The sequence below is a fragment of the Pelophylax lessonae genome (genome assembly GCF_965119305.1).
Source record: "Pelophylax lessonae genome assembly, chromosome: 1".
NCBI lineage: Eukaryota > Metazoa > Chordata > Amphibia > Anura > Ranidae > Pelophylax > Pelophylax lessonae.
The window spans coordinates 313,161,665-313,305,843 of NC_138768.1; positions in this window are offsets into that span (position 1 = coordinate 313,161,665).

Consider the following 144,179-nt stretch of genomic DNA (forward strand, 5'->3'; position numbering starts at 1 on the left):
CACTTGACAACAGAAACCCATAGTAAGTCTATGGGTGACATCACCTCCCATTCATTTCACAGCCGTTGTCGGTCCTCTCCTCTTGGAGTTGCTCTGACCCAATCATCTAGTCATTACGATTTGGCCCTTGTCAAAATCACTTAAATCCTTATGCTTGCCCATTTTGTTTCTGCTTTTAACACATCACCTTCAGGGACAACATGTTCACTTGCATCTAATATACCCCACTCCCTTTTAGATGTCATTGTAACAAGATAATCAATGTCATTCACTTTACCTGTCAGGGGTCATAATGTTATGGCTGATCAGTGTATCCCCATACACATTGCAATCTTTGTAGATACTATTTTAGATTTACTAAAACTATGTAATATGGGGACCAGTAATGAGCTCAGGCATGTTTGGACCCTCTGGAAACTGTCATTTGTACGGGCCAATCATTTGCACCCAGGGAATTCCCCACCTTTCAGCTGCACATGTAGAAGGGGGTGTATATGCACTGCCACAGGAATAGGCTGCACATGTGGGCTCAGATTCTAGTTTGAACATGCTCAAGCTCAGTACTGATGAGGACCTTCCTAATCTTTTCAGTTTGTATCCAAAGGGGGGGGGGGGGGGTTATGCTAGAATGGAGGATTAGGGGAGGCAGTCCCTTGTCCCCAACAAGACCCAGGCCTAGGGCAGCACTTTGAAGGGGGGCAGCAAAAAAGCCGCACCCCGCACGAAAAATAAACAGCCTACTCCCGGCTCCCACACAAAAAGGGTCCCCACTGGCTTGCGCTACACTTTTAGTATAGTGCCAGTCTTATGGGGCAAATTGGGCCGGAGGGCAGGCTCCAGGAGGCAAATCAGTCTGGCACCCCCATAAAGCGGTCACACTGCTGCCTGCGCTGTGATAATATCCACCGGTGAGGACATTTGGACAGACCGTAGACAGGAAGGGGTGGGTCGTATTTAAATTAGGGGGTGCCCAAGTTTAGTCAGGCCTAGGGCAGCACAAAACCTAAATACACCACTGAGGGGAGGGGATATTGGGCTGGGAGGGGGGATTTGCATTTGGGGGGGAGAGGATTTTTGCTTGGAGGGGAAATTTGAGGGGTAAAGTATTTTTTGCTAGGAAGGGGGATTTTTTTTCTTTGGGGGGGGGAGTTGTGGTTTTGCTGGGAGCATATCTGGAATGAGAGGATTTGAGCTGGCTGGGGAGAATTGGGCTGGTGGAGGGATTTCAGCAAGGGGGTGGATTTTTACTGGGGGAGGGAGAATTTTTGCTTAGTGTGTAAGCATGCAGAGAGGAGGGGGTTTTTGCTGACACATAATGGCCATTCATCTTGGGGGGGGGGGGGGGGGGTGGCCAATTTGGCATGTTAGCCCTGGGCTCCAGGTGACCTTGTCCCGGCACTGCACTTAGGTAAGTATAAAACTGGGAAAAACACTGAATCCCATACTTCTCTTTAAGCTGCAGTTGCAGAAAATTCTGAAAAATAATACATATTGATACAATTTTGCAGAGATTGATTTTTTAAAACGTTGGGAACTCTTCTGATCTACATCAGTATTGTGTGGTTTTCAGAAGTTGTTTTTCTCTTCAATGTTGCAATCATCATTCAGTTTGTTAAATACAGTAAATCTCTTCTGAATACCCAGCAAGTGTTTGTCCACTCCACAAGTGCTAAAGGTATAGGACTTGTAACTGAGCTTCTAAAAAAGAGCCTGCAGAACTGTGTGTAGCAAGTCTTTGAAAAGTATCTACAAAAACTTTCAGACAAATTCTGGAAACTCTCTTGAAGTCTATGGACTAGGCTTACACTTGTCCATTCTTTGAAAAAGCAATCCGCAGAGGATCGCTTTCCCGAGTGTGGCTAAGCAATCATTGTCAGAGACTCATGAGATCATCCTGCTTTTTGCCGAAGGGTCATTTACAATTTTAATGCTCTGCAACCGAGAGGCAAGCTTTTAAAGCGGAGTTCCGGCCGCAAAATCGTTATCATAGATTCTGTGGCATCCGCTTACTTATTGTACCCTGAAAAAGAATTGGATATTCGCAAATTTTTTTTTTTTTTTTACTTACCTTGTTTCAGCAGAAAATATACTCACCTTTCCTTCCACTTCCTCCCTGTGCGGCTGCGGCCCGCGCCGTCACTTCCTGTCCCGCAATGCGTCCTGGGAGCTCTTACTGGTCACTCCCAGGAGGCAATGGGCAGTGACGTAGGCAGCCGGCCGCTCCTCTCATCGCGTTACTTCCAAACAGAAAATGACGCGATGAGAGGCGGAGCACAGCGCGGACGGCGCCAGCCTATTGCCAGTACTTTCCTTTGTTTGTTGTAGAGAGAGTGGAGTCACAGCCACAGCATAGTACTGGGCATGCGTGAGATTTCGCGCTGCATTGATCGGCCCCCCTCCATCTACAACCAGGAAGCAGGGCATATATGTGCACACTGGGGCTTCGGGTGACCATGGAAAAGATGGCGGCGCTCTGAAAACATTTTATAAAGTAAGATTTTAGTATTGTCAATCTATTATTTACATGTATAAAACCGGATTAGCGGATATAAGAAGGGCGGTGGATCACTGTTTGGGAGGTATTTAAAGAAAAAAAACGAATCTGTGACCGGAACTCCGCTTTAACTCACGGTTTTGGTGTGGCCCCATTGACGTGAATGGAAAAGTTTGATGGCATGGCACTGCCACCTGTGAACTTGACATGCCATGGTAAATTTGCAAATCATCGCAGCTGTGGCATATGAACAGCCCCCCTCCAGCTATATTTTACACTTTAGGTGGGCCATTCGGGGAGGTGAGTAAAAACAGATAGTTGTGAACCTGGCTTAAAAGCGGCTTTTGGTACCACACTGAGAATGTTAACACACACCTTCATGGAAGTTTTAAACAAGCTGCAATCAAGCTTTCAGAAATGTTCAGATTGTGGTGAACATCTGCTGCAGCAGGTCCTTGTACCTGTTTTGAGCAGGTTTATGAAGGCAAAGTAGCACTGTCTTTGCAAAGGGCCTCTCACTCCCATCTGACATCACTCCTTCTGTCATGTCACACTGATCAGCATTGCAATTGGCTGCAAGCGCTGTTACATGGGAGAAGATCACATGCTTCCTCATTTAAGAAGCTGGCACTTCCACCCACTGCAAACCCAATCAACTCTGGTCAGGGCATTCCTGTAAGATTCTGGTACCTTCGGTACCCTTCCAGCCCATTTCTTCCGCATATAGCTACCTGTCCCTTTAACTCTCATGACGTCATAACTAGGCGCCGCTCTGAGCAGGTATTTCAATCGCCGGCTTTCACTCACAAGGTGTTCGTGCAAACCGCTTGTTATACAGCCTTGTCTGACGCTGCCGAAGCCTCCAGCTATTTCCCCAGTATCTGGATAGACCGGAGTCTCGCTACTTGATCCTGTATCTCGCTGTCACGGAACCATGAACCAGACGTACAACAACAGATAAGTGAAAATAAGAAGGCTTTATTGAAAATCAAGCTGTAAAGCAAAAGTCCAAACGGATGGCGAAACCGAGGCAGAGTCCTTTGCGAAGCCAGAGGTCAGGAACCAGGAGGGTAGTCAGACGAAGCCAGGATCAGGAACCAGCAGGGTAGTCAGACGAAGCCAGGATCAGGAACCAGCAGGGTAGTCAGACGAAGCCAGGATCAGGAACCAGCAGGGTAGTCAGACGAAGCCAGGATCAGGAACCAGCAGGGTAGTCAGACGAAGCCAGGATCAGGGACCAGAAGCAGCAGCAGTCTTAGAAGCATGTGAACACAGGAGGACCAAGCAAGGAACTGAAGCCACAGACCTCCTATATATATGAGCTAGGCATCCAGCTCCTCCCAGTGGGAAGTAGGAGCCGCAGGGTGGGAGGCTACAAGAAACCCAGAAACCAAGATGGCCGTCAGCACATGTCAAACGAAGGAGAACAGCAAGAAGGTAAGACCATGACAGTACCTCCCCCTCAAGGGCCCCTCCTCCGCAGAGAAAAGAACGGTTTCTGAGGGAAGCGTGCGTGGAAGGCTCGGAGCAAGGCAGGAGCATGGACATCTGCGGAGGGAACCCAGGAACGCTCCTCTGGACCATAACCACGCCAATGAACCAAAAACTGCACCCGACCGCGGACCAGGCGTGAGTCCAGGATATTGCTCACCTCATACTCCTCACGATTGCCCACTTGGACCGGACGGGGCAGAGGAACCGAGGAAGTGAAACGATTACACACCAGTGGCTTCAACAGGGAGACATGAAACACGTTGGAGATCCGCATGCCAGGAGGAAGCGCAAGGGCATAGGCTACCGGGTTTACCCTGCGAAGCACTCGGAAGGGACCAACAAAGCGAGGCGCCAGCTTGGGAGTGGGCACTCGAAGGTTGAGGTTGCGGGTGGACAACCATACACGGTCTCCGGCCTGGTAGGAAGGAGCAGGCGCTCGTCTGCGATCAGCCTGGAGTCTCTGGCGCTGCGCAGAGACCTCAAGGGACTTCTGGATCTGTACCCAAGAAGCACGTAGGAAGGAAAGGTGATCCTCCACAGCCGGAATATCCTGGGGAGAGAATACCTCCGGTAACACGGCAGGTTGGAACCCATAATTGGCCATGAAGGGAGACGTCCCAGAGGAAGAGTTCACCGCCGTGTTCCTGGCAAACTCAGCCCAAGGCAGGAGGTCAACCCAATTGTCTTGGTGATCGGAGACATAGCAACGAAGGAATTTCTCCAAGGCCTGATTGGATCGTTCTGCGGCCCCATTGGACTGAGGGTGGTAGGCCGAGGAGAAGGAGAGATGAATCCCCAACTGGGAGCAAAAGGCGCGCCAGAACCTGGACACAAACTGACTCCCCCGATCCGACACAATCTCCTTGGGCAAACCGTGCAACCGGAAGACCTCCCTGGCAAAAATCGTGGCCAACTCCTGTGCAGAGGGTAACTTCTTGAGAGGAACACAGTGGCACATTTTGGAAAATCGATCCACAATCATGAGAATGACCGTATGGCCTCGGGATGCAGGGAGGTCCACAATGAAATCCATCCCCAGGTGTGACCATGGGCGCTCCCCGGTGGCTATGGGTTGCAGAAGGCCCAACGGAAGGTGCCGAGGGGACTTACTCTGGGCACAAACGGAACATGCCGCTACATATGCGGCGATGTCGGAACGTAGGGAAGGCCACCAGAACAGACGTGAAACAGCCCAGGACAGTTGATTCTTTCCAGGATGCCCCGCGGTCTTGGAGTTATGGTAGGTTCGCAACAACCGAGTGCGCAACTCCTCAGGCACAAAACATCTGCCGTTGGGTCTCCCAGAGGGAGCACCAGATTGAGCCGCCAAAATCTGCTCACCCAGGTGAGAGGTCAGGCTGGTGCGAATGGCGGCCAGGATCTGATTCGGAGGTATGACCGAAGTCGGAATCGACTCCTCCCTGGACAGGTCGGAGTACTGCCGTGATAAGGCATCCGCCCTGATGTTCTTGGAACCAGGTAGGTAGGAGACCACGTAATTAAAACGTGACAAGAACAGAGCCCATCTGGCCTGACGTGGTGTCAATCTCTTGGCCTCAGAAAGGTAGGTCAGATTCTTGTGGTCCGTCAGGATGAGGACCGGAACCACCGAACCCTCGAGCAAGTGCCTCCATTCTTTAAGGGCCTGCACGATGGCCAATAACTCCCTGTCACCAATCTGATAGTTGCACTCCGCGGAAGACAGTTTCCGGGAGTAAAACCCACAAGGAAGCAGAGGACCCTCTGGTGTTCTACGCTGAGACAGAAGGGCGCCTACTCCCATCTCAGACGCGTCCACCTCGAGGACAAAGGGCAACCCAGGGTTGGGATGCGACAGAATCGGAGCCGACACAAAGGCGGACTTTAGAGCCTCAAAAGCTCGGATGGCCTCGAGCGGCCAGACCTGGGAATTACTGCCCTTCCTGGTCAGATCCGTGAGAGGCTTGGCTAGCATGGAAAAGTCCCTGATGAACTTCCGATAATAATTGGCGAAGCCTAAAAAGCGCTGCAGGGAGCGAAGACCACTGGGCTGGGGCCACTGTAAGACAGCCGAAACCTTCTCAAGATCCATGGAGAACCCCTCAGCGGAAATGATGTAACCTAAGAAGGTTACCTGGGATCGGTGAAATTCGCATTTCTCAAGCTTACCGAACAGCTTGTTCTCTCGTAACCGTTGCAACACTTGTCTGACATCCAGAATGTGGGTCTCCATGGATTCAGAATATACCAAGATGTCATCCAAATAGACCACCACACACTGCTGCAACAGGTCACGGAAAACATCGTTAATGAATTCCTGAAAGACTGCGGGCGCATTGCACAACCCAAAGGGCATAACCAAGGATTCATAATGACCGGTCCTGGTGTTAAACGCGGTCTTCCACTCATCGCCCGCCTTGATCCTTACGAGGTTATATGCCGCCCTCAGGTCGAGTTTGGTAAAGACCGTGGCCCCTTTAAGGCGATCGAACAGCTCGGAAATCAAGGGTATCGGGTAAGCGTTCTTGATCGTGATGCGATTGAGACCCCTGTAATCGATGCAAGGCCTCAACTCACCGCCCTTCTTTTTCACAAAGAAAAATCCAGCCCCTGCCGGGGACGAGGATTTGCGAATGTGTCCGCGTGAAAGCGCCTCCTTCACGTACTCCTCCATGGCCTCATTCTCCGCTACCGACAGTGGATAGACCTTGCCACGAGGAGGAACGGCACCAGGTTGTAACTCGATGGCACAATCGTATGGGCGGTGCGGAGGTAGGGCAACCGCGCGCACCTTATCGAATACATCCCGGTACTCCTCGTATTCAGGAGGCAACAGAGAGTCCGAGGAAGTACACAGCAACTTGACAGGCCCATGGATGCAACTAGCCCCACACTGCGGTGACCACGAGAGGATCTCGGCCGATCTCCAATCGAAAGTCGGATTATGCTTCTGGAGCCAGGGGTACCCCAAGACCACCGAGTAGTGTGGAGACGAAATAACCTGGAAGCAGACCGACTCTCTGTGAACGGCACCAATGGCTATCCCCACTGGAAGGGTCTCATGAGTCACGTGTGGCGGCAGAAGGGGTCTGCCGTCTATCGCCTCAAGAGCCAGTGGAGAACCTCGGGCCTGCAGAGGAATGGAATTGGCGGCAGCGAACACACTATCAATGAACAAACCACCAGCACCAGAGTCCACCAACGCCTGGGTCGTCACTGAGCCCCCGACCCAGGAGAGGACAACAGTGATCAGTGGTTTGTCAACACGGGAAACCGGGGACGAGGAGACTCCACCCAAGATCTGCCTCCGACAGGATCTCAGGTGCGAGCGTTTCCCGGACGGTTCGGACATGCCAACCGAAAATGCCCACCGAGACCACAGTACATGCATCGACCCTCGCGTCTTCGGAGTACCCTCTCCCCCTCGGACAGGCGAGCAAAGCCCAGCTGCATGGGTTCACCCCCAGCCAAGTCATCCCCAGGAGGCGTGGGAGGAGAGGGAGGCACGGGTGGGACAGCAAAGGTAGGCGCCAATCTGTTAGGAGGCCTCCGCAGACTCTCCTTAAAGGAAGGTCTCTCCCTGAGTCTGGTGTCAATCAAAATCAAGAAAGAAATAAGAGACTCGAGCTCCACTGGTAGGTCCTTAGCTGCAACCTCATCCTTCAAGGCATCCGAGAGACCATGAGAGAAAGCAGCGACCAGAGCCTCATTATTACAGCCCACCTCTGCTGCCAGGGTACGAAACTCAATGGCGTATTCAGCTACGGATCGTGAACCCTGTCTGATGGACATAAGGAGCTTCGCAGCAGAGGCAGCACGAGCCGGCACATCGAATACCCTCCGAAGAGAAGCAACAAAACCGGAAAACTCGGCAACCACCGGATTGTTGTTCTCCCATAAAGGGCTGGCCCAGGCCAAGGCTTTGTCCGAGAGCAGCGAAATTAAGAAGCCCACCTTTGATCTCTCAGTAGGAAAGGCATGTGGCAGCAACTCGAAATAAATGCCCACCTGGTTAAGGAAACCTCGGCACTGAGTTGGCTCTCCCCCAAAGCGCTGTGGAAGGGGGGCAGAACCGGTCATACCCCGAAACACCGCAGGCGCAACAACAGGTGTCGGGGTAGACTCTGGCGCAACAACCGGAGCGGCAGTAGGAGCGGACCCAGGAGCGACAACCGACCCATCGGCAACGGGAGCGAAATGAGCCGTGCGTTCAAGCAGGGTTTGCAACGCCACGGCGAACCGACCCAACAGGTGATCCTGCTGATCAAGTCTGGCAACCAGCGTGGGTAGCGAGGATGGCCCTGTACCGTCAGAATTCATGGCTTGGTCCTAATGTCGCGGAACCATGAACCAGACGTACAACAACAGATAAGTGAAAATAAGAAGGCTTTATTGAAAATCAAGTTGTAAAGCAAAAGTCCAAACGGATGGCGAAACCGAGGCAGAGTCCTTTGCGAAGCCAGAGGTCAGGAACCAGGAGGGTAGTCAGATGAAGCCGGGATCAGGAACCAGCAGGGTAGTCAGACGAAGCCAGGATCAGGAACCAGCAGGGTAGTCAGACGAAGCCAGGATCAGGAACCAGCAGGGTAGTCAGACGAAGCCAGGATCAGGAACCAGCAGGGTAGTCAGACGAAGCCAGGATCAGGGACCAGAAGCAGCAGCAGTCTTAGAAGCATGTGAACACAGGAGGACCAAGCAAGGAACTGAAGCCACAGACCTCCTATATATATGAGCTAGGCATCCAGCTCCTCCCAGTGGGAAGGAGGAGCCGCAGGGTGGGAGGCTACAAGAAACCCAGAAACCAAGATGGCCGCCAGCACATGTCAAACGAAGGAGAACAGCAAGAAGGTAAGACCATGACACTCGCTACTGATCCTGTATCTCGCTACTTGATCCTTATCTCATTACCGGACCCCTCATCTCTCTAAACCAACTAGTGATAAGTACCCCACAGGGGATTCCTTCCTATCAACTTACAATATCTACTCTTGCATACTAAAGACTGTTGCTATCTATGCATTACTATTTCTATCATCTGCACTGTTACATAGATTGCTAGCTCTTGAGTCTACTACCATCTATATCCTTGCACTGAGTTAGCAATTCCTGTACACTTCATCTGCTGTCCCCTACCACCTGTTATTTGTACATGATTGCTAACCTATCTGCATACTATCTATCACCATCTGCTAACACTCCTGAACATTACTATTGAGTGCCTATCATTGCTATCACTACTCACGCCTGTCCTTTCAGCACATCACCTCTATACTATCGTATACAACCTATCACTCCAGGAACATCTTATCTGAGTGTCTGTATATTTGCATGCTGAGGCAGGCTGGGCCACAATGATGAGTCTGGAGAGTTGGATATGGTAATTCAACACATCTCTACACGACTACTGAGTCGAAATTCTGCAGCTGCAAATCCAGTTCACAATTCCCTGCCTCGCAGCTGCACGCACACAAAGGGACGGGAGGCTTGTAATATTATTGCCCTAATATGGCAACATGACCATATTGGGTCAATGTCATTGAACAAGTGGGATACTTGTGACATCATTGTGGCCATATTAGGTCAACAATGTCACAAACATCCCCCACTCCTTGTGTACATGCAGCTGCAGGGCATAGAATGCCCTGGCCATAGTGTTGTGGGTGAGAGTGATCACTTCTATCTGGGTTCAGTTTGAACTTGGTCTTGGGCCAAATCCAAGCTCATCCCTATTCAGAAGCTCCAGGTATTATTGCCAGCTGGTATGGAAAAAGAAACCCTGGATGAGTGTTGGCAAGCTATCAGTGGGCCAAGGTAGGCCCTTTGCAAAGACATTGCCACTTTTTGCTGAATTGGGAAGATGACAGTATCTCTTTAACGCACCTTCAGCTCCAGCTTGTGGGTGATAAATAGGAGTGCTGGCTGTCACTTTAAACAAACTGTCAGCGGTCTTTCAGTAAGCTTCAGCACTACTTGAAACTTGATGAAAGGCTGATAGCTTGTTTAAAGTGACAATGAAAACTCCCATTAAGATCTGTGTTTAACAATCTATCTTAAACTAGTTGAAGGGTGCTTTAATGACTGTTGAAGACCATAGGCATAAATCTCTTACACCATATGTAATATATCTTGCAGATACATTTCCCAAAAAGGACACCAGAACTGTTCTGGGCAAGGTAACAGATTTATTGATTCACACAAGCAACTTACTACAACCTTATGATAAAAAAAAAAAAAAACATAAAAAGGTGCCTGCTCCCTTATGAAGTAAAAGTGAAAGTGAAGTTATAGTGAAATATCATTATAAATATAAACTCAAAAAAGGAATTGGCACTAATACAACCTCAACACCATACATTGAAATCAACTAAAAAAGGTCCATAAATAAAGTCCATAAATAATCATGGTATATCACACACTATATAATGTGATCTTCTTCAGTTTTAAGGGGTAATCTTCCAATAAAGCACCAATTACCACCACCACTGTGAGAATTACATGCTCACCATGGCTCCAGAGACCTCTAAATGAATAAAGGTCAATAAGTGCTTTGGGATATTTGATGACCCATCTAAATTGAGCACGGTCTCATCATCAGATCTTCCAATATTAGCCTATATCTGTTATTCTGGCATAATCAATAACTCACCCTAGCTCCACTGCACTGTGAGAAGATAAAGAGCTAAGTGTCGGTGCTCAGGCTGAACGTCCAAACCAAATGTTATATGAATAAACCCGGCACACGAAAAGGCTTCTTCCAAGTAAAATTCTTTATTCCAACATGGATAGCGGTGACAACATGACAAATGCTGACGCGTTTCGGCTTTACGCCTTCCTCATAGCATATAACATTATATCTGTTATCCTCCCTCCAAAGGATTTTCACCACCATAAACCAAAGGCTTCCCTGAAGATGTAGTTTGTGAAACTAGTCGGAAGCCTTGCAGGCATTGTCACTTCCGACTCACTTCTGGCGTCACGCCTCAACTTCCTGGTGGTAGAACGCACGCCAATCCCAAGAGGGAGAAGTGGCAGCATTTAGATCAACAAGGTTATATACATTTGTGCAGAGTCAGGGCACAGTTACATGTAGGTGCAATATTCTCTGTTATTTCAAAATCTGGTGCAATAAAATTACTACACTATAGTACTATATATTTACTTGGTTTTATGGTGGTGAAACCTTTGGAGGAAGAATAACAGATATAGGCTAATATTGGAAGATCTGATGATGAGACTGTGATCGATTTGGATAGGTCATCAAATATTCCAAAGTGCTTACTCGGCAGTGGGGAAGCCGATGCATGGGTCAGGTGGCCCCGATTGCCGACTGACACCTGCGATCGAATCCCCGCTGTGGGCGAAGGACGGTCGACTGTTGTAAACACAGCCGACCGCTCTTCTCCCTGAAATGATCACAGAGCTCATGTGATCCTTCTATATAGGATCACATGTCTCTATGGTCATTTCACAAGCCATGCCCCCCCACAGTTAGAATCACTCTCCTAGGCTCACATTTAACCCCTTCCCTGCCAGTGTCATTATTACAGTAACAGTGCATATTTTTAGCACTGATTACTGTAGTAATGTCACTGGTACCCCCAAAAGTGTCAAAAATGTTAGGGGTCCAATCTGTCCGCCTCAATGTCGCAGTCCCGCAAAAAATCGCAGATCGCCGCCATTACTAGTAAAAAAAAAAAAACAATAAAAATGACATAAATCGTAGTTAGTAGACACAATAACTTTTGCGCAAAGCAATCAAAATACGCTTATTGTGATTTTTTAAATATGTAGCAGAAAACAAATTGGCCTAAAATGTTAAAAAAATTTTGATTTTTAAAAGTTTTTTTTGAGAATGTTATATAGCAGAATGTGAAAAATATTGTTTTTTTTTTTTTTTTCAAAAATGTCGCTGTTTTTTTGTTTATAGCGCAAAAAATAAAATCGCACAGGTGATCAAATACCACCAAAAGAAACTCTATTTGTGGGAAAAAAAAGAACATCAATTTTATTTGGGTACAGCATTGCCCGAACGCGCAATTGTCCGTTAAAATAACGCAGTGCCAAAACGCAAAATATGGCTTGGTCATTACGATGGCAAATCTTTCCGGTCTTAAAGTGGTTAAATAAATAAAAAACATGTTATACTTATCTGCTCTGTGCAATGGTTTTGCACAAAGCAGCCCCAATCCTCTTCTCAGGACCCCGCTGGTGCTCCATGTTCCTCCCTTTTACCAGTGCCTCCCATAGCAAGGGGGCACTGGTGTGTGCTCCTTCCCGAGCCCTGCTCTATAGGTCTATAAGACACAGTCCCTCCCCACTCTCTCCTCATTGGTTAATAGCTCCCACTGCTGTCTCAGCCAATGAGAAGAGGGAGTCAGGACAGCTGAGGCTCTAAGGCACATTGCTGGATTGAGAGGGGGTCAGGTGAGTATTGGGGGGGCTGTGGGGTGAGCCGAATGGAATGCACGAAGGTAAAAAAAACTTTCAGCCTTTACAACCACTTCAATGAAGAAATATGTTCAATGGCTGCAATGACATTTACAAAAACAGTTAGTGAAAACAGGCCAAATTTAATTTGTCAGACTAGTACAACTGGCATCACTGGGTGGCATTGATGTACAGTGCATCCCCAAACTGGACCATGGCTTCTTATAAAATGGTAACTTACTTAAAGAGGGGTGTCAATCCTTCCTTAAATCCTTTTTCTGTCTTGTTTGTGTATCTTTTTTGCCCATGTCTGCCTTGTTCCAATCCCCCTTGTTTTCTGTCCTCTCTAACCCATACTGTTCTTACCTAGTTGTGTTTGACCAATTTTGTGGGACCTTGTAGCATATATTTTATTTCATTTTATGGGTCACCATGTTTGGTATGGCTGAAGTTGGGTGGAACCTGTAAGGCTGCATTCACATGTCAGCGTATTGATCGTGGGCAGAATCACCGCGATTCCGCCCGCGATCCGGAAATCATTGCAAATCGCGGGACGCATGTGCGTTGCCCGTGATTTGCAATAGCGCCCCAAAAGCTGTGCGATGTTGCCGCGATTTCTGCCTGCCGAATCACGGTAACATCGCGCGAAAAAAAATTGCGGGGCGCATTACACCCAAAAAAGTGCAAGAGCTTCTTTGGAGCGTAATGTGTCCCGCGATTTTTTTTGCGCGATGTTACCGCGATTCGGCAGGCGGAAATCGCGGCAACACGCACAGCTTTTGGGGCGCTATTGCAAATCACGGGCAACGCACATGCGTCCCGCGATTTGCAATTATTTCCGGATCGCGGGCGGAATCGCGGTGATTCTGCCCGCGATCAATACGCTGACATGTGAATGCAGCCTTAGAGTTGTACTTTTCACAGCAACTCCTGCTGATGCCTAAGCAAGAGTTGAAAAAAGGCCACTGTACCGCTAGCCCTTTTTTTGTTTCAGTCTTGCCACTGATGATATGGAACACACTGTGCATATGCAATGGCATAGCTCCCAACTGTCATTTTTTCTTTTTCAATTGTCCCTCTTTTTGGTCTAATGTTTAGACCTCCGTAAAAAGGTTATCAGATTTTCAAAATTAAATTTGGGGACACCCAAGTGATCACACCAACTTTTCTCCACACACCCATAAAACCATGCCACACTCACAAAATCACACATCCCATTTTTAACACGCTCTGGAACAATTGGTTATAGGTAAGTCTAATGTACAGAGTGCAGGGATCAAGAGTGTGTAATTCATAGAGCACAGGGGTCAGGAGTAAGTAATGCATGCAGTGCAGGAGTCAGGAGTACACAAATCACAGGCTGTAGGGGTCAGGAGCAAAAAAAGATGGCCATACACTGGTAGAAGTTCATCCAATTCAGAAGAATCAACAGAAATTCTAAGAGTGGGTGGCCTTACTGGCTCAATAAAGTTGATTACTCAACTCTTTCAGCAAGGGAGGTGGGCCGAAATATGCCAGGTGAACAGCACCTGGCACTGCTGCAGGCACTGTTCATATAATCTGATAGCTGGCGCTAGTGGCTGCCAGAATACATGAATTCACTATGTATTGTGTGGATGAAGGAACTTGTTCGATTTCTCGTGTTCAGCCCACAGGTCAGCTGGTTGTGGTGATATCTTTACGGTTGACACTTGCACGGTGCAATGTGTACCCATTACAGCTGGGCAACTGGGGACAATGCCGAAAAAAGAAGACCAATGGTGACCATAATCTGCAAAAAATTGACTATTTTACTACAGAAAAATGGGTTCCAGCTCAAAAGCAGTTATCCAACTTCTAAGGTAATATCTGGTAATTTGAAAAGCCAGTATGTGTGCATCTTTAGACTTACCAAATATGGTACTATCTGGTTGAACGATGTCTTACCTAGAGGGATAGGCCTAGATACCAACATCTACGTAATATGAGGCTTTATTTAAACAATATAATTAAAACAGGTACAGTGCCTTGAAAAAGTATTTATACCCCTTGAAATTTTCCACATTTTGTCTGAAAACATACATTTTATTGGTATTTTATGTGATAGACCAACAAAAACTGGAACATAATTGTGAAGTGCACAGAAAATGATAAATGGTTTTCACTATTTTTTACAAATGAATATGTGAAAAGTGTGGCGTGCATTTGTATTCAGCCCCCTGAGTCAGTACTTTGTAGAACCACCTTTAGCTGCAATTACAGCCAGGGGAGGGCTGGCAGCCTAAGGCCTTGGGGGCAAGTCCATTCAAGTGGCCCATTGAACCATTGAATCAGCTCACCATCCATGCCCACCTGGTTTTATAACAGATATTGATGTTATGAAGCAAGACAATCATGATGCAATGTGGTAACATAATTTATTGTTAATAGCAACAAAAGAGGTTTAACAAAAATACAGGACATCACACCAGGCGGGGCCTAGGAAGCTCCTGTCGGGCAGAGATCACTCTGCCTGACAGAGAAGTGACTGTGCTAGTATTGTGCTGGCCAGATGCAGGAGCGTGCTCTGCACACTCATACCGCTCCGCTACAGATCTGGAAATAAAACATTGTGTAGCGGTGACCGGCAGCTGTATACAGTGTCTGGCCCCTACATTAATCCAGCCCTTAGTGTGGCCTTTTTAACTGGCATCAGAGTGGCCTAGGGGGCAATTTCCACCCTGCCCCCCTTCCCAGTCCTCCCCTGATTACAGCTGCAAGTCTTTTTGGGTATGTCTCTACCAACTTTTCACATCAAGAGAGTGAAATATTTGCCCTTGTCAGATTGGATAGAGTGTTTCTGTAAAGAGCAATTTTCAAGTCTTGCCACAGATTCTAAATTGGATTTAGGTCTGGACTTTAACTGGGCCATTCTAACACATGAATAGGCTTTGATCTAAATTATTTCGTTGTAGCTCTGGCTGTATGTTTAGGGTCGTTGTCCTGCTGGAAGGGGAACCTTCGCTCCAGTCTCAAGTCTTTTTCAGACTCTAACGGGTTTTCTTCTAAGATTGCCCTGAATTTGGCTCCATCCATCTTCCATCAACTCTGACCAGCTTCCCTGTCCCTGCTGAAGAAAAGCATCCCCACAACATGATGCTGCCACCACCATGTTCCACAGTGGAAATGGTGTGTTCAGGGTGATGTTCAGTGTTCGTTTTCCCCCACTCATAATGTTTTGCTTTTAGGCCAAAGAGTTAAAATTTGGTCTCATCTGACCAGAGCACCTTCTTCCACATGTTTGCTGTGTCCCCCACATGGCTTCTCGCAAGCTGCAAACGGGACTTCTTATAGCTTTCTTTCTACAATGGCTTTCTTCTTGCCACTCTTCCATAAAGGCCAGATTTGTAGAGTGCACGACTAATAGTTGTGCTGTGGACAGATTCTCCCACCTGAGCTGTGGATCTCTGCAGCTCCTCCAGAGTTACCCTGGGCTTCTTGGCCGCTTCTCCAATTAATGCTCTCCTTGCCCAGCCTGTCAGTTTAGGTGGACGGCCATGTTTTGGTAGGTTTGCAGTTGTCCAATACTCTTTCCATTTTCAGATGATGGATTAAACAGTGCTCTGTGAGATGTTCAAAGCTTTGGATATTTTTTATAACCTAACCTTGCTTTAAACTTCGACAACTTTATTCCTGACCTGTCTGGTGTGTTCCTTGGCCTTCATGATGCTGTTTGTTCACTAAGGTTCTTGAACAAACCTCTGAGGGCTTCACAGAACAGCTGTATTTATACTGAGATTAAATTACAGGTGGACTCTATTTCATAATTAGGTGACTTCTGAAGACAATTGGTTCCACTAGATATTAGCTAGGGGTATCAGAGTAAAGGGGGCTGAATACAAAAGCATGCCACACTTTTCAGATATTTATTTATAAAAAAATTTGAAAACCATTTATCATTTTCCTTCCACTTCACAATTACTGTGCCACTTTGTGTTGGTCTATCACATACATTCCCAATAAAACACATTTATGTTTTTTGGTTGTAACATGAAAACATGTGGAAAATTGCAAGGGGTATGAATACATTTCCAAGGCACTGTATGGTCTTGCACTTCATAGTTGTTGGTATATATTATGTTGACTGTACAACTAGATTGTCATGTGTGTGGCCAGGTCAAGACTTCTTTTTTTACAACATGGCCGATATTGAGAGCTTCACTTTTACAATATTGCTGATGCTAAATTTTCTGTGCTAGTACCACAAGAAGACCAATGAAGGGACTTTTAGGGGGACAACAGAAGAGGAATAGGTGGTAGCAGTGGAGTGTTTAGGATTGCAATAAAAATATCCCTAAGGTCCAGGGGCAGCCCTTTTTACAGGAGCTTTCTGCTGAAAATAAGCTTAACTGTGTTCATAAACGTATACCTGACTTTGGATTTTTGATTTTGTCTATTTTAAATCTAGTACCCAATAGTGCCAAACGGAGCCATCAGCATACTTTTCTAATGCTAAGGTCCTCAATGGAACTGGATGTATGCGAATTGCATTTAGCCAGATGGCATGCCTAGTGGTGTGTTTTTCCTGTGCTGTGTTGGCTCCACATTCGAGGACCTGTTGACATCTGTATATTTTTCTTTATGAAAGTTTATGACCTACATGTTCTCCTGGCAAGCCTATGCACGTTGGCGCTCTGCAGTGTTGTGTTTTAGGGTTACAGGCAGGGTTTTGGGTACAGTAACATACATTTTCAGGCTCATAGGAATGAATGGTATTATACAAATATTAAGGTATCATGTATTAGTACATCTAAACCCTGGATGCCCTGGTCATATTTCATAACACAAAAAAGTAATATGCATACCTGCATATGAAAGGGCATGTAATACCAATTGCAAAGATATACCTGGGAAAGAGGAACTACGCTGCATCTGAGCATCACAAACCAAAAAATCCTATTTCATTCATTTTTAATATTAAAAGCAAACTCATCCATCCATACATATTTCCATTCTTTATTTTTCTGAGAAATCACTTTGAAAAACACCCCCTAGCATTTCTGACTGCAGCCATCTTGAGTAAAAGCAGGTGATTCCTGTAGCATTCACTTCCTGGAATCCGTCAGCCCTTAGCTCAGGCATGCAGACCCCTCCTCCCATCCTGATGGCTCCTTGGATGTATGATATAATTTTTCCTAGGACTGGAATCCAAGAAGGGACTGAAGAAATATAAAAGGAAACTGTTTCAAACAATTAAATAGGGTATACTTTCCTTTCTATTTACTAATGCTAGCAGCATAAGGATTAAAAATAGTTAGCGTTGATTGAGAAAGTGAAGTTCTACTTTAAGCTGTAGTCTGCATTCTCATTAGTAGCTCCCCCAAGGCCCTCCACCCAGAGATCGCTACAAGTCAGGTAGTTTTTTCCCTGGGCACAAAGCATCATGACCACAGCATGTAAACACTCCCACCCGCTCCCTATTGCAGCTTAAAGGGGGGCATTTGGGGGCTAAACCACATATGTCTAAATGAGGCCTTAAAGTGTTACTAAATCCAATAATATAAAAAATGTTCATCAGCACCCCCCTCCCGCACTACCCACAGCTTAAAAAATAATCTTTTTACATTAAAATACTGCAGCTATATACAGTATCTCACAAAAGTGAGCACACCCCTCACATTTTTGTAATTATTTTATTATAACTTTTCATGTGACAACACTAAAAAAAAATGACACTTTGCTACAATGTAAAGTAGTGAGTGTACAGTGATAGTGTAAATTTGCTGTCCCCTCAAAAGAACTCAACACACAGCCATTAATGTCTAAACCGCTGGCGACAAAAGTGAGTACACCCCTAAGTTAAAATGTCCAAATTGGGCCCAAAGTGTCAATATTTTGGGTGGCCACCATTATTTCCCAGCACTGCCTTAACCCTCTTGGGCAAGGAGTTCACCAGAGCTTCACAGGTTGCCACTGGAGTCCTCTTCCACTCCTCCATGATGACATCACGGAGCTGGTTAATGTTAGAGACCTTACGCTCCTTTATCTTCCGTTTGAGAATGCCCCAGAGATGCTCAATAGGGTTTAGTTCTGAAGATATGCTTGGCCAGTCCATCACCTTTCCCCTCAGCTTCTTTAGCAAGGCAGTGATTGTCTTGGAGGTGTGTTTGGGGTCGTTATCATGTTGGAATACTGCCCTGCGGCCCAGTCTCTAAAGGGAGGGGATCATGCTCTTCTTCAGTATGTCACAGGACATGTTGGCATTCATGGTTCCCTCAATGAACTGTAGCTTCCCAATGCCGGCAGCACTCATGCAGCCCCAGACCATGACACTCCCACCACCATGCTTGACTGTAGGCAAGACACACTTGACTTTATACTCCTCCCCTGGTTGCCGCCACACACGCTTGACACCATCTGAACCAAGTAAGTTTATTTCCAGTAATCCATGTCCTTAGTCTGCTTGTCTTCAGCAAACTGTTTGTTGGCTTTCTTGTGCATCATTTTTAGAAGAGGCTTCCTTTTGGGACCACAGCCATGCAGACAAATTTGATGCAGTGTGCGGCATATGGTCTGAGCACTGGAAAGCTGACCCCCCCCCCCCCCACCCCTTCAACCCAGCATCCATATGTCTATTTCCCAAAGACAACCTCTGGATTGCATGTGCAATGCACACAACTTGTTTGGTCGACCATAGCGAGGCCTGTTCTGAGTTGAACCTGTCCTGTTAAACCGCTGTATGGTTTTGGCCACTGTGCTGAAGCTCAGTTTCAGGGTCTTGGCAATCTTCTTATAGCCTAGGCCCTCTTTCTGTAGAGCAACATTTCTTTTTTTTTTTCAGATCCTCAGAGAATTCTTTGCCATGAGGTGCCATGTTGAACTTCCAGTGACCAGTATGAGAGAGTAAGAGCGATAACAACAAATTTAACACACCTGCTCCCTATTCACACCTGAGACCTGGTAACACTAATGAGTCACATGACACCGGGGAGGGAAAATGGCTAATTGGGCCCAATTTGGACATTTTTACTTAGGGGTGTACTCACTTTTGTTGCCAGTAGTTTAGACATTAATGACTTTGTGTTGAGTTATTTTGAGGGGATAGCAAATTTACACTTTTATACAAGCTGTACACTCACTACATTACATAGTAGCAGAGTGTCATTTCTTCAGTGTTGTCACATGAAAAGATATAATAAAATATTTACAAAAATGAGAGGGATGTACTCAATTTGTGAGAAATTGTACCTTGTTAGCTGCTCTGTATACCGCGGTCACGTGATACTCTGCAGGGTCCGCTCGAGTCCAGAGTGTTCATGTACGAGGAGATTTCACTACCTCTTAAAACCCTGCATATCCTGTGTCCTCATGTTTTTATGGGAGGCGGATCATCCATCAATCAAGATGTGACATCCCACCCATTGTGTTCTTTTTCTAGTTACTGGGCATGGAGGAGGAGGGAGGGACAGGACTGTCATTTAGGATCTGTATACACGCCCACACGTGTGATGTTAACACCATATGACCTGAATAGCTGAGCTCAAACCTGGAAGTGTTCTCTGAGCAATAGAGACCAAACTGAGCATGTGCAACTGAACTACACTTACTGTGTCTTATCTGGACTTGTCCAGAGTGAATGTGCAGGAGGGGGAGGATCTGTGCCTACAGAATCCTACAGCCTTTTTACACAATGCAGAGGATTAATCAGTTAAGTTACACAGTGAGTATAACCAAGCATGCTATTCTGCATCTACAGACAGATTTTACTGTTGTGGGTTTAGTAACACTTTAAGTGCTGCATTGTGAACACAGGAGGATTTTCGCTCGGCATGAGCGTCAATAAATGCAAAGCGTTCCCCAACTAGATGAGGAGAATAAGCAGAGTGTTGCCATCTGTAATGTTCCGGTACCTTTGGTACCCTAAATTACACTTTCCACAAGTGTATGCGCCCCACCATTTACTTTTGGAAAGGTGCGCACACACCTTTAAGACTGGAGCTGTCATCACCCAGCGCCGGACTAGATGGCTATTTAAATCGCCGGTTCTCACTCACATGTGTTCGTTCAAACACCCTTACCTGGATGCTAACCTTGCTTGAAGCTTCCATGCTTGCAAGCTTACCTCGCTGACGGAACCTCGCTGCGCTGATCCCTGTATCCCGCTACTGGATCATCCGCCTCTCCTGAACCACCCTTCGGCTGTATCGCTAATAGTGCTAAGTACCCTGCAGGGGAATTCTCTATAAACTTATACTAAGCTTACACTATCTAGCTCTGCATAGTAAAGACTGTTTATCACATCTGCATAACTAGATTGCTAGCTCTTGAGACTACTGCTACTTTTCTGCACTGGGTTGATCTCTTTTGTATGTCCACCTGCTATTCTGTCATCTGCTACCATACAACATTGCTAACCCTTCCTGCATCCATCTGCTACTGTCTCACCTTCAAGTGTCTATCACCTACCACCTCCACTTAACCTATCCCTCAACCTTCATCATTGTGTTACCACATACATAAAGTCACTCTAGGAACCAGCTTGCTAATTGTGTGTATTTACTGGCTGAAATAAGACCTTCCACACATGATGAGTCATTGAGGTTGGGAATGGTATCTCAGCATATCTCTTACATGACTACTGACGTGGAACTATTTCTGCAGCTGAAAATCCACACCATATAAGAAACGCAGGAGCGTTACACCATCACAATCTCCACCTTGCCCAGTCAGAGAATGCTTTGCATTTATTGACAAAAAGCAAAGTATTCTCTCAATGGCGCCTCTGCCAAGCAAACGATCTCCTGCATTCAGTAAACAGCAGGTCAGTCATTTGGCACATGACTCCAAAGCAAGTGGAGATCAGTGGAGTCTACTTCAGTGATTTTCAGCTTCCGGGGAAATCATTCAGATATGGCACATACATACTTAGATTGGTAAAATCTGGACCAATGTAACTACAGGTAAAAATTGCCAAATGTCACCTTCAAAGCCCCATACACCCCGGGGGACTGTCGGGCGGCAGCGGCTGGTTCAATAGAAACCGACCAACATTCGGCCCGTCTTTCGAAGGGTCATGACCAAAAAGCTCCCAATCTGTGTTCTTAGCCAATGGTTGAGAGTGCTGACTGGATTCTGGATTGTTCTGGCCAGGGGGGGGGGGGGGCTTCCCCCGGGGGGGGGGGGGCGTCTCTCTCTCAGAACACAATAGCACAGCAGGGGAGATCACTGTACTCACTCACTGTTGACATTCATTTAATCTTCTGGGTTGAACGAAAAAAAAAAAAAAAAAACTAGTAGCGTGTATGAGGCTTAAGTTGCTCTGCCTATGCATATATTTTCTTTATATAATCAGTTCCTCTGTGACATGAACACTTTGAATGTGATCAAAACAACCATGTTGTAGTTTAAGAAGATCTTAAAGATTACATCTTGATCATGTTCTTGTTTATTTGTCTCAACATTTTCCATGCAGGCCACAAGCCTTGCTATAGGATTTCCGAAAACACATGTCTAAATAATTGTGCAATTTGTTTCGGTAGACATATAATGAACAGATTGAATCCATGTTGGCATAGCAGTACAGAACAGAGCTGCACTCAGTTATAGGGAATTGCAAAGTGTGCAGTGAAAGGCGAGCCCTATATGTTTAAGAGGAGTGGATACACTGGCAGAACACAGAGCACTTTCTGCCAAGGAATCTGTGAAAGTGACAGAGTGAGCTGGGACAAAGATATGCCTGTGCCGAGCTGTCTCTTGAAGGCCTTGACCTAACTGCTCTCTTTCATGGTGGGGAGTATTCCGATCACATTTTCGCACACAGATTGCCATCTCTCTTGTGTCTCCTACTTGACAAACCTGTATGTCTCAATAACAGGTGTGCCATTCCCACAGTACACTGCAGCCTGGGGGTCCTTATGTCTCATCATGCTTGGTATCAGCTTTTTGGCACAGACACTTAAAACGCATTCATAGAATAATGAGATATTAAAAGCCAGGCATAAAATAAACCCCAATGCACTTAACAACTGAATTTTTTTTGGATAACACACCAGTTTCCTAAAACTGACCTCTAGGCTGACATAAAAGCCAAACAGATGCATTTCTGTATTCATTAAACGAGAAAGTCAAGCTAAAGCTTGTTGGCTGTGGCTGTACTTCTCACTGTCAGCTGATGTCACAGAGTCGGTCCAGGCTTGGGCATGATTGCAACAATAAAGTCGGGATCCACCCACATGCTTGGACCGTCACCCAGCTCAGCATCTTAGCAAGCCACTGAGAGCCTGAGCCAGCCACTCCCACCCCCTCCACAGTCCAGTTCTCCAGTGAGCGCGCCGGGGAGCGGAGAGTCGATGACTGACAGTCACCAGCTCTCTGCTCACGGAGCTCTGAGAACTGGGCGATCAGCAGTGTTTGATTGCCCAGTTCTCAGTCATAGAGCCAGGAGGGGACAAATGCAGCATCGGAGCAATGCTGCACCCACCTAGGTAAGTATGATTTTTGAAAAAAAAAACGGAACTTCTCTTTTTAATAGCTCTATTTTAAAACAAATGGGCTTATCTATTTTGCCCTGACCCAACCTAACCCACCCTATCCCTCTATGATTTCCACTCTTTATGTACATTCAGCAAGGCATGTTTTCACTGCCCTGGCTTCACCTGCACATTACAGATTTCTATGGAGGCTGGTGACGAATGGAGACGGTCCCATGGCATTCTAGAACAGTGAATGTATACAAACAGCAAGACGATGGCCATTTGATCTGGTAAGCTTTTGTATGTGGGCAGTGAGTTGGGATTGGTGGTATTGGCACAGCTTCCAACTGTCCCTGATTTGGAGGGACTGCCCCTGATTTGGAACAAAGTCCATCTGTTCCTCTTTCCTCCTCATTCGTTCCTCGTTTTGGTCTGATCTATATAATTGTATATGAAATAAACTTTCTATCTTTCAAAAAAGTTTCCCCGTGCTAAACCTTTCATTTAATTTCTAAATTGCTGCATTTGTAAATTTCAAAAGCCAGTATAAAGGAATAGAAAAGTAAAGTGGTTCCTGCGCTATGGATTGAAAAAATAACCTAAAATGCCGGTGCTCAAAAATCTAGTGATTTCGTGAAGATCAATAAAATGGTACACAGCGTAATACAGATATACTAAATAAAGTGCAAAATGAATGTGCAAATTACAAAATGGGTAGGTAAAGTGCAAAGAATGTGCAAATTATGTACAGCTTATATGCAATCTAATATTGCACCAACAACCTCAAAAAAATGAATCTCATTAAGGTGCAACAACAGTGCTAATTAGCAAATAAAGTGCAAAATAATTCTTCATAATTCATAAGTGTATATCCATAAAAACAAATCGTGGGTAAATAGATAAATTAATAAAAATATGGTCACCGCCTGAGAGAGAGAGAGAGAGACAACACCGAGCCCCGAGAGGACAGGTCCATCTGGGGGAGATCGAGTACTAGAAGCAAGTCTGGCCCAGGGAAGTCTAAATCTATAAGTGGATCAAAGAAGAATCCCACTCCATACCGGACTGAAGTCTTTTTGACCCACATGCAGTATTGCTAAGGGGTTCTGGCAGTCTGATAAGTGGCAGTATCCATAGGGAGTTGATCCACACAAGATTGCACTTTATTTTGGCACGGATTGGCACTGATCTGCATAATAAGGGGCACAAATGCACATTGCACTTTCACTGGCTACTTGCTTAAAATTGGACTGTTTGGGACTTTAAGAGTGCTGTTTTATATATTTTTCATTTATTTTTATTCATTTATCTATTTACCCACTGTTTGTTTTTATGGATATACACGTATGAATTATGAAGAATTATTTTGCACTTTATTTGCTAATTAGCACTGTTGTTGCACCTTAATGAGATTCATTTATTTGAGGTTGTTTGTGCAATATTAGATTGCATATAAGCTGTACATAATTTGCACATTCTTTGCACTTTACCTACCCATTTTCTAATTTGCACATTAATTTTGCACTTTATTTAGTATACCTGTTTTGCGCTGTGTACCATTTTATTGATCAGTATAAAGGAATAGTAGTGGTAATAAAAATGCACTTGTGGGTTTGACTAATGTTTTTTTTGTATAATTCTCCTTTAAGGGGGCATGGCAGGGTTTGTGTCCTATGCCTACATACTTTTGCTATTAGGGGTCCATTGTTCCCATCTCAAAATGTTGGGAGGTATTGGTTAGGATAGGGGAAGGGAGAAAAAAGGATAAGGGCTCGTTCAAACCAATAGCTGAGCTGATCTAATGGCCAACAGTGTGCGCTAAAAGGAAACAGTGCTGATTATCTAGTTACATCGCAAGTGACATTTCGTGAAATTCTATTTACAATTGACCTTTCATTAAATTCTATTCACAAGTGACATTTCATTAAGCTCTATTACAGAGTGGCGTTGTGATGCATTTGTTTTTGTGCCAACCTGCTGCGCTAAAAAAAAAAAAAAGTACTGCATGCTGAGAAAGCTGATTGGCAGAGAGATCTGTCAGAACTGACAGATCAGTCTGCTACTTCTCCTTTCACTCTCCAGTCTTAACAGTGGAAACTCAGGTCCAGTTAGGTACCTACCTAACTGAATATAAGGAGAGATAGTTGCATAGAATCCTAGGGGAGGCTACTGCCCAGAACACAGAGGATTGGTAGAAGAAAGTAAAAAAAAAAAGCACAGGCATGATTGCAAGGAAAGTGTAGCTGGCAATACATGGGAACCTTTTTTTTATTCAATCTTCACCACTTCTCCCCCATGTTATTGTAGTCTAACAGCAGAGAGACTCCCCTGCTGTCAGAATACACAGATCAGCTTTGCAGGCTATAGCCTGCAACACTGATTGAGTGAGAATAGGGTGGTTGAACAATTGTCGGTAAGTCAACTTTTGTTCAACCATAGTGGCCACACATGAATGAACTTCATCCAGTCCCTGATGAATAGGCCGAGTGATGTATGGCCAGAGTAAATCGCTGGGAGGTGGATTAGACTAACATAGTAAAGGGCTTTTTTTAGGTGCACTTATCCTTTAAAAAAAAAAAGTGCTCTTTAGTGATACATTATGATGATGGGTGCCTAACTGGTCAATAATGTGTGGGAGGAGAATAGAGGTGGGCAAGCTTTGGCATTACCCGGAAGTGCTGAAGAACTGCTCAGTTTGACGCTGCATTTTAGTGGCGTAGAAAGCTGCTGTAGGCTTCTGTAAGCACTTCTAGCTGCATACACTTTATACTAGAGATGCTCCAATACCCGTTTTTTTTGGACTGAGTACCGATACTTTCCGTCAAGTACTCCCCAATACCAATTAGTGATACTGTGTGGTGTGATGCGTTTCGAGCCCATACAAAACGAATGGGCTCAAATCGCACTGCAAAGGATAACATGTGATTTGAACAGGAATGCAGTGCAATTCCTGTCCAAATAACATGCAGTTTCCTGCACCACTCCTGTGTGAACCCAGGCTTACCTAAAAATTGCCATAGGCCACTGCGGGTCCGAATCTTCTTTCTACTGTCACAACACTTTTCAATACTCTACTGGAACGTGACCCTTCCCCTGCAATTGAGTTTGACCGCGTTCACAGGGTGGCAGGAACTGCAATCTTGGAAAATCCTACATTAAGCTGAAGGAGGAATCCCTAAGCAAGACCTGGTATAAAAGGTCAGTGGACTTTAAAGGGGCTACCATAACTTTCTTTTCTGACCCGTCCAGCCACACTTTATACATGAGATGCTTACTCAAGCTTTTGCCCCAACATATTCAAACTGCGGGTCCCTCTTATCAGGGGGCCACCTTTTCAACCACAAGTGAGGAAAAATAGACGTTTGTTTCTTCTACAACAGCCCTGCCAGTTACACAATCTCTTTGCCTTACTGAACATTTAGACCATAAATGTTCCAGACTGGCTAGCCCTGACACCAGATCATTAGCCACAATGTCGTGCTTCCCCTCTTCCCCTGCGCCGCCACCAACAATGCTCCACATCACAACGGAGGGAGCATGAGTCTGACACATTGAGGAATGAGGAGTGATGCTGAGCTCCTGGTTGCAACGATTGCTGCTTTCTCCATCCTTCATTTTTTGCACCACTTTAGGCCAACCTTGGGCTTGAACTCAGTACTTACCCACTTCTGCTGCTCCCAGATTTGTTGAGGTACCACCGCCATCTGACTAAGTACTTTGAGCAATGGGTAAGAATGACTTTGAAAGGCTTCACCTCCAGAACCTACTCTTAACCCCCAGCTTTACTCTTGACTTGGGGCACCTGGACTAGGACTGCCACATGAGCCCTCTCCCCGTACTAGTACTTTGTTGTTCTCTCTTATCTGAGCCTGGGTTCACATGGAGCGATGCAGAAAACCACATGTGATTTGGACAGAATTTAGACTGCATTCATGCTCAAATAACATGCGATTCTTTGCAGTGCAATTTGAGCCCATTAATTTTGTACTGGCTCAAATCGTAGCACACTGCATCACACTGCACCGCACCGCAGGTACCGGTTTTGGTATTGGAGCATTTGCACGAGTACTAGTACTTGTACAAATGGTTAGTATCAGCACTGATACTGGTATCTGTATCAGAACAACCCTACTTTATACCTGTAAGCAGCTTTTCTTTTTGTTAAAGTAGAAACAAAAATGTAATGTATTGCAGCTTACCAGACCTTAGATGTGGTAACTTCTTTTATTTTTATTTTTTTAGGCTTTTTTTTATTTCACCTGGTGATCCTGTCAGTAATAGACTTCATGCCATAGGGTGACAAAGCTTACTCACTGTAATATATCAATGGAGGATCAGCCCAGATCCATAGCAAAACTCAAAACTCACTCCTCTTGCCATACACAGACAATCCGAGTGCTTTCTCCCATAGCCTGTCTCTGCTTTCTATTAAAAGATAAAAAATAACAGCTGCACTCCAGTCTTAGCTCTAGTTTTATTTATTTGACTACAGTATATGCAAAATTAGTGCATACATCATATCTCCACCCAAAAACCAGCTTTCCTTGATGTATTTCACCACTCCCAGCTTGTTTACATTGATAGCAGAAAGATAAAACTTTCTCTATTGTTGTGAGCAAGCCAGGAGAGGTTAAACACATCAAGAAAGATTGGTTTTCGGGTGGAGACATGATGTCTGAAATAATTTTGCTGATAGTCAAATAAATACAACAACAAGAGCTAAAATTAGAGTGTGTCTAATATCGTTTCTACTGGAGGATCAGCTTTTTGATGGAACCGTCCAGCACCCAGCTTGGGTGGCTCCGTCAAGATATAACTTCTACCAGTCTGGAACCAGGAACCAGGTATTATAGCTAAATATTGCACCCAAGATACTAGATGATACTAGCTTAGGTGTAAACTGGAACTCTTTATTGCAAATTCAAACAGACTATGTACCATAAGCATAAGCAGTAATCTAATTAAACAGGAAGCGAATCAACATAAACCTATAACATCCCACAATTGTTCAGTAACAAGGTAAAGTGAACACAATATTAATCACATCTCCAAGAGATGAGCAGATACACAGAAACAATAGGTGGCTAATTTTAACAATGGGAATTCACACCGAGGAGGCACACAATGGGGAAATGATACCATGAGACAGACACCTTTGTAAACAGATTATAGCAGGAGACCCCAAAATCAGGTTGTTTTACTAAATACATTAACCACTTCCATACAGAGCAGTTAGACACCCTTCCTGCCCAGACCAATTTTCAGCTTTCAGCACTCTCACACTTTGAATGACAATTGCTCAGTCATGCTACACTGTAACCAAACAAAATTTTTATCATTTTTTTCACACAAATAGAGCTTTCTTTTGGTGGTATTTGATCACAACTGGGGTTTTTTTTTTTTCGTGATATATGCAAAAAAAGAGCAAAAATTTTGAAAAAAAAACACTTTTTTTTAGTTTCAATTATACAATTTTGCAAAAAATTAATTTTTCTTCATACATTTGGGCCAAAATGTATACTGCTACATGTCTCTGGTAAAATTAACCCAAATTAGTGTATATTATTTAGTCTGTGTGAAAGTTATTGAGTCTAGAAGCTATGGTACCAGTTACTGAAAATTGATCACACCAGATGTACTGACGGCCTATCTCCTTTCTTGAGGCCCTGAAATGTCAGGACAGTACAAATACCGCCCAAATGACCCCTTTTTGTAAAGTAGACAGTCCAAGGTATTTAGTAAGAGGCATGGTGGGTTTTTTGAAGTTGTAATTTTTTCCCACAATTCTTGGGAAAATGAAGAAAAAAATTTTTTTTTCTTTTTTTTCCCACAAAGTTGTCAATTTATAAGCTATTTCTAACACATAGCATGTACACAGCAAAAATTACACCCAAAAATACATTCTGCTACTCCTTCCGAGTATGGCGATACCACATGTGTGAGACTTTTACACAGCCTGGCCACAAAAAGAGACTCCACGTCCAAGAAGCACCTTCAGGCGTTCTAGGAGCATAAATACACATAAAACGTTCTTACTACCTATCACACTTTTCAAGGCCCTAGAGCACCAATACAATGGAAAAGTCCACAAAATGACCCCATTTTGGAAAGCAAACAATCCAACGTATATTCTATGAGGCATTATGGGTCGTTTGAACATATCATTTTTTTCCACAGGTTTTTGGAAAATGTGGGAAAAAAATGAAAACTTTTTTTTTTTTTACACAAAGTTGTCAATTTATAGGATATTCCTAACACATAGCATGTACACAGCAAAAATTACACCCCAAAATACATTCTGCCACTCCTCCTGAGTATGGCAATACCACATGTGTGAGACTTTTTCACAGCCTAGCCATATAGAGGGGCCCATCATCCAAGGCGCACCATCATGCATCCTAGCCACTTGCCTAGGCCTATTTTTGACATTTGGTGTTTACAAGCTAAAATCAGTTGTTTTGCTAGAAAACTGCTTAGAACCCCCAAACATTATATATTTTTTTTTAGCAGAGACCCTAGAGAATAAAATGGAGATTATTGCAATATTTTTTATCACACCGTATTTGCGCAGCGGTCTTCCAAACGCAATTTTTTTGGAAAAAATTCACTTTTTTTAATTAAAAAATAAGAAACCAGTAAAGTTAGCCCAATTTTTTTCCATAATGTGAAAGATAATGTTACGCCGAGTAAATAGATACCCAACATGTCATGTTTCAAAATTGCGCATGCTCACGGAATGGCGACAAACTTTGGTACTTAAAAATCCCCATAGGCGACAATTTAAAAATTTCTACAGGTTGCCATCTTTGAGTTACAGAGGAGGTCTAGGGCTCAAATTATTCCCCTTGCTCTAACGATCGCGGCGATACCTCACATGTGTGGTTTGAACACCGTTTACATATGTGGGCGGGGTTTCTGTATGCGTTCGCTTCTGCGCGCGAGCTCACGGGGACAGGGCGCTTTAATTTTTTTTTTTTTTCACTATTTATTTTATTTATTATTTTTTATTTTTACACCGTTTAAAAAAAAAAAAAAAAAATTGATCATTTTTATTTCTATTAAAAGGAATGTAAACATTCCTCGTAATAGAAATAGGCACGAATGGACCTCTTTTTTGTGAGATCTGGGGTCAAAAAGTCCTCAGATCTCACAAGTACATTAAAAGATAGAAAAAAAAAAAAAATTATTATATAAAATGAAAAAAAAAAAAAGGACCTTTAAACCGGTTGCTAGGCAACAACATTTTCCGTAGCTCCGGTCCTCCAAGACCATAGAGTCAAGTGAGGGCAAGCTTGCCCTCACTCGACATCCTGTCTGTGAGGATCTGGGACCGGATCGTTTTCCCCGCTGCCGGCGGGTCCGGTAAGCGGGGAAAAGGACCGGAACGTGGCGGGAGGGGGGGGGGGCACCTCTTCCGCCATCCCGGAAGGGTGATGCCACGGCGAATCCGCCGCTGGGACCACCCTTATCGGAAAGCCAACCGTCCACCGTTTAAAAAAATACCAGGGTTATGGCAGCTATCTGCTGCCATAACACCGGTATTTAGGTTTAAACGGAGGACGTATATAAACCTTTTTGGACTTGGACATGGTGGCTGTATGAAGGGTGATAGGTACTCGGGTACTTTGTTCGGCAGGTGACAGGTACTCTGGTACTGATGAGCAGGTGGCAGGTACTCGGGTACTCCGATAGGCAGGTGACAGGTACTCGGATACTCTGATGGGCAGGTGACAGGCAGGTGATAAGTACTGATGAGTAGTACTGATACTGATAGGTGATACTGTACTGATGGGTACTGATGATCAGTACTGATACGTGATAGGTACTGATGAGTACTGATGAGTAGTGATGGGTACTGATGAGCAGGCGGCAAGTACTCGGGTACTTCAGGCGTCAGGTACTCTGATGAGCAGGTGGAAGGTACTCGGGTACTCTGATGGGTAGGTGACAGGTACTCAGGTACTCTGATGACAGGTACTCCGTTGACAGGTACTCAAAGTACCCGAGTACCTGTCATCAGAGTACCCGAGTACCTGTCATCAGAGTACCCGAGTACCCGTCATCAGAGTACCCGAGTACCTGTCATCAGAGTACCCGAGTACCCGTCATCAGAGTACCCGAGTACCCGTCATCAGAGTACCCGAATACCTGTCATCAGAGTACCCGAGTACCCGTCATCAGAGTACCCGAGTACCTGTCATCAGAGTACCCGAGTACCCGTCATCAGAGTACCTGCGTACCCGTCATCAGAGTACCCGAGTACCCGTCATCAGAGTACCCGAGTACCCGTCATCAGAGTACCCGAGTACCCGTCATCAGAGTACCCGAGTACCTGTCATCAGAGTACCCGAGTACCTGTCATCAGAGTACCCGAATACCTGTCACCAGCCCATCAGAGTACCCGAGTACCTGTCATCTGAGTACCTGATGGGCTGGTGACAGGTACTCGGGTACTTTGATGGGCTAGTGACAGGTGCTCTTTATTGGGGGGGGGGCAATCAGTGTGTTTGGGGTGCACTATGATTGGTAACTAGCTGTTACCACACTCTTCCTCACACAGGATCAGTGTGTGAGGAGGAGAACACGGTGACAGCTTGTTACCGTGTTCTCTGTTGACATTTGTGACCGGCTGTGATTGGATACAGCCGGTCACGTGGTAAAGAGCCAATTTCATTGGCTCTTTACCTAGATCGGGGATCGACTCTGTCCGAGGGATGAGCCTCGTCCCCGATTGCTGCTCTGCGTGCCCCCGGGGGAGCGCATTGCAGAGAGAACGAGCGGCTCGTGCTGGAGCCGCTCATGTGATCGGCTGTGATTGACACAGCCGATCACGTGGTAAACAGCCAATTTCTATTCCCTTGATCAGGGATGGGCTATGTCCGAGGGACGAGCCTCACCCCCGATCGCCGCGCTGCGCGCCCCCGGGGGCGCGCAGTAGAGGGGAGATCCGGGTGACGTCATATGACGGCGGCCCGGATCCTCACAACCACCATTTTACATGACGCGGTATGGAAGTGGTTAACATCTACTCTGAGTCTCACAGTCTAAAGCAGTCATTGCTGGTTTGGGCACACGGGCCCCAAATCTGTGTGTTTCAGGGAGACATAGATCCGAATCCGCATACGACCACTCCAAAGGTCCCCCAGGGACACACCTCCCAAAGATTAGTGCTCACTCCAAAGCCAGGGCCCATAGTCAGTAGGCAAAATGCCACCTTGCAGTCCCTTCCAAAAGGCCCTGTCCTGGTTTGGTCTGTCAAAAGCTTTGTCACCCTAGGACAGGAAGTGTGTTAGGACTGTTAAATACCTCCTCCTATTCTCTTCTCCATAAAAAGGGGGAGGTTTTTTGTAGTCCACAGTAAAAAGTGAGCAAACTGATAATACTTCTTGAGATACAACATCAGTATTTAAAGAATTAAGTACAGCACTGCATTTCTTACAGGATCAACAGTTTTTTTCACTTATTGAATAGATATAAGAAAATAATACATTTAAACGACCATAGGGAGCACATAAGAGCAGTTTACCATTAGGGTTTACATACAATTTTTTTACCTGTTCACTTTCTTTTTATAATAAAAAAATGGCATGTTTATTACATACACATACACAGAGTCCAAAAAAACAATACAAAGTGCAGTGCTAGGAAAAGAAGTGAAAAAAAAAATAATTTAAAAAAAGTTCACTTAAATAAACAAGTGAATGATATAAAAGTGGATACAAAAAGGTGAGTCCTAAGTAAAAAAGTGAGATAAATAGTCCAAGGTGATGTGTATGATCACAATTGTTGTCAGATCCCAACACCATTAGAAGGTAAATATTATGCGCTCACCAGAAAACATGGACCGTGGGTATCCAAATTAATGCTCCAGTATGTAGTCATAGGATGAAGATGAGGAAGATGGAAACTCCCAATCACCCGATGATATATTGAGATAAGCCAAATAAAACAAACATAGTGTAAATCCGCTAAAAATGATTTATTAAATAAAAGGGAATACACTTACAGACATCCAGAGACATAAGCACATGCAGTGAACAAACAATTCAGGCTGACTTTGGCATGGTCATGATGTGTTTCATCACAGATGACTTTCTCAAAGGATATCCTTTGAGAAAGTTATCAAATATACTTTGAGAAAGTCATCTGTGACGAAACACGTCAGGACCATGCCAAAGACAGCCTGAATTGTTTGTTCACTGCATGTGCTTATGCCTCTGGATGTCTGTAAGTGTATTCCCTTTTATTTAATTAATAGTTTTTAGCGGATTTACACTATGTTTGCTTTATTTGGCTTATCTCTATATATCATCGGGTGATTGGGAGTTTTCATCATCCTCATCTTCATCATACCACTACATACTGGAGCAATCGAAGTTGCAGCATTAATTTGGATACCCATGATATACCATGTGAGCCTATTTGACCCATTTACTATATGGTAGTTTGGGTCCATATTTTCTGGTGAGCGCATAATATTTACCTTCTGATGGTGTTGGGATCTGACAACAATTGTGATCATACACATCACCTTGGGCTATTTATCTCACTTTTTCACTTGGGACTCGCCTTTTTGTAACCACTTTTATATCATTCACTTGTTTATTTAAGTGAACTTTTTTAAAATTATTTTTCTTTTCACTTCTTTTCCTAGCACTGCACTTTATATTGTTTTTTTTGTATTTTGCCAACTTTTTTGTAGGTTGTTTGTGCTAGCAGCTTTTTTATAGTTAGCGAAGTATATTATATTCCTTTGTTGCACATACACAGAGTCACTTAAAGCAATAAATTTAGTGCGCTTTTGGTTACATGCGGACTGTTTTTGTGGTCTATGCTATTGTGCATAAGGTCTAGGGCTGGCCATACATGGTTCGAATGGCCGAGATTAGAACCGTTAATGGGCAAGCTGAATGTACCAAGTTGATTGATCGATCAACTTGGGTACAACCAACCTGCCAGATTCTCTTGCGATTGTCATTAGTAGATCCTATAGCTGCTAGCGAATGGTGGGGGAAACATGCGAGTTTCTTTCCTGCAATCTGTGGTTGCAGGAAAGAAATTTGCAGCATGTATGGCCAGCCTAACACAGCTACTTTGATAAGAGTCAAGGGCAGTGATCTTTTGTTACCCATATGTACAACACAGGACAATTTCAGTTTTTCAGGATATTGTTCTGTGCCTCAAAAGAAAAGAATAAAACAGCACGTAGACATGCAGCAGTTCTCTAATCAAAGTAATATGCTTTCATTAAGCTTGTCAGTCCCTGGATTTATGTTACTATAAAACACAAAGTTACAGTATTGATTATAATTATCTGAAGCATCCATACACAGACAACTGACAAAAGCTGCCTGTATGATTCAGTGTTCTTCAAAGGCATCGGACAAAGACAGCTCAATAAACACACCAGACAAGCCATAGATGATGTGATTCTCTTTCCTGCAACCACGGGTTGAAGGAAAGAAAATTGTTCGATTCCCTCATCAAGGGAACCCCTCCTGTAGCCATAGGGTCCCCTTATCTAATGTAAACACTTCACAAATTAAATTTCATAAATGCACATCTTTAGCTGTACACTCTATATTTCAAGGCTTGGCGTTTCCTCCTCTAATCCAACTGGTCTAAGCATTGGTCCATGAGTGCCATTGTGGTAAACACAGCCCTGATGTCAGCCCAGCATTCTCAAGCGCTCATTCCACCATCTTATTGATGAAATAATTGAGAAGTGTGGTGGAACAGCAGTACAAAGACAATTTTTAAGAAACTACACTGCATTTAAATAGAAGCCTAATGTGTTTTTCTATACAAATGTAGCACTGCCCTCATGGGAGCTGCTGAGAGTGAATTCCCCTGGGTTACCCATAACAACAGTCTGTAAAATATTCCCCACTTTACACTTGGCTCAGTCAATGAATAGTCCAGGGGATTTGTTTTTTGTATTTTTATTTTATAGTGGGATAGGAGAAGGGATGAGTGGGATACTCCAACTAGCAACTATGCACAGATTGAGGACATCTAACTGCAGAGGATGCGGCAAGGCAGATGCTTCACTTTGCCACTGAGGTGAAGATTTAACTGATGAACTGTACTTTAGCTTCTCTTCAGGGTCTAACTTGCCACCCCCTTTCTGAGCCACTGTGTGTGCTGATCCTCTAGGGGGGGGTTTTGATCTCATGCAAGTGAGTCAGTTTTGCCGCCGTCCCTATATAAATATTGTAGGGGTGTTGGTGCCTCAGGCCAAAGAAAGTGGGACTTTACGGGCAAGTAAATATGTACATAAATATATATAAAAAAATGAATTTATTTACATAAATATATATAGAATTACATATATGCAATATGTGAGACTTGGTGCTTGGGTTGAGGGCCCAAGGGTGAAGGAAGATAAAGGAGATTCGAAAGAATCTGTGACATATGTGAGTATGGTGACATAAAGCATGGATGTTTTATCTCTGTGTTTCCTGTTGGTGTTTCTAGGAAAAATTGTTTCCAGAGATCATCCAAATTACTGACGCGTTTCGGCTCTAATGTAAGCCTTTTTCAAAGATTTTGTCACCCAGTCTGTGATCTATAACAATAACATCTTGGTTATTGAAAATATATCCAGTAATAGGTTAATGGAGGTGACAATATTATAATAAAATACATACATGGGTATAGCCTTTATCTCTGCAAACATTTCCTGTGTCCTTTTGCAATTACAGCGGGAATCGTGGACTGAGTATAGCCTAGAATGGTATATACAGGTTATTATGTGTGATGGGTAATGTATGTCTTCACAACATTATACCGATTTCCATAATATTTCCTCACTTACAGATAGTACTGCACTGGTAGAGCAGGCATTTATTTTCTCCAGCGTGCTTCCCCTGGGGGCTACCCCTTAAGCTGGCTGTATCTGAAGTATGAGTGAGATATATAGAAATTTATTTGGTGCTTTTACTTTCAAGTGATGGACATATTAGGTGACTTTTTTAGGAATATGTGGATAGAAAATCCACTTCCACTTACATTCAGTCTGCAAAGGGTTCCAGTAAGGTTTCCAGTAACGAAGATTCTTTACACGGCTAGCACAGTCTCTGTCCGTCCTGTTCCCTCTCAGCGAGGGAAGTGAGGATAGACGCTGATTCCCCGGCCTTAAGAAGCCCTTCGCGCCTGCGCATTCAGCGCCGCACGTACTCGGGCTTCCGGTGTCAATGACGTGGCATCTCTTACTGCGCCTGGGTGATGCGCACGCATGCGAGAGCCTGTCTAAACACTCTTCGGCCGCCGACACAGAAAGGAGGAGCCATTGTCTCCGATCTGAGGGAAGATGAAAAAAACCTTAATGGTCCAGATTAACCCCTGCCTGGCAGGGGCTTACCGTGCCGGGTGTAATTGCATGGCACATAGGTGATTGCGAGCAGAGATGCGGCATATACATGGATCAGGTCCATAAACAATTACAATATATTTTCAAGCAGTAATATGTGAAAATAGCACATCATTGCAAGATGGAAAAATACAATAAAATAAAATACAGAATAATTGGTGAAAATACAAACATATTAAAGTGTTTGAGTTTTAACAGCAGTCTATATTGATATCATCCACAGATGGAGGGTCCCACTGGCTGGGTCATATCAGAGATTTCTCTAGGGTCATCCGTAACACAGAATAAATTCTGTACGATATCGGGCATTTTATTATTTATTGGAAACAAGATGTTTCATGAGTAGATTAGTTTTTCCCTAAGTTATAAGTAGGCTACATGAAGTGGGTCATTTAGGTGAGAAGTCAGGGCAACTAAATTCATGGAAAGGATAAGGATATTCAAGGTGGAGATTATGTTTGTTAATCCGTTTTGCCGGATGAGAAGCCTTCGAGAAATGGGCGAAAACTTTCAGTTTCATTCAGCCCTGGTGGTTGGGTAGCCCAGAGGCGTTTAATCCACCTCATTTCCATCTGTAAAAGCCTTTTATTCCAGTCCCCCCTCGTTGTGGTATATGTATCCTTTCTAATGCAGTAAATGTTACATTTGGCATCCTGTTTTTGTGGTCTTGTGCCACATGCCTACCCAAGGGTAGATAGAAGTTGCATATATGCATACTGTGAATATGTTTATTTAGCCGTTTGCCCAGTTCTTGTTTAGTTTTTCCCACATAGTAGGATCGACATTCACACCTCATGAGATATACCACTCCTCTTGTCCTACAATTGACAAAATGTCGAGGTTTGAAGGTTTCCCCGTTTGGAAGTACTCTGTTAGTACATTTCTGTATTACGCTGCACTGTGCGCAGCTCCCACACGGAAAAGTGCCCTTTTCTTTGCAGGGATCCTTTTTGCTTTCCTTATACTCGCTATGAATTAGGGTTTGTTTCATGGAACCTGCTTTCCTGTAAGTCACTTGTGGGTTCTCAGATATAAAGGGTTTGACCATGGGGTCCTCTTTTAAGATCGACCAATGTTTGATATCAAGACCAAAGTGTGCTGATCCTTGTCCACTGACTTTCCCCAGAGTGGTCCCCTTCCTGGGAATTCCCCTTGCAAGCTCCCTGGTACTCACTGACATTGTTTTTCAAATGGACCTCTGCCACTGCTCCACCGTCAGTTTCTCCTGGACCTCACAGCTCAGCTCCACACTCTGGTCCACTAGGCTGACTGCCTGTGACCACTTTCCAACTTGACAGGAGGAGAGACAGCCATCACCCTCCTCCTGGGGCCTGGCTTCCCGCCCAAAGATGCCCTGTCACATGTGTCCCAGGCTTTTATGAACAATCCCAGGATGCACTGCAGTTGTGCCTTCCCACTCGGACTGTCACAAAAGCCTGTGTGTCACTGGCTGGGTTTCCTCCACTGTCCAACAGGCTCCCCTATTGGATACAGTGGGGACACTCCCTCAGACCAAGTGAATCACACTTGGACACATGTAACAGGCAACACTAGAAATCCTGCTCCCTGATAAGCAGAAGAGCACAGGGCCAGACAGGAAATAAAAACCAGCCCTGGAAATAATTTCATACCAGCCCCAGTGGCGTAGCGTGGGTTGGCAGCACCCAAGGCAAGGCAAGTAATTTGGGCCCCTAATCAGAGGACACTTAGCGCTCTCTGGCTCCCTACCACTACAACCATACAGAATTAAAACCCCTCATGGTACATTTTAGGATTTACCACTCCTTTTGTTTGTTCTCCTTTCTTTCCCTTTTATCCCTCTCTATCCTAATTTCTTGTTTTGTTTTCCATCTCTCTCTCTCTCTTCGGCTTTCTTGTTCTTTCTCTTATTCTTTCTCTCCCTTTTTCTTTGTTCCTTCCCCACTTTTCCTCTCTCTTTTATGTATTCTCTCTTTTTATTCCTTCTCTTACTCCTTGTTGGGGGGGCTGGGAGGCTGGGAGAGCAGCGCAGACTCCAGGGACAGCCCAGCTGGGAGGCAACAGGCTCTAGGAACAGCCCAGCTGCCCCCCCTCCCTCTGATCCCACCCCACCTTTTTTTTTAATTAGGGGGAGGGGGTCAGCATTGTATTAGGGGAAGGTGGCCAGAGGGGGACAGCATTGTATTAGGGGGAGGGGGGATCAACATTGTATTAGGGCCCCTAGCACCTGACTAGGAGGGTGCTACATCCACCCCCCCCAACAAAAATGAGCCATGTCCCTATTGGCACTGAGGCAGCCGCCCCCTAAAAATAAAACCTACTGGAAAAAAAACACGGAGTATCCCACAAACCTGGAGAGGGGGAAAAGGGAAAAGAAACATGATGTACATAATAAGTTAAAGCGGAGTTCCGGGCACAAAAAAGATTTTTTTTTTTTTGTGCCCCTCCGCTAGGTATGCCTCACCTGAAAAGGAATTGGATAGTTATTTTTTTTTTTTTGTTTACTCACCTTTTTATTGAAGATCGTAAATACTCACCTATGACAGCTTCCTCCTCCAGCGCCGAGGCTCACCCCGTCACTTCCTGCCTCGCGATGATTCCTGGGAGCTAAACGTCATAGCTCCCAGGAATCAATGCGCCGCACCGGCCCCGCTCGTCATTTCCGGGCGACGCCGCATTCCCCTGCTAAACAGCTTCTGGGCATGCCCAGAAGCTGTTTAGGAATGCGGCGCCGCACCGGAAGTGACGAGAGGGGCCGGTGCAGTGCATTCTGGGACACGAAGACGCGGAAGAAGACAGAGAAGAGGACCGCGCCGGCTTCAGCTGCCCACAACCGAGATGGAAACGCTGTGGAAGAAAATTTCTAAGTAAGTATTTCTTCTTACAGGTAAGTGCGAACCGGGACAGATCAGAGGCTAGCCATTGTGGAATGTGCTAGCCCTGACTGTCCCGGGGGTATGTTCAGAAAAAAATCGTTTCTCTGCCCGGAACTCCGCTTTAAGTAGCAAAAATATAAATCTGTATGTACAGTATGATACAAGTTAGGTGCATTAAAGGCAATGCAGCCCCCACCAAGCAAATCCTGCCCTGGTGGGTGGACATAACATCCTTTATGGAGGGGATAGGGTAGGGACAATGGACTTTATTGGCACTGACAACCAGACAATTATGTCATAAAAATCAAAATATTTTATTGAAAAATCATTAAAAGACATATGTACATATAAATACCACCACAGGTGCAAAACAAGAAAAATCAAAAAAACATTCACATACAAATTCAAAAAACACACATTAAAAGGCATATATAACCTTAATAGCCATGGCCTCTAAAAGCCCTCTACATAAACCAAGTATACCGTGATGGAGCTGTACAAACTGAAAGCTGTGAAAAAGCCCTAGGGCTGTTTCTGGTATGGTCATATGAAGCTAGTAGGCAGATTCATCAACAGTAGAGGTAGAGAGGCTTGGTATTGGGTAATGAATTCGGTCAGAAACAAAACTCTACATGTTTCGCGCGTTTAGCGCTTCTTCAGGAGTTTAAATATTAGCTGAACAATTCAATATAACAAATGTTGATAACACAGTGCACAAGAGGCACTATTCCCAATTAAAAACGAGGTTCAAATGCCTGAGCCTGCAAAGCAGACAGAGAGGAGCAGCCGTCCAAAAATTGTGCCTCAAACCACGCCCCCAGAGGGGTGTGTAAAAAGGAGGTGGGGGGATATATAGGAACACGGTCCTTAATTCATTTAAATAGGTAATGTGGGTGAGGTCACGAAATATATAGCTGGATGCTGTTTCGCCTAAATGTAGTCAACAAGCAGATTCCAGAAAGGGTAATTCAACGTTCCCTCAAAATATATAATGCAACGTAACCACCCCGGATGTCTAGGTAGATTATTATTCTGTGTGCCGGAGAGTCCCTTTACTAGTAAGTAGGGCACCAACTCCTGTGATTATATTGGTAACGCTTAACCTGCATCCGGGGGGAGAGCGCCGGCTGGAATGGCCGTGACCTCAGAAGAGCTGCCACCTGTATCCCACAGGGTGGACGCCTTCGGCTCCGCAGGTTCTCCGCCAACATTGTGGGTTAGCTTCTGCGCTCCGGCTCACTCTGGTACTCACCATCTTGCTTCTCCACACACGTGTCTCCCTCTCAGCCACACCCGGAGGCAGAAGTAATTTATAGACTTTCCATCCCGCTCTCGTTTGGATGTGCGTGAGTGGCATCTCCACCCACATCTCCAGATTGGCGGTGGCTCCTCCTGCAAGGCAGAACTTTCCAGCGTGCGCTGTTACTGTCTATGTACCAATGAGTAAATTTCCCTTCACTTCCTTTCCCAGAGACATACAGTAACAAGACGTTTGGGATGAATCTTCCCAATGGGGACACAGACAACAATCAAAACTAGACTAGAAATACTGTGACAGACCCAACCAGGACAAGGGTTATTGGAGAGGACTGCAGGGTGGCCTCTTGCCTACTGACTATGGGCCCTGGCTTTTAAAGGAACACTACTCTTTGGGAGGTGTGTGCCTAGGGGATCCTTGGAGTGGTCTTGTTTCTGATTCAAGTCCATGTCTCTCTAAAACACACAGACTCTGGGAACTGGAGGATCCATATACATATTTGGTGTCTCTATGCCTCAAATCAGGACAGCAATAACTGCTTTAGACTGCAAGACTCAGAACAGATGTTAATATTATGTTGTGTTAATATTATCAGCTCAAAGCAACCTGATGCTGGGGGTCTCCTGCTATTGTCTGTTTATTAAGGTGTTATGTGTTTATACTTATGATAATGTGTTATGTACTTTGTGAGCTGGGTGCCGGGCAGTCTGACCTGAAGTGGGATCTCTGATTAATCACAACATTGTCTGGGTGGGCACTGAGTCACCTAGGTGGCTAGTTGTTTAATTAGCTCACCTATGTTAATTAAATCTCTGTTTACAGTTTGTATTGTATACAATAATGTGATCAACACCCTCACCTGATTGTGTGGTATATAAATTCCATGGGAGTTTTCAATAAAGAGTCCAGTTCCATCTAGGCTGTTGTTGACTAGTCTAGAATGGTCATCTATAATATTTGGTTCCTATATCCAGATTAGAGGAAGCTATATATCTTCACGGAAGCGCCCAAGCTGGGTGCTGGATGGTTCCATCACAAATACAATTTAAGGTTTCCATAGACACAAAGCAGTTGCCAAAGGATCCAAATGCTGTATAATTGTTCTTTAGAGCGACAGTGAAAAAAATGTATAAAGTTCTATGTGTACGTGATGCCCAACAAAATGTATGGTATAATTAGGATTTATAATTTCAACAGAAGACTCCCCTGCTTATGATTTTGTGTAACTTACTGTTAACTCGTCTACCATTTGACAATAGAAAACAGGGCATATGATTAATTCCATGCAGTTCAGTGTACATATCTAGAGTTTCCCAGCTTATTATAAATATGTAGCCCTTCTTGAGAGGACCAACCCCCCCCCCCCCAAAAAAAAAAGCCACTCCATACAAACTCTTATCTTTTTAAAAAACTAAAATACTTTAAATGTGTTCTATGCTAAAGCCTGTTATTATGAATTAATTTAAGGTTCAAGTCCAGGCAAAATCATTGCCCCCCCCCCAACCCATCCTTCCAGTTCATAACCTTTCCTTTCTTGGTAAAGTCAATTATAGCTCCCCATCCAGGTCAGGTCTCTTGCCATTTTTCTGCCTGCTGATACCGCTAGTCCAGTGCCGCATGTTAACCCTCACTGGCTGGTCCCCTTTGCTCCCTTTGGTCCAATTTCAGATCTCTTCTGGATGCTAGGAGGATCCCTCTGCTGGCCAGCCAATGAGAATTGTCCATATCGTTGCCTGCTTGCAGTGATGTGGACACCCAGAAGAAAGACCGATCCAGGAAGTAAAAAGTGATCAAAGGACCTAGCGCTGCATGTTGACATGTCTGCAGACTAAAGGAAGTGAAAATGGTGATTTAGAGATTTTTTTTCTTAATCTGACGATTAAGGCAGGTCTGGGGGAGGGGGGTTACATTTACTCTGGAGTTGGAGTTTAACAATCACTACTGTATATACTAGTGAGAATAACTCTTTATGCTGCACATATCACTTGTTAACCTATGTGCTAGACACTGCCATTTGTTTACTTATTGAACCTTATAATAATTGTGCCTTACTAATAATACACCTTTCTTGACGTTTCCTAAAAAAAACGTACATTTATTCAATGGAGTTTGGAATTGAAAACTGTGAGTCCTACATTTGTAGTTGATCCGTGTGTTGTAAGACTGGATTATATTGCTCTACCTGTTTCCTCTGCTTGTTTAATTTGGCTCGTTCTCCCTCCCTAGGGCTGTCAACTGGGCCATGGGAGACGACTGTGGTCACAACCCGTCTAAACGAGACTGCACCTGTAGCTTGCATCTAAGAGTATGGGGGTGTGGTAAAGTAACAAGTGTCAAAAGCGTTCTCACACAACCATATAAAGTTACTGACTTTTCATGCTTTTTAAAGTCTTCCTAGATTTCAAGGTTTTCTATTTTTATCCTACTGTCCTGATTTTATTCTCTATTTGTGTAAAGTGAATATAGTTGTAAGGTTTAACACATCGGAGAACAGAAGTAAACAAATTTATGTTTGATGAATGTAAAACCAACAGTGTAGAATAAAGCTGGCCATGTACCAGCAGAATTCCGTTTGAATTTTGTTTGTATTCAGAATGTTCCCTTATTACTAAAGGTCGGTAGGGTCAAATGGACAATCATTTTTGACTGTAGTGATCAGAAACTTCGCTCAGGAAAATATGTTCATGGCACAAAACAAACTTGTTTAATACATCTGGAATTCCACTCTAGTAGCAGGCTTGAATGACATTTTAAGGTGGGGCAGTAGGATGTAGGGCAGTGTACAGAGGTCAGCAGTTTGTAGGGCAGTGTGCAGGGGTCAGTAGTATGTAGGACAGCATACAGAGGTCAGTAATATATAGGGCAGCATACAGAGGTCAGTGGTATGTAGGGCAGTGTACAGAGGTCAGTAGTATGTAGGGCAGTGCACAGAGGTCAGTAGTATGTAGAGCAGTGTACAGAGGTCAGTGATATGTAGGGCAGTGTATAGAGGTCAGTAGGATGTAAGGCAGTGTACAGAGGTCAGTAGTTTGTAGGGCGGTGTACAGAGGTCAGTAGTTTGTAGGGCAGTGTACAGAGGTCAGTAGTTTGTAGGGCAATGTACAGAGGTCAGTAGTTTGTAGGGCAGTGTACAGAGGTCAGTAGTTTGTAGGGCAATGTACAGAGGTCAGTAGTTTGTAGGGCAATGTACAGAGGTCAGTAGTTTGTAGGGCAGTGTACAGAGGTCAGTAGTTTGTAGGGCAATGTACAGAGGTCAGTAGTTTGTAGGGCAGTGTACAGAGGTCAGTAGTATGTAGGACAGCATACAGAGGTCAGTAATATATAGGGCAGCATACAGAGGTCAGTGGTATGTAGGGCAGTGTACAGAGGTCAGTAGTATGTAGGGCAGTGTACAGAGGTCAGTGGTATGTAGGGCAGTGTACAGAGGTCAGTAGGATGTAAGGCAGTGTACAGAGGTCAGTAGTTTGTGGGGCAGTGTACAGAGGTCAGTAGGATGTAGGGCAGTGTACAGAGGTCAGTAATTTGTAGGGCTGTGTACAGAGGTCAGTAGTTTGTAGGGCAGTGTACAGAGGTCAGTAGTTTGTAGGGCAGTGTACAGAGGTCAGTAGTATGTGGAGCAGTGTGCAAAGGTCAGTAGTATTTAGAGCAGTGTGCAGGGGTTAGTAGTATGTAGTGCAGTGTACAGAGGTCAGTAGTTTGTAGGGCGGTGTACAGAGGTCAGTAGGATGTAGGACGGTGTACAGGGAACAGTAGGGCAGAGAACAGGGCGTCAGCAGGGCAGAGGACAGGAGTTGACAGGGCAGAGGATAGGGGTAAGTAGGGAGGGACAGGGGGCTAAAGGGCAATGTACAGGGGTCAGTGAGATGAAGAGCAGTGTACAGATGTCATTAGAATGTTGGACAGTGTATGGAATCAGTAGAGCAAAGGACTAGGTGTCACCGGGGGGGGGGGGTCAGAATGGCACAAACTGGGGGGGGGGGTCAGAATGGCCCACACAGGGGAAGGGCATTGGAAAGGCACACACCAGGGTAGGGTCAGGAGGGCACACCCCAGGGGAGGTCAGGAAGGCACACACCGAGGGGGGGTCAGGAGGGCACACACCAGGAAATTCAGGAGGGCACACACCACGGAGGTAAGGCGCGCAGGGTACGGAGTCAGGAGGGCACACATCAGGGAAGTCAGGAGGGCACACACCAGGGAGCTCAGGAGGGCACAGTACAGGGTCAGGAAGGCACACCAGGGGGGTTGGAAGGGCACATACTGGGGGAGTTGGAAGGGCACACACCGGGGTGTGTCGGGAGGGCACACACCAGGGAGTGGGTTGGAAGGGCACACACTGGGTGTCGGGAGGGCACACTTTAGGGGATAGGAGGGCACACACTGGAGAAGCCAGAAGGGCACACACTGGGGTGGCTGGTAGGGCATACACTGGGGGGGATTGGGAGGGCACACACCAGGGGACAGTTATGATGCTTTAATGAGCCCAACTTCTCCCTGTGCTACATGGAAAGGAGATGAAATCCCATTTTTCAGCTAACAGCAGCTCTATGCTAAGCTGTAGTAACTCAGTAGACTTGGCATAAGGGTGCTTGTAAACGAATCCACAATGTACTGCTAGCTGAGCTTAGCTCCAGGAACATTCACTTGGCTCCCTCTGCTCACACCTCCCTATTCCAGGCAGGCGTGATCTCGGAGATCAGGCACATCCACATCTCGCCCACTCAAGCAGCAAAACCCAGGAGGCTTCCGCCCACTCAAGCAGCTGCCTGCAGGACAGAGGCTGGTAAACTGCTGGGGGAGGTACAGGGGGCAGAGAGTCAAGTGCCGATGTGTATTGGCCATGAGTTGTCCCGACCGTGGCTCTGATTTCCCGGGGAGCGCTTGGCCTCAGAGTTGGTAATGTGTTCTCAGGGGGAGCAATTGCCAATTTGACCCCCCCCCCCCCCCCTGAATCCGCTCCTGGCAGTAAGGTGATGCTTGTTTTAAAATTAATTTTTTTTAAAGGAGTTTAAAAAAAAAAAAGGGGGAATCTCTGATGTTCTTGGGAAGAGAATTAAAGAGTTCTGAGGCCTAACAGGAAAAGAACCTGTTCCCCCAAAGCCCATAGATGGGTTTGTAGGAAATTCAGAATTAGAAGAGTGAAGGTTACAAGAGGATGGGGAGTGTGATGAAAGTTCAGACAGACAATGGGGTGCCAAGCTGTGCAGTTCCTTATAGGTGAACATGAGGACATTGACGTCAATGCACAACCTGACAGGTAGCCAGCGCAGTAACTCAAGGATAGGAGTAGTATAATCATTTCCACCAGACATAGTCAGGATTCTGGCAGCCAAATTTTGGACATACTGTAGTCTGTTAAGTGTGGAACTAGGCACCCCAGCAAGTACAGCATTACAGTAGTCAATCCAGGAGTACACAAATGTATTCTTAAGCTTTTTAGCCACAATGTATCATAACATAAGGCATAATTGAGTGTTGTTTTTCAAGTGGAAAAAAAATAAGTTCTGACAACATTCTGTACATGTGGATAAAATGTTAGCATCAAAAATCACCCCCAGATTTTTCAATACAGACTAAAGCTTAAGAATCGTACCATCAACAGATAGCGTTAAAGGACTGACTTTAAAAAGTTGACAGGGGTGCCAATAAGCATGATTTCAATCTTGTTACAGTTTAGTTTTTTTTGTCACAGATGCAGTGGGGTAGGAGAGAAACAGCTAAGTTAGAATTTGATTTCATTTGAATTCATATCTGAGTATCATCAGCGTAGAAGTGATAATTGAGGCCATGTGATCTTAACAGCTGACCAAGTGAAATTATGCTAATGCTAAAAAGTAAGGGACCCAAGAGCCCTGAGGGACACCAGACTTAACTGGACCAATTTCAGACTGGAATCTACCAAGAGAGACAAATGGATAGAGATTCGTAAGATAAGACTTGAACCACCTCGCACTATTTTTGAAAACTCTGAATATGGAGACAAGAGAGTAAGAGATTGTGGTCTACAATGTCAAAGGCAGAACTGAGGTCAAGGAGAATATTATGCAATGTGCTGTAGTGTATTTGTATTGTATCTTCAAATGGCATCTGCACTGATTAAACAAAAGTCGTACGATCTGGTATCGTACGCTAAAAATGTTTGTGCTTGTCCCATTGTTTAATATCGAATGATCAGCCCTCGAAAGCTGTGTACTAACGATCAGATTATCATAGGATCGTTTTGAAAGCAGTATTTTTCGTACGATTTTTAGATCGTGTGTACGGGCCATAGGGCCAGAAATAGAAAAAGATATTAAAGGGTCTTAGTGACTTTGATCAAGGCAGATTCTGTGCTGTTCAATTCAAATCAGACTGGAGGGGTTTTAGATAGGTTGTTTACAGTTAGGTAGTTATGTAATTAAGATATGGCAGCTCTTTTTAGAATCTTAGCAAGGAAGGGTAAGTTAGATTTGGGGCAAAAGTTTCCAGAGCCATGCTAGACATTTTGTTATTGGGGTGATACCAGCATTATAGTTGACTCTTGATGGCAAGAATAAATGCTTCAACGATTTTTCAGAATTTCTGTACAAAAGCCTGAACAAAATTCTACAGGTGTATGGCCAGCTTAAAGGTACCCGTAAACACAGTCTTCTGGGACTGAACGGATCAGACAACGAACAGACGCCTTGTGAAAACAAACTGTGAGCTAGGCTGGGTTACATTCAGCCAGTACCCTTATTGTTTCACCAACATAATTATAACATCAAGTTGCGTGCAAGTAACACACACATAAGCCTATAAAGGTCTAGGTTAACAATGTGCATATTCATTTATTGTGAACTGAGCAAACATCTTTTAGCACTCAGATTATTTAATTCACCATCATAAAAAAATATTGTTGTGCATGCTGAATGGAGTCTGCATGCTGACATCTCCTTCAGATACTACTTAACTGGTCGCCATGTTATTCCAATGGCTTCCATTCTTTCGTCACTGACCAGGAACATGTATGTAGATTACGTTTCCTGACTTCACTCCAACCTTCTCGAACTGCGGGCTTATTATGGGTCAGTGTTTCAGAAAGGACTGAAGCCAAAGCACCAACATGACAGCCAGGAAACTAACATTTTCAAAAGAAGGGCAGTGATTGCAGCCCCCTTATTCTTTATTACAAGTTTCCTTTTAAATCTATAGGTCCTTAAACACAAGCCAACCCATCAAAAATCAGGTTTCAGTGGCTTAGAGCAGGCACACTAATGACACCTCATCAGTGATAGGTCGCAAAGGGTTACAGCACAGCACTACTTAATGAACTTACTGAAAAAAGTTCAACCAGGTTGTTATTTTGATACCCCGGGTTTAGTGAATAAAGCACATTCTATGTAATTACCCCTGAAATGAAGACTTTATATGTGTTCCCTCCTTCCCCACACACTTTCCTCTTTGTCTCCCTATCACTCTCTCCCCCTTTCTTCTTTTCTGGCTGCATTCCTTCTTGTTATTTTCCAACTGTGAAATCTTGGCTCTCAACATGAAATAGACAGTTTGGAAGGAAGCAGAAGAAATAGGGAGAGAAAAGTATTTAGAAAGAGAGGCACAGATGTGTGCTTTATGGGATTTCTCACCTGAGAAAATAGGTCTTGAGTAACACACTTGGTTTTCCTCGGTCAATTTTCTCACGCTGCGCTTCTCCCAGGCAAATATATCTTTAAGAGTATTGCCTCTTTTGCTAATATTTTGGAGTGAGCCTCTTCCTTTTCGATTGACTAATAGGCAAATACTTGCATTTTTATATATTTTTTTCTTTTGTCCTCCCTTTAATTCACATCATTACGGCAAACTCAATGTCAATGTTTCCAGTGTCCATTTTCCAGAAGACAAAAACCAGAAAGCGTGGACGGAGAATCAGAATTACTCTCATGAACATCTTCTAGAAATGTGAGGGCACAGGGAGAGGGGCAGAACTAGTATAGGACAGGATGGTTCTGTGAGCAAATGGGGCTGTTGTTGCCCCAAGGCATTCTGTTTATTGATTTCCAATAGGACCCCGATGTGTGTCAGGGACAGAGAGTGACGTGCAGATGCAGACATTGGTGGCTATGTGATAGACAGCAGTAAAGCAATGACCCTGATTAACATAAGGGGACATATCCAATAATTATCATCCTCAAGAATTATAAGTAACATACGTACCAATTCGTTTTAATGATGTCACAGGAAAGAGGTAAAACCTGTGGACAATAAATGCCTTTATTCTGGTTCTTTCTTGCAAGTTATAGCAGATTAATTACAAGTTATATAGGTTCAAAATGATCGGTTAGATGACTAGGGTCATAGGAAAATAGATCACAGTGGAACTATTAGGCCAGTGTTTTCCAACCTTGTTGCAGTCAAGGCACCCTTTAAAATTGTGCACAATCCAGGGGCACACCAGCCTGAGGGCTCGTTCATACCAGAAGGTGCATCCGAGCGCACACGTTATTTGCGCTTTCCCACACATCACATCTTTTTACTGAGCTGCTCAATAAGTGTGAAACACGCAAAATGGTGCTGGCATGATTTTTAAAATTGCGCAGCACCAAAACACATGGTACTATGGTACCAAGCATTTTAGCAGGCACAAACCTGTGTGCATTTGCTAAATGCGTGGGCACCCATGCCCATCTTCAAAGGGCAGCACATTTTTGTGCGGTACGGGAAAACATGCAATTTTTTACATGTTACCACACTGCAGCTGATGTGAATAAGTCCTAGTGTACACTGTAAGGCAGAGTTCAGTCATCTGCAGGTTGTAAATCACCCTCCCCCTCAATGCCCCCTCTCACCACAAATCCCCCCATCCCCTCTCCTAGCAAAAAGCCTCCCAAATCCCCCCTCCTAGCACAACCCCCCATCGCAAATCACCCTAACAGCACAACCCCCCCAAATCTCCCCTCCTAGCACAACCCCCCAAAATCACTCCTCGAAGCACAACCCCCCCCATCACCTTCCTAGCACAACCCCCCCAAAATCCAACCTCCCAGCACAACTCCCCCAAAATCACCTCTCCTAGCACAACCTCCCAATCTGCTCCCAAATCCCCCACCTTGCACAACCACCCCCCCCCCCCCAAAACCCCCCTTCTTCCTAGCACAAATTCTGTCCCTACAGTAGTGACTGCAGCAGCAAGGGGGATAGAGCCAGGAGAGGGGTGAAGTTTATGCTCTCTCTCTGCCTGCCTCCTTGCTCTACATTCATATCTGAGTGATCCTCTATCCTCTGTTATCTCCTGTGCTAAATGAGACAGAGAGTACTGTAAAGTTCTGTGCACAGAAGAGGCAGAGAGCTCAGCCTGCACCTCCCCTGCTCTCTGCTTCACTCTGTACTCTCTGTACAGCAAGTCCTTAGCAACCCATGGCGTCATTAGTTGCTAGGATGCAGTTGGGTGGCCATCTCAGCTCTCTGTTTTGCTGGTAAGGCTCCATTCACACCAGAGCATTTTTTAGGCATTTTTAAAGCATTTTTGCAGCTTTTTACAGGCGTTTTTGTTTAGCCAATAGAAAGCACTAGGGAGAGGAGAGGGAGAGTAAATTAAGGGTGGAGAGCTTCTGTTCAAGCAGAAAACGAGCAACAAAATGCTTGTAAAAGGCTCAAGTCAGGCGTTTCTATTGAAGGCTATGGGGCCACAAACGCCTTTAATCTGCCAAAAAGAAGCTCATGTACTTTTTTGAGCAAGAGGCGTTTTGCTTCAGGTGACAGAACGATCATATGTGAACAGGGGCCATTGATATGAATGGGATTTGGCTTGTTGAGCGTTTTAGAGTTACAAGCTTCAAGCAGAGAATCGCTCAAGTGTGAGTGGGGCCTAAGCATATAGAGAGAAGCAGAGAGCTGTCACGGAACCATGAACCAGACGTACAACAACAGATAAGTGAAAATAAGAAGGCTTTATTGAAAATCAAGCTGTAAAGCAAAAGTCCAAACGGATGGCAAAACCGAAGCAGAGTCTTTGCGAAGCCAGAGGTCAGGAGCCAGGAGGGTAGTCAGACGAAGCCGGGATCAGGAACCAGCAGGGTAGTCAGACGAAGCCAGGATCAGGAACCAGCAGGGTAGTCAGACGAAGCCAGGATCAGGAACCAGAAGCAGCAGCAGTCTTAGAAGCATGTGAACACAGGAGGACCAAGCAAGGAACTGAAGCCACAGACCTCCTATATATATGAGCTAGGCATCCAGCTCCTCCCAGTGGGAAGGAGGAGCCGCAGGGTGGGAGGCTACAAGAAACCCAGAAACCAAGATGGCCGCCAGCACATGTCAAACGAAGGAGAACAGCAAGAAGGTAAGACCATGACAGTACCTCCCCCTCAAGGGCCCCTCCTCCGCGGAGTAAAGAACGGTTTCTGAGGGAAGCGTGCGTGGAAGGCTCGGAGCAAGGCAGGAGCATGGACATCTGCGGAGGGAACCCAGGAACGCTCCTCTGGACCATAACCACGCCAATGAACCAAAAACTGCACCCGACCGCGGACCAGGCGTGAGTCCAGGATATTGCTCACCTCATACTCCTCACGATTGCCCACTTGGACCGGACGGGGCCGAGGAACCGAGGAAGTGAAACGATTACACACCAGTGGCTTCAACAGGGAGACATGAAACACGTTGGAGATCCGCATGCCAGGAGGAAGCGCAAGGGCATAGGCTACCGGGTTTACCCTGCGAAGCACTCGGAAGGGACCAACAAAGCGAGGCGCCAGCTTGGGAGTGGGCACTCGAAGGTTGAGGTTGCGGGTGGACAACCATACACGGTCTCCGGCCTGGTAGGAAGGAGCAGGCGCTCGTCTGCGATCAGCCTGGAGTCTCTGGCGCTGCGCAGAGACCTCAAGGGACTTCTGGATCTGTACCCAAGAAGCACGTAGGACGGAAAGGTGATCCTCCACAGCCGGAATATCCTGGGGAGAGAATGCCTCCGGTAACACGGCAGGTTGGAACCCATAATTGGCCATGAAGGGAGACGTCCCAGAGGAAGAGTTCACCGCCGTGTTCCTGGCAAACTCAGCCCAAGGCAGGAGGTCAACCCAATTGTCTTGGTGATCGGAGACATAGCAACGAAGGAATTGCTCCAAGGCCTGATTGGATCGTTCTGCGGCCCCATTGGACTGAGGGTGGTAGGCCGAGGAGAAGGAGAGATGAATCCCCAACTGGGAGCAAAAGGCGCGCCAGAACCTGGACACAAACTGACTCCCCCGATCCGACACAATCTCCTTGGGCAAACCGTGCAACCGGAAGACCTCCCTGGCAAAAATCGTGGCCAACTCCTGTGCAGAGGGTAACTTCTTGAGAGGAACACAGTGGCACATTTTGGAAAATCGATCCACAATCATGAGAATGACCGTATGGCCTCGGGATGCAGGGAGGTCCACAATGAAATCCATCCCCAGGTGTGACCATGGGCGCTCCCCGGTGGCTATGGGTTGCAGAAGGCCCAACGGAAGGTGCCGAGGGGACTTACTCTGGGCACAAACGGAGCATGCCGCTACATATGCGGCGATGTCGGAACGTAGGGAAGGCCACCAGAACAGACGTGAAACAGCCCAGGACAGCTGATTCTTTCCAGGATGCCCCGCGGTCTTGGAGTTATGGTAGGTTCGCAACAACCGAGTGCGCAACTCCTCAGGCACAAAACATCTGCCGTTGGGTCTCTCAGAGGGAGCACCAGATTGAGCTGCCAAAATCTGCTCACCCAGGGGAGAGGTCAGGCTGGTGCGAATGGCGGCCAGGATCTGATTCGGAGGTATGACCGAAGTCGGAATCGACTCCTCCCTGGACAGGTCGGAGTACTGCCGTGATAAGGCATCCGCCCTGATGTTCTTGGAACCGGGTAGGTAGGAGACCACGTAATTAAAACGTGACAAGAACAGAGCCCATCTGGCCTGACGTGGTGTCAATCTCTTGGCCTCAGAAAGGTAGGTCAGATTCTTGTGGTCCGTCAGGATGAGGACCGGAACCACCGAACCCTCGAGCAAGTGCCTCCATTCTTTAAGGGCCTGCACGATGGCCAATAACTCCCTGTCACCAATCTGATAGTTGCACTCAGCGGGAGACAGTTTCCGGGAGTAAAACCCACAAGGAAGCAGAGGACCCTCTGGTGTTCTACGCTGAGACAGAAGGGCGCCTACTCCCGTCTCAGACGCGTCCACCTCGAGGACAAAGGGCAACCCAGGGTTGGGATGCGACAGAATCGGAGCCGACACAAAGGCGGACTTTAGAGCCTCAAAAGCTCGGATGGCCTCGAGCGGCCAGACCTGGGAATTACTGCCCCTCCTGGTCAGATCCGTGAGAGGCTTGGCTAGCATGGAAAAGTCCCTGATGAACTTCCGATAATAATTGGCGAAGCCCAAAAAGCGCTGCAGGGAGCGAAGACCACTGGGCTGGGGCCACTGTAAGACAGCCGAAACCTTCTCAGGATCCATGGAGAACCCCTCAGCGGAAATGATGTAACCTAAGAAGGTTACCTGGGATCGGTGAAATTCGCATTTCTCAAGCTTACCGAACAGCTTGTTCTCTCGTAACCGTTGCAACACTCGTCTGACATCCAGAATGTGGGTCTCCATGGATTCAGAATATACCAAGATGTCATCCAAATAGACCACCACACACTGCTGCAACAGGTCACGGAAAACATCGTTAATGAATTCCTGAAAGACTGCGGGCGCATTGCACAACCCAAAGGGCATAACCAAGGATTCATAATGACCGGTCCTGGTGTTAAACGCGGTCTTCCACTCATCGCCCGCCTTGATCCTTACGAGGTTATATGCCGCCCTCAGGTCGAGTTTGGTAAAGACCGTGGCCCCTTTAAGGCGATCGAACAGCTCGGAAATCAAGGGTATCGGGTAAGCGTTCTTGATCGTAATGCGATTGAGACCCCTGTAATCGATGCAAGGCCTCAACTCACCGCCCTTCTTTTTCACAAAGAAAAATCCAGCCCCTGCCGGGGACGAGGATTTGCGAATGTGTCCGCGTGAAAGCGCCTCCTTCACGTACTCCTCCATGGCCTCATTCTCCGCTACTGACAGTGGATAGACCTTGCCACGAGGAGGAACGGCACCAGGTTGTAACTCGATGGCACAATCGTATGGGCGGTGCGGAGGTAGGGCAACCGCGCGCACCTTATCGAATACATCCCGGTACTCCTCGTATTCAGGAGGCAACAGAGAGTCCGAGGAAGTACACAGCAACTTGACAGGCCCATGGATGCAACTAGCCCCACACTGTGGTGACCACGAGAGGATCTCGGCCGATCTCCAATCGAAAGTCGGATTATGCTTCTGGAGCCAGGGGTACCCCAAGACCACAGAGTAGTGTGGAGACGAAATAACCTGGAAGCAGACCGACTCTCTGTGAACGGCACCAATGGCTATCCCCACTGGAAGGGTCTCATGAGTCACGTGTGGCGGCAGAAGGGGTCTGCCGTCTATCGCCTCAAGAGCCAGTGGAGAACCTCGGGCCTGCAGAGGAATGGAATTGGCGGCAGCGAACACACTATCAATGAACAAACCACCAGCACCAGAGTCCACCAACGCCTGGGTCGTCACTGAACCCCCGACCCAGGAGAGGACAACAGTGATCAGTGGTTTGTCAACACGGGAAACCGGGGACGAGGAGACTCCACCCAAGATCTGCCCCCCGACAGGATCTCAGGTGCGAGCGTTTCCCGGACGGTTCGGACATGCCAACCGAAAATGCCCACCGAGACCACAGTACATGCATCGGCCCTCGTGTCTCCGGAGTACCCTCTCCCCCTCGGACAGGCGAGCGAAGCCCAGCTGCATGGGTTCATCCCCAGCCAAGTCAACCCCAGGAGGCGTGGGAGGAGAGGGAGGCACGGGTGGGACAGCAAAGGTAGGCGCCAATCTGTTAGGAGGCCTCCGCAGACTCTCCTTAAAGGAAGGTCTCTCCCTGAGTCTGGTGTCAATCAAAATCAGGAAAGAAATAAGAGACTCGAGCTCCACTGGTAGGTCCTTAGCTGCAACCTCATCCTTCAAGGCATCCGAGAGACCATGAGAGAAAGCAGCGACCAGAGCCTCATTATTACAGCCCACCTCTGCTGCCAGGGTACGAAACTCAATGGCGTATTCAGCTACGGATCGTGAACCCTGTCTGATGGACATAAGGAGCTTCGCAGCAGAGGCAGCACGAGCCGGCACATCGAATACCCTCTGAAAAGAAGCAACAAAACCGGAAAACTCGGCAACCACCGGATTGTTGTTCTCCCATAAAGGGCTGGCCCAGGCCAAGGCCTTGTCCGAGAGCAGCGAAATTAAGAAGCCCACCTTTGATCTCTCAGTAGGAAAGGCATGAGGCAGCAGCTCGAAATAAATGCCCACCTGGTTAAGGAAACCTCGGCACTGAGTTGGCTCTCCCCCAAAGCGCTGTGGAAGGGGGGCAGGACCGGTCATACCCCGAAACACCGCAGGCGCAACAACAGGTGTCGGGGTAGACTCTGGCGCAACAACCGGAGCGGCAGTAGGAGCGGGCCCAGGAGCGACAACCGACCCATCGGCAACGGGAGCGAAATGAGCCGTGCGTTCAAGCAGGATTTGCAACGCCACGGCGAACTGACCCAACAGGTGATCCTGCTGATCAAGTCTGGCAACCAGCGTGGGTAGCGAGGATGGCCCTGTACCGTCAGAATTCATGGCTTGGTCCTAATGTCACGGAACCATGAACCAGACGTACAACAACAGATAAATGAAAATAAGAAGGCTTTATTGAAAATCAAGCTGTAAAGCAAAAGTCCAAACGGATGGCAAAACCGAAGCAGAGTCTTTGCGAAGCCAGAGGTCAGGAGCCAGGAGGGTAGTCAGACGAAGCCGGGATCAGGAACCAGCAGGGTAGTCAGACGAAGCCAGGATCAGGAACCAGCAGGGTAGTCAGACGAAGCCAGGATCAGGAACCAGAAGCAGCAGCAGTCTTAGTAGCATGTGAACACAGGAGGACCAAGCAAGGAACTGAAGCCACAGACCTTCTATATATATGAGCTAGGCATCCAGCTCCTCCCAGTGGGAAGGAGGAGCCGCAGGGTGGGAGGCTACAAGAAACCCAGAAACCAAGATGGCCGCCAGCACATGTCAAACGAAGTAGAACAGCAAGAAGGTAAGACCATGACAAGAGCTGGCTGAGCAGAGGGGAGGTGCGGGCTGAGCTCTCTGCCTCTTCTGTACATGGGACCTTACATTGCCCTCTAATTCATGTAGCACAGGAGCTAACAGAAGATTGTGGATTGCTCAGATCGGGCTGTTGCCGCGGAACCCCTGAGGACTCCTCACAGCACCCCAGGGTGCCACAGCACCCCAATTGAGAAACACAGTATTAGGCAATATGTCCTTTCTTTTCTTTCTGTTGACAATGCATTGACTGCAGTGGTCAGGAGTAAACATTGCAGAGGTCAGTAGTATGTACTGCAGTGGTCAGGAGTAAACATTGCAGAGGTCAGTAGTATGTACTGCAGTGGTCAGGAGTAAACATTGCAGAGGTCAGTAGTATGTACTGCAGGGGTCAGGAGTAAGTAACGCAGAGTTACATTTCAGTAGTAAAAGCACAAAATGGAGGGTACAGTTGTCTATAATGCAGGGTTCTGAAGTCATTGGTATGTAACAAACCATGTAGAGGTCAGGAGTAAGCAATGCAGAGTATAGGGGGCAGAAGTATGTAACGCAGAGCCAGCGGGGCTGTCTATCAAAATACAATAGGCACAGCGGGAGGTTCAGCCTGTATAGCAGGCTGAATGAAAGAACATTATCAGTGTGTGGCCAGCTTTAGATGGACTTGACTAACAAAGCCAAATTACAGCTAATACTTTTCAAGCAGTTATAGCAACAGCTTTTTTCTATTTAGGATAAAGATTTAATATAAATGAATATAAGCTGACCATTGTAACCCCCCCTGTTGGAGTTAAATGGTTTGTCTCAACCCTGTAACTGCCATTTTTGCTTGAAAGCTTGGTCTTTTAGAGGAATTTGAAAAATAACAGATGTAAGGGCAGGATCACCTGGTGAAAATAAAGGAAAATAAGCCTAAAAAAGAAAACTAATGCTGCCACCTCATTTGTGGATTGGTAATCTGCAATGTATTACATTTTTGCTTTTGGGTTTAGATATGCTTTAACCACTTGCCGCCCGTATAACTTACTTATACGGTGGCAAGGTGGCACTACTGCGCCAGATCACGTACATAGTAAGTGATCCGACATTTCCGGAACTGGTCGACCCGCTCCCGCTGTGATTATACAGGGCGGGAGCTAACCCGCGGGTACTGCGGACTTAATGTCTGCTGGCACCTGCTGAACCTTCAGCACAGAGTATTTATTTATATGTTTTATAGCAGAAAGTAAAAATTTTTTTTTTTTTTATTTTTTTCAAAGTCGTCAGTCTTTTTTTTAGTTTATAACACAAAAAATAAAAACCACAGAGGTGATCAAATACCACCAAAAGATAGCTCTATTTGTGGGAATAAAGGACATACATTTTTTTTAGGTATGACCACGCAATTGTCAGTTAAAGTAACGCAACAAAAAAAAATGGCCTGGTAATGAAGAGGGGGGGGGGGGGGGGTAAGTCTTCCAGGGCCTAAGTGGGTAAGTCATGGATGGAACTTTATTCCCGAGGAAACTGTCTGTGAAGATAACTGTCATGCAGATGTATATAGCGTGGGGATAACATTTAGTGCTCGCCATTTAAAGATGGCACCTTTCATGTATTTAAACTTTGGTATTCTGTTTTCATCTGCTGCCTGTAACCGTTAGGGTCTGTCTCTTTCAGTTTGTCGCTACAGTCAGAGGGCCTCTTTCTTTCTCTTTTAATTCCTCCCTCTCTCAACAGTCTTTCCCTTGACTTTCACAACAAGTAACACAGGGAATGGTGCCAGAACTCTTAAATCTAGGACAGAAGAGGAGGGTGTGAGGGGGTCAGTTAGGTGAGGGCATAAAAGAGAAGGGGAGGTAGGGGCGAGGGAGGGGGAGAAAAAGGAGGGGGCAGATGGGGAGAGGAACACAGCAGAGAGACAAACAACATCCTCACCCCCCACAGAACAGTGTGTTCATGCACATCAGTAAGTCTGGATGTGTGCTACTGTGTGTCCCTTAGTCATACTGAGCACTGGAATGTGTACTTAACTGTGTGCCTGCTACTGTGCAAACTATAGCCTCTGACAACTATGAGGATTGTTCTACAAGGGTGATGTATTATATAAAGAACACAAAATTCATCAGCGTACTTGGCACTCACTACAATACTCTGCCAACAAGTCTATTTTTATTTTTTTTACATAAGAACCATTACCACTGAAAGTTTGGTTCTTGTGCTCAGCATTACTTTGTTGCTTGGATATTTATGCATGCATTTTGCATCATCATTGTGACTTATTTAAAAAGATGAGCAACTATGGAAATAGAGCAACCAACAAATTGCCCACTTTCTCCTCTAACCTTCACCAAAAAACAAAAAAAAAAAAAAAAACAGATCTGGTTGACAGGAACAACAGTTACACTTAGGCCCCATACACACGTGCAGATTATCTGCAGACTTTTGTCTGCAGACTTACCTTTTCTATGTAGTGCAAGGGCCTGCAGGATTGCATACAAATTGAAAGTGTTTAGGTTTGACCTCATATTATATGGTTTTGGTAAGTCTGCAGACAAAAGTCTGCAGATAATCTGCACGTGTGTATGGGGCATTAGTCTCCATTCACACTAGTATGACTTGTCAGGCGACTTGGTCAGCCTGACAAGTCACGCACCGTCGCGGTCCATTGACTGTTACAGGAACCGTTCTAATAAGAGCAACACAAGTCGCTCCGACTTAGAAAAAGGTTCCTGTACTACTTCGGGGCGACCTGGAGCGACTTGCATAGACATTCATTTTATGAAGTCCGTGCAAGTTGCGCCGAAGTCGCGCTGCACGCGACTTCACAGGTCGGCCCCTAGTCGGATCCAACATAGTGTGAACGGGCTCTTAGGGCCCGTTCTCACCATAGAAACACAGTCCGGATGCGTTCCAGATGCATGCACATTTTTGATGGGTTCCAGTGCGTTTTTGATGCGTTTTTGATTCAGTCCAGTGTATCCTCTTTTTTTCTTCACCTTAAATAAGGACATGTGTGTTCCATGTGACAACACTGAAGAAATGAAACTTTGCTACAATGTAAAGTAGTGAGTGTACATCTTGTATAACAGTGTGAATTTTAGAAGCCTCTTCTAAAGCTGATGCACAAAAAAGCCTGCAAACAGTTTGCTGAAGATAAGCAGAATAAGGACATGGATTACTGGAACCATGTTCTGTGGTCTGATGAGACCAAGATAAACTTATTTGGTTCAGATGGTGTCAAGCGTGTGTGGCGGCAACCAGGTGAGGAGTACAAAGACAAGTGTGTCTTGCCTACAGTCAAGCATGCTGGTGGGAGGGTCGTGGTCTGGGACTGCATGAGTGCTGCCGGCACTGGGGAGCTACAGTTTATGAAGGGAGCCATGAATGCCAACATGTACTGTGACATACTGAAGATCATGATCTCCCTCCCTTCGGAGACTGGGACGCAGAGCAGTATTCCAATATAACGACCAGTGGCGGTTGGTGCTAAAAAATTGTTTTGGGGGAGGGGGGCGCAAACAGAAAAATGTAATAGGCATTGCTTTGCGGCAAAAAACGCTGTAAAAAATTGCGTGACTTTGAGGTCGCAAAAGTGTGAAAGGGGCCTTCAGTAATTAAGGTATAGTGTGCCCCCTTTCAATGCAGAGAGACCAACGTGCCCCCCTTCAATGCAGAGAGACCAGCATGCCCCCTTTCAATGCAGAGTGACCAGCGTGCCCCCTTTCAATGCACAGTGACCAGCGTGCCCCCTTTCAATGCAGAGAGACCAGCGTGCCCCCTTTCAATGCAGAGAGACCAGCGTGCCCCCTTTCAATGCAGAGTGACCAGCGTGCCCCCTTTCAATGCAGAGAGACCAGCGTACCCCCTTTCAATGCAGAGAGCAGCGTGCCCCCTTTCAATGCACAGTGACCAGCGTGCCTCCTTTCAATGCACAGTGACCAGCGTGCCCCCTTTCAATGCACAGTGACCAACGTGCCCCCTTTCAATGCAGAGAGACCAGCGTGCCCCCTTTCAATGCAGAGTGACCAGCGTGCCCCCTTTCAATGCAGAGAGACCAGCGTGCCCCCTTTCAATGCAGAGAGCAGCGTGCCCCCTTTCAATGCACAGTGACCAGCGTGCCTCCTTTCAATGCACAGTGACCAGCGTGCCCCCTTTCAATGCACAGTGACCAGCGTGCCCCCTTTCAATGCAGAGAGACCAGCGTGCCCCCTTTCAATGCAGAGAGACCAGCGTGCCCCCAATGTAGTGATCAGCATACATGCCCCCAATGCAGAGATCAGCGTGCGTGCCCCCAATGCAGAGATCGGCGTGCGTGCCCCCAATGTAGTGACCAGCGTACATGCCCCCAATGTAGTGACCAGCATACATGCCCCCCAATGCAGAGATCAGCGTGCGTGCCCCCAATGTAGTGACCAGCATACCATTCCCACATTGCAGAGATCAGCGTGCGTGCCCCCAATGTAGTGACCAGCGTACATGCCAGCAATGTAGTGACCAGCATACATGCCCCCAATGTAGTGACCAGCATACATGCCCCCAATGTAGAGATCAGCGTGCGTGCCCCCAATGCAGTGACCAGCATACATGCCCCCCATGCAGAGATCAGCGTGCTTGCCCCCAATGTAGTGACCAGCATACATGCCCCCAATGCAGAGATCAGCGTGCGTGCCCCCAATGCAGAGATCAGCGTGCGTGCCCCCAATGTAGTGACCAGCGTACATGCCCCCAATGTAGTGACCAGCATACATGCCCCCAATGCAGAGATCAGCGTGTGCCCCCAATGTAGTGACCAGCGTACATGCCCCCAATGCAGAGATCAGCGTGCGTGCCCCCAATGTAGTGATCAGCATACATGCCCCCAATGCAGAGATCAGCGTGCGTGCCCCCAATGTAGTGACCAGCATACATGCCCCCAATGCAGAGATCAGTGTGCGTGCCCCCAATGCCGAGATCAGCGTGCGTGCCCCCAATGTAGTGACCAGCGTACATGCCCCCAATGTAGTGACCAGCATACATGCCCCCAATGCAGAGATCAGCGTGCGTGCCCCCAATGTAGTGACCAGCATACCATGCCAGCAATGTAGTGACCAGCATACATGCCCCCAATGTAGTGACCAGCATACATGCCCCCAATGTAGAGATCAGCGTGCGTGCCCCCAATGCAGTGACCAGCATACATGCCCCCCATGCAGAGATCAGCGTGCTTGCCCCCAATGTAGTGACCAGCATACATGCCCCCAATGCAGAGATCAGCGTGCGTGCCCCCAATGTAGTGACCAGCGTACATGCCCCCAATGTAGTGACCAGCATACATGCCCCCAATGCAGAGATCAGCGTGTGCCCCCAATGTAGTGACCAGCGTACATGCCCCCAATGCAGAGATCAGCGTGCGTGCCCCCAATGTAGTGATCAGCATACATGCCCCCAATGCAGAGATCAGCGTGCGTGCCCCCAATGTAGTGACCAGCATACATGCCCCCAATGCAGAGATCAGCGTGCGTGCCCCCAATGCAGAGATCAGCGTGCGTGCCCCCAATGTAGTGACCAGCGTACATGCCCCCAATGTAGTGACCAGCATACATGCCCCCAATGCAGAGATCAGCGTGCGTGCCCCCAATGTAGTGACCAGCATACCATGCCAGCAATGTAGTGACCAGCATACATGCCCCCAATGTAGTGACCAGCATACATGCCCCCAATGTAGAGATCAGCGTGCGTGCCCCCAATGCAGTGACCAGCATACATGCCCCCCATGCAGAGATCAGCGTGCTTGCCCCCAATGTAGTGACCAGCATACATGCCCCCAATGCAGAGATCAGCGTGCGTGCCCCCAATGTAGTGACCAGCGTACATGCCCCCAATGTAGTGACCAGCATACATGCCCCCAATGCAGAGATCAGCGTGTGTGCCCCAATGTAGTGACCAGCGTACATGCCCCCAATGCAGAGATCAGCATGCGTGCCCCCAATGTAGTGATCAGCATACATGCCCCCAATGCAGAGATCAGCGTGCGTGCCCCCAATGTAGTGACCAGCATACATGCCCCCAATGCAGAGATCAGCGTGCGTGCCCCCAATGCAGAGATCAGCGTGCGTGCCCCCAATGTAGTGACCAGCGTACATGCCCCCAATGTAGTGACCAGCATACATGCCCCCAATGCAGAGATCAGCGTGTGCCCCCAATGTAGTGACCAGCGTACATGCCCCCAATGCAGAGATCAGCGTGCGTGCCCCCAATGTAGTGATCAGCATACATGCCCCCAATGCAGAGATCAGCGTGCGTGCCCCCAATGTAGTGACCAGCATACATGCCCCCAATGCAGAGATCAGTGTGCGTGCCCCCAATGCCGAGATCAGCGTGCGTGCCCCCAATGTAGTGACCAGCGTACATGCCCCCAATGTAGTGACCAGCATACATGCCCCCAATGCAGAGATCAGCGTGCGTGCCCCCAATGTAGTGACCAGCATACCATGCCAGCAATGTAGTGACCAGCATACATGCCCCCAATGTAGTGACCAGCATACATGCCCCCAATGTAGAGATCAGCGTGCGTGCCCCCAATGCAGTGACCAGCATACATGCCCCCCATGCAGAGATCAGCGTGCTTGCCCCCAATGTAGTGACCAGCATACATGCCCCCAATGCAGAGATCAGCGTGCGTGCCCCCAATGTAGTGACCAGCGTACATGCCCCCAATGTAGTGACCAGCATACATGCCCCCAATGCAGAGATCAGCGTGTGCCCCCAATGTAGTGACCAGCGTACATGCCCCCAATGCAGAGATCAGCGTGCGTGCCCCCAATGTAGTGATCAGCATACATGCCCCCAATGCAGAGATCAGCGTGCGTGCCCCCAATGTAGTGACCAGCATACATGCCCCCAATGCAGAGATCAGCGTGCGTGCCCCCAATGCAGAGATCAGCGTGCGTGCCCCCAATGTAGTGACCAGCGTACATGCCCCCAATGTAGTGACCAGCATACATGCCCCCAATGCAGAGATCAGCGTGCGTGCCCCCAATGTAGTGACCAGCATACCATGCCAGCAATGTAGTGACCAGCATACATGCCCCCAATGTAGTGACCAGCATACATGCCCCCAATGTAGAGATCAGCGTGCGTGCCCCCAATGCAGTGACCAGCATACATGCCCCCCATGCAGAGATCAGCGTGCTTGCCCCCAATGTAGTGACCAGCATACATGCCCCCAATGCAGAGATCAGCGTGCGTGCCCCCAATGTAGTGACCAGCGTACATGCCCCCAATGTAGTGACCAGCATACATGCCCCCAATGCAGAGATCAGCGTGTGTGCCCCAATGTAGTGACCAGCGTACATGCCCCCAATGCAGAGATCAGCATGCGTGCCCCCAATGTAGTGATCAGCATACATGCCCCCAATGCAGAGATCAGCGTGCGTGCCCCCAATGTAGTGACCAGCATACATGCCCCCAATGCAGAGATCAGCGTGCGTGCCCCCAATGCAGAGATCAGCGTGCGTGCCCCCAATGTAGTGACCAGCGTACATGCCCCCAATGTAGTGACCAGCATACATGCCCCCCATGCAGAGATCAGCGTGCGTGCCCCCTTACTTACCTGGAGCAGCAGCGGCAGCGGGCGGCTTCTGATCAGTCTCTCGGCGTCGGCTTCTCGTCTAATTTTCATTCGCTATTGTCACACAATGGGTTCGCTTGGGACGCACTGCTCTGCGCCCCGGGTCCACCCTTTGCATTGCCCTATTAGAGCCTCAGGCTCTAATCAGGTGATGCCAAAAAAAAATCTCCATTGAACTCCATGCGTCCGGCGCCCCTGCATGCAGATTACGGGGCCGGACGCATGGATGGGGAGGCGGCGCCCCTGCGCCCTCTGTACACTGGCCGCCACTGATAACGACCCCAAACACACCTCTAAGATGACCACTGCCTTGCTAATGAAGCTTAAGGTAAAGGTGACAGACTGGACAAGCATGTTTCCAGACCTAAACCATATTGAGCACCTGTGGGGCATCCTCAAACAGAAGTTGGAGGAGCGCAAGGTCTCCAACATCCACCAGCTCCGTGATGTCGTTATGGAGGAGTGGAAGAGGACTCCAGTGGCAACCTGTGAAGCTCTGGTGCACTCCATGCCCAGGAGGGTTAAGGCAGTGCTAGAAAATAATGGTGGCCACATAGAATATTGACACTTTGCGCCCAATTTGGACATTTTCACTTAGGGGTGTACTCACTTTTGTTGCCAGCGGTTTAGACATTAATGGCTATGAGTCGAGTTATTTTGAGGAAAGATAAATTTTCCCCCTAGTGGTGGCACTCATATAAATCACAGAAATGGATATAATAAGAAAAACGTTATTGTAGAAATGATAGCAAATGTTAAAAAGTGCAAACAGTACATTACATAATACACATGATGCAGACGGTTATCAGACTAAGCAGCAGAAAGTACACAATGCATTTCGAAGCAGCAATACTTCTTCCTCAGGGATAGGTCTGACATCTGTGTCTATTCTTCTATGATTAAATCATATAGACTACAGTTAGTACATATATTCATCACATTGTCAAGTATATATATATATATATATATATATATATATATATATATACACATGTACATATAAATATCAAATTAAACAAACAAATTGCTGTTGGACACTTACAGTACATCCACTACATTAATGTGTAGTTAACACTGTTTGCCGACTAAAAACAATCAGTCTATGAGAGACCTATCTGGTGGGTCATAGTCAGGCCCGGACTGGCCATAGGGCACACCGGGCGCTTGCCCGGTGGGCCGGGGCCGCCGGGCCGCATGTCTTAAAAAGAGTTGTCAGGGCCGGCTGCGGGTGGATATGCACATATATGCATATTCCCCTGCCCGCCAAGGAGATCCATGGTAACTGAAGGATGTGGTTCGTGCATGCGCCCCGCAGCCGCTGGTCCCCTGGCAACCAGAACGCCAGGAGAGGAGGGGGGACAGAGAAGCCGTATATGCTGTTAAAGCACCTTGCTGACTTTCTTAATACCTGGCTTTGTGAGTACTCCATTATATCAGGCTTAGTGAGTCATGCTTTATAACTGGCTTTTTGACCACTACTTCAGAAATTTTAAAGGGAATTGCACTTTATAACAGGGTTTGGTAACTTGTTTTCTAAAGTAATAGCTCCCAAACCCTTTTCTAAGGTTACTTTCGCACATGCGTTTAGGCACAATGCAAATGGCAGGGGCAGGAATTTGCTGATTCTTAGTGTTGTTTTTGACACTTGTGAGTGACTAGCTGCGTTGCCTTTTCTGTGTTCTGAAGGTGCAGGAATTGGGGTGATCTAAGGTGTGAAGGTGAAGGAATTGGGGTAATCTGAGGTGTGAAGGTGCAGGAATTGGGGTGATCGCAGGTGTGAAGGTGAAGGAATTGGGGTGATCGGAGGTGTGAAGGTGAAGGAATTGGGGTGATCGGAGGTGTGAAGGTGCAGGAATTGGGGTGATGTGAGGTATGAAGGTGAAGGAATCGAGGTGATCGGAGGTGTGAAGGTGTAGGAATTGGGGTGATCGGAGGTGTGAAGGTGAAGGAATTGGGGTGATCGGAGGTGTGAAGGTGCAGGAATTGGGGTGATGTGAGGTATGAAGGTGACGGAATTGGGGTGATCGGAGGTGTGAAGGTGTAGGAATTGGGGTGATCTGAGGTGTGAAGGTGCAAAGCTCAGTTGATTTCTTACTATTATTTAAGTGGTTTACAGCATTTACTTTATTAGATTCCTTTTCGTGTGACGTTGACAGTTTTTTTTTTTTTTTTTTATGTATCTGGCACTCACAATTTTTTTTTTTTAAACATTTTTTCAGCCACTATCCCCAAAAGTTTGCCTACCCCTGGATTAGAGCAACTCTTGTGCCCCTTCATACTATTTTCAGGACTCCACCATCAAAACAGTGTTAAAGTAAGACAAAAAAAAAAGCATCATATGGCAGCTCTGACCAAAATCTGTTACATTAAACTAAAAAAGGTACCTAATTGAACCAACACATCCCGAAACCCCAAATCCCCCCCCCCCCCCCCTTCCCGGGCTGCTCAGTCTAAAATGCCTGGCCTTTTTTTGGGCCCAGTCCGGGCCTGGTCATAGTCATCAGATATTATGGGAAGATGGTATCCCAGCAAAGTTGTCAGAATGATGCACTTCCCAGTATGGGCCCTGTGGACGGCTGAAGTCCAGAAAAAATGGGAACCCTGATAAAAAAGAAATCCAAAGAGTAATGTATTATATTGTAGATGATCTTAAGACGTTACTTATTCAACTAGGTAAAAAGTGTGAAGTGCAGCTGGAGTAGACAGAAGGATAGTGTTTGTGCAATAAGGCTACAATAAAGCCTTATCCATTGCATGACATACAAGAGCTCAAAAAGAGATATCATTGCTCCTCTATCCTGTAATTATGAGAAAACCCTTAGAAGTAAAATAGAAACAAGAAAAAAGAGATAAATATGGCTCAATAGCCTAACAGATTCAAAAAATCAGAAGGATAGGGTCTCATAGTATTCCTATTATGTTGAAGATAAATCTCTTGAAATATTAAGGAAGAGGGCATACCTTGATGTTACAAAAAGGCTTGCATGATGATAACCACCGCTCACAGCAGGCAGAATACAACTGCCCTCTGCTTAAATATTACCTGTAAGTAGCCAGATCAAAATCAGCTGGAGCTGCGTACATTCCTGCTGACAGTTGTCAGCTGGGCTTCCGAACAGACTCCCTGAAGGGCGGGGACCCGGCACCACCCCCATCCGCGCGCATGCACCATAGTGGGATGATGCGGTGGAGCAGTGCCCTGGTCCTGCGCTCCACCGACACTGAAACTCCTCCCAGCTGTGCGGTCAATGTCTTAGAGGAGTGTATTGAGCATGTGCCGGGTGTTTGGAAGAACCCAGAGATGGTAGAAGTGCTCGAACTAGGGCAAACCCAATAGAGCAATGCCCTTTCCGTGCCGGGTCGCCCACAGGGAAACAAACCAAAGAGTGCACAATCTAGACAATAGAAACAGCCCTGGGAAATAAAAGAAAAAGAATAAATGTCTCTTAACCAAACCATCAAAAAAACAACTTGAATAAAAAGTATAACATCACAGATTTCTTAATGCATATACCTTTATTTTTTTCTATCCTTCTGTCTACTCCAGCTGCACTTCACACTTTTTACCTAGTTGAATAAGTAACGTCTTAAGATCATCTACAATAAAATACATTACTCTTTGGCTTCCTTTTTTTATCAGGGTTCCCATTTTTTCTGGACTTCAGCCGTCCACAGGGCTCATACTGGGAAGTGCATCCTTCTGACAACTTTGCTGGAATACCATCTTCCCATAATATCTGATGACTATGACCCACCAGACAAGTCTCTCATAGACTGATGGTTTTTAGTCGGCAAACAGTGTTAACTACACATTAACGCAGTGGATGTAAGTGTCCAACAGCAATTTGTTTGTTTAATTTGATATTTATATGTACATGTATATATATATGTATATATACTTGACAATGTGATGAATATATGTACTAACTGTAGTCTATATGATTTAATCATAGAAGAATAGACACAGATGTCAGACCTACCCCTGAGGAAGAAGTTGTTGCTTCGAAATGCATTGTGTACTTTCTGCTGCTTAGTCTGACAACCATCTGCATCATGTGTATTATGTAATGTACTGTTTGCACTTTTTAACATTTGCTATAATTTCTACAATAAAGTTTTTCTTATTATATCCATTTCTGTGATTTATATTAGTACCTATAAAGTCCCACCACTAGGGGAAAAATTTATCTTTTCAACATATTAAGGGATGTGGCACCTATACCAGGGTTCCTGCTGAGAGCAAATTCTCTCTTCTCAAGTTATTTTGAGGGGACAGCAAATTTACACTGTTATACACGCTGTACACTCACTACTTTACATTGCAGCAAAGTGTAATTTCTTCAGTGTTGTCACATGAAAAGATATAATAAAATATTTACAAAAATGTAAAGGGTGTACTCACTTTTGTGAGATACTGTAAATACCTTGGAAAGTCTACTTTCCAAAAAGGGGTCATTTGGGGGGTATTTATACTGCCCTGGCTTGTTATGGCCAGAATACACGAGTATAATATCGCCCGATCACTTGACCACCGATTTATGAAAAAGTGTTCGTTGGTCGAAAACGTTGCCAACATACATGGGCCGAATATTGCCCGACCGTTGACCACCGACCATCGAAACAGTGTTCAGCGTGATGATGTTCTACAGATTTCAAATGAACGACCTTAACACCAATGTATAGAATATCGTTCATTCGCAAACAAGACAACAGAATTTTTCGTTTTTTTTCAAACGGTATTTTCCATTCACAATATCGATATCGCTCATTGATGGCTGGGCATTAACGGGTAGAATATCAGCCGGTCGTTCGCTGAACTGAAATTTTCGGCCGATTTTCTTATCGTGTATTCCGGCCATTAGTGTCTCTAAAAATGAAAAAAAGCCTCAGTACATCAGGTGTGATCAATTTTCAATGATTGGCACCATAGCTTAATCTTCACTCTATAATCTTTACAAAGACCAAATAATATACACTGGTTTGTGTTATTTTTACCAAACAAATGTAGGAATATAAACTTAAGTTAAAATTTATGAAGAAAAATTACTCATTTGCAAAATTTTATAACTGAAAAAAGAAAAATACATACACAAAATTATTAAATACCACCAAAAGAAAGCTCTACCACCAAAAGAAAGCTGTGTGAAAAAAAAGGACAAAAATTTCATACGGGTACAGTGTTGCATGACTAAGTAATTGTCATTCAAGGTGTGAAAGCTGAAAATTGGCCTGGTTAAGAAGGGGGTGTAAGTGCCAAGTAGGCAGATGGTTAAATCACAGGCTGTCTCTTTCTGGTTCCAGCAGATGCCCCCTCCCCTCCCCCAATGATTTGGTGCCAGATCCTGCACAGGAATAGACAGAGATCTGGCCCTGTGTGTGTTTACATATTGTCCCATGAATGGAGGAGTGTAATGCCTCCTGGGATTCCAACCTCACATATACCAGGAGGCATTACTTTCCACCATTCATAAACAATATGTAAACACACACAGCGCCAGATCTCTGTGCATGTACACAATCTGGCGTTGCTTCTGTCTATCCCCATTCATAGAATCCCTCCTGGCATATGTGATGTCTGTATCCTATAAGTCTACAAGAAGTGAATGAAAGGGTATTCTCTCCTAGGTAAAAATGTGACAGAGGGCAGCAGAAATAAATGAAAAAAAGGTAAAAAAAAAAAAAAGAATAAAGACAGCCTGGATTTTTTATGAAGTGGATAGGGGAGGACTAGAATGGTGAAAAAGTTAAATTTTTGATTAAATGTCCACTCTAAGTACAATAAATATAAGCCAGTACATTACGGTATTCCATGTTACTGGTATTTTTAGGTTCTCTCTCCTAGCCATCTAGGAAAGAGTCAATACCCATGAGTGGAAAAAACCTCTGAGCATTATATTATCTTTCCTGCATTATGTCGCAATGGAGGTCATTTCAAGGTCGCATCATACCTAATACACAGGCTGGGATACACACATGCAACGACTGTCACTGTGTCTGCGTTTAAACAGATAACGCAAAGGTCACACAAAATCAACAATGCCATTTTTGTTCACACTATTTTAAGCCGTAGCAGATATCTTTAGGATGTCCCATTGCTGTAATTGAAATTTGCTTTGGTATAATCAGTGCTGCTTCCCTGCCCTTGACGGATAACTATGCTCTTGGCAGTGTGCTCCTATGTGTCTGATAAAGCTTCTAATCTCAATCATTTAGACGTAAAGCTTCCAATTAAGAAGAATAACCCAACTGTGTCTGTGGTTTTTGATGGGTGTAACATGAAGAAGCAACAGGTTTATGCAGCATCTGATGCCCCAAAGACATTAGGTATGTATGAGAGGAGGAAGCCTTTGTAATATATCAGTGTACATCAGGAGTACTCCTTGTTGGTGCAATTATATTTATATATATATATATATATTTCCTGACAGATTCCATGGCAGCATACGTGTGGGTTAAAAATCTTTGCTCCACACCAGAGGCCGCGTTCTTTTTTGTCCTCCTCCTAAGGACCAAATTGTGTGTATTCTTACCTTTGACAATGTGTCCATGATCAAGGTGATTCCCAGAAGATGAGTGGAGTCTCCTGTAGTCCCCAGCTATTATCGGGGTGGAGAAGGGCGATGGATGAGGTAGCCAAGAAGAGCTTAGCCTGGCTATTGGCAAGGGAAAAGTGTCAGATGGCATTTAAGCCCCCTGGACCCATGCAGCAGCGTCTTCTAGATCCTGGGGTGATCATGGAGAGGCAGTGCCCGGTGATGTATTTCTCCTGTTTGCATTTGCTCCATGGCATCAGTGTTTTTGTGTGTCCTTTTTTTTTTTCTCTCTTAATTTTTCCGTCTTTTCCCTGGCTCTAGCTCTGTGGCTTATGGTGGCTGGAACGCTTCTGTGTTCCAAGCCGCCGTCTCAGCTCCGGTCGATGCCCAGCGGCGCCTGTGCACGCACGCAGTCACCGCCATTTTGACAGGATGCATGTGCGCAGGCACCTCTGTTGGCGCAGATTTTCACACATGCGTGCTTACAAAAGGCGGTGACGTCATCGCTGGCGGGTATTTAAACAGCTGTCAAAGCTGTTACAAGTTGGCATGGATTGTGGGCTCAGGCCGCAGCTTCCCCAGGTACTGTGGATCTCTGTAGGAGATAGGTGCCCTTTCCTCTCTCTCCTTTTGGCTGCATTTTGAGTCCACCTGAATTTTTTTTTTTTCTCTCTCCCTTGTGACTAGCAGCTGGTTATCTCCTCGCATTTTCTTCCTGTACAGTATCCATACTATAGATGAGTCACCGCTCCCTTCTGGCCTGCCCTCTCGCAGCAGGTAGGGTTGGGTAATTTTAACCCTTTCTCTTCTGTGCTGTCCTGGGTCCAGAGCATTTTAATCTTTTTTTTTTTCTTTCTTCTCTTCTCTCTCTTAGGCTCTTCTAGGTCCGAACACAAACGCATGGCACGAGAAGCTGGAGATCATCCGAGGTTGCAATCCTCTTCTAGATCTGGTTGTCATATGGCATCGTCCAGATCTAGGCATCACAGGAGAGACTCCAAATCCTCATCCAGGCACCCCTATCACCACCACTCCAGCCATTCTGAAGGGAAAACCTGCTGGGAATGCAGGCCCCAGGTCCCGGAAGGCAGGTCACTCTGCGAACCATATCATGCCTGGGCAATGGGTGAGAGAGAGAATGAACGCCAGCAGGTGGAATCTCTGGTAAGACGAGTGGTCAAAGAATCCCTCAAAGATATGGGCACCAGCCACATCCGCAGCTCTCCTACCGGTTTGGCGGTCTTTCCTTTCAGAGATGTTGAGGACCCACTGGAACCCTCCCAGCCCAGCCGCCCATCCCTCGAATCCTCAGATGGTAAGTCTGAGGCGGAAGATTCCAGGGTAGGCTTTGACTTTGCCCTGGTACAGCCCCTGGTAAAGGCGATCAAGGAAGCATTAAAGTGGGAGGAGCCAGTCAATTCCCCCTCTAAACAGAGAAAATTCTTCAAGCATCTCAAAAAAGAGCACCTAAATGTACTTTTTCTTCAGGAACTGGGAGAGATCGTCATGGACGAATGGAGCAAAGATGTCAAGAAGAACTGGCCAAGCTGTATCCCTTCAAGAGTGAGGAAGTTAAACACTTGGAGTCAGCATCTTTTGTAGACACAGCATTGATGCGGTTAGTGAAACACGTGACTCTTCCACTAGAGGATACGGTATCCTTTAAAGAAAGATTAACACTGACCTTAAGCGGATTTACATGATGGCCAGCATGGCCTGCAAACCAGCCCTGGCTCTGGCAGCCATGTTTAAAGCAATGGAGGTCTGGACAAGAATGGATAAGACACTGAGAATCCTCTTGGAAGAGGTAGCCAGGAATTCGGCCGTTCAAGAGTTGTGTCTGGCATCAGCTTTTCTGGGGGAGGCACCGGTCATGCTCTTCTCTGTCACTGCCAAGAGCACCTTGTGGCTTCGGCTGTGGGCAGCGGACCCCACCTCTAAACAGGCGTGGTGTAGGATTCCCTTTGAGGGTTCCTCGCTGTTTGGCAACAAGTTGGACAGCGCTATAAACCATGGGGGGTAGGTTGGGTTTCCTGCCCCAGGACCGGCGGTTGCTTAGCCAGAAGTGGGCGAAGGCCAGGAGGCAAAGCTCGGAACGCTCCAGAGACCCACGTCTCTACAGACCTGGCCCTGATTTCAGAAGAAACTGGAGGAATCACTGTCATCACTTCAGAAATCTTCTAAAGGAGGTTCCTCCAGAGTGTAACGCTCCTGCGTTTCATGTATGGTGTGGATTTTCAGCTGCAGAAATATTCCACTTCAGTAGTCATGTAAGAGAGATGCTGAGATACCATTCCCAACCTCAATGACTCATCATGTGTGGAAGGTCTTAATTCAGCTAGTAAATACACACACTCAACAAGCTGGTTCCTAGAGTGACTTTATGTATGTAGTAACACAGTGATGAAGATTTAAGAGACAGGTTGAGTGGAGGTGGTAGGTGACAGACACTTGAAGGTAAGACAGTAGCAGATGGATGCAGGTAGGTTTAGCAATCATGTATGGTAGCAGATGACAGAGTAGCAGGTGGACATACAAGAGTGATCAACCCAGTGCAGGAATAAGTAGCAGTAGTCTTAAGAGCTAGCAATCTAGATATGCAGATGTGATAAATAGTCTTTACTATGCAGAGCTAGATAGTGTAAGCTTAGTATAAGTTTATAGAGGGTTCCCCTGCGGGGTACTTAGCACTAATAGCAATACAGCCGAAGGTTGGTTCAGGAGGAGCGGATGATCCGGAAGCGGGATGCAGGGATCAGCGCAGCGAGGTTCCGTCAGCGAGGTATGCTTGCAAGCACGAAAGCTTCAAGCCAAGTTAGCATCCAGGTAAGGGTGTTTGAACGAACACATGTGAGTGAGAACCGGCGCTTTAAATAGCCATCTAGTCCGGCGCTGAGTGATGACAGCTTCAGTCTTAAAGGTGTATGCGCACCTTTCCAAAAGAGAATGGTGGGGCGCATACACTTTCAGCATGTCTGGGCGGCCTTAATCCAGGATTATTGGACCATCAGGATGATCTCCTCAGGCCATTCTTGGATGTTCAGCAGAACCCCCCAGCTCAGGTTCGTTCCCACTACCCTTCCTCACCCTGAAGAAAGAGACTTTTCTGTTGTACATAGAGTCTCTGGTAACACAGAGGGCTGTCGTTCCCATTCCGGATGGCGAAAAGTTTCAGTGCATTTATTCGCCCCTCTTCATGGTCCATAAGAAAAACGGCACATGGAGACCGGTCACAGACCTGGCCCATCTGAACACGATTATCAGGGAAGAAAAGTTAAAAATGGAATCCTTACTCAATTCAACAAACAGTTCAGTCAGGCGACTGGCTTGTGTCCATAGATCTGAAGGACGCTTACTTCCACGTCCCAGTTAAGGAAGATTTCCAGAAATTCCTTCATTTCGCCATTGGTCAGATTCACCTACAGTTTACCTGTCTCCCGTTCAGGCTTTCGACATCTCCTCGAGTATTTTCAAAAGTCTTATTGGCTGTGGTAGCCCTGATCTGGACAAGAGTCATTCGTCTACACCATTACCTGGACAACCTTTTTTTACTGTCCCAAGACAGGGAGCAGCTGCTGTCACACAGAGCGCAAGTCATCTCCACACTCCTAGAGTTCGGCTGGCTATTGAACTTGGAGCCTAATTCCCTAGTGTTTCTCGGGCCCGATTCAGTACCATCACAGGCACAATCTCCCTGCCCCTGGAGAAAATTCCAGTGATTCGGGACAGAATACATCTAGCACTGTTCTCTTCTCATCTCGCTGCGTTACGGTGCCTAAGGACCATCTACATAACTCCTTCCATGAGGGAAAGCCTCCCTTGGTGGCTGCAACGGAAGAATCTTCTCAACTGCCAGTCCATTGCACCCATTTCTTGGGTTACAATTACTACGGACGCCAGCAATACGGGTTGGGGCACTCATTGCCTAACAGAGTTAGCCCAGGGCAAGTGGAGCTTTCCTTCTTGCAGAATGATCTCAAACATCCTGAAGCTCCAAGGAGCACTGTTTGCACTTCAGGACTTTCATCACCTGACGACAGTTGCATCGGTGCTGCTAAGATTGGACAATACAACAGCGGTTTCCTACATAAAGAAACAAGGGGGAATCCGCAGCTTTCCCTGTTGCAGGAAGTAGAGCCAATTATGGCCTGGGCCAAGAATTACCTGTCCAACCTTTCAGCAGTCTATGTTCCCGGGGTCCAGAACACCCAAGTGGACTTCCTGTCCAGGGTCCAGTTAGATCATAACGCATGGGCTCTCCAAGCGGAAGTCTTCATATGGGTCTTGTCTCTGGGAGTCACTCCGGAGGTTGATCTATTCGCCTCCCCATGCAACAACAAGTTGGAGAGGTACTACTCGAGGAATCAGTATTCCCAGGCCTTCAGGGTAGATGCCCTGACAGCTCTGTGGAGATTTTGCAGGGCCTATGCCTTTCCCCCGATTCCGGGTATTCTTCGGTTCCTGCAGAGGCTCAGGACACAATGCGTGGAGATAATAGTGATAATCCCATACTGGCCGAACAGGCCAGTGTTTACCCTCCTGACTCCTGTTCAGTTTCTGGGACCCAGTTCCCTCACCTCTCAGGCCGGACCTTCTGTCTCGAGGGGCTGCCCTACATCCCTGCATGACACATCTGCACCTGAGGGTCTGGTTCTTGAGAGGGGGAGGCTGGAGGTCCTAGGTTGCCCGGTCAGGGTCATCTCTACGCTGATGAGTGCTAGGAGAACAAGGCACAAACAGGGTTTATGAGAGAATATGGTCAAGATTTATGGAATAGATGGCCTCCACTACTGGTTCATGCAGGAATACGGCAGTTCAGGATATCTTGGATTTCCTACAATCCGGCCTTGACCTGACCTTGTCGGTCAGTTCCCTCCGGGTACAGATGTCTGCAATTTTGGCCTTCACCGGGGTGTCCTGGGCTAGACACCCTCTTGTCTGCCAGTTCTTCAAAGGAGCAGTAAGGCTTAGGCCTCAGAGGAAGCCAAAATTCTCTAAATGGGACCTTCCACTCATCCTCAACTTTCTCTCTGGATTAGGTTTGGAGCACGTTTAACCGATCTCTATCAAGGATCTATCTCTCAAAGCTGCCTTCTTGGTAGCCATCACTTCAGCAAAAAGAGTCTCCGAGATAGGAGCCCTGCGTTGTAAAGAACCGCTTCTAACATTTTTCTAGACCGAGTGGTGCTAATCCCTATGCTAGGGTCAAACCCCAAGGTTACATCTGTTTTTCATGAAAACCAGGAGATTGTCCTACCAACGTTCAGGTCATTGGAAAGTTCTAACATTCATCCGCTGGATGTGGGAGAAACTCTGAGTCTGTATTTGCAAGCTACAGCTCCTTTCCCTCTGTGTGACCATCTGTTTGTCCTCTTCCATGGGAAGAGCAAAGGAATGCGTGCCTCTTCCGGGATCAATCTCGGCGTGGATTGTCCAGATCATCCAGTTGGCTTATAAAAGTAAGTGCTTGGTCCCTCCAGAGGCGGTGACAGCACCTTCAACCAGAAGCGTCTCTACCTCATGGGTGGTCTTGCGGCACGCCACTCCTGAAGTAATCTGCAGAGCAGCCTCGTGGTCGTCAATTAATGCATTCATTACTCAATACTGTGTTGAGCTGGCTTCTTTGTCCTCTGTTAACTTTGGCTTACAAATTCTGTCTGTTGACTGTGCAAATTAAACCTTTTTTTCTTTTGATCAGCAAATTGCCCACCCGGGTGTGTTTGACTAGCTTTTTCTTACACGTATGCTGCCATGGAGTCTGTTAGGAAAACTGAAAATTTCCTATCAAATACTGTAATTTTCCCTTCCTGATGGACTCCTGATGGCAGCAAGAGTCCCCTTCCAATTGCTAGAGTAGGCTAGTTATGGAACGAGTAGGGGTCATATTGGGTAAGAGAGGAGGCGGGGTTAACCCACATGTATGCTGCCATGTAATCCATCAGGAAAGGAAAATTATGGTAAGTATTTGATAGGAAATTTTCCATTATATATGTGCTATTGTTATGCACCAGAAGTACCTGGCTGTAGCAGAAATAAACACCTTACACCTGATAAAGATTACATTTTTGGAACCGCAGTTTCTGACAGTTAGTTATCTGTCATAATTACTTTTTTAAATGGTGATGTTGCCTATAGGCAACAAATTCTGATAATTTTCAAATGATCAGATTGGTATCAAATTCCTGTTTTTTTTCCCAACAGTCATATTCATGATTAACTCGTTCGTGTATGCTTGCTTTACTACACAAAAATTTGATAAATACAATTTTAAAGCCCATCACATGGCTGTCCAATACATGCATTTTTGCACAGTTATAAAATCATATATATTTTTTTAAGACCTCCCTACAGTTGCAGACGATGTTCCAGTAGCAGTGTGCCCAATGGGGATTCCCCAACCTCCTGTACCTATCGCAGTTAATAAGTCTTGCCTGACTACTTTTGCTCTTCAATTAGATCTTAGTTCAAAGGCTCCTTCAGGGGAGGTTAATTTGCTAGCTGACTTTAGGATTAGGTAATGAGTCAATACTAAATCTCAGCACTGACAAACCATAGGCTCCCATCCAGCTATATGTCTCCTATATTTTTTTTTCTTATGAATCTGATTCTTTGAAAAATAGAAAAAAAAGAAACGCGGAACAGTAATTTCTGATCTTTTAAATTGTGGACCATAGCCTTTATACATATTAGGCGTATGATAGCCTATGAATAGAAGCTTGTTACATCTCATTTCAGCTGTACTTCAATATATCAATGGTGTTTAGGAGCCAATGCACATGCCATTACCCATATCACCGCATTAAATATCCAAACACTGCTTCCCCAGATCAATACATTATGTGATCTTCTTCTATGGCTGTACAGATAGGACAATGACAATAAAGGATGCCTGATAATAAAAAAATGCTGCAGAAAAGTTGCGAAATATGGATTTTTCCTACAGCTTACCTGTAAAATCCCTTTCTTGGAGTACATCAGGGGGCACAGAGCCATATTCATTACCATATGGGTTATACGCCACCTATAGGTGAATGGACACTGGCAACCAATCAGACAGGAATTCCCCCTATATAACCCCTCCTACACAGGAAGTACCTCAGTTTTGTAGCAAGCAATAAACATCCCATACAAGAGGGGAGGGACCTCTGTGTCCCGTGATGTACTCCAAGAAATGGATTGTACAGGTAAGCTGTAGGAAAAATCCATATTTCTTTATCGTACATCATGGGACACAGAGCCATATCTCATTACCATATAGAACGTCCCATAGCAATGCACTTGAGGGGAGGGGGACACCACGAATACCACCATCAGACCACAAAAGATCTATAAGGAGGCATCTCATTACTCTGTGAAGCTCACATTTTGTACTGTGTATATTATATATATATATATATATATATATATATATATATATGGGAATATTGTCTGATTAGAGAACACAAACACAGCTCTTATCGGGGCACATTAAAGGGGGACTCTGACGGCAATATTAAGGGGGACTCTGACGGCATTATTAAAGGGGGACTCCGACCGCATTATTAAGGGGGACTCCGACCGCATTATTAAGGGGGACTCCGACCGCATTATTAAAGGGGGGCTCCGACCTCATTATTAAAGGGGGACTCCGACCGCATTATTAAAGGGGGAATCCGACCGCATTATTAAGGGGGACTCCGGCGGCATTATTAAAGGGGGACTCCGACGGCATTATTAAAGAGGGACTCAGACCGCATTATTAAGGGGGACTCCGACCGCATTATTAAGGGGGACTCTGACCGCATTATTAAGGGGGACTCTGACCGCATTATTATAGGGAACTCTGACGGCATTATTAAGGGGGACTCCGACCGCATTATTAAAGGAAGACTCTGACCGCATTATTAAAGGGGGACTTTGACCAGGGACACTTTAACCTCTGACCCGGACACATAAAGGGACACTGATGTAAGGAGGCACTCCGATGGGGACACTGATGTAAGGAGGCACTCCGATGGGGACACTGATGTAAGGAGGCACACCGATGTGGACACTGATATAAGGGAGCACTCCGATGGGGACACTGATGAAAGGAGGCACTCCAATGGAGACACTGATGTAAGGGAGCACTCCAATGGGGACACTGATGTAAGGAGGCACTCCAATGGGGACACTGATGTAAGGGAGCACTCCGATGGGGACACTGATGTAAGGGAGCACTCCGATGGGGACACTGATGTAAGGGAGCACTCTCCAGTGGGGACACTGATATAAGGAGGCACTCCGATAGGGACACTGATGTAAGGAGGCACTCCGATGGGGACACTGATGTAAGGAGGCACTCTGATGGGGACACTGATGTAAGGAGGCACTCCGATGGGGACACTGATGTAAGGGAGCACTCCGATGGGGACACTGATGTAAGGGAGCACTCTCCAGTGGGGACACTGATGTAAGGGAGCACTCTCCAGTGGGGACACTGATGTAAGGAGGCACTCCGATGGGGACACTGATGTGAGGAGGCACTCCGATGGGGACACTAATGTAAGGGAGCACTCCGATGGGGACACTGATGTAAGGAGGCACTCCGATGGGGACACTGATGTAAGGAGGCACTCCGATGGGGACACTAGATTGGATTGCTAGATTGCTAAAGCAACAGGGACGCAGTGCACAGTGCGTGACAGGTCAGACAAGGAGGCTGATGAGGGAGAGACTTAAAGATATTAAAAGGACATTGTATGAGGAAACTTATACTTGGAATTGCATGAGGAAACTTATACTTGGAATTGCATGAGGAAACTTATACTTGGCAAACCCTTTGACTGTAATTGTTGTGGTGAAAAAAGCGAATAGAGCCATGATTAATTTTTAAAGGAAAAAAGCTGTTGCTGTCAGGAAAAGGATCATTTAAACAGAGGAAAAAACCTGTCACACTCAGCAAAGCAAATCTGCGACTGTAGAAACGCTGTTAAAGGGACATGGCCTGATTGAAATTCACCACTGTAAGTGCATTACTGTAAAAAAAAAAAAAACGCAAAACATAGACACACTATTAAAGGGACATTTATAAGCAAACTGATTTTAGTAGCAAAGAACGCCTACAGAAAATCTGCGAGTGTGATTGCGAAACCTTACAAAAAAAATGGAAAGTAAAGACATGTTTTGAACGGGACATTTGCAAATAAAAAGACTGCAGACGCAAAACACGCCTGAATGAAATCTGCGACTGTAGGTGCATTACTGTAAAAAAAATCGCAGAACATAGACACGCTATTAAAGGGACATTTATAAGCAAACTGACTTTAGTAGCAAAGTACGCCTTACTGGAACAAGTCTGTTTTTACAAATGTTTGACCACATATGTTCTAGCACCCGTTAATTTAACGGGCTTAATGACTAGTAGGTGAATAAAGGTTTGGAAAGTTTTGTGACATTTAGTAGTATGGTGACTTATTGGGATGTGTTTCTCTGTTCTTCCATGCTTGGTGGGCTTGGAATGTAGGCAGAGAATTTCCCAGACAATATCCTACGCGTTTCGGCTCTATTTAAGCCTTTGTCAAGGATTTATAATCACCATATCTGAAACGGTAATAAAATACTGGTTCAGTGTATATAATTATGCAACCCACGGAAATTATGCCGTTGGTGCTAAAAAAAGATATATATACATACATAATGTTTTTTTATTTGCCTGTTCCATGTAAGATTCTCTTTATGTCACTGAATCGCAGCGAGAACCTGTGGGTGTGCTGTTCCTGGAATGGTACATAATGTAGATAAATACGGAGTATTTACAGATGGATGAATTTATATACTAGGAAAGTGATAACTTTCAACTCACAGACTTGTGCTGCAAATGGATGCAGCTATGCTGGTAAAGCTCCAGAAAGGGGAGGCCCTGAGTTCTCATCTTTAGCGGGTAATTGCCAAAGGCACTATAAAAGAACGAGGATGAATCTTTATCTGTTCAAAAATTGTGACAATTTACATCTAGGTACGTGAGTATTTTATTGTGAACAAATGTATCAGCCAATTGATGAAAAGGACTTTCTCCTTGCTGGTGGAGAGAAGTGGACATGATTCCACTGTTTAACTCACAGTTGAGGTTCTTTTAGAGCGGTCTCCTAGTTGGGTCCTGGCCAGCGCTTCCTGCGTCCTTCGTTCTCGCTCTCTGCGAGGGAAGTGAGGACAAGTGAGTTTCCCCGGCCTTTTTATGTCCATTCGCGCATGGGCACAGGCCTGGACGTGACGCCTATCACGCGGTTGCATCGTTTCTGCACATGCGCCGCAAGGCTGCGCGCGCATCGGGAGGCCGACACGGAGTTTTGGGGCTGATATCCCCGGGGTGTAGATGGTAGTGCCCATTTTCGCTCCTAAGTAGCCCCAGTTCTGGACCGGGGCTTTCCGTGCCGGGTGCGAGACTGTGACTTAGGATGTTGGCATGGTTGCAGGATTTACAATACAGTATATATTCAAAAATAGATTTGATATATATTAATAAAACTAATACATTCATAATAGTTGCAAAGCATGGTTTTTGTTTTAACAGCAGTGAAAAAACATTTGGAAGAAAAAGAAAAAGAATACATATAAATGTAAGATAGGGGATATCCATTTAGAGTGAGGATGATTTGTACCTCGGTAAGAAGGGGGTATTTAATGGATGATCCTCTATGGGGGTGTAGTTCATTTTTTGGTTTTTAGAGGATGGAGTTAGTCTCCCCTTATTCAGGGGGCCTGTGGTTCAGGGACTAATTCTCCTATGTGGTACATTTGCTTTGAAGTTGAGGGGAAAACATGTGGCCATAGAACAAGGATTGAGGTGATTGGATGAGAGATGATAATTATTTATTATTGTTTTTTTATGGTTGAAGAGTATTTATACAAAAGGAAAGAGTGGCGGAGGAGGGAGTTGATTGTCCATTTTTCTGGTTATGAATGGATAGGGATTTTTAGGGTAAAGTTTAGTGATTCCTGGCTTGGTATTTTTTGTTCCTAGATTAAGTTTGGGGGGGGGGGGTTGCTTACTTCTTCATGTTCCGTTTTGGAGGTTTTGTTTTATATTTTACCCTTTTTCCTCCTTTTCCACTATTCCAAGGTTTTTTGTGAATGGATATCATTTGCCATATTAAGGTTGGAAAGATATGTTATTTAAGAATGTTTTCAATCAGTTTTTCCTGATGAGAAACCATCTAGGAATGGACGGAAACTTTCTACTTCATTAAGTCCGGGAGGAGTGGTTGCTCTTAGGCGTCTTATCCAGCGCATCTCTAGCTGTAAAAGTGTTTTGTTCCAGTCCCCTCCCCTGTGTGGTATGTGGATCCTTTCCAGAGCCATAATTGTGGTTTTTGCCATTTTGTAATTGTGGTTATAGACAACATGTCTTCCTAGGGGTAGGTAAAAATTGTCTATTTGCATGCTATGAACGTGTTTATTAACCACTTTAACACTGCTCACTGTGCCTCTACTGCGGCACAGTGGCTCGTTATCGTCTGGCGACGTAGACCTACGTCACCAGACATTCCCCTCTCTCGGCGGCGCGCGCGCGCTGCCGGAGGCTCGCTCCCGCTGTATTCAGTCACAGCGGGAGTCGGGCTAGGGGAAGAGTGGCAGTGATCACCGCCACTCTTTCCCGATCGTCGGGGATCGAGTGTGGAGAACCGCCCGCTTGTGTAAACAAAGCGGGCGGATCTCCTAAGTGACAGGCAGGGTCAGATTGCAGGATTCAGCATAGCTGAACCTGCGATCTGTGCCTGTGTCACACAGTCCCCTCCCCCCACACATGTCAGTAAGCACCAGGCATTAACCCCTTGATCACCAGTAAAAGTTAACCCCTTCCCTGCCAGTGTCATTTTTACAATAACAGTGCATATTTATAGCACTGATTACTGTAGTAATGTCACTGGTACCCCCAAAAGTGTCAAAAATGTCAGTCAGGGGTCCGATCTGTCCGCCGCAATGCTGTCCGCCACAATGTCGCAGTCCCGCAAAAAAAAACGCAGATCGCCGCCAGATAGCCGCCATTACTAGTTAAAAAAAATAAAACAATAAAAATGACATCAATTTCCCGTAGTTAGTATCTGCGATAACTTTTGCGCAAACCAATCAAAATACACTTATTGCGATTTTTTTGTACCAAAGATATGTAGCAGAAAACAAATTGGACTAAAATGTTAAAAAATTTAGATTTTTACATTTTTTGGGGGGAATTTCATATAAAAAAATGTGAAAAATATTGTTATTTTTTCAAAATTGTCGCTCTTTTATTGTTTATGGCGCAAAAAGTAAAAATCGCACAGGTGATCAAATACCACCAAAAGAAAGCTCTATTTGTGGGGAAAAAAAGGACATCAATTTAATTTGGGTACAGCATCGCACAACCACGCAATTGTCCGTTAAAGTAATGTAGTGCCGAATCGTAAGATATGGCCTGGTCAGGAATGGGGTAAAATCTTCTGGTCTTAAAGCGGTTAAAAATACGCTCATTGAGAATTTTTTTGTCAAAGACATGTAGCTAAATACATTTTGGCCTAAATATATGACAAAAATTGAATATATTGGATATTTTTTAACAGTCAAAGTAGAAAAATATTGTTATTTTTTCAAAATTGTCGCTTTTTTTTATTAATATCGCAAAAAATGAAAAGCACAGAGGTGATCAAATACCACCAAAAGAAAGCTCTGTTTGTGGGAAAAAAGGACGTAAATTTCGTTTGGGTACGGCGTTGCATGACCGCGTAATTGTCAGTTAAAGTCGCACAGTGCCAAATCGCAAAAAGTGGCCCAGACGTAAAGCAGGAAAATCCTCCGGTGGTAAAGTGGTTAATTCTTTTTCCCAGTTCTTGTTTGGTTTTACCCACATAAAAGGCTCCGCATTCGCATCTCATTAAATAGACTATCCCTTTTCTTCTACAGTTTACAAAATGTTTCGGTTTGAAGTTTTCTCCATTGGGGAGTATTGTGGTCGTACATCTCCGAATGACATTGCATTGTGCACGTTCCCCGCAGGGGAAGGTGCCCTTATCTTTACAAGGATCTTTTCTTGTCCCTTCCTTAAACTCACTGTGTACTAGGTCTTGTTTAATAGAGCCTGCTTTTCTGTATGTGACAGGTGGATGATTCGGTATGAGATCTTTTACGCTGGGGTCCTCTTTTAGGATAGGCCAGTGTTTTTTGAGGATATTTTTAATCCTTTGGTGTTCATTTGTGTATCTCATAATTATCCGTGTGGTTTGATTTTCTTGTTCCTTCGAGATTTCTGTATCTTTATTTGTTTAGAATAGGATTTCCTGTCTAACCCTCTTTTTTACTTTGTTAAAAGCTTTCCTTTGGTGTAGCCTCTTTGTGTAAGTCTTTCTGTGAGTTGGTCTGCTTCTCTTTGGATATCTTCATAGTTCGTACAGGTTTTTTTTGAGTCTGAGATATTGGCTGTAGAGGATGGCTTTTTTTAGGGGAGTCCGGTGAAAACTTGATGCATGAAGTATCGTGTTTCCCACTGTTTCCTTCCTGTATAGAGTTATTTTGACGTTTCCGTCATTGTCTTTGTATATCCATGTATCAAGAAATGAAATTTTTGTTTTGCTATAATTCATTGTAAAATACATATTGTAGTGATTGTTATTCATTGCTTTCAGGCAGTCCTTAATTAGTTCTTCCGGTCCATTCCATATGAGGATATCATCAATGTAACATTGCCATAGCATTTTGTTTGCATATATGCTGTTTTCTTCTTTGGACAAAAATTCTTGCTCCCGATTTCCTAAATAGATATTGGCATACGAAGGGGCGCAACTGGTTCCCATGGCTACGCCACATGTTTGCAAATAGTATGAGCCATCAAAGGTGAAAAAATTATGATTTAGGATGAAGTCTAGCATAAGTATGGTGAAGTCATTGAATTTTTTGTCATGTTGACTCTGTTGGCCCAAAGTGTGCTTAATAGCTTCCAGACCCTTTGTATGTGGGTTGTTATTATATAATGATTCAACGTCTATGGTTATTAGAAATGCATCATCTGGGATAACCATGCTGTCGAGTATTTGTAAAAGATGTACTGTGTCCTTTGTGTATGATGTCAGATTTGTTACATGAGGCCTTAAGTATGCGTTGATAGCTTGGCTCATAGTTTCTGTGATGTTCCCGTTTCTCGAGATGATCGGTCTGCCTGGTGGGTTTTGGTGTCTTTGTGCACTTTTGGTAGTGCATAGAATGTCGGGGTTCTTGGGTGCTTGGTCCTCATGAAGTTCCATAGGGTTTGCGATATTGTTCCCTCATTGAGTGCTCTGTCAAGCTTTAGGTAGAAATCCTCTTTATAGGATTCTATCATGACTGGTGAGATTTTCTTATAACATTTTTTGTTATCTAGTATTCTGAGACACATCTCTTTGTATTTTTCATTATCCATCAAGACAATATTGCCTCCTTTGTCTGATGGCTTTATGGTGATTTTTTCATTATTTTGTAGATTTTTTAAGGCTTGTTTTTGTTGTTTTGTTAAATTTTGTGGTTTTTTTTGTCCTCTGTCCTCTGTTTGGTTGTTTCTTTTACGAATAAGGCTATGGCTGGATTAAGGTTGAGTGCAGGGAATTTATTGGATTTATTTTTGAAGTCCTTATTTTTTTCTTTTTTATTTGGTTCTTCTTCCTCTTCTCCTCACTGTCAGTTTGGTTTGGTGACTCTGTCCAGTCATCTAAGCCCCCTTCTTGCAGTAGGTTGTTCAGATCTCTTATGGCTCTGAATTCTGCTGCCGTAAGTGTTGTAGGTGGTTCATCGTTGGATGTTTTTTTATTATACATAACTTTTAGTAGTAGATTTCTTGCAAAGAGATTAATGTCCTTAATTGATTCGAATCTATCCGTATTTTTGTTGGGGCAGAAGGAGAGTCCTAGTGCCAGTACTTCTGTTTGGTCTTTTGTCAGAGTGTATAGAGATTAATGATTGTTAGTCCTTCTTTGCTTCCTGTCTCGTCTCTTGATGCTACATAGTTGGTGTTTTCGTTTTTGGTTTTGTAGTTTGTTTCCCTAAAAAACCCCTTTGCTGTTCGGGTTCATCTTCTTTGTTCTTTTTAGATCTTGTAAAAATCGGATGATGTTTCCAGGGTTGGTTGGTTCCCCCTTCACCTTGTATGTCTTGTTCGGATGCATTACGTTCCCCTCTTTCATTGAGGGTTTCATCTTCTCTTCCTTCTGTTTCCGTCTGCTGTTCATATTGTGATGGTTTTTGAGGACCCCTCCTTTTTCCCTTATTTTGCTCAGATCCGGAGGCATAAGACGATGAGTCTGATGAGTTATAATTTCCTGTGTTTCTGGTTGGTTTGATGCTATATTGCGTTTTACCTCTTGTCGGTCTATTATTTGTCCATTTATAGGCTCGGCTTTGACTGAAAGCATTCTTGTCTCTCCAATATTTCCGTTCTTTTTTACTCAAGATTTCTCTGCTATGTTCCTCCAGATGTTCCTTTCTTTTCTTCTCCTGTTCACTATATAGTGGTATCGTTTTGAGGGGGGATAATTGTTCGTATATCAGTTTGATATCATTATCCAAGCTTTTTATTTGTTGTAGGTACTCTTCCTGGAGTAGTATCATGAGATTACAGGAGCATTCGTTTAGTATATTTTCCCATTCTTTTTTCATTTGTGTGGTGATATTGTCCATAGTTGGGAAGATCTGAATTCTTAGTCCTGCCGGATTTATATTTTCGTTTATATATCTTTCAAAAAATCTTATATGCCAATGGAGAGCTGATTTTCTTTACAGGTGTCTTTTTAGTGTGTTAAAGAGGGCTGTAATGTCGGAGTCCTGTTCTCTTCCTTGAAAGTTTTTTTGTATGCTGTGGAGGTCATAGAGGTTGGGTCCTGGATGGGTGTTACATTTCACCAATATTTGGGCTGTTGTCCCTTTAAGGCAGTGTTCCTCAACTCCGGTCCTCAAGGCCCACTAACAGGCCAGATTTTAAGTATTACCCTGGGGAGATGCAGACTAGAGTACTGCAATCATTGAGCAGCAAATGATATCACCTGGGATGTATTTCAGTTATCTTGCAAACCTGGCCTGTTAGTGGGCCCTGTAGGCCAGGGTTGAGGACCACTGCTTTAAGGGAAGTATGGGATCACAGGAAGGCAAGGGTTAAGCCCTCTCCCAGAGAGACCAGCTCTTAAAAAGACAGGAAGTAGTGTCAGTGGGTGTGGGAGAGTAGGAGCTGGACATACACCTGGGAGACTGAGCTGCTAAAAACAAGTGTGTTTGTGTGCTGCATGGTGGCTGGAGACAGGCGGCTGCTTGGGACTACATACCTGGGGTAAAAGCCCCTGCCGGAAGCCGGTATCGTATTATAATTTACAATTTATGCTGGAGTTAAGTGGACTTTTAAGTTATACCTGTTTTCTGCTGGAAGCTTTATTTCTGTTGTGTAAGAAAATAAACCACGTCTTGTTTAAGTTTACCTGGCTTGTGCACGTGATCCCTTGGAGCTATCACCCCAAATATCACAATGCCCAACATCAAATTATCCCACTCATTCCCTATGAGATCCCCTATTTTTCTTTCTTCCATGATTTGTGATTTATGTATTCTCAAACTTTTGTTAAGAAAGTTGAGAACGCAAAGCTGGCAAGGGAGGTTCCTTCTCCTTCTATTGTGGCTGTTAGCCTAGAAGGGGGATGGAGCCAGATTTTTCCAGTCTTAAGATTTAATTTTTACAGCAAAGGGGTTTTTTAGGGAAACAAACTACAAAACCTAAAACGAAAACACCACCAACTATGGAGCATGAAGAGACGAGACAGGAAGCAAAGAAGGACTAACAATCATTAATCTCTCCTCATACACTCTGACAAAAGACCAAACAGAAGTACTGGCACTAGGACTCTCCTTCTTCCCCAACAAAAATACAGATAGATTCGAAGCAATTAAGGACATTAATCTCTTTGCAAGAAATCTACTACTAAAAGTTATGTATAATAAAAAAACATCCAACGATGAACCACCTACAACACTTACGGCAGCAGAATTCAGAGCCATAAGAGATCTGAACAACCTACTGCAAGAAGGGGGCTTAGATGACTGGACAGAATCACCAAACCAAACTGAGGAAGAAGAGGAAGAAGAACCAAATAAAAAATAAAAAAATCCGGACTTGTAGAGACCAACATGGTACACGGTATCTGTTATCTTTAAAGGGAACAGTTTATAATAATATTTTTACAAATATTTCTAAAGTGGACTTACCAGTCCCCGCTGCAGGATTCTGCAACAAGAATCCAATCTTCACCCATCACATGGGGGGGTTTCTGTCACTTGCTGACATTCAAGGACTTGTTTTGAGGGGCCACTCCTTTGGACCTGCAGAGCACCCTGTGGGAGCGCCTTTTTTAAAGGGTCTGGATCCCAGGGTCCAGTGCCTAAAAATGACAACATTACTGGCAAAACCTTGTATCTCCTTTCCCGGGGCTTAGGTACCTTTTCTTTTCTTTTAGTCTTTGACTTTTTTGGATGCATCTGATTGCTAATCCCCTTAGATTCAGAGATCTTTGATCGGGGTTTGTAGCATAATCTTCTTTCTTCTTCTTTGAAAAAAAAACATACAAGTGTGGAAAGCTTCTCCACCGTGACCATCACCTTTAAGATAGTGGCGAAAAAACTGGGGTACTTCCTGTATAGGTGGGGTTATATAGGGGGATATCCTGTCGAATTTGGTTTCCAGTGTCCATTCACCTATAAGTGGTGTATAATCCATATGGTAATGAATATGGCTATGTGTCCAATGATGTACCATCAGGCTACGTTCACATGTAGGCGTTTCTGGGCGTTTTTCAGCTCTAAGGATCAGCTCAAAAAACGCCCAACAAGAAAATCCTATTAATTTCAATGGCCTCTGTTCACATCTGAGTGTTCCGACGCCTTGAGCAAAACGCCCGAGGCTCCAAAAAGTACACGTGCTTCTTTTTTGGGCAGATTACAGGTGTTTTTGTTAGATGTCAATGCCTTCCTCCAAACACCTGCAAAAATTGCCTGTAAAACGCTTGTAAAAATGCCTATAAAAATGCATGGAAAACACCTATAAAATAGCAACACCTAGATGTGAAGAAGGCCTAAAATAAAGTTTTTTATACACCAAAAAGACTCATGTACCTTTTGCACAAAGATTAATTCTTTTTGCAGCTAGTAATATCATGAACAGTAATAGAGATATGCAAAATTTGTTCTGTTAGCTATTCAACCTTGGGTAATTATTTCATTATGAGCTTTATTTTAGTTATATGTTTTTGTTAATGGAATTTTGTATTGATCAGCTTACTTGTAGTTATCACCCTCTTGAACTGAAGTTAAAAATAATACAACATAAATTATTTTATTTGCTGGAAAATTTTTTCATACTCTGTTCTACTACTTGTATGAATACTGTATACATTAATCATATACATTGTACAGTGTTATGTAATGTTTTCATATTCCAATAAAATGTAATGTAAATACGTGAGTGTCAGCGCTGCTCACCAAACTACCCACTCTAATTTCATGAACAGTAATAATAATCAATATCAATGGCAAATAATATAAAGGTGCTCAGTGCAATCAGTGCATAACACAGTTCAATATATGCATATAGTGATATCCTCCAAAAAATAGTTCATAAAGTGCTGTCAGGAATTGCAGAAAAGTGCCGTGGTGCTCCAATCAAATCGTGCTCTGTGTAGTTGTGCTCCCCTGCTGAGTCTCTACTCACCGGAACAGCTTTAAACCAGAGCCTGTGTCTTAAAAGATGTCCCACTGCAGGTACCACGGAGTCTGTGCGGGGCTGCTATGCCCTATTGCTGGCCGTATTTATTTCTCCTCAGTGACACATAGAAAACGGACTCGCCATAGGGAAATACGTTTAACTTTATTGTGAGAAAATATCCACTTACATTAAAAATCAGTTCCACTGTGTGCGGCTCGGTGGTTACTGCGATATGCGGCATGCGTTCCACCGGCCGGATGTGACTTCGTATGCTCTTGCCTCGCTAGACGCGTTTCACCCTCCCACTAGGGCGTTATCTACAGCTATTGATTTTTAAGTAGACTTAGGAAAATGTATTCTTTCTTGAAGCGTGGAACCCAGTGAATATTGCAAACTCAATTTCTGGAACTACCTTTTTCCCTTTGGAGTGTTTCTGTGGGAATTTGTGCATTTGTGAGGTCAGGAAAAAGTTTATTTGTGAGGTCAGGTACAGGCAGTTCCTGGGTTACAAACAGGATAGGTTCTGTAGGTTTGTTCTTAAGTTTAATTTGTATGTAAGTTGGAGCAAGAACATTTTTTAGGTGTAACGAAAGAGCAAAGCAAAGAAAAAAAATACAATTTTAGTTTTTTTTTGGATAGCATAGGGAAGGGTTAACACTTCACTTTCTGTCCCTGTGACAATTGGATTTTGTAAATTTTTGAGTTGTTGTGGAAACAAAGATTGTTTATAAAGCTCCAGTGGAGACACCTTTTTCCCATAATAACATCTACAGGAGTGGATCTTCTTTTTGTAGCGTGCCTCATTTTCTTTCCACCACTGAAGAGGATCACCACTTCTTCTGTCGATTACTGGCTCCTTCAAATAGTGATGAGGTTCAGCATGAGGCCCCAATAAAACACTGAACATGGCATCTATTCGACCACAATGAAGAAGATTCTCTTCTTTTCGTTGCCTTCTTTTTGGACATTTTTCTGTTTTTGCAGCATCCTGCTCTTCCATATTATAAAAATGCTGTTCTGGACTTGACTTTTTGGCAGGAACCTCCTGCACCTCCTGTTGCATATCTTCTGTCAGACATTGTTTTGCCTTGGCCAATAGATCATCAGAAGAAAAAGCATGGTTCTTGTATTAAGGATCCAAAAGACTTGGCAGCACAACATTTTTAACCTCTACATGCTTCTCAAAACATATATCAATCAAATCTCTCTGGCTTGACAGACCATCATTTCCAAGTTGGATGGTGTTGTGTGCCATGCAACTGAGGTCTGACACATCAGCAAGCCTCATTCCTTTCCGCATTTTTGCTCCGCTGTCTCGAAGAAGCACAAGCATCACTCTGTCTTTGTTGATTCCCTAGTCTTCAAGCATGCCTAGAAACATTTCTCTACTGTACTCAGTGTGAGATCCTTGCATCAGTTTTGAATTTAACTGCAATTGTGTTTTTTGTCCATCCGCTGTCAATGCAGTGGCATGTAAGATTCATTAGTGACTCTGTTTGTCCTGACCAGCTGTCAGTCATGAATGAGAGTGAGTTGCCAGCATTCTCAGATTACAGCATAGCCTTTACTTTCTCAACTACCTTTTGGTGAATCTTTCCCAGCATTTCGGTTCAATAATACTTCTCACTCTTCAGTGTGTACCTTAGCTCAACTATGGACATCAACCGCTTAAATCCTGAGTGAGACACCTTTGTAAATTGCTGGTTATCAGTGACCATCATCTCTGTGATTACTCTGTCTAGCAGTTGGGATTTTCCATCTGAATTTATCCACCTGTTTTTTTCTGAAACATGCCTCCTATTGTTGCCTGGGATAGTGGAGGAGGTATTTCACATTGTGATTGTGATTAATTTTGCTTTTTCTGTGCTGCATGATATAATTCAACATGATGAACTCTTAGATGGGCCCAAATATTTGACGTATTTTTGGTTTTTGCAGTTACTGATCCCATGCTTACATTGTTTGTGCATGTGTTGCACACTGCTGCTTTTCCTTGAGACAAAAAATAGTCCCAGATTATTATTTTATTAAGATTGGTTTTTAGTGTTTTAGTATGGAACAGTCATAGATCAACAGTACAGATCACAAGACAAATGGTCCATGTATGACAGGCTGTCACATACCTGGGGTATTAAGCAGACAAAAATTAAGTCAGGAGTAAGCGGGATCAGAATCAGAGGTCAGCACAGGAAACAGGAAGAACACACAGAAGCTGCAGACCAAACAGCAATGAGTTTATACTGCAGCCAGTTTAAATAGCCTGCCTGGCGCCAGCATTACATGAAAGGCGCGTGCCGATACACGATTGCGCATGCGCGTATATATGCGCCAAGAACCTCCACCCATACAGGCATGTCTTCCCTGACACAGGCATAAATATAGAGACAATATGCTTAGACTAATCATTAATATGTATTGTTGCGATCTGGTAAAGCATATAAATTTATAAAGCATTATAAATATTCTGCTGTAGAAGACAAAAGAGCATTAGAGCAGGGAGGTCAAAAATATGGTTGGAGTAGACAGATCGGAAGACAGTAGGGGAGGCTTACAGGGGAGGTACCAATGTATCTTTTCAGTAACAAAAAGGCCAAGTTGACTGCCTTTAAAACTGTTTGGGCGCTAGACGATTGCCAGCAGGGCTAAAAATTCCCCTAGCTTCAAAGATCAGTAGAAGTAAATAAAAAATCCATTATGTTTGTGGTCAGTGGGAGTAAAGAATGTCCCTGCATTGGCATTTAGTGGGAGCAAAAAAATGCTCATCATTGGTGGAATGTGGGGTTTAACCCCCCCCCCCCCCCCTGCATTGGTGGTCAGTGTGAGCAAAAACTGCCCTGGTATTGGGGGAAATAAATACTACATGTCAGTAGGAAGACTAAATTCTCCAAGCATTGGTGTTCAGTGGCATTTTCATGTCCCATGCTACTACTGCCAATGACGCCATGTCTGGGACTATACGAGCACCATCAGGAAGGTGATTGCTCTGCCTGATCGTGCCCAAGATAGATTGCCATGTGCTGGAACTTTCTATGTTTCAGTGCTTGGCACCTGCTTCAACTGCTTATGGATGCTTCCCTTGGTTTGCAACAAGTGCACCCTGGGGCCTTCTCATTGCAGAGGCTGGTTGGACCATAACCAGCTCCATGGGCCATAGTTTTAGGATTTCTGGCTTAGAGCCCTGAAATTAATTTACACAAAACTGGTTGTAACCTCATGTTTGGCATCTCTTTATTATTTTAACAAAAAAATATTCACTGCTTGTTAATGTAACTAATACACTGCTAAACTGTATTGCTGCTGGCATTCCAGAAATGACTATCAAAAGTTGCTTTGCTGAGGCTACCCTGGAGATCATGCTGTAAAAATTCTTAACATACCTTTAGCTTATAGATTCTATATTGTACACGACAAATTCAGCAAGAAACTGTACTCTTTAAAGGACTGTATTTGCAAACCTCATGATCTATTTAGTTCAAGAAATAAAAATAACAGCAGCAAAAACAACAATAACAGCAATAATGTAAAAATACACCAGTTTTATTCATATTTCAGAGTCAAACTAATTCAGAATGAGCAACCTGCTAAACATATTCTGTGCCATGTTCAGTGGCACCTTTAGGTGTAAATGAAAGATCTCTAGGCTTGCCCATGGGCCACCAACATCCCTGACATCACTAAAACTGTAGGCCCACTGGCACACAAGGATGTCAGTGTGTGGTAGAATCCTGCCCACACGTTTCCTTCTCTTGTTGGAACACCACAGCAGGTATGTAAAACCACTACATTTGTGAAGGGTTTGGGTTTGCTCTGAGGACTGAATGTAAAGTGTTTGGGGCTGATCTGAGGTCTGAATGTGCATTCATTAGGGCTGACCAGAGGCCTGAAGGTTTGGAAACTATGGTGCATTATTGTTCACTGGCATGTCAGTTGTCTAATGGTTGTAAAATTGACACTTAAAAGATATGTTCACCTTTCAGGGAAATATAATAAACGCACCTGTAGGGGGGCTTCTGATTGGTCGAATATTGGTACCAAATCACCCAAGCTTCCTTGCCTTGCTTCTTCCTGGATAGGAAAACAGCCCACTGCCGGTAGTCTTAGACTTAACCTTTGCCATATTGTGCATTTCTCGCTGCCATAGGCCTTCCAATGACATCCCAGGCCATTAGCCTTTACATTCATAAGAAAGGATTTCCACACAAGTATAGGTTTTTCTGCACATTACTGTTGTTCCTAAAAAGTGGCAGTGACACCTTACATCACACAGACATACTAACCAGATGGTCCATAGCAGTCAATTGTGAAAGCTGCACATTGCACATCACTGATAAGCCATATTCCTTAAGTATTTCTCTCCTCTCCTGGAGAGTACCACAGTGTTGGGGACCCATTTCCCTGTATACAGATCTGTAGCATTCTGCTCTATTACTCGAGATTAACAAAATGCCTTCTTTAGTATACCAATCTCATTTTTTTGTGTCCAAGCCTTACACGCTACCTGACTTTACTCTCTTACTTCCCAGGGTCATTATTACTCACTCAGATGGCTCTTACATGCCCATTAGGCTTTATTCATCCAGTTCGCAACTCCCTATATGTCATTCTAGAGACAGGACTGCTGCATCTCCACCTCTGTACACTTTTCCCAGGATCTCCAGGCGGATTAACACTCACACCAGAGAGCACTTAGCGTAGCCTTTTATATCCTGCTCCCAGTCCAGTTAGACCATGTTCTCAGTCCACTTAGATCATGTTTCGTGAGACAGGATGACTACAGTTGGCTCCTCTAGATGTAGGCCAATCTCATTTCAGCTTACCCTGTCCATGGCCTTTACAGTTACTGACTACATCTACAGGTGTGTGGGATGTTTGTTTTTCATACCACAACTGCACTAGGCTCAACCTACCACAACCTGGCATATATATGGGCATTAACTCCACCGATTACATCACCACAGGAAGGCCTTGTCCATAAAGTGGACCCAACACGCAACTTCACAATTCCGTATTACCACTCTGTTTTGGGACAGAGCCACCTAGTGGAAGACTAGCTAACTGCACCTGCTCACACACATATTTTTGCAAAAAAACTATGTGCATTTATTACTTTTCCCACAGGAGTCTGTAAAACATTGCTCCTTTGATCAGGGGATCGGGGGTGTAATGTCAGGCCCCCTGCAGACATTTCCTTCAGTTTTCTGCCCATACCCCTGTACGGGCTTTCAATTTGGAAACTGAAGGAAGTGTCAGTAGACTATAAGGGTGCTTATTCGAGCCCTTGCAGTCCACTGAGAACTAAAAATTGTCTGCTGTGGTGGCGGATGTGCATGACTGAAGTGGCAGTGTGGACAGAGCCTTTCATAGTTGTGCAGATTTTAAAATGTGACAGCGGCTGCATAGGAGAGGATGCCTCGACTACTGTCACAGGGGAAAGGGTCAGGGGGTGAGTGGGGCACGAGTTGGGACAAAATACAGGTGTAAGATGTAACATGGTAAGTGTAAGAAAAGATAACCGCGCTAAGTGGTTGGAAAAAAAAAAAAGCAGCAGCTTCAAGTGTGACAACACCAAACAATAAATTAAATAAACCAAGCTGCGCTAAAGCAATAAAACAGTGCTGTGACCACACGTGTATATAAAATAGAAACTATTATTGTGAAAAATTATATGAACAGTCCATATAGTCCCTATTCAAATGAATTCCTCAATGGTAATGACAGGAATCTTCAAGTGTAGTGGGACCTCCACTGGTAGTACAAACTGCTTACCAGAGTGTAGTGAATAGTGAGTCAATTCAGGGGATTTCACTCCCAAAGCCTCCAAAAGATAACTCTCTTATGGGTTGATTATTCCACTGTGTTCCAAATGTCCTGGACCATGAGTAGCCTCAACCGATATTAGACCATACACATAGGAAAAAAGATATGGAATCCCATAGCGTAATACTGATATAAATTATGTAAAACGTAGGAGGGAAACTAATGAAAAAAGTATGTGTGTACTTAAACATAAGCCAATTATATATATATATATATACATATATATATATATATATATATATATATATACAGTGTCTTGCGAAAGTATTCGGCCCCCTTGAACTTTTTGCCACATTTCAGGCTTCAAACATAGAAACATAGAAACATAGAATGTGTCGGCAGATAAGAACCATTTGGCCCATCTAGTCTGCCCAATATATCTGAATCCTATGAATAGTCCTTGGCCCTATCTTATATGAAGGATAGCCTTATGCCTATCCCATGCATGCTTAAACTCCTTCACTGTATTTGCAGCTACCACTTCTGCAGGAAGGTTATTCCATGCATCCACTACTCTCTCAGTAAAGTAATACTTCCTCATATTACTTTTAAACCTTTGCCCCTCTAGTTTAAAACGGTGTCCTCTTGTGGTAGTATTTCTTCTTTTAAATATGCTCTCCTCCTTTACCGAGTTGATTCCCTTTATGTATTTAAAGGTTTCTATCATATCCCCTCTGTCTCTTCTTTCTTCCAAGCTATACATGTTAAGGTCCTTTAACCTTTCCTGGTAAGTTTTTTCCTGTAATCCATGTACTAGTTTAGTAGCTCTTCTCTGAACTCTCTCTAGAGTATCTATATCCTTCTGGAGATATGGCCTCCAGTACTGCGCACAATACTCCAAGTGAGGTCTCACCAGTGTTCTGTACAGCGGCATAAGCACTTCCCTCTTTCTACTGCTTATACCTCTCCCTATACATCCAAGCATTCTGCTGGCATTTCGTGCTGCTCTATTACATTGTCCTCCCACCTTTAAGTCTTCTGAAATAATTACTCCTAAATCCCTTTCCTCAGATACTGAGGTCAGGACTGTGTCAAATATTCTATATTCTGCCCTTGGGTTTTTACGCCCCAGGTGCATTATCTTGCACTTATCCACATTAAATTTCAGTTGCCAGAGTTCTGACCATTCTTCTAGTTTTCCTAAATCCTTTTCCATTTGGCATTTCCCTCCAGGAACATCAACCCTGTTACATATCTTTGAGTCATCAGCAAAAAGACAAACCTTACCATCGAGGCCTTTTGCAATATCACTTATGAAGATATTAAACAAAATTGGTCCCAGTACAGATCCCTGAGGTACCCCACTGGTAACATGACCTTGTTCTGAATGTTCTCCATTGACTACAACCCTCTGTTGTCTGTCACTCAGTCATAAAGATGTAAAACTGTAATTTATTTTTTGTGAAGAATCAACAACAAGTGGGACACAATCATGAAGTGGAACGAAATTTATTGGATATTTCAAACTTTTTAAACAAATAAAAAACTGAAAAATTGGGCATGCAAAATTATTCAGCCCCCTTAAGTTAATACTTTGTAGCGCCACCTTTTGCTGCGATTACAGCTGTAAGTCGCTTGGGTAATGTCGCTATCAGTTTTGCACATCGAGAGACTTAAATTTTTGCCCATTCCTCCTAGCAAAACAGCTCGAGCTCAGTGAGGTTGGATGGATTTGTGAACAGCAGTTTTCAGTTCTTTCCACAGATTCTCGATTGGATTCAGGTCTGGACTTTGACTTGGCCAGTCTAACACCTGGATATGTTTATTTGTGAACCATTCCATTGTAGATTTTGCTTTATGTTTTGGATCATTGTCTTGTTGGAAGACAAATCTCCGTCCTAGTCTCAGGTCTTTTGCAGACTCCATCAGGTTTTCTTCCAGAATGGTCCTGTATTTGGCTCCATCCATCTTCCCATCAATTTTAACCATCTTCCCTGTCCCTGCTGAAGAAAAGCAGGCCCAAACCATGATGCTGCCACCACCATGTTTGACAGTGGGGATGGTGTGTTCAGGGTGATGAGCTGTGTTGCTTTTACACCAAACATAACGTTTTGCATTGTTGCCAAAAAGTTAGATTTTGGTTTCATATGACCAGAGCACCTTCTTCCATATGTTTGGTGTGTCTCCCAGGTGGCTTGTGGCAAACTTTAAACGACACTTTTTATGGATATCTTTAAGAAATGGCTTTCTTCTTGCCACTCTTCCATGATAAAGGCCAGATTTGTGCAGTATACGACTGATTGTGGTCCTATGGACAGAGTCTCCCACCTCAGCTGTAGATCTCTGCAGTTCATCCAGAGTGATCATGGGCCTCTTGGCTGCATCTCTGCTCAGTCTTCTCCTTGTATGAGCTGAAAGTTTAGAGGGACGGCCAGGTCTTATCGCTTGCACAGTGCTCCTTGGGATGTTTTAAGCTTGGGAAATCTTTTTGTATCCAAATACGGCTTTAAACTTCTCCACAACAGTATCTCTGACCTGCCTTGTGTGTTCCTTGTTCTTCATGATGCTCTCTGCACTTTAAACGGACCTCTGAGACTATCACAGTGCAGGTGCATTTATACGGAGACTTGATTACACACAGGTGGATTCTATTTATCATCATTAGTCATTTAGGTCAACATTGGATCATTCAGAGATCCTCACTGAACTTCTGGAGAGAGTTTGCTGCACTGAAAGTAAAGGGGCTGAATAATTTTGCATGCCCAATTTTTCAGTTTTTTATTAGTTAAAAAGTTTGAAATATCCAATAAATTTTGTTCCACTTCACGATTGTGTCCCACTTGTTGTTGATTCTTCACAAAAAATTACAGTTTTATATCTTTATGTTTGAAACCTGAAATGTGGCAAAAGGTCGAAAAGTTCAAGGGGGCCAAAAACTTTCGCAAGGCACTGTATATATACCATAAAGGTTTCACTGTATAAATGCAACAGGGCTACATATGGTCATCTTTATGCACCTTTAATCTTCAACAAAAACAAGTATAAAATATGCATATAACAAAACACATGAGACATAAAACAAGGTAAAAACATAAAGCCCCATGCTCCTAACACCTCCCCCTTATATGTATGTCTATCTATCTAAATGTGCAGTGTAAAAAAGGGGATAGAGTACATATATGTAATGCAGCTGCCTGCCCTTTCACATCCCCCACACAACAGACATAGTAAAGAGTGCAGGGAGCTTGAATTGTGTTCTTATAAAACACTGATTTGGGTGGGATGGGTGTGTATATTCACACAAAATACTATTTATTGTAAGCATTTCTTTCCTTTCATTTTGAGGATTATGGTTTACGGCTAGTGAAAAAACAAAATTAGGTATCTCAGAAAATTAGAATGTTACATAAGACCAATAAAAAAAGGATTTTTTTATACAGAAAATGTTGACTTACTGAAAAGTATGTCCATGTACAGTATATAGTATGCATTCAATACTTGGTTGGGGCTCCTTTTTCATGAATTACTGCATCAATGCGGCATGGCATAGAGGCGATCAGCCTGCGGCCTTCAGCTTGTCTGCATTGTTGGGTCTGGTGTCTCTCATTTTCCTCTTGACGATACCCCACAGATTTGGGGTGCCAGGTCATCTGGTGCTGGTCCACTGTGTTTTATCAAGTCCAAAGTCAGCGAAGCCCTCTACCAGGAAATTCTAGAGCAATTCATGCTTCCCTCTGCTGACCAGCTTTGTGGAGATGCTGATTTCATTTTCCAGCAGGACTTGATACCTGCCACACTGCCAAAAGTACCAATACCTGGTTTAATGATCATGGTATCACTCTGCTTGATTGGCCAGAAAACTCACCTGACCATACGCTCATAGAGAATCTGTGGGGTATTGTCTTAAGAAAATGAGAGACAACAGACCCAACAATGCAGATGAGCAGATGAGCTGAAGGCCACTATCAAAGCAACCTGGGCTTCCATAACACCTCAGCAGTGCCTCAGGCTGATTGCCTCCATGCTACGCTGCATTGATGCAGTAATTCATGCAAAAGGAGCCCCGACCCAAGTATTGAGTGCATACTATACTGTACATGGACATACTGTACTTTTCAGTAAGTCAACACTTCTGTATTAAAAACACTTTTTTTTTTTTTTTTTGGTCTTATGTAATATTCCTATTTTCAGAGATACTGAAATTTGGGTTTTCACTAGCTGTAAGCCATAATCATCAAAATTAGAAAAAATACATTTTTAAAATATATCACTCCGTGTGTAACGCATCTATATAAAATATATGAATTTATATATATATATATTTTTTAGTAGGGGAGGGCTAGAGCCTCTGTCAGGTTAGTGTTACTCTCTATGTTTCTGGTGTAGATTTTTCCTGACTTCTTACCTGGTAAAACCTGTCACAGTAAATAACAGCACAATAAAAATAATATAGTAAATCTCCCTGATGGAAGCATCTGCTGTGTATAGATGTAATAAATTCACTACCTGTTGTGAAATATATCATTATTTTTATTCACTTTGTGCTACTTTAAATCAGGTTTATAACACTGTCATGTTAAAATCATAATAAAAGGGGTACTTCTGTATTAATTTATTATTTCATCGTAAATGATGATAACCAAGGCAAACACAAATTTGTCTGGTAAAAGGCCTGGCATATCTGACACTTTGCCTTAAGCTAATGTTTATCTTATATTAGCATTTGCACTGATACATCTGTGAAATAGGATGCTGTGCTTAGGAATCTGTTGTTGACATTAAAGTCAGTTGGCATGGACATTAGAGCCAGTTGGCATGGATCAGGTAAGTTAGACAACATGTAAGTAATAAGGAAGGTTCCAGCCCTATTTAGGAGTTGCCACGTGGTCAGTACATTACCAGGAGTAGTGTGCCAGTTTTATTAATAGGGCAGAAACACAGAGATAAGTATATCATTTTTTTTTTAAGAAAAGGTGTCAAATTAGTGCATGTGACTATGCGCAGTAGCCAAGTACCAATGTCTGTTAATCTACTTTAAAATCAGATTTGATACCTAATATTTTGGCATTTACAGTATATTTCAATCTGTTTATTAGCTTTCTATATAGAAATTGTTAACAATACAGTAGTTGCAAATGGAATCATTGTACTAATTGTTACAACATGTTATTAATAAAAGCTAACAAGCGGATAAAGTACCTTGTAATAGTGCATTTGACATTGCAGGAAATGGGTGTCTGTGGAAACTAAGCCCAGAGTTTCAATGCCACTATGATAGTATTTGAAAGATATAACACCTTGTGGAACCCTCTGTGTCACTAGTGAAATGAATTAATGTCTTCTTCAAACTTTTCTGCAAGGCAACAACAGCAATAGTGATTAGACAAGGCCCCCTAACCTGTCCAGTCAATCTAGTCCTCCACAGAACAGTTGGCTAGCGCTGTACAAAGGTACCACAATGCCTAGAGGTGCTTTGTCCAACCAAACATGACCAGATTGGTAGGAACTTATGTCAATAAGGAATATCTGATCTGCATCCAGAACTCACCCAAGGCGGTATGGATTCCTCTGTGAGAAACCTCTCTAATTAAGTTTGCCCGCAAGCTATTTCAGGGAGGAGAAGAGCTATGTCCTATTGCCCAGCAAGTGGGATGCTAACTGACATTAAGAGGTTTTGTGCTGGCCCTGGGAGGCCTTGCAGAGGGCCAGAAGACAGTGGGTGTCGCTGGTGGACACAGAAGTATCCAAACTGCTTTTACATATGCTATTTTGCATGCTAACTGGTGCTTTATTAAGGGAAATAAAAGGCCATCCTTAAACCCAATTAAACTTTTGGTTTAATTAAACTACATGAATTTTAGGTACATGTAAGGGATGTCAGGTACTCCATAAAAATAACACATTTCCGTTTTATGGCATTTCTATGAAACCACCAGTAGATGGCAGCACAAAACACAACTGCAAGCAAGGCATGGGAGTTCGACGTTTTGTTCCTGGGGGAACAGAATAGCAGTTCCTGTCCCTCAGAATAAAAAGTCACCTCACTGATGTCCTTGTATTTGCAGGTAAGAAGGAATATATTTATGGTTATAAACAGGGCAAAGTCCATTTAATTTACATCCCTGTGATCAGTAAAGGCTCCTGTCACTACTGTGTGATTGAATAACATACTGCACAAATGTTAGTGGGTCACACTGTAGCATCACATGACTACAGTGTACCAGGAATGGGATTATTATAGTGTTATGTTGTTATATCTTATATTAGATTGTTTTATGAGACCACTGTGATACAGGAGGAGTAACAACATATCAGCACATGTTTAATTGGTTATTATTTTCTATGAGAACGTTATTCCTGTATATGAAAATGTTGATATTATTATATATATATAGATGTGTAATAGTATGTATGAACAGAATAGCTGTGCTGTGTCCCTCAGAATCATACCTCACTAATGTCCTTGTATTTGCAGAATCTTCTCAATAAAAATAATTCTGGTTTCACCCGGTCCGATCCCTTCGCACATTGGAATTATTGACCATACTTTCAGCATATGTGCAACATACAGAAAACCAAAAACTGTGCAAAGTCCTACAGTCTTAATTCCCTGCTAATTAGAGAGCTTTAGCAGCTCTGACTTTGTGAGCCTTTTTAAAGCAGGGGGTTAGTATGACCTCTGCATAGAGAACACTGCTTCCACACTAAGAACAAGGAACCTTTTCTACAGCATGTTGGCAGTGGACACTTTTTTCTCACTGTGACTGTTTTATGAGGAAAATGAAATGTAAGACTTTGCAAACCCTTCTTATTTGATGCACCTGAAATGTCTTCGGAGACTGGACCGCAGTGCAGTATTCCAGCATGATAACGACCCCAAACACACCTCCAAGACGACCACTGCCTTGCTAAAGAAGCTGAGGGTAAAGTTGATGGACTGATCAAGCATGTCTCCAGACCTAAACCCTATTGAGCTTCTGTGGGGCCACCTCAAACAGAAGGTGGAGGAGCGCAAGGTCTCTAACATCCACCAGCTCTTTGATCTTGTCGTGGAGGAGTGGAAGAGGACTCCAGTGGCAACCTGTGAGGCTTAGGCGAACTCCATGCCCAAGAGGGTTAAGACAGTGCTGGAAAATAATGGTGGCAACACAAAATATTGACACTTTAGGCCCAATTTGAAAATTTCCACTTAGGGGTGTACTCACTTTTGTTGGCAGCAATTTAGACATTAATGGCTGTGTGCTGTTATTTTTAGGGGACAGCAAATTTACACTGTTATACAAGCTGTACACTCACTACTTCACATTGTAGCAAAGTGTCAGTGTCAGTGTTGTCACATGAAAAGATATAATAAAGTATTTACAAAAATGTGAGAGGTGTACTCACTTTTGTGAGATACTGCAAATAGAAAACCTCCACATACAGAACTCTATACCCACAGTTGATCAAGCGAAAGGCAAAAACCCTATAAAGCATGGTCCAGTTTGCTGCATCAGGAAAATAAAACATTTTTCCTGATCCCCTGAAGGCAATCAAATATTCCCTAGGTCAATACTTTGTGGTGGTATTTGGTTACTTGCATCACAGCTGTATACAAACCAATTATATTGGGTGCAAAGGTAAAAGATACTAAGTCAAACTGGATGTAGCTGCAATTCCTAATTCATGGATCTTTGTACATTGCATTTTTAGCTGCACAAAGTCAACTGCACTGCAATTGTCCCAATGATATGATGTTTTTTTTAAGAAACAGAATCATCAGTTGTGGCTATTGTGAATATAATGTAAAGGCATATAAACTGCAATATTTCAGTTTAGAAGTTTACAGCAAAATCTGAGTTGTTTATCACTGAGATTTCATAGGTCAGTACAAAAAGTTCTCTGGACTTTTATTCATCAACTTGACTGCCCAGAGTATTCAAGGTCATCATTTGTGCTAATCTAAAAACTGGCTGTAGTTTTGACAATATTGTAAACATTTCAGCACTTGGTGTAGTGGGTGATATTCTTTCATGGTCCTGGAAAATAAATGAATAATAATAAAGATAAAAAGTACTTGTGAAGACAACTTTATATTACTGAGCTCTCTCTCTCTCTCTATATATATATATATAATATATATATATATATATACATATATACAGTACTGTGCAAAACTTTTAGGTAGGTGTGAAGAAATATATAACCAAAATGTGTTGCGCTAAAGAGTGAATAATGACCAAGTGACAAAAAGGGCATCAAAAACCCGGAAATTAATAAACAAGTGATATGAACACCCTATAAACGTGAAAATCATGTAAAACAATATTAAGAGGGACTACCAATCCCAGCATGTGAAATAATAAATATTTGAAAAAAAAGTCCTGCAATACAAAAATATTCCCAAAAAATTATATATAAAAAAAGTCCTTAGGTGAAAAGGAGGGAAGTAGTGAATCACAGTTGAGAGGAACCACAAGTCCCAGCAATAGCAGAATGTCCAACAGAGCATCCACTGAATGGCACCCGTGATCAAAAGATATAAGATGGGCTGCTTACCAGACTCTTATGGTCATCTAATTCAATATATAGACCACAGCACGCTTATCAGTAGGGGCAAGTCACAAGGATCCCACAGGACACTCCTTGAAGTAGCAGATCCAAGGGGGGCTGGAGCAGATATCATTTGGGTGATTCCAGACACGACGTAGCCACGCCCCCAATGCGCACCGGAGATTTTCCCGATACACGCGGTATGCCACAGCCTTTGATCTATGTGTGTTGGATACATTGCTTCAGCTTGCTTGTCTACATGTTTGTGTAAGTGCAATTTTTAAATAAATTAGTTTTTCATTTACGGTATCACGCTCCTTTCTGGATTAATCCCTATGGGCCTCACCCATTTCTATGTGAGGATTGGCTTTATGATATCTGCTCCAGCCCCCCTTGGATCTGCTACTTCAAGGAGTGTCCTGTGGGATCCTTGTGACTTGCCCCTACTGATAAGCGTGCTGTGGTCTATATATTGAATTAGATGACCATAAGAGTCTGGTAAGCAGCCTATCTTATATCTTTTGATCACGGGTGCCATTCAGTGGATGCTCTGTTGGACATTCTGCTATTGCTGGGAGTTGTGGTTCCTCTCAACTGTGATTCACTACTTCCCTCCTTTTTTTCCAAGGACTTTTTTTATATATAATTTTTGGGAATATTTTTGTATTGCAGGACTTTTTTTCAAATATTTATTATTTCACATGCTGGGATTGGTAGTCCCTCTTAATATTGTTTTACACCATTTTCACATTTATAGGGTTGTTCATATCCATTGTTTATTAATTTTCGGGTTTCTGATGCCCTTTTTGTCACTTAGTCATTATTCACTCTTTAGCGCAACACATTTTGGTTATATATTGTTTTGGACTTTGTTCTATGAGTCTGTGTATGCAGCTTGTTTATGTTTCACACTGTCTTAACTTAGCGCAGGAATTATTTTGATGTATATAAGGTGTGAAGAAATGCTGTAAATTAAAAATGCTTTCAGAAATAGAAGTGTTAATAGTTTATAGGTTGTTCCAAACATTTTGGAGAACTAACCACAGATCTTCTGTGGATGTAGGCTGCCCTAAATTATTCTGTATTTTCATATAATCCCAGACAGACTTGATGATGTTGTGATCAAGGCTCTTTGGGGGCCAAGCCATCACTTCCAGGACTCCTTGTACTTCTTTAGGCTGAAAATAGTTCATAGTGACATTGGCTATATATTTGAGGTCCTTGTTCTGCTGCAGAATACATTTGGAGCCAATCACATGCCCTCCTGATGGTATGGCATGATGCATAATTATCTGCCTGTATTTCTCAGCACTGAGGAGACCATTGATCCTGCCCAAATCTCCAACTCAATTTGCAGAAATGCAGTCCCAAACCTGCAGACATTCATTATTGTACTGCTCTCCGGTAATTTGGCCAACACACTGCCTCCTGCTACAGCCACATATTTTAAATTTTGACTCATTAGTCCAGAGCACCTGCTGCCATTTTTTTTTTGCACCCAAGTTCCTATGTTTTTGTGCATAATTGAGCCGCTTAGCTTTGTTTCCACCTCAGAGGTTTGAATTTTTGGCCGCAATACTTCAATGAAGACCACTTCTGGCCAGACTGTTCCGGACATTAGATGTGTTTCTGTCAGTCAGTCAGTTCTGTAATGATGGTACTGCTGGACATCTTCTGATGTTGAAGGGAAGTAAGCATGATGTGCCTTTCATATGCTACATTATGTTTCCTTGGCTGACCACTGCATCTACGGTCATCAATGTTGCCTATTTCTTTGTGCTTTTTCAAAAGAACTTGAACAGCACATCTTGAAACCCCAGTCTGCTTTGAATTCTTTGCCTGGGAGAGACCTTGCTGATGCAGTTAAACTACTCTTTTTGCTGTGCTCAGTCTTGCCATGGTGTATGACCTGTGACATGAAACTGTCTTCCACAACCTCACCTTAGTAGCAGAGTTTGGCTGTTCCTCACCCAGCTTTAAGTCTCCTATATAGCTGTTTCTGTTCCAGTTAATGACTGGGTTTCAACCTACACATGCAATTGATGATCATTAGCACCTGCTTGGTATATTGGATAATTATACACCTGATTCTAATCCTACAAATTCCCTGACTTTGTGCAAGTGTACAAAGTGTGCAAGTGTAAGAATTTATGCTGGTTTGAAAGGGTAGTCACACCAATCATTGATTTGATTTAGATTTTTCTTCTGTTCGCTCACTTTGCACTTTGTAAATTGATAACAATAAACAAAAAAAATATGTATTTTTGAAAGCATTTTTACTTTACAGCATTTCTACATACCTGCCTCAAACTTTTTCACATTATTGTAATGCCATTCCTTGCCATGTCCTCTGTGTTGCATCACAACTATGAGATGGTTAAATGGGAGGAAATCACATCTCTGCCAGCATGGTTATCCCTTTGTTAATTTGCTCTGTGCTATTTGTGGCTGTGTGCCATCTAATTACTGTTTAGCTTTTACCTGCACCTTTACCCGCACAAGTGCTAGATCGAGAAACCCATGAATTGTACAATATTTTTCTTCATAGGCAGCATCAGAGGTAATGCATTAACCTATGCAGTGCTATGCCTCATGTCTGAACACAGACAGAAATGTCTGACACAGGAATGTAAAGATTTGCTGTACTATAGGCTGTGCACACAGGGCAAAAAATGACACCATGAAACTGCAAGATCATTGCACATCTTATGCATGTGAATAATACAAGATGCAGGTAGGAAAGTTTATAATGCCTTTAAAGCAAGCTATAGACACTAGAAGGTGGTTTTATGTCAAGGAAATGTCTGACCTCTGTTAGGCTAGCTAGTGAATGCATTCCTAAACAGTCTCTTTGAGAAGTTGCGTGTTTGGCCTAATGCAGTAGAGTAGAGTGTGCGTCACACACCTCTATTGCTAGCTTATCAGGAATTAAAAAAATAGGAACTGCACAAGGTGTCCTAAGCTGTCAGATTGCTACTCCCTTCCAACCCCAAGGACCCAGGGAAGCAACATCTGTTGGTACTGCATAGCCATTTAATTGTCCACCCAATCTGGTCAAAAGCCTCTGGAATATGAGATTGCATTTGAAAGGGCTCCTTAACCAAGACATAGTTAGAAAGAAAACTAAAGGCTCTGACCTTTTTTATACTCCCTGTGCTATACCAGTCTGTAATTCCTCCCACCCTTAGCTACCCACACGGACATAAGATAACAGTTGTCCAATGTAAAACTGGATATAGACAATGGGATGCTAACATTACAAATATGTTTATGATTCAATGTTTAGTAACACCTCGCTGCTAATAAGTCTTTGGCAGAATCCTGTAGACCTGTGCTGGCCTATCACTTTACAAGCCATCAAAGAATCCTCCAGACCTGGTTTAAGAGAGACTGCAAAAGCATAAGGGGGAAGAGGTCATTCCACAGTGGAGGCACCACCCATTTTCCTAGATTATAGGAGACATGGTTTATGTATCCAAATGATTATTTGGGCCGTGTCTAAAGCAGTCAGGATGTTTTCTGCAATCAGGATGATGAACTGGTGTTGGAAATCCTGTTCATATAACCATGTAACTTACCACCCATTCAAAGATAAGAACTTTCCTTGCACCAGGCAAGGTACCTGTTACAGTCTAGGATCAGGCTTGGAGACCAATAGCTGTAGCAGTAGAGTGGTTCACAAGAAGTCAGCAAGAAATATAACAGCAGATACTCCTAGCGGATGATGTGGGTTCATCCGAGGCACAATGTCTAAGTACTGTTTGGTATTCAACAGAGCTCCTTGTCGTGGAGATGGGTTATGCTAAAAGCTAGTACCAGGTGGTGGTCCTAGGAGGTGAGCAAGCCGGGGTATGGTAGCAGATGTAGCAGGTAGGGATCAAGCAGAAGCATAGTCAATAAACAAGCCAAAGGTTGGCACCAAGAAGTGGCTGGATGGGATCAGACAGAAGCATAGGGATCGATAATGAGTGGTAGCAAAGATAAGTACAGCTGCAGGTATCTAAGGGGAAAGGTAATGGCTGGAGAGAGCACAATAATCTGACAAACAGGAAGTTCAGAGACATGGCTTAAATCAGGAAGTGTATGGGAGGAGCAAAGGATTTAACCACTTACTCACTGGGCACCTATACCCCCTTCCTAACCAGGCCAATTTTCAGTGCTCTCACAATTTGCCCTTTTTTTTCACACAAATAGAGTTTTCTTTTGGTGGTATTTAATCATCACTGGGTGTTTTATTTTTTGTGCTATAAATTAAAAAAGACCAAAAATTTTATAAAAAAATCGAATTTTTCTTGGTTTCGGTTATAAAAGTGTGAAAATTAGTCATTTTTCTTCATAAATTTTGGCCAAAAGTTATACTGCAACATATCTTTGGTAAAAACAACCCAAATAAGTATATATTATTTGGTCTTTGTGAAGGTTATAGAGTCTACAAGCTATGGTGCCAGTCATTGAAAATTGATCACACCTGATGTACTGACAGCCTGACACCTGACAAATTAGTGCACAGGCATTTAGTACAGTCCTGGTGACTGGCAGAGGAAAGTGCCTCTGTGCATGCTGGGGCACTGTATAAATGCCAAGGGCACAAGTGCTCGGGGTCTTTCAGCTGGAGAGTGGGGTCCCGGATCGAGGAGGCGGCTGCCCCTCCTCTGTCGAAGTTGCCATGCGGCCTCAGGAGGTCGACCTGAGGGCCTGAGAGTCAAAGAGGAGCTGAACCCAGAGGTCCTGAAGAGCTGACTAGAAGGAAGACACTGGAAAGGATCCGATTCTACATTCAGTGAGTAAAGATCTGTGTCACGGGGCTTGGAGAAAGCAAGAAGACTTAACCCTTCCATACAAGTGGCAGTATGGTTAAAGCAGTGTGACTGCTTCCAGAAATACCTGGGTAAGGCCAAGTAAGAGTTGTCCTTATCAACTGTAAATAGTTCAAGTTGGAGTATCCCACTATTCCCTTCTCCCATCCAAGTTCCACAATAAATACCAAAAACCAAAACCTCTGCACTGTTTATTGAGTGACGAGCCATTGGGAGTAAGGATGGATGTGTGAACTGTCCCTAAGTGACTGTCTGCAGGTAATCAGAGGAGGCCTAAGAAGTCATAGCACAGCAAGCCCTACAGGGACAGTGCTGCATCTATAATTGCAGCAGTTGGCTGTCAGAGATCATGACATCCAATCAGACTGCATGCAGATTAGTGTAAGTGTGTGAAAGTAGTCATATCTGCCATAAGCAGGGGCAAATCTCATTGCCGGCAACAGGGATCTATGTTTGTGTGTATTGTTGCCTAGCAGACCATTCATCTCACATACTGCAGGTAGTGGCAAGCTATCCATAGTGGTATGTCTGGTGTGTGTGGTGGTGGTGTGGGGGGGGGGGGGGTTAGGAAGTGGAAAGGATTAAAGTGTGTAAGGGGATTGGGATGGGGGAGCTCAGAAGTGTGTGGAAATCCCCTGGTACAAAACCCTTAGTGTACACCAGATTTTATGCATGATTTGTATCTGCCTATGTGTCTTACCAGCTAGATTTTTATTGAGTCTTCCTCTTGTGATGGCTGGAGGTACTGCAGGCTCTGAAAACTATTTCATGGCCTTGTTTTACCTTTCCAAGGCAAGCTCTCTCCTTCATCTTCCTTACTCAAACAAGGATCTTGCTCTGGGTAGAAAGACGCTGTGGGCATAATCCCTCGACACCCAATCTTGCCTTTCTTGTCTTATGCTTATTGACGCCATGCATATCTCACGCACAACTATGCTTTGAAGAAACAATTCATCAAGTAGGATATGAAATCTGTTTTAATCAATATTGATTCTCTCTGTGTTCTGCAAGTGACAGCGTCCTGCTGCCCATTCTGCCCCTCCACTCTCCATTGCAACTACTTGTAAGGCGAGACAAACAAATCTCACACGTTAATAGAATACTCTGCAATGCACTGACAATAGCTTGCCCTGAGGGCTGTTGAATTGTGCTTGCACGAATGATCACCTCTCAAGGTCTGTGAAGGTCAGTAAACATTGCAGTAAAAATTCAGGTAATATTTTGTGAATAAATAATGAACACAAGCATGAATCACAATGTTCTCAGTACAAAAATGATTGCTGACTACAACAGATATCAGTCAACATAATTTTGCAGCTGCACATGATCTTTATAAAGAAATGTTTTCAATACAATCTACTGCTAGCCGTACATGGTAATTATAACTTAATATATATTTGCCAGTGCCCAAAGTGCAAATAGTTAGAAAAACCACAACCAGTCACTCCAAAATTGTTCAAGGGACATATAATAAAAGAACATATTCATTTAGGAGAGTTTCAGTAGAGAATTATCATTAAGTATTCATCAAACCTTTAAAACAATCAGCCCATGTTGAGTCAGCCTTACAGCCAACTTTTAAGCCAAAAGTTTTAAGCCAGAATATAGATATCCAACTCCATTTGATCATCCATTAAATTCTTTATAGCTTTTGACTTAAAGTATGGGTTAACAAAAAAAAGAAAAATCATACACACCTAGATGGATGCAGCCCACCCCATCCCACCCACCCCACTTTTACAAATCATTCTGTGATACCTGTATTATAAAAAAAAAATATTTGGAGAAAAATTGTGAGATTAACTTGGTTTATGCCTATAGTGCCTAGACAGGGGTGATGTTATTGTGATTCTGTCAAGATCCTTCAAACGTTGAAGATTCAAAATTGGGGAGGTGAGTAATCAGTGGACTTTTCCTTTTAGTGCAGATTGAGCTCTGAGCAAGTATGACGAAACCAGTAAAGATGCATCTTTGACACTTTTTTGGTTTTTGGATACCAGCACAATTCTTAAAACAATATGGGGCCTCATTGCAATGTTTATTGCATTTCTAAATATTAAAGATTACGTCAACCCAAATACTAACTTTAGAAATATATTGGAACATGTACCCATACAGCTAGATATCATTGTTTTTTGTATTAAAACTGTAATATCTTGCCTGTCGCAGTAATGAACATGGGCTTTCTGTTGCAGGGGGACAATGCTTACCAACTGCTTTGCAATGCAGCAGGGGTGTTGTCACACTTTTATGTGTGCTTTTCACAGTAGGACTACAAGCCCCCATGCTGAGGCATAGTGTGGCATTAGTCTTCACTTGGCAGTGCCTGTTGTCCTACCAATTACTTCTGGATACACTTCCTACATTGCCCCTTCCCATTGCTGCATTTAATACCAGTTGTCAGGACCATCAATCAGCTGCCACTTCCTGCCTACAGTGGGAAATGCACAAGGATAAGGAGCCAGGGACCTGAACCCAGCTTCATTCCCACCTACCGTTTAGATGTCAATAACGCAGGAGGTGGGCATGAGATCACCAAATAAAGGTTTATCTTAGTGAAAGAATCTGCATTTGGAAATCCAGACAATACCATGCTTGTTAAACAACTGTAGCTATAATTCGACCCTAAATTAATAATGGAAAATATAGTTCCAGCCTCTGGTATCGGTGAATAAATACTGTCAGCCTCTGGTTTCTATAAAATGTAAACCTTTGCTGCTTTTAAAACATGTATCATCCTCGGGAACATACATTGCATTTCAGCCTGCATCACATTCATCATTTAATCCTAGCTACCCTAGTGATAAATTGTAGACTACAGAGGAATCACACTGCTGTCCATCACTGTGGTCATTGGCCAAAGCATTAGAGTTGACACTCTAGTAATTACAAAGAGAACATGCTCTTTTAGTGCCCACAATGATTCCGATTCTGAATACTTTAATAATCCCAAAGGGAAATTATTGTTCTGATTAGTTGTCTTGCATTAAAGTTGGCCTAGCTAGCTACATTTAAATATAAATGGCCAAGTGTTGGTGGGTTTACCAACCTAGTGGCTTTTTATGTCTCTCTGGGTTCCATCATCAATATTTTCCTGATCAATATTTTCCTGCTAAAGACACATACCCATTATACAATGTAACTTACTGCCTCTCTAAAGCCAAATAAAGAGGTCCCCAATCAGAAAGCAAAGGTGAGTGCCTTCTGAAGCTTTGGGTAAATTGTTTAAGCAGAGATCTAAGTTGCAGAGCTTTTGCAGCTGAAGTCCCAAGATATACATGGAGCCAAAAGGTGAAACAGAAAACTGACTAATGTATTTAATCAAATAAATATTTTCATATTCTAGCATCTTGATGGATTATACACGCCTTCAGATGATATAAGCATTAAATGAATCAGTTTTTAAAATTAGTTTCCTCCGCATATGTTCCCACAGGGTATGGCAGGGTTCAGCAGAGGGAACCCATGCATGCAGTGGGTGACAAAAAAGATCAATGCTACTGAAAGAGACTTTGGGTGGTGTGGTGTTTCCAGTGGCTGAGGTCGGTATTTACCTTCTTCTTTGCAGGAGTACCATTATTAGTTGATTTATTTTTGCAATTTGCAAGTTGCTTTAAGTTGACCAATGTTTTTGAACTGTTATTTCTGGTGACTAATTTATATTTAGTAATTTACACCCTTTCTGCTTCATATAGTGTCCTTCATCCACTATATTTGATTTTGCAATTTTTCCATTCTGATGCAAGAGCCAAAACACACAATCCTGTATAGGTTATGTAAACTTTAGTGTGTTGTGCAATAGTACTCGAGCAAACATATCTAAATCAAATGAAATAAGACTCACAACGGTCTGGTACTTGATTAAAATGTTAATAGATGCAATTCAAAATAAGATTTGTGGTTTGTTATTGTGGTACAACACAGTTGAGCCTGTAAGTTGTCAACCAAATGGTAAACAGTAACAATGCTTTCTGGATTTTTGTCGATCTTCCAATGGGATCTGCTCTAAATAAAGATGATGTAGCAATTTGATCAAGTGAACAAACACTAATCAGGTAACATCTTAATAAAATTCCATACCACAGTCACTAGTGGCTCTTTCTTCTTTTCAAAACAAGCGTTTATTGAGTTATGCATAAAAGAAAACATGGCGTTAACAAAGCACACTACAAGAAAAAGTGCTAAATCCATAAATGTAAAGAACGCAAACAGTGCGTTATAGATTCATAAAACTAACACGTATGGAGTATACATGAAAAGGGAACAATAGGAGAAATAATGCACATATGAACCATATCTAGCAGATAAATCAGTGTTTCAGCCAAAATGCATACAGACTAGTGGCTCTTTCTACAACACATGTCAATGGTATTTCAGTGAATAATAATTTCTCAATCTGCTATAGTTAAGTATTTAAAATGCTTACAGAGAGCTTATAACATTTTCTCACTCTTTCCTTGACTTTCTTACTTTAGAAAGCTTGTGAAATGTCAGACAGACAGAGATCTATGTGGTCACCTGGGTTTATGGAGATTGCTGATATCCCACATCATATAATCTGTTTTTAGGACCTTTATTAATAATAGAACCTCTTATTACTCTGACATTGTCTCAATGACACAAGAGCATGAACTAGGTAGGATTAGGAACATAACACAGGTAATGTTTTTAAACATTTTACTTAAAAAAGAACTGAGTTGGCCACATACATTATAATATTAAGGATTGGAATGGCATTTTTAATGCAAGAGCTACTATAACTGAAATGACTGACAATGATGGGCAAATTAAAAATTATCTCTTGCAGTGAGGCAGTGCCTGATCCTCCACTCCACCTGTAAGATAGACTGGTTCCCAAAGCTGTTGCGCCCTCACGCTCTAGTGGTCTAGGGTCCTGAAGTCATCAAGAGAGAGCAGAGTCCATTGGTCATGAGGACACCAAGGGAAATTCCACTGCTAGATTATGGGGAAGCACCATCTGCTGGGGAGCAAAGAATCAAGTAAGCAAAACTGTTTCAATTCTCCTCTAGAAAAAATGAGAAATTAAAGTGCTGGCAAACCCTCACATATGTCCAATCAAGTGACTGGCCTCAGGTGATACACAGACATGAAAAAATCCTTTTATATAAGTTGTACCTGTTTGTCTGCAGTCTTCTCTTCTTCATGTCCCTTCAAAGTGCTGAACTTGTAAAGTTTGCCTGAGCTGTCAGGAAAAAAAGGGGGCAGAGAGCTGAAGTCACACTCTGCAGAGCTCAGAGTGGAGAGCTCTGAGAGCTGATTGGAGGGAAGAGAAAACCCCCCTCTACACAGTTTACAAGTACAGAGCTAAAACTGTCAATCAGCTAAAGCTATGTCCCCTGTCATCATTTTTCTCTTGCTGTTTGGAAAACTTGTCAGAAGTAATTCATGCTGATAGCAGAGAAATAAAGCAGCAGACAGAAATTACACTTGGGGGTTTATTTAGTAAATCTAGAGAGTTCAAAATCAGTCACACTTCTGCAAAAAAACAAACAGCTTCCAGGTTTTATTGCCAAAGCTTAATTGAACAAGCTGAATTTAGAAGCTGATTGGTTTCTCTAAAGAAGTGTAACTTTGCACTCTCTAGCTTTAGTAAATAAACCCCTTAGCGCTCCCGACTGAGACACATACACACTATAAAGGGATGTTCTTTGTTCATATTTCATGTCTGAGGTTTACAACCACTTTCACACATGCAGTATAGGCATAGACCCGCTGCAAGGGATAATTTCTTATTTGCCCAGGGATGTTTTTAAAGTAGAACTAAGGTCAGGCTTCGAACATGCAACTATTGATATTATAATAACAAGCACAAAAAACACCTAAAAACATGCTCTCACTGACCTCTGTTGATGCAGGCACCATAGAGTAATCCATCCTCAAAATTCTAAGAAAAAAAAATACTTTCACTTTTGATCATTACTGTAGATCATTTAGTGCCCATTCACTTCACAATGCAGGGTGCTGAAGTGCTACATTGCCAACTGTGTTAGGCAGCCTAGTCAAAATGAATGGGCTGCAACTCACATGAATGGACAAGAAATAGGCACTGCTTGCATGCACAATGTACAAAACACAGCTCATTTTGCAGACCTGCAGTGCATTACAATGCACATGCATTTTGAAGATGAGTTTGTGGGGATATTCACACATGATATGCTTCACCACTCAGTTAGCTCATGTTATGGAAAGTGGTGTAACTGGACCCTTCTGATGGCAGTGAGTTAGCTCCCTGTCTGCTTTCTAATCTGTAATGTAAACACAGAGCAGGTGCACAAAAAGCAGAATAAATAGTTCTGACTTGAACAGCTATAATGGATCTCTTGTCAACTTTGAGGACGAATTGCTGCACAGTGTCTGCAGCTATAGAGGTTAGTGAGGACAGAGACTGGCTTTAAAGTCTACTGTCCTGAACTTCCCGAATCAAGTTTACATCTGGTGATTTGGAAAGGCTTTCACCTTCATCTTGGTATTCTCAAAACCAATTTTAAAATGGTTTAGTACTGTGTATTAGAGCATTATCATTCTGATTCAGTATGACGGCGTTATATTCTTTGGTGTATATAAGACCACATAAAGCAATCATCAGACCTAATTTCTCCTGGAAGATGGCTGTCTATACTATTATAGACCACCCACCAAATTTGTCAACATATTTTTTGGACTGATGGAATCACATGGCTTTTTCCAAAAATAATCTCATTTGCATGTATTGAAATAGGGTGAAATGTGTCCTATTAGGTCCAAGTTGTGGGCTCTTTTTACAAGGCTATCTGTATTTGTGTTGTAACTATACAATAGACACATATTGTGTTAGCTATCAATTTAGCCAGTAAGTTTGCATTTTAAGTGATACCTGTTATTGGTTACCTTAAATGGGAATTCTACTTTCATTAAACGATAATATAGCATTTAGAATTGTTACATATGTTATTCTGTAATTTAATATGATTAAAATGATCTTTGTTTTTCAATATGCCTCCTGCTGTAAATTTCTAGAACTATTTTGGTGAGATACCCCCTAAGGGTTTAATACTTCTACAGGGATGAAGACATTGCAACTTTTCTTAATTAGCACACTGTAGAATACTATGTAATGTAATGGTGCTGTTTCCCCCTTCTTTACCATATTTGCTAATAATGTTTTTGTTTTTTTCAAATACCATTTTTTTTTGCCTTTTTTTGATTAAACAAGATAGTGATACCAATGTTTCACATACCAGGGCAATAAACGTCACACTGCACATACTATGGAAATTATCTGGGATATATAGATCAAACTACACATATGCCAGCAATTTTCCAGCACACTGTGCATGTGCTGCTGCATGTTATCAGGGTGCCAGCAGGAAGAGGCAGCCAGCCAGCTCCCTGATGAAATAAGAAAACAAGATGGTGGCTTGGAGCCCAGCATGTGTTGGTGAAGGAAATGGATTTCAGCAGGCTCACAGGGTGGGTAAATATGTTTTTAAACACAACCAAGTAGACAAAATAAGATGGCATGAAAAAAAAAAAAAACATAAGGGAGGTGTAAAGTTCTTCTTTCAATGCATTTCTTAACCACTTGCCTACAGGGCACTTTCACCCCCTTCCTGCCCAGGCCAATTTTCAGCTTTCAGCGCTCTCACACTTTGAATGACAATTGCGCGGTCATGCTACACTGTACCCATATGAAATTTTTAGCATTTTTTTTCACACAAATAGAGCTTTCTTTTGGTGGTATTCAATCACCTCTGGGTTTTTTATTTCTTACAAAAAAAAAAGAAAAAAGACAGAAAATTTTGAAAAAAAAAAGTTGTTCTTATTTTCTGTGAGTAAATTTTGAAAAGAAATACATTTTTCTCCTTCACTGATGTGCGCTGATGAGGCGGCACTGATGAGGTGGCACTTATGGGCACTGATGAGGTGGCACTCATGGGCAATGATGAGGTGGCACTGATGAGGAGGTACTAATATGCCACACTGTTGGGCACTGAGAGGTGGCACTGATAGGGGGCACTGATGAGCACTGATAGGCGGCACTGATGAGCACTGATAGGTGGCACTGGTGGGCACTGAGATGTGGCAATGGTGGGCACTGAGAGGTGCCACTGATGGGCAAAATGATGGGCACTGACAGGTGGCACTGATGAGCACTGATGGGCAGCACCATCAGTGCCCATACTGCTGCCAGTCAGTGCCTAGATGAGCAGGCACTGATGGGCACTGACTGGCAGCACTATGGGCACTGATTGTGGGCACTGATGGTGGGCACTGTGGGCACTGATGCTGGGCAGTAACTGGCACTTTATTTACATTTTGTGTAATCAGGGCACTGTCCTGATTACTTGTATTTGTCCCCCCTGTGAGGAGGAGCCGCTGATCGGCTCTGCTCGTCTCACACACTGACAGTGTGAGGCGAGGAGAGCCGAATAATGGCACTTCCTCATTTACATGTGACCGGCTGTGATTGGACACAGCCAATCACATGGGTAAAGAATCATGTCATTGACTCTTTACCGAGACCGGGATCACACCGTGTCCTAGCAACACGGCGCGGTCACGATGGGCGCACGAGAGAGACTGTTCTGGTGCGCCGTCATATGACGGCATCCCAGGATAATAGCTACACCGCTCTGCCGTCATTTGACGGTGAGTGGGTGGTAAGTGGTTAAATGCAAACAATGTCAAGACCTGAATTTGACCTGGTATCAACCTTTTGTAGTCCTTGTTCAGCAGGGCTTAAGTGTGAGTGGAAGAAGTAGCACAAGGAGCTTGTGCTGATAGAAAGAGAAAGCAGAATGACAAAGAGATGATTTCATTGATGTGCAACTTCTTCTTTCACTGTCCTGTTAGCCTAAATTCCCACTGTATAGGGTGCTGGAATGCATGTAAATCGCATGTGTTCCTTCATCTGCAGGCACCCACAGCCAAAATGCACTGCTCTTTAGTAGACGTGTGGGTGTGCCATTAATTCTTAAGGGCTCCCCACGCATCAAAAAACATGCGTTCTCGGTCGCGAGAAACTGTATGGTGCCAAAGCACCATACAGTTCCATTTGAATATGTTTTAAAAAAAGGGTCAGAATTCTTCCCTGCATTTTCTACAGGCAGAGCAACCAATTCATATGCTAATCACTCCACCCGCAACAGCCTAAAAGGCTGGGGTGGGCCAGGCATGACCTGGGCTCAAAATAAGTGGGTTAAATGATGTTGGCCATCAGACTGAAGACATCTAGCGGAAGAAAAAAAATACTGCAGGGGAAATCTCTACAGTAGATTAAAGGTAAATATTGCAGCAAAAGCTGGTATTTTATTTTTTATTTGGCTGTTCAAGATGTGGATTAGGCTTGCTTTTGCATACAGGGACCCAATTGTTGCTAGGTAATGGCATGTACACAGGAAGCCTTATGTATAGCCAGATATCATCATGCTCAATATTGTCTTTAGCCCGCCATAGAGAAAGTATGTTCACACTTAGTAGGCGATTTGATTTATTCCTCTTATTTTGTTTAAAGTAGAAGTAAATGTTTTGAATTGTACAAAACCTCTCTGGTCTTTGCACCTCGTGCTTTACAAGCACAAGCACTTGAAGTCTAAACAGTTTGTACAGTTTTCCATTAAACTGCCTGGCACATTATCAAGAAAATAATTGTCTTCCTATCGTAAGGCAAATGATAAATCAACATTTATGAATGTTTGGCATGAAGTAGCATGGTGTTATGAAATCAATCATAAAGAACTGTCATTTTTAAACCAATTTTCAGGTACCGACTAACCAAAGGAGTATAAAGTAAGGTTGTCTTCACTTAAAATATAGACACTCAGTGGGTGGTTGACTCATGCGGCATTTTCCTAAAAGCAAGACAAAGTAAATTCCCAGGTGAGTATGGGTTGATTATTGGGCAGGTTAGGCCTAATCTCTGAATATACACTCAGAGGACAGGCATTTACTAGAGCAGATCAATAACCACAGAAATATATTTAGTGGTCACATCTGCCTTTGTATGCACAAATTGATAACTGAGCCAAACAGCATTAATGGAATTTGTTTACTCTGCCAAATTGAATGAGGTCAGATATAATTATGTATTACCACAGTACTAGGCAGACCCCATTGGAGGATCTCTGTCAAGTAACAATAAACAATAGATGACAGTCCCATTGCTACATCTTATAAGTTGTCACTGGAAGTCTCTGCATTCACCTTTTCTACCTTCATATTTTGTGTTAAGGAGAATGCTAGATGTATATGCCTAGTGGCAACGGGATCATGTCAGCACCTCTGACCACACTCTAATGTGTGAAAGAAGAAAATGATTGCACACCACCGCGGAATCCAATGAAGAAAAGTTCTATATTCACATAAGTGGTACAAGGTACAGCAGGATAGGACAGTAGACGCGTTTCACAGGACTGCTACTTGCTTGTTCACGTATCAGTCGTGTGAAACGTGTCTACTGTCCTATTCTGCTGTACTTTTTACCACTTATGTGAATAAAGAACTTTTCTTCATTGGATTCCATGGTGGTGTGCGACCATTTTCTTCTTTCATGCTTCTCCTGGTGGCGAACCGAGGTTCTGCACCCACCTTGAATCGTGGACTTTGATTAGCCTGAGCCTTGTTGTCTCTCTTCATTGCATAGGCGTGCGCACAGGGTGTGCCAGGTGTGCCTGGGCACACCCTAATCATCCTATGTGGGGTAGATTCCCCCTGTTTAGACCCTAAAAATATTGTAAAAAAAAATTATAAAAATAAATAAAACTAAAAAATAATACAAAAAAATAATTAAAAAAACTACAGTCACCATCCACTGTCCACAGCTCTACGGACACTGTCAGTATATATACACATGCATACACACATATGTGTTTGAGCTTTGGGGTGCACACCCTAATGCAATAGGCTGCGCACACCTATGCTTCATTGTTCACACTCTAATGTGTATTGTAGATTTCATTGTTTAGTGATGTAACTGTTTATAAAGCTGATCTTCACCCTCCAAAACACAATCCCTTCTCCTTACCCCTCCTCCTATCCTCTTTGGGAATAGGGTTGTTTTTTTTTCTTTGTTTACCTTTTTTAAAATTAAGTTTGACTTCGGCCCCACTTGCACATCAATCGCCTAGACACTCTCCACCATTTGCCTCCTTGGATATGCACATCACATTACTGGGAGGACGTCCATGTACCTCTTACCAGAACCCTGCCTCCCACATGCCCCCAGGGGCGTGCATCCACTCTGTGACTCCTCCTGTGTCCTTTGGATGATCACAAAAGGTCAATCACAGCAGCCCTTTACCATGTGATCAGCTGATTACATGTAAACAGACTTGCCATTAATCAGCAGCCCTCTCCTCCTATGCTGTGTCTGTCTGAGGAAAGGTGAGCCATTAAACGGCAAGAATGTCAGTGCATTGTTTACACTGATAAGCAGTGCCCTGATCATCAGTACAGCCTATCAGTGCCACCTATTAGTGCTCATCAATGCTGGCCTATTATTGCCCATCAATGCCACCTATCAGTGTCCCCTATCTTTGCTTATCAATGCCGCCTATCAGTGCTCATCAATGCCACCTATCAGTGCTCATCAATGCCGCCTATCAGTGTCCATCAGTGTTGCCTATCAGTGTTCGATGCCTATCAATACCACCTATCAGTGCTCATCAATGTTGCCTTTCAGTGCTTATCAATGCCCAATAGTGCTGCTTATCTGTGCTCATCTATGCCACCTATCAGCATTCATCAATGCCCATCAATGCTTCCTATCGGTGCCCATCAGTGCCACCTATCAGAGCTGCCTATCAGTGCCCAATGCCCATTAATGCCCCCTATCAGTGCTCATCAATGCCACCTATCAGTGCTTATCAATGCCCATCAGTGCCACCTATCAGTGATCATCAATGCTGCCTATCAGTGCAGCCTATCGGTGTTCATCAATCCCAGCTATCAGTGACAATTGGTGCCTCCCATCAGCCCTGCCTATCAGTGCCACATATCAGTGCTCAGCAATGCTGCCTCCCTCCTCAGCAGGGCTCTGAACTGAGAGTGTCTCTCTCATATAGCTCAGAGCCTGCATTGACAGTTCCCCCTCCTCCCTCCTCACTCATACGGACGGGAAAGGAGACAGCCGATCTGCTCCTTCTCCCCCATCTTTCTCCTCCTGTGTGCGCTTCATGAAGCGAGAAGCTAACAAGCTCACACTTCCTGCGTTGCACACAGGAGGAGAGAGGCCGGGGGAGCAGGAGCAGATCGGCTGTCTCCTTTCCCGTCCGTATGAGAGAGGAGGGGGAACTGTCAATGCCGGCCCTGAGCTATATGAGAGAGACACTCTCAGCTCAGAGCTCCGCTAGTAGCAACCCCGCTGAGGCCCCCTGACAGCGGTGGAACACCAGGGCCCGGTCGCGTGTCTGACTGTTGTGACCCTGGTAGTTCCACCACTGATTAAAATGTTCCCCCTCTACTGGGATTCTGGTGATAAATCTCACCAGGACAAAAAGAGAGGGTGAATCGCCCTAATGGGAACACAGACAGCAATAAAACCAGGTAACAAGTCTATCTCCACTCCATCTAAAACTAAAAAAAAAATCTTTACTATTTTATGTTGGTTAAATTAAGAAAAAAGTCTCAGTGGGTCTTTTTTTGTTGTTGAAAGGTTGATATCATTATCCATTATTCCTAGCAATAGCTCTGTCATTTTGTAGAGGACAACAGAACAGATTTTTTCCCAGGAAAATAAATAAGAGCCAAATCCCAAGCTGTGTTTACAGGCGAAGCTTTGACACTTGTACTGAAGCTTACCTGGCTCTTACTACCTCTTGCACTAGTAATATTTGGGGCAAGGTTTAGAGGCAAGTTCTGACACTAGGTGGGAGTGTCAGAGCTTTGCCTGAGTATATGGTACAACAGGAGACTTTGAGATACTTACGGGAAGTGGGAAAATAGGCCAGACCAGCTGTTGACAAGGCCTGTGCAGATGATCACACTGAAATAAATACCAATAAGGGTTCAGTTAACTTCTAGTCCATATACAATGGGTATGGTTTACTATAATCTGCGAGTGAAAAATCTGTTGTAGATGTGTATGGTAGTCAATCAGCTTCTAACTCCAGCTTGTTCAATTAGGCTTTGACAAAAAAACCTGGACGCTGGTTGGTTTCTATGCAGAGCTGCACCAGATTTAGCAAATTTAGTAAATAAACCCCATTGTTTCCTATCTCATGCCCCGATGAAGGGGTTTGTTTTGGACCTCTGAAATGCACTGCCTACTTATTTGATTGTCCCCTTAATGCTTACTGGAATTATGTTAGATCTGGACCTTTTAGCAGTGGTGTGGCGCTTTTGTTACAGAGAAGTTTGGGAGACAGCGGCAGGTAGGTGTACCTCTAGGTATTTGTTTGACATACGTCGCCCTTCCAGGGCTCCTTGCTGCAAGGACCAGTTATAGGTGCGGGCAGTGGCCACTTGTTTGTATTTTGAATATGTTGGTCAGGCAATGCACTGGACACCTTTGCTGCCATAGTGCTATGTGCTGGGTGTTCAGTGTGTCCCTGTCCGTTTTAAGATGGGGTGGAACCCTTCCAGGCTCACCTGCCCTCTGCCTATCCATCAAAACGCATGTGCTTCCATTGTGGAGAATCTCTTTTGCCCCCTCTCCCTCCACAGCAGAGTTAATCAAAATCACACATGTATTCATTGTAACCAGAGATAAAGTTCAGCGGGAACATATAACCCTCACCAAGGGCACGCTCGCAAATGGAAACACAGACAAATGATACCACAGATCTTAAAGCGTATCTCACCAAAAATTACATTTTTGTTGCAGGGGATGCTCAGAATCTCATTTGTAGCTTAGTTCAGACATCTGGGAAAATCAGTGAGGCAATTACACAGGCAGGAAATGACATATCTGTGTACAAATGACATTCTGTGTACAGAACTCATCCAGGTAGCCATATTGCATTGTATTTTACAGAAATGATAGAGATATATACTCCAATCGGTGTATATCCCTCGCGCCTAGGAGGTCCTAACTGGGAATGAGTAACTTAAATAAATAGAGGTGGGTAAAGGGTGATGGTAGCAGCTGCTATATGGTAAAAAGTGAGTGAGAAGTTGAAAACCCCAGAGTATTGGGATTATTATAGCGCTTGCTGGTGTTCAGGGGAGAACAATTACTTGTTCATAGCCTAAGTAGTGAGTACGGCAATATAGTGGTAATGAATGTGAATAAATAAATAAATAAAAAATCTTGTTGTAGATCATAAACTACGTGATAATAAACCAAAAAATATTCACAATAAATAAATCACAATAAACATTAAATAATTACTTTGTTCAACAAAAAGTACAGGTTTGGTGCCAAAAATGGTGCCAGAAAATGTCAAAATAAACAGTTCATAGGTGACTTAGTGCATGAATAAAGGTTTTCAGTGCCAGGTATGGGAAAGTGCAAGTGCTTAGTGTTGGGTCCTCCAGTAGTCCAGCTGCTGGTACTTGGGCGTGACTTGGAATAGTGGGGGTATATACTCACCAGAGATAGTGGGTCTTAAATACCTTATAGTAAAAAGACCTTTAGAGCTTGTGGCTTTCGAAGCCTGAGAGGTAACTGCTGGGCCTTGTGGTTCCCCGTGGTCCGGGATCGCTCCCTTGGATGAACTCGATTCTCCAGGTCCAATATATGGGAAAAATAAAATGCTCCAATAGTGCAGTACCGTTAAAAGGTAGCCTTTATTTAGATAGTGCTGATGAACAGTACATAAAAGTTTATAAATGGCTGCTGCGGATGGCGCCTGTGAGTGGAGAGCGGTGACTACCGGTTTGTGTTCCACCAGGCCTTGCAGAGCGTGCAGCGTGCGTTCCACCTGACGCGCATTTCATCAGAGCGTATGACGCCTTAAAAAAAAAAAGAAAAAAAAAAGGATTGAGTTCATCCAAGGGAGCGATCCCGGACCACGGGGAACCACAAGGCTCAGCAGTTACCTCTCAGGCTTCGAAAGCCACAAGCTCTAAAGGTCTTTTTACTATAAGGTATTTAAGACCCACTATCTCTGGTGAGTATATACCCCCACTATTCCAAGTCACGCCCAAGTACCAGCAGTTGGACTACTGGAGGACCCAACACTAAGCACTTGCACTTTCCCATACCTGGCACTGAAAACCTTTATTCATGCACTAAGTCACCTATGAGCTGTTTATTTGGACATTTTCTGGCACCATTTTTAGCACCAAACCTGCACTTTTTGTTAAACAAATTAATTATTTAATGTTTATTGTGATTTATTTATTGTGAATATTTTTTGGTTTACTATCACGTAGTTTATGATCTACAACAAGATTTTTTATTTATTTATTTATTCACATTCATTACCACTATATTGCCGTACTCACTACTTAGGCTATGAACAAGTAATTGTTCTCCCCTGAACACCAGCAAGCGCTATAATACTCCCAATACTCTGGGGTTTTCAACTTCTCACTATTTTACAGAAATTATTAAAAAGGAAAGGTCATTTTTAATAACATTCAATCACAATGTGACTTGTGTCGCAATTGTATATGCTGTATTTATTTTCATTTTTTGTTTTGCTATTTTTTTTTTCCCACAAAAGTGGAGTTACCCTTTAAGTCTATTTCCCATTATATTTGTATGAATTAATACAAAACAAGTCCAGACAGGGTAATGCAAAAGTCAGGAATGATATATTAAGTGCATTAGCTAATATCAGTAAGCCATTAATCAACTTTTACTGAAGATAATAAACTAAAATATATTTGCTGTTAGACTGTTTACTGCATTTTGCATTTAACAGTTCTCTGTGTATTACCTGTAAATATTACAGTATATTATATACCAAGCACCAGTCCCTGCACTTCAAATACAAAATTAATGTTACGCTCCAACTTTTGACCCACAACAGCAACAAAACCTCCTATGTGAAATATCCTTCCTCATGTGTGCTGTGGACAAAGCCATTGTACACTATTTAGTCCATAACTGTTGACCCCCACATACCCAAACCTGATTACTATAAAATCTTTGTACATCTACTGAATTTAGATATTTGTTTGGTTGTTTCAATTGGTCATCCTAGAACTACAGAAAGTGGCAAAATCTAATATGGCTGGAGATTTGCCCCGACTGTAGTCCTTCTTTACCACTTAAGGACCACCCCCCCCCCCCCCCCCGCAATGCATTGCAGTACAGGCCCAGCGACTTACCTATATGTCGCTGGCTTCTTCCAGGTACAGGCCGCACGCTCCACCCTGCCTGCTGTCTGGATTCCAGGGCAATTATTCATGCCCGGGCCCAGCTGAACGGCTGTGTCCAATCACAGCCCAGAGCCCTGTGTTGACAAACAACACAGGGCTCTGTACAGTGCAGACAGCTATTTAGTAAAAAGCAGCACACATTATACATTATTAGGCACACAGTTAACCCTTTGATCTCCCATTCCCTGCTAGTGTCATTAGTACAGTGGCTGTGTATAGTATTAGCATCACTGATGATATCAGTGGCAGTTAGTCAGTTCCCACACAGTGTCAGTTAGTGTCAGATTTCCCCTTGCACTATCACAGTCCCAAGTCGCTGATCACCACCATTACAAGTATTTAAAAAAAATACAGTATATACTATTGTTTGTAGACACTATGACTTTCACCCAAACCAATCAATATACACTTATTGAGATTTTTTTTTTTGTTTGAAATGCAGCATAATACATTTTGGCCTAAATGTATGAAGAAATTAGAGTTTTTAATTATTTTTTTTTTTTGGATATGCTTTATAGCAGAAAGTACAAAATATTGGGGTGTTCACTTTCAAAATGTTCAATCCTTTTCCTTTAATATTTTTTCATTTATATAATAAAAATTAAAAACCCAGTGGTGATTAAATACCACCATAAGAAAGCTCTATTTGTGTGACGAAAATGATAAAAATGTAATTTGCGTACAGTGTTGCATGACTGCTCAATTGCCAGTTAAAGTAGCACAACGATGAATAGCAAAAAAAGGCCTAGTCATCAAGGGGCTTCCGGGGGCTGAAGTGGTTAAGCATGGTAAGTGGTTAATATATTTGGACTAAGAAGTGTTCCTCATTTGACCATTCAAAATGCCGTGGGATATGGAAGAAGCTGGCACTAATACTTGTTACTTAAATCTCCAAAGACTTCCGGAATGCAGCTGTCTGCTACACAGGGATCTTTTTGAAACCTCATATCTTGATAAGAACATGGCTTTAGTCCACAGCCCTCAGGCTAAGAAAGTTGAAGATTCTCTTTGTGCAACACAAGAATGGTCCCTTCATAATACATCTTAATATTTTACTTCTGATTTTTTTATTGACTCAGACAATAGTATAAGATGAGGGGGGTGGGGGGTACTGCGCTTCTGGGAAGTATTAAGATAAGTCAATTAATAAATAAATAACACTCAGATATGTGATAAAATGTGTATACGTGAGATAAAATCCCTCACAGGGGTGGACACACTAAATTAGTGTATAAATTACTATAATATATTCAGTGTAAAATCAATCCATATGAAGATAATAAAACAATCAAACCTTCATAAAACCATTAAATATAAAGTAAATCATAAGGTATTCTACTCTTAAATATAAAGTGACAGGTAAAGGTGCTCAGTGCTCTAAATAAGTTGTGCAAGGTTTACTTAGTCCATTATAAACATTGCTGGTGCCCACAAAATCAAAGCTCAAAAATAATAGTCCAATCGTGTATTCAAATCAATCAAAAGCTAAACGATGGGGTAAACCCTCCACCTAACACCGTGACCAAAACGTGGGGTGCTTCTTCTCCTTCGTGTACCCCTCTAGGTGTGCTAATCGCTCACCTCAATCTCTCAGAACATGCGCCTTTCAGAAATCCCAAGGGCTTCTCTCCACTCCTACTCTGTTAGTCAATGACGGTATTCATGCTGCCTAGAATGGCTCAGCCTCCTGTCCTCTCACCGTGGCCGATGAATCTCAAAATCAAAAGGCTCAAGATAGTGCAATATTGTTGTGTAAAAACGGCTTTATTTCAACAAAGATTAAAAAAAACTCACATTTACTTGTTCAACAACGTGCGCATACAGTCAGAGGAGAGATCGCGGTCCTCACTTCCACGTACCTGCGTCACTTCCGGTATAGCGTCCCTACGCGTTACGCCACTTCCGCTCACGTGGCTTCTTCAGGGGGGTAAACTTCGCACAACTTATTTAGAGCACTGAGCACCTTTACCTGTCACTTTATAATTTAAGAGTAGAATACCTTATGATTTACTTTATGAATTACACTGATTTACTTTATATTTAATGGTTTTATGAAGGTTTGATTGTTTTATTATCTTCATATGGATTGATTTTACACGGAATATATTATAGTAATTTATACATTAATTTAGTGTGTCCACCCCTGTGAGGGATTTTATCTCACGTATACACATTTTATCACATATCTGAGTGTTATTTATTTATTAATTGACTTATCTTAATACTTCCCAGAAGCGCAGTACCCCCCACCCCCCTCTTTTTAGCTTTTACTGCATGGTTTTCAGTACCGGTGCATGCAGCATTTGGGAAAAGTTTGTTTAGATTTTACATTCCCCCAGACAGCGCGTAACTCACCCCTTATATTTTATATAATAGTATAAGATGGCTTAATTTGTCTGAACAAACAGATCAAATAGTCATTTTTTAAAATTATAATTTTAATAAATTAAGCTAAATGTAAAAATGTATGAAAAATTGTAATAGTCCACACCTATTAGAAGATGCAGTCAATTTCTGATTAAAAGAGGACAAACATTAAAACCTTCCATTTAGAACTGGTGTCTTTATTGGGTACAAGACAGATTTGACTAGAGTCATCCCAAAACTCTGGAAATTCAGCTGCTATCCCCCAGTTTTACTGGAGGCAGTCTCAAATGTTGCAAGAAGGCCTTTTTTGAGTTGGCAAGTAGGGCTGTGCCATCTCATTGTGAGTCATATATTGGGTTTCTTTGAATGGGCTTATTGGTAACTTTCCATGCTTTCCTATAGCACAGAGAGTGTAGGCTCCATGATTGGTGGTTTTTTACTCATAGGAGCTCCCAATTTCTGACTTGCAGTATGATGTGTGTCAAGCTTTTTCTACAGAAGTGACTGCATTCTTAGTATATCTTGACAACATTACTTTTTTTCTTGCACCTATGACTGCGTCCATCTCCATCAAAGAACATGCAGTATAGATTAAAATGACTAAGTTCTAGATTGTATATATACATCATCCATTTCCATTATTCTCCTGCTACAATTTGTGCAAATTCATTTTAATGTTCTCAAAACATGTTGAGTTGTGGATGAGAGGAGGTTGTTTGAGATTTCTGAAAACCATACAGTTTACACATTTTCTGTTCAAATGCATACTCAGAGAAGGTCACTAGTCTATTTGAATTCACTGAAGCCACCCACAGATCTGAGTAAAGTCCCACCACAAGACTCTGGACTTATGTCAGCTTACAACCACAAATGTGACAAAATGGTGAACTATTGCAAACATTGATTTACAACTATCATCAGACATGTCAAGGAATAAGACAACTATGGTGAACTCCTTTAAGGAAGCATGCTTTCATTACTCCATCAAAAGAACAGTTAGTTTGTGCCTTTCGACCTAACTGTTATTGTGGTGGTGGGGGGGCATCCTTACCCCAAAACAGAGGAAGCTATTCCTCACTTGCACCCTGTTCTATTACCTCAATAAGTGTTTCCCTTCTACATGTCAAAATTGTTCAGTTTGCTCCTCCCTGTAAAACTTTTTTCAAAGAGTTGAAAACTTGGTCATCAATCTAAAACTGAGGTCAGTCCTAGTCCAGCCCATCTGTCTCTATCATAAGGCTGCTCTGCTAGTCCAATGGTTTTGGCTCCCTTTTTGCAGCTAGATTAGGGATTTCTGCATCCTCCCTATCTGTCCTTCTGTGGTAAGTAGTCGAGCACATTCATGAGATAAGGCATTGCATTGCTCTAGGATCAGCTCTCAAAACGCCCAACAAGACAAATCCTATTCATTTCAATGGCCCCTGTTCACATCTGAGTGTTTTGACGCTGTGAGCAAAACCCCCAACGCTCAAAAAAGTACATGAGCTTCTTTTTGGGCGGATTACAGGTGTTTTCCATTGGTCTCTATTCAATCTAAAAACGTCTGCACAAAAAACGCCTGTAAAAACGCCTGTAAAACGCCTGCAAAAACGCCCATAAAAACGCCTGAAAAAATGCCCATAAAAACGCCTGTAATAGCAACGCAAAGATGTGAATGTAGCCTTATCAACAAAGCTATAAGGCTCCGTTCACATCTAGGCGTTTTGGGGCGTTTTTGGGGCGTTTTTCTGCTCTAGGATCAGCTCTCAAAACGCCCAACAAGACAAATCCTATTCATTTCAATGGCCCCTGTTCACATCTGAGCGTTTTGAAGCTGTATACAAAACGCCCAACGCTCAAAAAAGTACATGAGCTTCTTTTTGGGCAGATTACAGGCGTTTTCCATTGATCTCTATTCAATCTAAAAACGCCTGCACAAAAATCGCGGTAAAAATCGCGGTAAAAAACGCCGCAAAAATCGCGGTAAAATCGCGGTAAAAAACGCGCGAAAAACGCTACGCTCAGGTGTGAATGTAGCCTAAATGAATTGCCATTACATGGATTTTCTTTTTATTTATCAACAAAGCCCCACAACACAGTGTTAGAGCCAGTTCACACTGAAGCGACACGACTTCGGGGCGACTTGCAGGAAGTCTATGCATGTCGCTCCGAGGTCGCCCCAAAGTAGTACAGGACCCTTTTTCTAAGTTGGAGCGACTTGTGTCGCTCCTATTAGAATGGGTCCTGTACTACTCAATGGACCACGACCGACCGCGACTTGTCAGGCTGACAAGTCGCCTGACAAGTTGCGGCAGTGTGAATGGGCTCTTAGGGTGAACTTTTCTGGTTCGTTACCCAATCAGCCATAGAGGTCCTTGGGGGTCTGCAGGAAGATTGCCGGGTTTTATTATTATGGCTTCCAGTGCACAAGCTAAGCACTGGACAGCTTTAAAAATCTACACTCAAGCCTCCTGGTGCATTCTGCAAAAACCCATGGTAAAGATCTAAACTTCCACTTGTAATGGCATGGAGTTATTAGTCCTCTTAATAGTGCTTTACAACATCCTACATGGTGGTCCACTGCCCAGTAACAAAGGACACCATCTGTCACCATCATCAGGGAAGACAAAGAAGACACACCAGCTTCCAGTGGGGTTTATTACAATTTATGCAGGTAAACCTTCACTAAATATTTCATGCATTTTCCCTAAAACCCTGCTTAGCCCCTGCTCAGGGTTTTGATTGCCAATCCCATTACAGAGCTGAGACAAACTTCCGCTGCTTTACTTCCATGGATATCACAGACACCACTGCTCAGCCTATTGTGTCACTTCCACAACCACATGCACTCTTCCTTAACCACTATTTACTGCGGCGGTCAGCCCCTCACAGGCAAAGCGACGTAGTACTACGTCGCTAGCCTGTGAGGCTTCTAGGGAGCGAGCGTGTGCCGCCGGAGGCGCGCTCCTGCGCGGTCATGGACCCCCCCCCCCCGCACTTGTGCCCGGCGGACCCGATGCTTTTTGCGATTTTTTTTACCAAACATATGTAGCATAAAACAAATTGGCCAAAAATGTTAAAAAATTGTGATTTTTACATTTTTTTGGGGAATTTTTATATAAAAAAATGTGAAAAATATTGTTATTTTTGCAAAATTGACGCTATTATTTTGTTTATAGCGCATAATTAAAAAATCGCACAGGTGATCAAATACCACCAAAAGAAAGCTCTGTTTGTGGGAAAAAAAGGATGTCAATTTCGTTTAGGTACAGTGTCGCACGGCCACGCAATTGTCCGTTAAAGTCACGCAGTGCCGAATCGCAAAATAGGCCCTGGTCAGGAAGGGGGTAAAATCTTCCGGGGCTTAAAGTGTAACTAACTGCAAAACTTTTTTTTTTTTTTTTTTTTTTAAGTTTTGGATAGAGTGGAGAAGGATTAGAACACTTATCGGTTTTTATTGTTTGCTTTACCCCTACTAAAGAGATTCACCTTCTCTATTTGTCCTGTTTACCATTATCATTGAAAAGAGAAAGTAAAAAAAAAAAAATCACAAATTTTGGGTTGTCCTCAGAAATGTTATAGACGGGAAATCCTTCAATGGGGATACTAGTTCTGGTGAGCTTGGGGTCCCCAAGAGATTCCCCTAATGTTCACGGGCTTTCTCCCACTTCCTGTTTAGCTATAGGGCAGGAAGTGAAGGGAAATCTCTAAATGGGGACACAAATGGTGAAAAAAATCTGGCAGGGGTTATAACCCTCCCTTGCTCTAGTCAAAATGTGTATAATTCTACTTTAACCTCTGCCCTAATTGACCACCTTAAACAATTTGCAAGCCATAACTTATACCCCAATTCATACAACCAGATGGCAGAAATTCTGCTGCAACTAAGAAGTCTTTACTTCAACTCTATATAAAATGTATGACAAAGGCCAGAATTCTACTGTATGGAATTTGGGCCACTTTTAGGTTGGGTTCACACATGTCCAGCTGCGGGTGGCCGTCCTGAGACTGGTTTGTTTGTGTTCACCGTTTAAGGTGCAATTCACGGCGGAATTTTTCCCTGAATTTGCACCTGAACTAGGCACAAAAACACACAGGGCTATTTTCCAAGCCGCACAGAGGCCACCCTGAGCATGTGTGAACCATCTCCATTGAAAACTGGTCAAATTCACAGGTTATGCAAATTGGATGCGGGTAAAAATGCACGCAATTCGCATATATGTGAAACCAGCCTTACTGTGCCAACAGCAGTAACCATTTTTGCTTGTGAAAACACTTGTTTTCACACATCAAATGGCCTGCGTTATTTGTAAAGTAGATGTTCTTTGCTCTTACCAGTTTGGTATAACTCCTTCCACATTTCCTTCCTGCCCTTGAGTATTTACCTTATTGGCTCTGTCTCCCTTTCTGGTTCCTTTCCATTGTGTTTGGACAATGATCACATTTTAATAAGAACAATGTAAGTGACACAAACTTCACTGGCTGGTAAATTTTGCAATTTACTGTTAGTGAAGGCGTGTTGAACTTCAATAGGCAGTTTGCAGGTTTTGTGTAGGTAAATGTTTACTGAAGCTATCCGTAACATCTTTCATGACTGATTTAGTTTCAGTGCTATTGTATTTATCCATTTACCAAAAGTTTAATGAAATTTAATATTCAAGACTTCTTTCTCCACAAAGTACTATTAGTGTAAGAAATAGAAATATAAGTAACCGTAACTCTATTTTAAAGTGCTCCATTATAAAATCATTTCACAAAGGGACTATTTATAAGAAAAATGATAAGAAAAAAGGAATTCTTTTACTTTGGACAAAAGTTTTTCCCTTAAAATTTGATATACGTGGGCTTATTCAGTGCAAAGGGTAAAGGTGAAGGGAAACCCAAAGCAACCTTTTGCTGAGGCCAGACGACTGACAGATGAATTCCTATTGGTTGCTATGTGTTACTGAACTTTTCCTTATTTATTAAGCTTCATAGACTGCAAGCTCTTGAGCACAGAACCTATTGTACTACTGACATTCACTTTGTGCAGTCAACAATCTGTAAGAGAACAATACAGCTTTATTACTGTGTTTTCAGCAATGCTAACCTCATCCTAAGAGATCCAAGAAGCTGGAACATCTCATCAACTGGTCCATTGTATAAAATGCCAAAACTCTGGGAGGGGTGGAGGAACAGGGGGTGGTCTTCTATCCCCTTCTCTGCATTGGGGATTCTTCCCAGATCAACTGGCTCTAAAACCTGTTATTGCACTTGTGTGACAACAATAAGCAATGAGGAAGAACATTTCCGTCTGGCAGCTATAAACTATGGAAAACATTAAGTCTCTTTTCCTGTCCCACATCTGCAGTGTGTAGTTTTTTGTATGCGTATCACTATGATTTACTGCATCATTTATTACCGATTACAAAAGCTTATAAATAATGTGTTTTTTAAGTCTTTTATTAAAGGGTCACTAAATTTCTAGCCATTGATAGGAAAAGATGACTGTACATCTTGGGATCCCAAGGTTACTTTTTGTATTTTTTGCAGATTTTTTTTGCGCCTGTTGATAAAACACAGATGTTACTGTGGGTACCTAATGTGTATAGGTACCTTTATACAATACAAATACCCATATACAAAAATGCTATCATATCCACTTTTCAGCAACTGTGTCTATAATGGAAAGTGAAGTAGTAGACAATGGTCATTCAAGCATCAAGTATGCTGTGATAGTCTTAGCAGCAATATGTCCCTTGAAACTATTTGAAAATGTTGTCTTTTGTCATTACCCTGGGTCTAAACAGCCAGTTACCTTACCGCCTACACTGCTTGGAACTAATTGGTCACGTTTTACCTCCTGCATGTCAAAAATTATTGCATTGGCAACTGTGCTACAGAAATCAATAGAGAAAATATCAGATCTGCTTGAAAAATAGTTTGGTGATAATGGAAGCCTATCGTTTGGCAGTAGGTGTTAATATTCCCAGCACATATGGTCTTTCTTATCAATCTCTGTCCTTTAATGTAGATAGGTGGCTAGTGGCAGGGTCTAGTGTTTAGCTGTACAAGATCAGCTATTACAGAAAGTCACCCTTTATTCTGCATATGCATCCTCTACAACGATACATTTTTTTCAAGTTCATTAAACATTGTGGACATGAAGAGGATAATGAAACACTTTTGGAAGAACCCAGTGGGGAGTGAATTTAAAAAATAGCTATATATATATATATATATATATATATATATATATATATATATATATATATATATATATATATATACATACATACTATATTACCAAAAGTATTTGGGATGCCTGCCTTTACACACACATGAACTTTAATGGCATCCCAGTCTTAGTCCGTAGGGTTCGATATTGAGTTGGCCCAACCTTTGCAGCTATAACAGCTTTAACTCTTCTGGGAAGGCTGTCCCCGAGGTTTAGGAGAGTGTCTATGGGAATGTTTGACCATTCTTCCAGAAGCACATTCGTGAGGTTAGGCACTGATGTGGACAAGAAGTCCTGGCTAGCAGTCTCCGCTCTAATTTATCCCAAAGGTGTTCTATCTGGTTGAGGTCAGGATTCTGCGCAGGCCAATCAAGTTCCTCCACCCCAAACTCACTCATCCATGTCTTTATGGACCTTTCTTTAGGCACTGGTGTGCAGTCATAATGGAACAGGAAGGGGCACCCCTAAACGTTTCCCACAAAGTTGGGAGCATGAAATTGTCCAAAATGTCTTGATTTGCTGATGCCTTAAGAGTTTCCTTCACTGGAACTAAGAGGCCAAGCCCAACCCCTGAAAAACCAGACCTCTACTCCAACATCAGTGCCTAACCTCACACATGCGTTTCTGGAAGAATGGTCTAGTATTCCCATAGACATACTCCTAAACCTTGTGGACAGCCTTCCTATAAAGAGTTGAAGCTGTTATAGCTGCAAAGGGTGGGCCAACTCATTGAACGCTAGGGACTAAGACTGGGATGCCATTAAACTTCATGTGCGTGTAAAGGCAGGTGTCCCATTACTTTTGGTAATATAGTGTGTATATATATATATATATATATATATATATATATATTTTACATACTGTATATGTTTTCTTGAAAAAAAACATTTTATTTAGTAAAGGATTTCTAGCATGTTACAAGTAGAAAGAGGGCAGATCTGTACCTGAGAGATGTGTCTGAAAGAAGGTGACGAATGGTTTCCCATGTGATGGAAATTTTGGCTTCCCCTTTGTCCTCTCAGCTGCTTTTCTTTGATTACAAAAAAGTCTCTGATAACCAACCCACGTACTGTTCATGTGCATGAATCTAAGACCAACCATCACATCCCCCTGGTCACTGCAAAATAAACTGCTTAATGCCCAGAGCACTTCTTTAATAAGGCCTACTCTTCTCTCATGGTCCAGATTAGGGTTCAAGGAGTCCAACTGAGCAACCAGGGCCCATGACAGATGGGGTCTCGGATCACCTGGCGAGTGTTCCATGAGGGGGTTTGCTCTCACTGACTCCTTTCTCCCAATCCCCACCTGCTTGCATCAAAATACACATTTACTCTCCTCCTGAAGCATTGGCTATGCACATTAATGTGTATATAGCACTCTCCTAGTATAGGTGCTAGGATGTAAATAGTTAGGTTAGTGTAATTTGCTCCTCCCCCTAAGGGTAAAGCTAGAGGCAAATTTATCTTTAGCATTCTGCCTAGCAATGCTGCAATTTACTAGTCAGGACTGCTCATGGTGTTATGGTGCTGTTAAGTTTGCCTGGGCTCCTCCTGCCTTCTGGAAACTAGTGGAGCTTTCCGGAACATAGGTGGGAGCTAGGCAAATAGGCAACATGAATACGTATCCAGCTCTGCCCAATTACAGAGGAGGTTTCCCTGAGTATGTTGGGGCTGGCATATATATTCAGAGAACACATGAGCTCCGGGTCCTTCCCATAGTGTATTGCACCAGCCAGGGGTGAGGCAGACTTGCCTTCCTGGCACCTGCTGCCATGCGGCCCCAGGTGGATGACCCGAGGGCTTGAAACTGGAATGGAAAAGTGGCCCTGGTTCTTGTAAGCTGACTGAGGGGGAAGTTCGCTAAAGATCCACCTGGTATCACTGAGGGAGGCTGCTGGTTGCTCTACAAAGGCCCGTGAGTACAGACATCTGTGGGATCTAAGGGTCTAGTGCTGTTAACTCCCCTCTGCTGTTCTCTAGTCAGCTCAAGGACCCAGCTAAAGAGATCACTGGCTAGCGACCTGAGGAGCTCTGTAAAACTGCCACTTACTGCAAGGGACTTTGCTCAAGCTTCTTTACCTCTACTTGGAAAATCAGGAGAAGTCTGCCATCTGCTCCCAGCAAGGGACTATACCTAAAGCTCCATCTTAGATCAGCTAGAGCAGTGATGGCGAACCTTGGCATCCCAGATGTTTTGGAACTACATTTCCCATAAAGCTCAACTACACTGCAGAGTGCATGAGCATCATGGAAAATGTAGTTCCAAAACATCTGGGGTGCCAATGTCTTTAAGTTGTCATTAGTTTTGTTTCGGAGTATCCTACTGCAAACCACTTACCCTATACAAGTTCCTCTAAAATAAAACCACAAAACAACACCTCTAGACTTGTCTTTGACTCCAACGAGCTGAAGTGTGTGCACCTGGCTGCGGAAATACCTTTTGCTTAGCTGTCAGTACAGAAGTGAGGAATATCTGGGCAATACTCTAGCAGCTCCTATGGGGTTAGTGCTACTTTATCTTTTACTCATTTAGCATTACATGGAGGCTGTTAGTTGAAAAAATCTTCTACTGGGTTTCTAAGTAGTCACTGAGTATTATATACAATTCTTTCTGAAACTAGGCTGGGTCAAGGTGGAACTTCACCCTTATCTTGAAAATTTCAACAAAGGCCCCTTAAGGCTCCGTTTACACTATGGTATTTCGGGTCCTGGGCGAAAATGCCGCAATTCTGCCCGCGATTCAGAATCGCCGCAAATCATGGGATATCGTGGGGTGTTATTTTCAATGGTGCTTGAATCGCAGCTTGATATTGTCGTGATTGTCGCCCAATGAATCGTGGTAAAATTGCGCAAACAGAATCGCAGGACACTTGTCGCCCAAAAAAAGTTTGTGGGCTTCCCACAAATTGTGGGGATTCGAAATTGCTGGCAGAATCACGGTGATTCTGCCCGCGATCCGGACCGCCATAGTAAGAAATGTTTGGTAATGGCAATCTATTAACAAATACGTACATATAATTGCAGGCTTTTTATTGTTTGCATGTCTTCTTTTTCTTTTCCTCCAAATTCTTCTTACGGTTGCCATTTTCACTAAGGGCAGATGAACCCATCTTCCTCTTTTTCCTGGAACTCTGCCTAGAATCTTGGGTCTGCCTCTTGGAACATCTGACAGTGAACGGCATCTGAGGGGGGAGGCCTTGGTTACGTAGCCTTCCTAGGATGCATCCGTGTGGCTACATCATTAATGCCTCACTCAACTAGGAAGTGGAAAAACAGTCAATGTAAGTGAATGCAAAAAAATACTTGTTTAACTAATGAATATAAGATGATTTCATATCAGCAAAGCAGAGCTGCAGATGCTTTAACCATGCCTTTTAAGACCCCAATCTTGCCACACTCACCATTCATGCACCACTTTATTACTAAGCATTATAGATAGGCTCAGGAGTGTTTCGGGATCCTAGTCCCAACCCACCTGCCCATTCCCATCAGGAAGCCGACACTGCACACCGCTAATCACAGGCAGTGAGACATTTCCCCAGTCCACAACTGCACAGGCTGGGAAATGTCTCACTGCCTGTGATTGGAGGTGTGAGGTGTCCACTTCCTGGCTGGATCAGGCAGGTGGGGGGGACTAGGATCCCGAACACGCCTGAGCCCAATTCGATTTAGCATATCATTTTTAAATGGGGACTTGTAAAAAAGAATTACACATGTATGTGTCTGGAATGGGACATGACTCTCCCTTGTTGTAGGACAGGGAGCTCAACTTGTGATCTTGCAGTTGGGGAATTATATCCCAAATGGGATTACAAGTCCACAGAGGACAGTGTGATGCCAAGAGGAGGAAAACGAGAAACCTGGAATGGTCATTTTTCAATCAAAAAGGTGTAATTTGGGGGGGGGGGGGGTTGTTTACTGCCCTGCCGCTTGTTATAGCTGCAAAGGGTGGGCCAACTCATTGAACGCTAGGGACTAAGACTGGGATGCCATCAAACTTCCTGTGCGTGTAAAGGCAGGTGTCCCATTACTTTTGGTAATATAGTGTGTATATATATATATATATATATATATATATATTTTACATACTGTATATGTTTTCTTGAAAAAAAACATTTTATTTAGTAAAGGATTTCTAGCATGTTACAAGTAGAAAGAGGGCAGATCTGTACCTGAGAGATGTGTCTGAAAGAAGGTGACGAATGGTTTCCCATGTGATGGAAATTTTGGCTTCCCCTTTGTCCTCTCAGCTGCTTTTCTTTGATTACAAAAAAGTCTCTGATAACCAACCCACGTACTGTTCATGTGCATGAATCCTAGACCAACCATCACATCCCCCTGGTCACTGCAAAATAAACTGCTTAATGCCCAGAGCACTTCTTTAATAAGGCCTACTCTTCTCTCATGGTCCAGATTAGGGTTCAAGGAGTCCAACTGAGCAACCAGGGCCCATGACAGATGGGGTCTCGGATCACCTGGCGAGTGTTCCATGAGGGGGTTTGCTCTCACTGACTCCTTTCTCCCAATCCCCACCTGCTTGCATCAAAATACACATTTACTCTCCTCCTGAAGCATTGGCTATGCACATTAATGTGTATATAGCACTCTCCTAGTATAGGTGCTAGGATGTAAATAGTTAGGTTAGTGTAATTTGCTCCTCCCCCTAAGGGTAAAGCTAGAGGCAAATTTATCTTTAGCATTCTGCCTAGCAATGCTGCAATTTACTAGTCAGGACTGCTCATGGTGTTATGGTGCTGTTAAGTTTGCCTGGGCTCCTCCTGCCTTCTGGAAACTAGTGGAGCTTTCCGGAACATAGGTGGGAGCTAGGCAAATAGGCAACATGAATACGTATCCAGCTCTGCCCAATTACAGAGGAGGTTTCCCTGAGCATGTTGGGGCTGGCATATATATTCAGAGAACACATGAGCTCCGGGTCCTTCCCATAGTGTATTGCACCAGCCAGGGGTGAGGCAGACTTGCCTTCCTGGCACCTGCTGCCATGCGGCCCCAGGTGGATGACCCGAGGGCTTGAAACTGGAATGGAAAAGTGGCCCTGGTTCTTGTAAGCTGACTGAGGGGGAAGTTCGCTAAAGATCCACCTGGTATCACTGAGGGAGGCTGCTGGTTGCTCTACAAAGGCCCGTGAGTACAGACATCTGTGGGATCTAAGGGTCTAGTGCTGTTAACTCCCCTCTGCTGTTCTCTAGTCAGCTCAAGGACCCAGCTAAAGAGATCACTGGCTAGCGACCTGAGGAGCTCTGTAAAACTGCCACTTACTGCAAGGGACTTTGCTCAAGCTTCTTTACCTCTACTTGGAAAATCAGGAGAAGTCTGCCATCTGCTCCCAGCAAGGGACTATACCTAAAGCTCCATCTTAGATCAGCTAGAGCAGTGATGGCGAACCTTGGCATCCCAGATGTTTTGGAACTACATTTCCCATAAAGCTCAACTACACTGCAGAGTGCATGAGCATCATGGAAAATGTAGTTCCAAAACATCTGGGGTGCCAATGTCTTTAAGTTGTCATTAGTTTTGTTTCGGAGTATCCTACTGCAAACCACTTACCCTATACAAGTTCCTCTAAAATAAAACCACAAAACAACACCTCTAGACTTGTCTTTGACTCCAACGAGCTGAAGTGTGTGCACCTGGCTGCGGAAATACCTTTTGCTTAGCTGTCAGTACAGAAGTGAGGAATATCTGGGCAATACTCTAGCAGCTCCTATGGGGTTAGTGCTACTTTATCTTTTACTCATTTAGCATTACATGGAGGCTGTTAGTTGAAAAAATCTTCTACTGGGTTTCTAAGTAGTCACTGAGTATTATATACAATTCTTTCTGAAACTAGGCTGGGTCAAGGTGGAACTTCACCCTTATCTTGAAAATTTCAACAAAGGCCCCTTAAGGCTCCGTTTACACTATGGTATTTCGGGTCCTGGGCGAAAATGCCGCAATTCTGCCCGCGATTCAGAATCGCCGCAAATCATGGGATATCGTGGGGTGTTATTTTCAATGGTGCTTGAATCGCAGCTTGATATTGTCGTGATTGTCGCCCAATGAATCGTGGTAAAATTGCGCAAACAGAATCGCAGGACACTTGTCGCCCAAAAAAAGTTTGTGGGCTTCCCACAAATTGTGGGGATTCGAAATTGCTGGCAGAATCACGGTGATTCTGCCCGCGATCCGGACCGCCATAGTAAGAAATGTTTGGTAATGGCAATCTATTAACAAATACGTACATATAATTGCAGGCTTTTTATTGTTTGCATGTCTTCTTTTTCTTTTCCTCCAAATTCTTCTTACGGTTGCCATTTTCACTAAGGGCAGATGAACCCATCTTCCTCTTTTTCCTGGAACTCTGCCTAGAATCTTGGGTCTGCCTCTTGGAACATCTGACAGTGAACGGCATCTGAGGGGGGAGGCCTTGGTTACGTAGCCTTCCTAGGATGCATCCGTGTGGCTACATCATTAATGCCTCACTCAACTAGGAAGTGGAAAAACAGTCAATGTAAGTGAATGCAAAAAAATACTTGTTTAACTAATGAATATAAGATGATTTCATATCAGCAAAGCAGAGCTGCAGATGCTTTAACCATGCCTTTTAAGACCCCAATCTTGCCACACTCACCATTCATGCACCACTTTATTACTAAGCATTATAGATAGGCTCAGGAGTGTTTCGGGATCCTAGTCCCAACCCACCTGCCCATTCCCATCAGGAAGCCGACACTGCACACCGCTAATCACAGGCAGTGAGACATTTCCCCAGTCCACAACTGCACAGGCTGGGAAATGTCTCACTGCCTGTGATTGGAGGTGTGAGGTGTCCACTTCCTGGCTGGATCAGGCAGGTGGGGGGGGCTAGGATCCCGAACACGCCTGAGCCCAATTCGATTTAGCATATCATTTTTAAATGGGGACTTGTAAAAAAGAATTACACATGTATGTGTCTGGAATGGGACATGACTCTCCCTTGTTGTAGGACAGGGAGCTCAACTTGTGATCTTGCAGTTGGGGAATTATATCCCAAATGGGATTACAAGTCCACAGAGGACAGTGTGATGCCAAGAGGAGGAAAACGAGAAACCTGGAATGGTCATTTTTCAATCAAAAAGGTGTAATTTGGGGGGGGGGGGGGGTTGTTTACTGCCCTGCCGTTTAAGCATTGTTGTTGATTCTTCACAAAAAAATTACAGTTTTATATCTTTATGTTTGAAGCCTGAAATGTGGCAAAAGGTCAAAAAGTTCAAGGGGGCCGAATACTTTCGCAAGGCACTGTAAATGTACCATAGTTTGTAGACACTACAACTTTTGCGCAAAACAATAAATATAAGCTTGTTGAGTTTTTTTTTTACCCAAGGCATGTGACTGAATACATTTTGGCCTAAATGTGTGACAAAAACTTAGTTTATTGATATTTTTTTTTATAACAAAAAGTATTTTCAGTCTTTTTTCATTTATATCGCAAAAAATAAAAATCCCAGTGGTAATCAAATACCACCAAAATAAAGATCTATTTATGGGAAAAAAAGGACACAAATTTTGTTTGGGTACAGCTTTGCATGACCCTAGAATTACCAGTTAAAGAAGCGCAGTGCCAAATTGCAAAAAGTGCCCTGCCGGTACAGGAACACTCTCGCATAATGCAAGCAGCAGGTGGCTGAACCCGAGAAGGTCAAAATGAAAGGGAATGTAGTGCTATCCTGTATATTGGAGCTGTGATAAGTATCCAATAAAAAAAAATCCAAGAACACTACTGAATCCCAGGATTATGTATTCTGTAAATTATTACCTCACAGCTGCAAACCATGTGGCACTGATGAGTACCTGCTTATTAAGATTTAGATCAGGTTTACCTGTGTCTTGCATTTTAAAGGGAAATGCCTCTTTTTATTAAAAATTGATACAACATATACTGTATAACTGAAAAAAAAAAACGGTTTTGTAATTTAAAGCCCTATTCAAAAAAGCTCTACATTTTTTAGTGCAGTAACCCAAAGCAATCAATTTGGACTCTGCTTAGCCTTTAATAGCGTGACATCAACAAACTGCATTTTAATTTGCCCTGCACTTAAGGTAGATTTAAACCAATAAATCTTATAGAAGCTATAATATTTTAATAGATTGTCAAAAAAAATCAGCTTTCATTAAAATAATACCTAGTGATCCTTCATTGAAGGTCATTGTTCAACACTTTCTGTTGTGTGGTGACAACTCTCTCTGGATAACCATATCACTCCACAAATGGCCCTGGTGACACACATTGCACAGGCACGGTCCTCTGTTTGTCATTGTCAGGAAGCTGAACCAAAGCAATGATGTGCAGATGATGCAGGGACACATGTATGTAGACAGTAAGTGGCTGAAAGAGGCTAGCAGGTCTGGTAACAGGTGAACAGCCGAAGGAATCCAAAGCTTAAGGACAAAAAAACACCCCACTGGAACTGGAGTTCTCTGGTAGCAATCGGAAAGGGACTTCCCAAAATAGCTGGGACTTTTGGAGAAGCTGCACTGGTTCTGCCAGTGTAGGGCTGCTCACTTTGCTTCAGATCACTTGTCCAGCTACTTCTAGCTCATTGTGTGTCGCCTCTCCAAGCAGGCACTCCCCTTTAATGCATGAATTGAATGGATGAAGTGAAACACTTTGTTCAATGTTCAAACATTGGTCCTTTTTGTCATCTGTTCTGATGATACATCATGATCCCAATAGGATTATGTATTTTTATTGTTGCTACACTTGAGGGTGTGGTTTTTAATGTATGTACAATAAACTTGTTATATTTTAAAAAATTTTGTTGTGTGCCACCAAAGTCCCAACCAGTTGCCAAAAAAGTTTTTCTGACATTCCCCTTTAATGCATGGCCACTCCCCTCTTGGAGAGTGTTCTCCTCAGTAGCCCAGCCCAGTCCTTTTCATGTACCTAAAAGAGGCCAAGCTGACAAGAGGGCTTCCCCTACGCCCCCTGTCCCCCTCCTCCTGGAGTTGGTGCAGGGTATAGCAGGACAAGGAGTAGCATGGGTGTCTATGGTGGGTTCTGGCCAGTTGACTGTCTGGGTAATGATGAGATGCTGTGGATGCAAGAATGGAATTTGTTCAGGATATTATTACACAGATGGAGCACAGGAACTGGCAGTTGCAGGAGTCAGAACAGTACTCAAACTGGCCAAAGTCAGTAACAACTGGGCAGAGGAGGTGTAGATTCAGAAGACAGAAGAAAGATCAGAAGCCAGGCCAAGGTCGGTATCAAAAGCGGTACATAATCAGCAGGCAGAGGAAGGAGTCGGGCCAAGGCTGATAACAGGAGATCAGGATCTGACAGACTCAGGAAGCACAGAAGAAGCAGGAAGTATGTCTGGTCACAGATCACTAAAGCTGTCAACCACTCAGCAACTATCCCAAATTCTGTAAGGCCTTAACTTGGTAACTGGGTGCCAAAACCCCAGTGCTGATCATGTATATTCATTCAAGCTAATATGCATGCATTACCAAACACTTGCTGAAGCTTGCAAAGCCCTAATTCTGTGCACTGGTGCATGATCTGTACTATATGCACACATATCTTTGGGCACAGCTGCATACATGGTATTCCTGACATGTAATTGTGCATTCCTTTATACGTATATACTGTAAATGGGAACTCCATATATATACTGAATAAATAGTGTAATATCTACTGCTTCAAAACCACATTCAAGGAAGTCTACAAAGTCTTCTTGGACTCCTGCCATTCATTACTTGTCTACTGCAGAAATGCTTTTGTCTAATTACTTGTTTTTCAGACTTGAGATTTCTTCTGCCTATCCTGTTCTGTTCCTTAGTTTGTGACCTTTTTCTGTTTTTCATATATTGCCCTGACCTATGTTTTTTCTATATGTCTCTAATTGTGCTGCGTACATGAACCTTGATTCCAGGTACACAGCATTATTTGATTATAAGTCCGTCTATGTTTATGGACTGAGTGCTATGAATCACCATCACCTGCCTCAATCCTCGCTTTGTGAGCTATCCATATTGACTTCTAGCTTATCTACCATTCTAAAAGTTATACTTAGCCTTTAACTTGTTTCAATTACATTTCTCCCTGCTTGCATTATTGTCACAGTGCATTAACCTTTATAAAATCCTGAAATTACATCTGCTGCCAGAGGGAACTTGAGAGACATGGCATAGGCAATGTAATGCCGCTTAGCATCCATACCTCATTGTCCTGCCCACCTAGGGCAGCTTCTGATAAACAGTTGAGACGTTTGGGTAAGAGAGGTTTTTGGTATAACATAATATGCTTTGACTGTAGGATGTTTTTCATTAGGATAAAATGTTATGTCATTTAATATGTTTGCTTTAAAATACTGTAAGCATTACAACCAAGGCTTCTTTTCCTAATTAGATTGTTTGCTTTTGTAGTCAGATTTACGTGGAACAAACCTAACCGCTGTTCAATCAATAGGATGCTTTTATAATGTTAAAAGAAACATAAAGAAAAACACCATCAAATGTATGTATATATTTTCAAAAAAATGTAAATGTGTTTAATGTAATTAATCAAATATTTTTATAATATCAGCCTTTTGTAATTCCCCTTTACAGCAGCATTCAGACTGGGAAATGAAGAGTGAGCACTAGGAACTAAACCGATGCATGCACATGAGCTGACAAGAATAATGTTGGCAGGAGGAAAGCAAAAAGATGACCTCATCTCTCTACTGCTGCTCCTTCACTATGCTGAGGGCTGGGAATTGACCTGGCTGTGTCCCTTAAAGTATATATGAACCCTTACCTTATAAATCAACCTATTTAGTTTAAAATAGAAATGAAAGGCAAAACATTTGTGTATAGATATATATTGGGATTTGGTGGTTGATAGCGCTCGTGGTAGATGCATTTTCAAAGTGAGTTAACTTCAGACAGGATCTATATTTAAAGGCTTGACGGCCCACTTTTATGTAAATGAAAAGCAAACTAAAAGTCCAACACAGATAGGTTGTCCATGCAGGGGTTCTTCTTCAGCACACATAAATAATGGAAAATACAAAGCCTGGCACTTAAGGCTTCTTTAGCCTTGGCTGCAGTACCTGGCTGCATGGGCACACTCCTGGCATCTAAATAATGTTCTCCAGTCCCCCTCAGGTTTGCTCACTCTTTCTGAGATTTTCAGACTTCCTTCAGCCCTTTGGACTCACTAGCTGTCTCAGTTTTCTCGGCCTCCCAGACCTTCTCTTGGTCTACCAGGCCTGTATAGCTGTCCTGCCTTTCCCAGTCCTTTGGGCAGAAGCAGGGCCTGTGCAAAGATTTTTTGTCTACTTATTTTGGTGCATTTTGGTGCCCCACCCCACTGTCCACCTCTCCACAATGCACCCCCCCCCCCCCAGTGTCCACTCCCACGCTGGAACTTCCTTCACATTGCACCCATATTTCCGAGGCGGCGCAGAATGAAGGGCGTCTCTTCAAATCCCCCAAGGACAAATCCACCCTCCAATCCCCCTCTCAGCAAAATTTTTTTCCCCACCTCTAGCACAGATCCTCTCCGCCCTGCCAGCACAACCCCCACCCCCCCCATCATGGGTCGAGTCCTCTCCCCTCCAACCTCCCCAGCACAAGTCCTCCCTGCAGTTCTGTCACAAATCCTTCCACTACAATCCCCCCCACACACATACCAACAAATCCTCTCCCCTTCTAATACAGGTCCATACTTTTCTTGCATCTTGACTAAGGGTCTGTTCACACCAGAACACCGTGAGTCGCAAATGCAGTATGTTTGTAACATACCTGGTAATAGAGTCTGACATGGAGAGGAAGGCGATCTCTTACACTTCCAGCTCAGTACCCCGGATAAGGTAACAGGAGGTAAAAGAGCCTGGAGTGGCACGAGTGCCTGCCAGTTCTAGTGAAGGTGGATAGGAGGTCTGTGTGCACTTGGATGCAGGCTGAGATGTGATGCAGGGCAGCAGGCGCAGTTGGCTGGAAGACAGTAAACAGGCACTTGGTGGCTGGCAGGTCAC